We start from the raw sequence: 144179 nt of genomic DNA, 5'->3' as shown, positions 1-144179 counted from the left end.
TTAAAACAGTGATCTAACAAAACAAAGATGGAGACTGGGCATCATTAGCCGGGAGGATATAAGATTAAATCTTACGTTGCCAATAAGTTGTTGCCAAATGTTGATATTAAACATTAACTTACTTTACTTTAATAAAATATTTCTTACTTTTTTATTATTATTTTAAATTCTGTTAATAAATGTATGTCCGTGGTAAAACCCAAGGGGTTCACGACACAAATAACTTTGGAAACCTATGACCTGAACGAACATTCTAAAATTGTTCTACAAAAAGTGGTAGAATTATATGGAAATTTATTGAAGTTGGGAATAATGGGTTTAGCTAGCTTTAGGGCATACAAGCACATGTTTGTGCACTAATATAATTACATCTACTATAAGTCTGTTTGAATGATGTTTTGAAATTAGAAATCACATTGATTAGTTTTTAGTGAAAGCGAGAATTTTATTTTTGAAATAAATAGTTGAATATTTTATACCATTTCTTATTGATAAAGGGGGTATTCTAGTATAGAGGCATAATTTTAGGTCAATTTAAATTATCTTAAAAAGTCTATAAATTTGTATACTATGATAATTTTTATATTTTTTTATCATCGTTACAAGAGTACAGAAAAAAATTAAAACAAAAATGTTAATAATTTTAAAAATTAGCAATGGTCTCAAAAAGTTGACGCGTGACAATGCCCACTATTGCAACCTTCCTGGTAATCCGAAATTAAATAAAGGGATTATTAATCTAGAATGATATCGCTATGGTATATACTAGGATTAAGTTAATAAATAATTTTTTAACCAAATGGTCACTGTTTGAAAAAAAGATCAATTTCTTTCCACTTTTTTGGTTTTCTTATATTTTTTCAAAATATTAAAAGTTAAAATTTTGAAATGAGGCTAGTAAATGCTTGAGAGGGGTTTTAAAGAAGATACTTCAAAGATTACTAATTTAGAATGATATTTCTATGATATATACTATAATTAAGTTAATAAATTTTTGACAAAATGATCACTGTTTGAAAAAAAGGATCAATTTCTTACCACTTTCTTGAGTTTCTTGAATTTTTAAAAAATAGTAAAATTTAAAATTTTGAGTTGAAGCTAGTAAATGTTTGAGAGGAGTTTTAAAGAAGATTCTCCAAAAATTTCAAGTAAATCGGTATTGAAAAAGGCAGTTTTGAGAAAAAAGCGTTTAAAGATTCGCAAAAGGAAGGAAACAGATGAGTATTATCATAGTCAAACAGTGGTGTCTCTGAAAATGATTTAAATTTGTAAAAATCCTTTTATACACATATTCTTAAAATAAAACTTTGAAAATATGAAAAAATTTTTTTTTTATTTTCTACACTAGAATACACTCTTAAGTCGATTATTTCCATAAATTGTGAAGATTATTCAACTGTAGCCTTAAGGCAAATTGCCACTTTCACCTAGTTAAATTTGATTGCGTTACACGTTTTCTGGTAACGATGATCATTTATTAAAAATAAATTCCTAATTCCACCACGGTCTTTTCTTGTCTGTCCAGATTTCCTGTTAGGATTCGAATCCTCTGAGAATTGTTAATAATTCATGTTTCGCGAGAGAACGACTTCAAAATTCAAAGAACTACTTCGAGCAGCACTTTAGACAAAACAGATCGTCTGACGAAGCAAAGCAGCTGCCTCTTCAGCCGCGCCGACCGAATATAATAATGTAATACATCACGCGGATCTGGAAATTTTCATATTTTCCTAAATAATTTGATTATCATGCGATGAGGGCACAAGGGTAATTTTATTGGGAAAGTGAACAATTATGGGGTTATGGGTAAGACCTTGTAATGTATTCCATTTATAAGCAATTTCGTATATTTTATATGGGAAATTAAAAACGAGTATAATCGTGTAAGCGTAAAAATTCTTATGAGTTTTATAATTTATATAATGTTTACGAATTCAACAGGCGTCCTATGGAAACGTTCCAAATAATACATTCCCCGATTTATCATTATTTGATATTAACATATATTTTAAATATAAGATTTTTATATGAAAATAATAATATCGTGAACGGCTTTATAATAGGGGAGACTCGGCATGGTAGAGATAGTTGTCATAAGAGCTAAACTTACTGATTTTGAGATAGAGGGAAAAAATGAAGTATGTTTGTTCGAATAAGTTTCCATTCATTGAGTCAACGCCCTATATTAATACGATCTGTAGACCGCACTGATTTTAAAGAGGCAAAAAAAGTTTTAGTTTGATTTCTTTTAATAATAACTATTACTTGTAAACAGATACATCGCATTGTTTATTTTGCTGTAATTTGAGTATTAGTATTCAATTACCAGAAAAAAAAAGAGTGCACGTGAGATTCACACGCGATTGAAGTAAAACATTTTTGCTATAGTGCGAGATGGTATTTGAGTTAAAAATAAATACATCATAAAACAATTCAGAATAATGTTTATAAGTAATATTGTAACACTCGTGATGCACAAATTTATTAATTTCGATCATTATGCATAATTATATAAAAATAAATTATAAATTATATATTCATAATAGCATTAAAAATATTTATAATATTTGAAAACAATAATGTAATTAAAGTCATACCTACTTCAAATATGACATGATTGGTGTGTCATTGTAATTAGCATTTAGAACTTGAACCTTTATTAGAGAAATGAAGTAATTGCTGATTAATAAATTCTATAATATTCGTTCAAATAGTGGATTATGTTAAACAACGTCTGAAGAAATATTGTTTTCGCAATTTCATTCATCATGCAATTGTGTTTGAAGAACATCATTTAATAAAATTAACATACATTCATTGACCGCTTGTATTTTCTTTACTTTTCTGCTGACAATACAATCTCATTCTTTGGACAGCTGTAATATCTGTCTTGCCTATAAAAATATTTTCCATTTGAATAACTTCAAAGATTTATAGAAACTACGAATAATATAGAAATTATTTTAATGAACTTACGTTTTGTACACGGCACAAATGTTTCATTTGTTTTATTATTTTCATTATAGTTATTTACGGCGGACAGTGTAAAATACTCTTCTGATTCAGGCATTTTTTATTAAATCCAGATATGTACTACTATGTAACCTCAAAACTAATGACATTCCAATTTCCTTCTTGTATCCTTACGCATACAACGTTGATTCCAGTACGCATACAACGACAGATCTCTATTCACGCGACACGACGACCAATCACAATCGACGCGAATGACAAACTGTTCAGGCGTAACTATGCAAGCTATTTCCGCTGCATTTATAAAGCTTTACTCCCTAGTCACGCCTAAAGAAGTTTTACTTCAATAATTTTATTTTACGTGACATGTATATATTGTCATATGTGTTTCTTGTCCTTTTTAAATGAAATTTAATCAGATAAAGATAATTCTAACTTAACTAAGAAAAGAATCAAGAAAGAAAAGGAAAGGACAATTCCATGCAAGAAAACAAAAGATTTTAAAAAGATTTCTTGTTTAAAAACAAGATTATGTTGTGTTGTGTTACATATTTCTGATAATAAAAGTCGTTATAGACCACATTTGATATTATAACTAATCTATCGTATTTAAGATACGATCAGTATTTACACATAGACAATAGTTAAACTACCATTATCTTAATTTTCTTTCTGCTAAATGTCAAATGAACAAAATTATTGCAGATCAAAATAAAAGTAGCACAACCGTACCCAGTTTTCTCTATTGAATGATAAATATTTATATAATTGTGTAAGTTGCATAAATATTCCGGGGTCTGTCAATAATCAAATTGAGCAACCATTTTTAACTGTTAATTACAACGCTTTTTAGCAAAAATTAATCGGTGCAACGTTTTCTAAAGACCTAAAATAAATCCTTAAACAGTAAATTTCTAAGAAACGGCCCAGCTGATGTTACACGGCTTCAATGTGTATTTTAATATCGGTAACTTATCTAGGACTTCTTATATATGATGGCGGTAAAATTTTCCAACTCGGGAAAAGACGATAAAACAAAATGTCCTCAAGCACGTTTAAGGTCGGTTGAATCCTTTATTGGCAGACATCACATTTAGCCGAAGAGCTGATGAACACTGCAAGTTAATAAATGTACTTCAAATATTAGTATTGTAATACAAAGTTATTTGAATGATAGCTTGTATGATTAATATATTAATTCGAATTATATATCCGTTTTTAGCTATCTAAAAGTAAATACTTGCATTACCATACTTAGATCTTTATGTGTTCATTTATATATTTATTCGTTGCGTTATTGATTTATTTATTCACAAAATCACTTTTTGTATATTTTCTAGTTAATAATGATTTTTCTTCTATTGTTTTATTATTTATCTGTTTATTGAATTTTTGCTTCAAAACAATAATCAATTCAATTAATTGTTGGGCTTTTCGTTGCATAGAGTTTTGACTTTTCAAACAGAAGGTTTCACGTTGATACCCGCCTCGAACAGAATGATGTCAAGCAGTTGTGTCATCGGTTTTCACATAATAATGAAGATGGAAATATGTTTCCGAGGGAAAATAGATCTTTCGCGGCATTGCTGCATGAAACAAAGATTTACTATTATCAGAAAAATTCCATTATATAATATATATCAAATTAAATAATATATAGACAGGCTGGATTGCCTTCTAAAAATGTACGTAATATATAGACAAGTTGGATTGCCTTCTAAAAATGTACGTAGTTGAGATATATCAACACAACAGCTTATAAGACCATAAGGATAAGTTTTGATTGCTGTTTAAAAAAAATCATCTTTTATCTAATTTTAGATACATAAGCGAGTAAATAAAATCAAAGCAATATTTGAATAGTGAAGATTATAAGTTTTTAAAAATTGCTGTATTAAAGTATACATATTTAAAAACATGTTATTCACATATGTGGAGGAATTACACATTTATCTGTTCTATAAACTATTAGTTATAATTTTGATTCTAAAAAAACGAACTTTTTGTTAATCTTTTTCTTCTTTTCATATTAAATTCCTATTGGGCGCACACTATCCGTGAATTGGATGTGAAATACGTTTATTGTAACGCTTGATTTTATTGGCCGTTGGCGATACTATGAAAGCCTGTAGGTTTCCCAAAAAATACAAGAAAATAATGTGTTGTTTTGTTTGCTGAAGTGGACGTGGTTGTTAGGCGGTGAAGTACACCACTTGCCAACCCATAGATGACCTGCTATCTTTGATATCAACATGACAGATTGTTTCCGAAAAGAATAAGCTGGGATTGTGACTAATTTATTTCATGTACATTCTTAAATTGAAACATATACATTTTTATTCGAATTTTTATTTTATGTCCAGCAATGTTAGCAAAATAAATAAATATCATGAACTTAAAAGTATTGCATTACATATAAATTTAAGACTTTAATATTATTAACATTTGCAATAAAGTTGCCTGATGCAAATAGACTTATCCAGGATATATTTGCTTATTGCCCTGCAGCGTTTTTCTTTTCAACTTAATTAACGAAAGTAGAGTGCAATGTATAATATAAACCCACTGACGGTGCTTTTATTAAGAGCTACCACCAGCTATATAAAAAAGTTGATTTAAATATATGCATATATATGCTTTTATTTTCAGTACACCCATTTCCCGCTTTACACGGAAGATATGAGTTTGATTTTTGTAACTGCAAAAATTTACTCTTATATGGAAAGCGCGTGCTAAACTCACTATAAAAAGCCTTTTGCTAGTTTTTAATATAATTAATAACAAACATATTGAAAGAAAATACTAATAAATAATGAAAATATTAGTCTATTTCAATAGCAGAGCAAATTTTAAATAATGTATTTTAAATTTTGCATTTGTTTATAGATAAAAATTAAAATCATAAAATCATTTCTCTGTCAATTATATATGAACACTAATTGAAAACAAAGTTAAGAAACAATTATGCGCTTTGTTTTGGTATTTCAAACACACTAACTTATACACACATAAAATTTAGTTTTGATCATAAACGGGGAGTTCCCATCTTATGTAGGTATTTCCATTATAGACATATACTGCTAAGAAATACTTACTGTAATTTACAATTTCTAAAAAAAATATATTGAATGTTTTTTTCTTGGAAACTCGTTTTTAATGAGCTTTATGTGAACTTTATTGTTTATATGAATTCATAAATTTAATAAAAACTATATAAACGCTAATTAAAAACAAAGTTTAAAAACAATTATGCTCTTTGTTTTGGTATTTCAAACACACTAGCTTATACACACAATAAAATTAGTTTGGTGCATGGCATCGTGCCTTAAGGCAAATTGCCGTACCAAAATTGCTGGAACTTTCCATATCAGAAATTAATTTTTTTAAAAAACATTCAAATATTTTTTAGAACAAAGTTTAAAAACAATTATGCTCTTTATTTTGGTATTTCAAACACATTAGCTTATACACACAATAAAATTAGTTTGGTGCATGGCATCGTGCCTTAAGGTAAATTGCCGTACCAAAATTGCTGGAACTTTTCGCACCAGAAATTAAATTTTTTAAAAAAGATTCAAATATTTTTTAGAACTAATAGATCTTTGGGAATTTTAAAATATTTGAAAAAAAAGGACTTTTTTGAAAAATTTGATTTTTTAATATTTTGAAATATTTTGGATATTTTGAACTTTTTCCAAAGCAATTGCGATACGTTAGCTGCGTAAAAATGGAATATGGAAGCGCATGAGCGCCGCATCGCAGTCTAACGGGTAAACATTGGTACGGAACCTATAGAAATGTGAACAAATCTTGTCCTTATTGTTAAAATATATGATAATTTGATATCTACTGATAATTTTTCTCCGCCAAATGGCTTTTTTTACTTTCTTTCTTGGATTTCTAAAACCGCTAGACCTGCCTTCAATACAAATGAAATGTTGTTTGAATCATTCAAATCGGAAGCTCCGTTCTCTCAAAAATCGAATTTACATTTTTAACTTCCCGTAAGGCATGTTATTGTAATGGGCCGAAAATCGAAATTGAAAATTTTTGCGTTTCTCGACGTTTTGAAGGTTTCTGAACATTTTGGCATACCTCACAAAAAATGGATGGTGTATGTATGTATGGATACAAATTTCCAGTCACGTTTTCGGGCGCACGGATCAACCGATTTGAATGGTTCAAAAATATTCGATTCCTATTGATAGGGAGATGAGCTGATTAGTTGAACATCCGATTTGAATGTTCTATTAAACATTCAATTAGTAATGAATGGGAGAAGTGTTTAACAGATTTTGGCAAAGGCAGGCCCAGCCATTTTGAAGATACGGAGCTAGATGTGCGAAAAATGGCAGTTTTTGAGAGAACTAAGCGTCCGATTTAAATGATTCAAAGAACTTTCTGCTTGTCTTAGCAAAATAATTGATTTTGGAAAAAAAATTTTTTGTTTCAACTTTTTTTAAAAAAAAAAATGTTTACAATATTAATAATAATCTATTTCAAAACATTCAGTATTCCTCGAACATTTCGTTACTGTACGGGAAGTTCTAGCAATTTGCCTTAAGGCACGATGCATACAACCAACTAGTTTTTTCTAGTATCGTCGGAATCTGCCATTGCCAAAATCTAATCAACACGTCTCCTTACCAATAGGAATCGAATGTTTTTTGAATCATTCAAATCGGTTGATTCGTGTTCTCGAAATCGTCGACGAAAAATTGTTCCGAATACACACGAGCACACACCGTACGGTAAGTTAATAAACATAAATATAATCTCCAAACTCTCCCATTAGACTTTTGCATAATATCATCCGCATTAGCTCACGTCCATCGGCGTGTATCATTTGATTACGCCTCATTACCTGTAATTTCATGAACAGCTTTGCATAGCACGGACTGCGTGCAATGCTAATTAACTGTTGTTCTGTCGGCCACGTGCCTTTCCATGTTAATTAAATTAAGCCAGAAAATACAACGCGTAATGACACCTAATAAAAACGAAATAGATAAACTCAAACTGTCACGAACGATCATTAAGCCGAAATAACACACAGTTAGGACAACGGGTATTTCCTCAAATTATTATTGTATACTTTCCTTAAAGATTTTAGATCGCTCACGACTAAATTGGCACACGACACGGAAAGATCGACATCCGATGCCAACGAGGAGTAAAAAAATATGAACAATCAGTCATCCGAAGAAACTGATTAATATTATAGACGTTATCTTTTCTTCGTAAGCTTTTTAAAATTTAGATTTTTAAAAAACATATTTTTTATCTGATAAATTTCGTTTGGTTCTTTAAGAGAATTAATGAGTCCTTGTTTTTAAATGTAAAAAAAGCTAATAGGATAGAAAAAAGCACTAAGGTCTAATTTGACTTTGCGCGATTATATTGTGAAACCAAACTAATTATACACAAAAACTAACATATAAAACAAACAACTATTTGACTATGTTCGGTAAAACTCCCAGCTAAAATTCATCATTGTAGAAGCGTGTTATTTGTCCTGTTTTTCAAAAATTTGTTATCTGGTCTTTTTTACCCCATAATTAATATGGGGTTAAGGGGGTTGTTCTTTTTTTATTTTTCTTTGTTTCGGTTTTGAGATTTTTTGATATTATGAAAGATAAAAACCTTAGAATCATTTTAAAAAAAAAATCATCTCAATATCTATTTTTTGACGAAGTTATAGATATATATATCTCTATATGTATGATTCTCTGAAAGCGTTTTTTTATCGCTCCGCGAGATATTGTATGCCAGATTCCTCTTTTTCATTATAATACCTCATGCACATGACCTTTTTTAATGTGTCAGCATCTTTGAACACCATGGTGTATTTAGTACATTAAATTAAATGGTGTATTCAGTACATTATATTAAGAACTTTAAATACGTTTTTCTCAAATTGACTTTTTTCAATGCGGTGCCACAAATTAAACAAAAACTACAAGTCGGATCGACTTGCATTTTTTTTTAATTTGTTCACCACTGCAATACCTAGTCCTCCTACCTCAAACAACTTGATAACATTACGCAAAAAAAAATTGCGAAGCTTCTCGCCCCAAAAAAAGGCCTTTTTTGACACTTTTTTTTTAAATAGCTGCCATTTTTTTCCTTCTTGCTTTTTTTTTTCATTTTGGTAGGGGGACTGGAAACAAACTTCTTCTTCAACGTAATTTCTTTTTTTTTTGTTTCGGGCGATGCGCAACGGATTTATCTGTGGCACCGCAAAAGAGATCGATTTTGCAAGACCGACTTTGGCGCCCCCTGGTTAAAAAATGACGGCGCAAAAAAAAAGATGAAAATCACGTAATATTCTATGATTATGTAATTTTTGTTTAAAAAAAACCGCATGTCTCTATGATAAATACATTTCGAGAAAAAACAAAAACAAATACCTTGCATTTTTTGTAACAAAAAAAGAACAACCCCCTTAATATGGGACAGCCAGAGGACAAACAGATCAAATGTTTTATTTTTAACTTTAAAGTACATGTTATAGAGATAACACTATATATAAATTTTATCTAGTATTTCGTTAGAAATATTCATCAGCAGAGTTGGAATAATTATTTATTTAATTTAACTCTAGTAAAATTGCTGTTTTACTTAATATAGTAATTAACTTCCCGTAGGAAAAGTTACAGTAATCGCAAAAAAAAATCGAAAATGAAAATTGTTATATATCTTTACGTTTCAAAGGTCTCTCAACATTTTGGTATGTGTGTATATGTGTATATGTGTACGTTCAGATACAAATTTGCGTCGACGATTTCGTGAACACGTATCAACCGATTTGAATAATTCAAAAAACATTCGATTCGTATTGACGAGGAGACGTGCTGATTAGTTTTTGGCACAGGCAGGTTCATCCATTTCGAAAATACAAGGCAAAAAGTGCCAAGAATAGTAATTAAGTTTTTTAGAAAACGGAGCGTCGGATTTGAATAATTTAAAAAACATTTCATTTGTATTGACAAAATGAAGATATGGTGTAATTTTTGGGAAATCGGGTATAGTGGTTTTGGAGATCCAAAAAGAAAAGTAAAAAAATGCCATTTGGCGGTCAAAAATGATCATTTGACAAATACATATCAAATTATCAGATATTTTATAAAGATATCAATAATAACCAATTTTATTTACATTTATATGGTTTCCGTATCAATGTTTATTCCAAACTTGTTTATCTATGGTTTATGCGTCATATATTTATACCGAATAAAATGAAATTTAGTGTTAAATAAAACAGAGCTATGAACAGTGAGTAAATAATTTTCTCTATATTCAAAAATTTCTATAAACTTTTTCACATTCAAAAAACAAGTTCAAAATTATCAAAATTATCAAAATTTAAATAGTTTCAAAGTTTAAAAAAAATGAATCTTTTTTTATAAAAAATTATTTTAGTACACATCACAATGTTGTTTTAAAATCATTATGTGTTAAACTTGGCGAAATTTAATATAATTCGGAAGTTAACTCTTCTTCCAAGTCTGGCAAGGATATCGCGCTGCACGCAGCGTCCTTTAGTGCAATCGCTCGAGGAAGTCGAGAAGGAAGGAGCGGCGCCTCGTTGCCGTACGAGCTGTCGGTCATAAGCTCAACCTCGCGCCGCACGGCCGCTCTCGCCCTTATGCGGATCCGTCTTTCGCGCTTCATGCTTCTTAGCAGTCGAACAATTTCTAGGAAATTTCATTAAGAATCATTAATAGATATATTCCGGATTTAAAGCTTATCATAAACTATCATTTGCTAAACTAGAAATGCGTCGCATCGTCTCTTAAGGCGAATTACTGGAAATTTTTGTATTGTGAAAATATTTACAAGTTTTACAATATAGATTGTTCATATTAATAATGACTTTACGATAATATTTTTATTTTGTAAATTATTCATTGTTACGGTAACATTTATGCTTTATTTTGATAATATAAATAAACTATATGTTGATGGTATTTAGCCATAGGAAAGTTTCATGAATTGTTCAACATGTGTAAAAATTGACATAATTAGTAATAAATCCAAATATTAATTGATTGCATTATTGTAAATTACTCATTTTTGTGAAAGTTTGCCAACGTGTTCCTTATTTTTAACTCAGAATGGCTTAAACTTCAAACAATGAGCAAGTCAGATTATCTGGAAAAGCTAACTTTTTCTTCAGGAAGTTAAGAATAACAATAAAATATTTCGGACAAATAGATTGATATATCTCACGTTCTGATATATATATATATATATATATATATATATATATATATTTCTTCGCTTTTTTAGTTGTTTGGTAATGAGTAAATTCATTCATTATATTAATCTATAATGATTAGTTTAAAGTTTGTATATATTATTTCAAAATAAATAAATAATGATGCAAGTGAATTTTATGAAATCGATATTTTTGACAGAAACTTTATTTTTATTAATATCATGTAGTTGTTAAATATAGCTAATTACCTTCGGCCGTATACATCTTTTTGGGATCTGACAAATTATAGGAAGTAGAAGATCTTTTTGTTTTGTCTCCGTAAGTTATGTAAAAATATAATGCGACGAAAATCAATGATACTGTACTTATGATTGCGGCAAGAATAAAATAATTTTGAAAATTTGTTTTGGGTTCTTCAGCTGGAGGAAAAAAGTATTTCATCGGTATGTAGATGCACTCCATATTTTTAGTTCCTGAAATTTTGAATATATTACATTATTTTTTACAAATTGATTTTGTAAATTTTTGTTTTCGAACTATAAGCATTCTACGATTTTGTCATATTTTCGTGCAACTTGTAATTTGTAAAAATTTAATTTATCATTTATAACATTAATTTATTTGATTGTGTAGACACCCGGCGCAAGTTAAAAATTTCAATAAAAATTTAAAAAAAGCTCTTAATTTCACTTGCTTTTGAGATATCGTTGGTAGGCCTTTCTACCCGGAACCTTTTAGCTCCGGTCTTGTCTATATAAAAAAATAAATATTATTAAAACAAAAATCTATACTGAATATTGAATAATGGTACGATTATTAATTTCATCTGATATTTTTTCTTAAGCTAACATAATATACATTTTTATGTTATTGCCTTTTTCATTGAAATGTAATTAAATTAAATATAGAATATACAGACGCATATGTGTTTAATTATTGGAGATACAATTCTACTGATGCAATTTCGTCTAACTAATGTGTTATTTTGTATCTATTTAATATGTTTTCAAATTACTCCTTCGTTCTATATTTAGTGATCTTCGTTTCTTATATAAAGGGAAGAAACAATATCTCGGAGTAGACTTTTCGTATCATCGGCTCCTTGATTCTCTCCAGTTACTTAAGGAATTGGATGAGCAGCACCGAGATTGCAGCGATTTATGTCGGTAATCAGTTAAATGTGAAACGTTGATGTTTATTATCAACGCGAACGCCTCTTTGTTTCTGGTCGCATCGGGGAGAGCTGAATTTACAGGAAAGAATCGCGTTTAGTTGAATATATGGACTTCTTTTCATTGTGGTAAATTCGCATTAATACTTGGGTCTTTGAGTATGATTGAGAAATAAAAGAAAGAACATTGCTGCTTTTTGTTTGGGCAAGTTTTTTATGTGAACTATTTAAAGTGTCATCAGTATTATTGAACTAGTCGTGCCTTAATGGCTTTAATTAGCTTCTAGTGGGCTGAGTTATAGTAATCGCAAAAAAATCAAAAATGAAAATTTTTATATATCTTTACATTCCAGAGATTTCTGAACATTATGTGTGTGTGTGATTTCGAGAACACGGATCAACCGATTTGAGTGATTCAAAAAACTTTCGATTCCTATTGATAAGGATATATGCTGATTAGTTTTCGGCTAAAGCAGGCCCAAAAGTTCAGAAGATACGAGGCAAAAATTGCCAAAAATTGAAAGTATTTTTTTTTTGTTTTTGGGCAAGACAAAAAAAATATTTTTTTTATTTCATAATTTCCAAAAAAAATTTTTTCCTAATTAACTTCCCGTAGGGTAAGTTATAGTAGTTGCAAAGAAATCGAAAATGAAAATGTTTATATATCTTTACGTTTCAAAGATTTTTGAAATTTTGGCATAACTTATTGTTAGAAAAAATGGATGTAATATATATGTGTGGGTAAGTGTTAATGTGTGTGTGTGCGGATTCAAACTTTCGTCGACGATTTCGGAAACACCGATCAACCGATTCGAATAATTCAAAAAACATTCTATTCTTATTTATAAGGAGACATGCTGATTAGTTTTTGGCGAAGGCAGGTCTAGCCGTTCCGAAGGTACGGGGCAAAAAGAGCCAAAAATGGTAACTCGGTTTTTAAGAGGACGAAGTGTACAATTTTAATAATTCAAAAAACATTTTACTTGTATTGACAAGGTGAAGAACTGATTAAATTTTTAGGAAGGCAGGTCCAGCGGTTATGGACTGTCGATAAAAATAATTTAACAAATGTTTATTGGACATATGTACATAAAATTATCAGATGTTTTATAGAGATTTTAATAATGTGTACACATTTTGTGTAAATGTTTTTGGGTTTTGTGCCGAGATTTTTATATACGGTACGGGAAGTTTCAGCAATTTGCCTTAAGGCACGATGCCATGCATCACTAGTTTTCTTCTAATCTCGAAAATGATTCGGATAATAATTCCAACTAAAATTCTAAAGCTCACTTTTATATTTAAAGTAAATTTATATAATTCTCAGAAAGATGAGATGAGGTCTATAAAATATGAATATTGAAAGTTACAGTATTCATAATAATCTATTTGAAAACATTTAAAATTTCTCGACAAATATGAATTGTGTTACAGGAGACTATATTTTTTGTATTATGAAAATTATTAGTTTTCGTTGGTTTATGATAAAAAATTATATTATAGGAGACATTATATATTTTGTTTGTATTAGTTATAATTTGCGTTGATTTATGAAACGATTTACTTAGAAACAAGTCGATTTTCATAAAAATGGGTAAAGAAATAATTATGAGGGGTGTAAATGTATTTTTGTTGTTTTTACTACTTGTCTTAGTAGACGTTACAACAAGCACGGGGTAAGTTGTGACACCGCACTTTTTCTAAAAAAATGATTAATTGTGAAAACTAAAAAAAAGTTGTGGAAATATTTTTACTTCATTTGATTTGATGGATGAATAGTTGCAATAACTATCTGTCGTTATGTTGTGAAATTTTAGTGGATCTCAAGATATATATAATTAAAAAAAACAGTTACAACCAGGGGCTGGTTGCTCCCCCATATTTATAATTTTTTCTGAGGCCTGCGATAATTTAGCTTAATAACGTTAGGATTAAGAATTATATTCCTTTTAAATTACTGTGTATCTCATTAATTGCTTAAATTCTAATAAATATAGCTTTACTCTGTCCTTACTTTTCTCTGAGTTGGGTAACTCCTCCTTTCTGAGAATATCCTTCTACAATGTTGTGCATAGGATTTGCAATGATTGTTTTATTGCCAAAAGTTATCCCGGAAGGACAATGGCATCCGCCGTGAAAAGTTTCACTTGTTACGGACTAATTCGGAACAACGACAGTTTCCTTAAAGTTTGTTTTTAGTCTTTCACGTTAATAATGGAGTAAAAAGTAATAAAACCGAAATATTTTCTTCATTAATTAATAATGGAAGCAAGGTTTGCTATAATGTAATTTTTCTGCTTTTCTAAATGGAAATGAGGATTTTGTTGTAATTAATTATTTTTAAAACAAATTAGAATGCATTTAGCAAGCAATTAATAAGCAGAATCTTTTAAATTAACAAGTAGCAAAAATTATTAAATTAATTTATTATCTTGTGCTATACTATTAGACATTTATCGATTTATTAACATTTATTAACTAGTACACATTTCTTTTTTTAAGTTTGTGTTACTATTTTTATGTATATATATGAAGTACGTATTATATGCAATATTTTTATAAAATCGTTATGGACTTTATTACTAAATGCAAAATAAAAATTTAAGTTTCACTTTATTGATATCTGTGTGTATGTGTAGGTATGTGTATGTGTATATATAAATATATATGTGCATGTGTGTATGTGTATATATGTATCGATATGTATATAGTTAAGTTTAGATATACATATAGTTATAATTAGTATTATAAATGTCTGTAATGTGCTAGATAACCATAAGGTTGAAGCCAAATAAATAAATAAATAAATAAATAAATAAATTATATGCAATATAATTTTTATTTATAAAGTATGTATATTTTGAATTCTATGAAGATGGTGACTTAAATATTGGATTTTATAAATTTTGGATTTTATTATGAAGTTTCATCTGATTTTTTAATTTAATTGTCAAAATATGCCTTTCGAATATAGTATGAAAACTAGATATATGTATATATTATTTTTTTTAATTATCTATTTTTTATTACATGCCCGCATTTTGTAGAAATATATTAGTTGTCAAATTTAGTACATAATGATCATTCGTCAAAAATAATGATTATTAGCGTGTATTATTTTGTTTTTAAAAAATATTTTGAATGTTGTTGACTTATTATATTATTTCAGTTTATATTGTTATTATAAAAGCAATAGTATATTAGGTTAGGCAAAAAGAAATCCATTATTGTTTTGATAGATGGCTGTACTGATAGATTTTTCGTAAAGTATCGATCAAATTATTTAAGATTTATGCTCGTTGGAAAGGTGTAATTTTGAAGTAAAAAAATGTTTTTTTGCTGTTGTTTGTTTGGTGCATTCAGTTGTGAGTTACAGGGTGTAAAAAATGGAAATGAACAAACCGAAATTTTGGTGCATTTTACAGTTTTTATTAGACAAAGGCGAAAATTCAAGGGTTTCGATACTGTAACATCCAAATATGTACAATTTTGCTTTTGTAGATTCCGTTCAGGAATTTTTTATGTTAAAAATGCACTTTGCACTGATAGGCCGGTCATCGAAAATGTCCATAAAATCGAAGAAATGATCGAAGTTGACCGGCATATTAGCAGTTGTAACATCGCCCAGGACCTAAAAATTGTCCATAAAACAGTTTTAAACCAATAAACCAAAATTTTAAACCAAAAATAATATATATTTTTATATATATATATATATATATATATATTAATATCAATACATGATATACAATCATCATGGACTGCAGACGACGTCAAAGAGAACAATTTCTTGTTTCATAAGCAAGCTAAGTGTTCATTAATTTGATTTACCATTATGAAATATATGTCATGCAATAATGAGCTTTTTATTATCAAAATATGATTAAACAAAAAATGTTTATATAATTTTTGTAACATTTCGTCACCTATAATTTATGTGAAACATTTTGCCCAGAAGCTATTCGTCAAAAATTTGTCACATTTCATTGCTCGCAGTTTCGAAATTGTTTTATTTTATATCTGCTGGATCGAAAATGAAAACAATGAAATATAAAATTTTCAAGTTCCAATACAATGACTGCATTCTGTGTATTGCATCAATATTAAAATATGCGTGCTGTGCGTTGCATTAATATTAAACAGACGGACGCTGATGGGACAAATAGTAGAAGCGCTGAGACTATTTTCGAATACTCTTGAAATATTTTTGGCTTTTCATATTGTTGAAGGGCTTATACTAGTAAAAAAGAAACTTTATATTGTTATATATCTTATGATTACCTAGTTTTATTGCGCCTTAATACATCATCGGAGGTACGGTTGTACCGTACCTCTATATGGTTCTCTATATGCTATGCTATAAATATTTTGTTTATGTATATATGCTATGTTGTTTTGAAGAATTTTATTCTTTTTTATCCATCTTCTTATTTTCGCATTAGCTATGGTATTTTTGAATATTTTATAATTTGTTTACTAAAATGTAGTACCTACCTAAATAATATTATAATTCCAAAAAGAAAAAAATTAAAAAAACGACTAAATATCCGATCTAGTTTTCTGCATGACAATTAAAATCTTATTACTGATGACTTCCTGGTCTTTTTATCTCTGCGGAGAACTTTTTTGCAGCTTTCAGCAAAAATTTTAAAGCATACCTGTTTGTAAACATAATTATTTTGGCCAAAAATGTAATTTTTTTATACAAACATTGTCAATAGTTTGAACTCTATAAGCTCTAAAACCATAAAATTTAATCAAGTTTTTTTTTAAGTTAAATACATAAAAGAATATATGAATAGAATATCTACTTGTAAAATAACAAATTAGCAAATACAAAAGGTTTAAAGCTATATTCACTTGCAACTAAAACCTAAAATTTATAAATATTCTTTATAACATTTCTTTAAATTCCTAACTAAAATTTTGTTTTGAGATCAGATATCGAAAGGTTTGATATTGTAAATTGCCTATATATCATAAAAGGTTTGATATGAATTTTCTATATATGGGTAATTAGTATACATATTAATAACTATCAAAAACTACATAGAAATTATCGATATTTTCAATTGTGCATTCCATACATTATTTAATGAAAACAATCTCTCAATATCAAACATTTTTGTAATGTTTCATAATATTTTATATCAATTATATTTTTGGGTACGAATTAGAGTTAGTATATTGCATACGTCGACGTCCTTGGCACTGAATTATATTATGATATAAAATTAATTAACTTCCCGTAGGATAAGTTATAGTAATCGCAAAAAAATCAAAAACAAATATATATATATATATATATATATATATATATATATATATATATATTTACGTTCCAAAACCTTCTAAACATTATAGCATACCTTAGAAAAAATTGATGTATGTGTGTGTGTTCGTGCGTGTCTGTGCATGCGTGTGTGTATGTATGTACAGATACAATTTTTCGTCGACGATTTCGAGCACACGGATCAACTAAATTGAATGATGCAAAAAGATTCGATTCCTATTGATAAGGAGATGTGCTGATTAGTTTTTGACAAAGGCAGGTTTTCAGCCGTTTCGAAGATACGAGGAAAAAAGTGACAAAAATGGTAATTCAAACTTTGAGGGAACGGAGCGTCCGATTTGAATAATTCGAAAAAAATGTATTTGTATTTGCGTAATGAAGAACTAATAAAATTATTTTAAAAGTAAGTCTAGCGGTTTCGGAGAAGAAATAAAAAAAATGCTTGGCGGACAAAAATGATCATTAGACATATGCACACAATAGGAGCAAATTTTGTTTATAATATATAATAATTTACATTTCTTATGTAGCCTACGCGCTTAGATATTTTGTTTCTACGCAGCTAACGTATCGCAATTTCTTTTAAAAGAGTTCAAAATTCCCAAAACATTTCATAGTATAAAAAAAATTAAAATTTTTCAAATGGTCAATTTTTATAAAAAAAATTAAAATTTCAAAAATTTATTTTTTTCTAACAAAAAAGTTCTAAAAAGGTTTGAATCTTTTTTAAGAAAAAATAATTTTTGGTACCGGAAGTTCCAGCAATTTGCATTAAGGCACGATAGCATGAACCACTAGTTAATTTGATTTGATTTCGATTAATTTGACCCAATACGTTGTATGTGTAAAAATATATTGTGCAATTGTTTGCAATAATAGTAGAGTAGCAGAATGCAAATACTGATGATTTGAATCTAATACTTTGCATTTTTTCATTTCAATGTATTACATAAAATTCTATGAATTCTATACTGAATTTCTGTTATCATTCCAGGTCAAGGAGCTGACTGACACTGCAACCAACCGTGAGTATGCATATTATCACGTTTACTTATGCATTTTTAAAACGTTCTTCTCGGAAACGCTTTTGCGGAATATAACATAATGCTTTGTGATGCATAAACATATTTCCTCGTTCAAATAAATGTTATTAACCTCACACGAGTAAACTGATAGATGAAACCACACAAAAATCGTTTGGCATCATTTACGTTTACGCGATAAATGATAGAATAGTAAACACTTATTTCCATACCGAAATGTGAGAATACACTTGAAAATGTGGACAAGTCAAATTCGTTATTTTAATGCATAAATAGGGCAGATAATTACATCACAACAAATACCACATATCAAACAAGTATCTATCTGACTAAGTTCAGTAAAACTCCCAGCTACAACTTATCATTGTAGAAATGTTTTTTTGCTGTTTTACAAAAATTTGTAACTTGGTCTTTTTACCCTATACACAGTATAAAATGAGACCGCTAGGGAGCAAACAGGTACGATATCTTATTTTTAATTTTAAAGGGATTTCACGAAATAACAGCTACATTACCAATGCAAATATTAAATTTCAAGGGTACATTTGTTTACAGAGATAACATTGTATATAGCCTTGAATCTGGTATTATGTCACAAATAATAATCAGCAGAGTTGAAATAACTATTTATTTAACTTATCTTTTGTGAAATTGCTTTTTAACTTAATTTACTTTTATATTTACTGTTTTTTATTGTTTACACCCTTGATCCTCTTTACCCCATTCACGTGTAAGGTTTTAAAAAGGTTATATAAAAAAACTGTTGAATTTAACTTAAAACTAGTGGGGTGTATGGCATCGTGCCTTAAGGCAAATTGCTGGAACTTTCCGTACCGTAACGAAATGTTTGAGGAATATTAAATGTTTTCAAATAGACTATTATAAATAAATACTGTAACATTGTCTAATATTTATAAGAATTATATAAACTGAAATGCAAAGTTGAAATTATTTGTTTAAAGTATATCAGAACTTTAGTCAGAATTAAAATTGAAATCTAAATTATTTTCGATATACAAAAAAAATAATTTTGAAAAAAAAATTGAAAAAAAAATTTTTGAAACAAAAATTTTTTTTCCAAAATCAATTATTTTGTTAAAACAAGCAGAAAGTTCTTTGAATCATTTAAATCGTCGCTTACTTTTCTCAAAAACTGTCATTTTTTGCACATTCAGCTCTGTATCTTCGAAATGGCAGGGCCTGCCTTTCCCAAAAACTAATAACCACTTCTCCCAAGCATTACTAATTGAATGATTATTCAAATCGGATGCTCCATTCTCTGAAAAACTCGATTTCTATTTTTTGCACTCTTTGCTCCCTATCTCCGAAACTGCTGGACGTGCCTCTGCCAAAATCTAATCAGCACATCTCCCTATCAATAGGAATCGAATGCTTTTTGAACCATTCAAATCGGTAAATCCGTGCGCCCGAAAACGTGGACGAAAAATTGTATCCATACATACATACACATACACACACATCCATTTTTCCTAAGGTATGCCAAAATATTCAGAAACCTTTAAAACGTAAAGATATGCAAACATTTCCAATTTTGATTTTTGGACGATAACAAGAACTTACCCTACGGGAAGTTAAAAAATCATTTGTTTTATATTGATTATAATTAATTGATTATATATGTGTGGAGAATCAAGCAAGCTGGGAATGGAGACAGAAACAAAATCACTTGTGATTTTCATATCATGAAATATTATAATCAATAAATTATTTATATTTTTATACAAATGGAATTTATATTTTTATATACATAATAAATAAATAACTTCGATGATTATGCCAGAGGACACTCATCCAGTTGTGGTGAACTACGATTGGTTCATACCTTCATGAATTTGAGAAAAAGATTTCAGGTCCTGGAAGATGTTAAATTCAAACTTCTACTACAATATGCCTTCCCACCAAATTAATTTAACATGTTTTCCTGTATTTTTAAACTGGTGAGGTCAACACTGGGCAGGGAGTATGTGGGGAATCAAGCAAGTTGGGAATGGAGAGAGAAACAAAATCACTTGTCATTTTCATATCATGACATTTTATAATCAATAAATTTTATATATAAAAATGGATCGCAAAATGTGTTGGTAAGCGCATAACTCAACAACGCCTGGACCAATTTGGCCAATTCTTTTTTTAAAATGTTCGTTGAAGTCCAAGGATGGTTGTTACGGCGAGAAAAAAACGAATAGTTGCCGGGAAAACCCTAAAAACAGCCCTTTTGTTCTTTAATCGAGTAGGCAACGCAATTTGTAAAAAAACAATGATCTATGTCATGACATTTTGTGTAGTTTTTGATAATCTAATTTTGAATATATTTATATAAACATAGAAATATCTTTCTATTAATCAAGCTATATTGGCAGCCAAAAACATTGATGTAAATTAATTAAATTTCAAAATTCAAGAACAAATTACAGGCGAATCATTTGATTCGGCAACTAACCAAGACGATCCACCGGAGTTTTTAAACTCGCTGGATTTGCTAGGATTGTCACCTCGCAATCTTCAATTAAAGGTTGGATCGGCAATTATAATGTTGCGAAATATCGACCAACTATATTCAAAAGATAGTATAAAGCAGAAGATGTTCTCGCACCATGCATCCCAATGCGTTTCCAGTGCGTTTATGGTATCATTAGGAGTTTGTGGTATTAATTTAGATAACCTATGTTTGTTTGTGGTATTAATTTAGAAAAACCCTACAATGAAAATTGAACTGATTTTTTAATTATGATTTACATTATTAAAATTACTTACTTTTAAATGCTTATAGTGTTTTATTTAATTATTTTTAATTCACACCGAATTATTACCAGGGTGACGGTTCTGTTCAGGATAATTTTTTGCAAAGAATAGAAAAAAGGTAGGAACAAAACACCGCCACATTACAAATTTTTTTGACAGGACGAAGTCTGTCGGGCCGGCTAGTTGTTTATATTTTTATACAAATGGAATTTATATGTTTATATACATAATTATTTCCATATATGTTTTAATCTAATTTTTATGAAAAATACTTTTGTACAATACAATTTTATTCAAGTTTTTTGACCAATTATTAAATTCAATGTGTATTGATATTACAAAATATTATAATTGTAAATTTCATATCTTATTAACATCACAACCTTGTATTAACACCATTACGTGATAAACTTGGCGAAATTTAATATAATTCGGAAGGTGACTCTTCTTCTAAGTCCGACAAGGATATCGCACTGCACGCAGCGTCCTTTAGTGCAATCGCTCGAGGAAGTCGAGAAGGAAGGAGCGGCGCCTCGTTGCCGTACGAGCTGTCGGTCATAAGCTCAACCTCGCGCCGCACGGCCGCTCTCGCCCTTATGCAGATCCGTCTGTCGCGCTTCAAGCGTCTTAGCAGTCGAACAATTTCTAGGAAATTTCATTAAGAACCATTAATTGATACATTCCGGATTTAAAGTTTATCATAAACTAGAAGTGCGTCGCGTCGTCTCTTAAGGCGAATTACTGGAAATTTTCGTTTTACAATATAGATTGTTCATATTAATAATGACTTCATGATAATATTCTTATTTTAAAGATTAAATTATTTATTGTCACAGTAACATTTGGTAATATAAATAAACTAGATGTAGATAAATATTTAGCCATAGGAAAGTTGCATGAATTGTCCGACATATGTAAAAATCGACATAATTAATAAGAAATCAAAATATTTATTGATTGCATCATTGTAAACCACTCATTTTTGTGAAAGTTTGCCAAGATGTTCCTTATTTTCAACTCAGAATGGCTAACTTTTTCTTCAGGAAGTTAAGAAAATAATTAATTTTGATAAACTGTAAGATTGATAACAATAAAAGTATTTCGGACAAATATAGATTGATATATCTCACGTTCTGCTATATATATATATTTTTTCACTTTTTAATGTTTTTTAATGAGTAAATTCATGGGTTGTTTAATATAAAGTTTGTATATATTATTTCAAAATAAATAAATAATGATGCAAGTGAACTTTATGAAATCGATATTTTTGACAGAAACTTTATTTTTTTTTAAATCATGTAGTTGTTAAATATAGCTAATTACCTTCGGCCGTATACATCTTTTTGGGATCCGATAAATTATAAGAAGTAGAAGATCTTTTTGTTTTGTCTCCATAAGTTACGTAAAAATATAATGCGACTAAAATCAATGATACTGTACTTAAGATTGCGGCAAGAACAAAATAATTTAGAAAATATGATTTGGGTTCTTCAGCTGGAGGAAAAAAGTATTCAATCAGTTTAAGGATGTACTCCATATTTTCACTTTTTGGAATTTTGAAACATTAAAATATTTTTCACAAATTTATTAAAAGTAAATTTTTGTTTTTGGACTATAAGCATTCTACGATTTTGTCATATTTTCGTGACAGACAGACAGACAAAAAGTATTTATTTCAATAGTTGATCATACATTTGCATTGTTAGTTATCACATATTTTACTACCCATGGGTATTTTATATTACATATTTTCGTGCAACTAGATTTGTTATTTTTATGGCTTCGAAATGTAATATGTAAAACTTGTGTGTACGAGTTTAGATTGAAGTTTAATTTACCATTTATAACATTAATTTATTTGATTGTGTACACACCCGAAGTAATTTTTATTAAAAATTTATTGATTTTACTCTAATTATCTAGAAGGACCAGATACACTTTGCTTTTAAATAGAGTTGTAAATTATTTTATTGCTGTTAGGTAGATATATAATATTTGTTAGCAGATGCAAACAGATTGTCAAAATATTAATAAAATCAAAATTTTCAACTTTTTCTAAAAATTTGAAAATATCCAAAACTTTTTTACTAATAGTATATTCACTAATATAATTATTTATTATAATAAAAAATAAAAAAACTGACTTTAACTAATCAAAAAATCGTATATTTTTCTTTTTTATTAAATTTTTGCAAAAAAAAAATTCCAAAAAATTTTTATTATATGTTTTTTATGAGACAAGTTTCTGAGATGCTTATATTCTATCTCGAGTTATTTTTTTTTTGTTTTCACTTGTATGTTTATATTTTTTGTAAAACATACCCACATATTCTCGTCGCCCAGTTTATTTAATTTGCAGTATTTATAAATATGTTTGAAAATATTTAAAATCGTTATTATCGAGTTTCATTTTAAGGCACGATGCCATGCACTAGTTAAAATTATAATTTGAAAATTAAGACTGTAACAATTATCATAAACAATTTATTTCATTAGTTGTTGGAAATCTTCATAAAAAAACTTACACAAGTATATGATGATCAGAATTAAAATTTTATTTATTTGAGTTTTAATCTAAATATAATCTTTATTATATGCGTAAGTAAAATTGATACTCAATCCCGGTTTCCTTCATAATATGCGTACACCATACATTACGATTTAATTCTGTGAATTATTCATTCGGATGATTACGCCGCGTTCTCAAAATGAAGCTATTGTCGTCGGTTTAAGACGCTCTAATCTGACTTGGAGGATTTTCCTACATTTCCCTCAGATTTTAGGCTGTGGAAGCCCTACTGAAAGCAAAAGTTGGGAATGGAAACTTTTAAAATTTCTAAAAGCGGTTTTATTGTGTCTTTTTCAAAATGATTGAATGGGTTTACTTTTGGCTAAGCATCTTAGGAAATAAGATTAATATTTGATTCCATAAATTTAAATCGCTCTGAAAAATATATTGTTTTTGTTCCTAGAACTTGAGATTAAGGAATTATGTATGAGTAACATCATTTTTGTCAACGTCCTATAAATAATAGTTAATTTATCACTTGATATATTATGAACATGCTTCTTTTCATTATAATAAATATTAATAAATGATAGTCTGTCCGAAGGTGGTCTTACACTCTCATTACCACTATTTTTTTCCCTCCCCCTTTTTTCTTGTATTTTCCTTGCCGAACTTCTGCTTTCATGCTTCTTGATCTTGCGCTTCGGCTTTCAGTTCCCTGTATTTTCTTTTCTCGCGTAAGTCGTCAATCATTTGCATTCTTCTTCTTATTTTTTCAGTCCTTCTATTTTATCCTCGGCGACATCGTGCAGGAGGCATATTTTTGCAGAACGGGTCCGATCCAGTTTCCTTTTCTTCGCCCACTTTTCTCAGGACTTCTTTAATTGTTATCTTGCCTGTCCACTTTATCTTCTCCATTCGCCTCACAACTCTCGAGGTTGTTCTTGTCTGCCTTTCCTTGAGTTCATGTCTCTGATCCGTACAGAGCTATCCTCACTTTATTAAATTTTCTTTTATGGTTTTCTTTTTGTGCATTAACAATATTTTTATGATCAAGGAGTTGTGTATACACTAATTACCCTTTAACAAATGAAGAATTTTAATTGAGATCGTTGGAAACACAGTGTAGCATAAATTGGGAAAGTTCTGAGAAAAATGTAGCTACGTTTCTACAAAGTAAAATGTTACATAATATGTTAAAGTTGAAATGAAGTTTTGTACATAATTTTTGTGTTAACATTATCTATAGAATAGATTTTATTCGACATTAAAATTCGGGTATTTAATAGTATATAATACTATCTTTGGTATTCTCCAATCTCTTGATAAAGATATAACATGTTTTTGTAAAATGCATGTATCAAGTTTAATCAATAGGAAAAAGTTTACTCAACCGGAATACTTAATGTTGATTTTATTAACTAAATATAAACTACTGAATTCTCTAAAGACGATATTTTATATCAATTTTTTTTTAAAATATAAGATGTATAAAATTGTGTTGTGATATTTGTAGTCTAAAATAATGATTAAACATATGCACATTGAATTATCAAATATTTTGTAGAGATTTCAATAATGAGTACTAATGAGTACTAATTGGAAGGCAGATCTAGCGGTTTAGGAGATTCTACAAAAAAATAAAAAAAAAGTCATTTGGCGCCCAAAAAAGATCATTAGACATATGCATATCAAACTATCAGATATTTTATAGGGATTTTAATTAAACTTTTAAATCAGATTTTATAGAATTTTTAATAATATGAACAAATTACTTTTTTTATATTTTTTACCAATTTTTAACCGTATTCTTGCGACGCGGCGCTTACGCGCTTCAATATTTCGTCTTCAGGCAGGTAATGCAGCGCGATTGGTTGAAAAAATGTTCAAATTTTCCTAAATATTTTAAAATAAATAAAAATCCAGTTTTTCAAAAAAGTCAAATTTTTTCAAAAATTTCAAAGTTCTCAAAATCTATCTTTTTCTCAAAGTTATCAAATCTTTTGAAAACATGACATTTGAAGCTTTTTTTTAAAAAAATAATTTTTGGTACGGGATTTTTGACACCACTAGTTTATTGAATAATTTTATTCCTTGAATGTATTTTACGGTACGAGAAGTTCCAGCAATTTGACTTAAGGCACGATGCCATGCACCACTACTTAACTGCCCGTAGGGTAAGTTATAGTAATCGCAAAAAAATCGAAAATGAAAATTTTTATATATCTTTACGTTTCAGAGGTTTCTGAGCATAAAGGCATACCTTAGAAAAATGGATGTATGTGTGTGTGTGCGGATACAAATTTTCGTCGATGATTTCGGGGACACGGATCAACCGATTTGAATAATTAAAAAAACATTCGATTCGTATTGATAAGAAGACGTGCTGATTAGTTTTTGGCGAAGGCAGGTGACTGTTCAAATTTTCGGTAAAGCAAGTCTAGCGGTTATGGACTCTAAATAAAAAAAGTTTTAAAAAATGTCATTTGGCGGTCGCACATGTTCAGCACGATGCCATGCACCACTAGTTTATTCTTGAATTCACATTCTTGCATATGCTTATGTACATAATTCTATTTCCAAGCATATACCTACCGAGTCAGTTTATTTATTTGATGTTTTATCGTACGGCAGAAGTAACTGTACCAGAAAATGCGCTAAATTACATCCGGGAACAAATGCGAAGAAATACTACCGTTTAACAATGTCGCCTTCTGTTAGTTCATTTGAAATGTCGACGCTCTGAGCTCTCCCTGGAATGACTACGGAAAGCGGAAAATTTGTTAAATGTTTTTCATGGATTTTTTCAAACACATCTTCGTTTTATTTCTATGCAACAAAAACAATAATATTTCCTTGTGCGAAATATATTATTTTAATTGGCGACTTCAAAAGGAATCTTTGTAAGTCGTATCCTGTGACGTACATATGAAAAAGTAACATCCTTGTTTTATTATTATTCGAATATTTTTTATTTTGTTTTTTCATCTGATGTTATAATTATGCTTTTCAATTCAATGCATTTCAGTATTGATCAAAGTAAGAAATAATGAGCAAACATTTGGTAAATTGGAATTTGTTTAAATTATTTTATATATATATATATATATATATATATATATACGAGTATATGTGTGTTCCATAGTACAATGGTTTAGTTCACGGACTTGTGTAGCTTCGAACCCCGCTCTGTACAAGCTGACATCGTGTAGTGGCGATGTACATTTTCACTTGAAATTATGCACCAAAAATATGTTTTCGAATAAAAATAGTACATTTCCGGCACTGCGGTGTAAAATGACAATGGGGCACATCTCACTTTTTTTTTCTAAACCGAGGTGGAGTCTTCCCTGAATCTTATATCATACTGTTTGATATCAAGTTTGGCCGAAATTGGAATCGAATCCTTAACCACTATCCTCCAGTTGGCTCTGAAGATTAATCATAGTTTATTTTGTTTTCTGAAAGTTTTAATTTGACGTTTTGTGGTTAAATAAATAATTTTTTGGTTTTTACACATTAATATAAAAAATTATAATTATAAGTAAACTGTAATATTATAGATTTAATATAATTAAAAATGAATTTTTTTGCTTCATTAAAATAGTGCATAGTAATATATGACATTTTTTACTAAAGTAAAGAGCAGAGCAAAATTGTCTCTTGCAAGTCTTTGCAAGTTCAATAAAAGAAAATGCATTTTCTGCATGTATAAGTTGTTGGTATTTCTTTCATGTTACAAAGGCTTGTTTGCAATATGAATATATACATAATTTCATATTTAATATATATATATATATATATTATATATATAGATATATATATATATATATAATATATATATATATATATATCTAGGGTAGGGCGGGGCACAAAGGTCCAATTTGACTTTGAGTAATTCTATTGTGATAACCAAACCAGTAATATCACAACAAATCATACATCTCAAACAAACAACTATCTGACTATGTTCAGTATAAGTTTATTTTTTTGTTGTTTTTCAAAAATTTGTAACCTGGTCGGTTTTACCCTATTATAGGCGGGGTAAATTGGGAGGGCTGACTGGAAATGACTTATTTTAGTTTCAGAAAGATGTTACGAAATAATAGCTTCTTTATTCAACAAATGCAAAATATAATTTTTATGGGTATATTTCTTATAGAGATAACACTGTATATAACCTTGATCTGGTACTTTGTCAGAAATATTCATCAGCAGAGGGAAATAACTGTTTATTTAATTTATCTCTTGTAAAAATGCTTTTTTAACTTAATTTTCTATTTTTTGTTTTTTGTTTCTTTGCCAGGGTAAAGGGTAAAGGACTAGTTGATCCTTCCTACTCCGCTCATGTGCGAGCTTTCATAGAGGTTATATAAAAAAAACTGTTGAATTTAACTTAAAATTAACAATATATCTTGAAAAACATTTAAATAGCATATACTTAACAATTTATTCAGGTTTCGTAAACTAAACGATATTAAATTTGTTTGGCCGATGACTGTCTTTTTTTACCTAGACTATGGAGTCAAAAGGAAAATATGGCAACATTTTTAAAAAAAGGAAAACAACTTTTCTATAATTAGGAATTATCTGAGAATTTTACTGAACATAGTCTGATAGTTGTTTGTTGGATACGTGTATTTATTGTGATATAATTAGTTTGGTTTTTTACAATATAATTTTTTGAAGTCAAATTGGACCTTTGTGCCTTGCCCTACCACATGACATACTAATATGAGGTTATATGTTAAATCTTTTTTAGTTTCCTGAGATTAATTGCTATATCGTGGTTAACCCTTTCGTTCCGAGCGACGTCTATAGACGACATCCATATTATACTCTGCGCATACGGATGTCGCCTTTAGACGACCTTTGTTTCAAGATTTATCACAATGGGTTATTCTAAAACTTTAACGTTCCAATTACCTGACAATATCAAGTATCGATTGTTTATTTCTCATCTCACGGTAAGTTGGATCTATTATTCTATTTGAATTGTTATGGGCAAAGTTTTTCGAACAAAGTACTCGAAGTGGCCCGTTTCGAGAACGAATGATTCATATCGTATTTATACATAGCGGCAGCGTCGGCGCGTGCACACATCGATTTCAACGGAAATTAGCCCGAAGTAAACCTGAACTGAACTGAATCCGTTCGACAATAAGTGCGCGAAAGACCGAAAACGGATATCAAACTATCGTAAAGAAAGTTGTACGGTTGTACCACGAAAGGGGAAACGACACGCGGGAGAATGCTCGCGGGAAACTGATAGCGCGAGAGCTGGAGGCGTTCCATAAAATTTCAACGATATCGAGACCGTAAAATTTTACAAAAACCCTAATTTGTGGGATGCATTATTTTTTAAAACGATTAATAAAACAAATCGAAATCTGAACATTTTATATGAAAAATTGCATTTGTTTAATAACTATTACTAAACTATATTGTTTATTTAGTTTAAATTAAGGGAGATTGGATACGGTGTTGTCAGGGTACGGTAGTGATAGTCGTCGTAACAGCTAAACTATACCGATTTTGACATAAGGTTTGAAGAGAGAAATATTCAGTATGTTAGTTCGAACAAGTTTCAGTCAACACCCTACATTAACATGATCTGTAGAACGCATTGCTTTTAAAGAGTCAAAATAAGATTTCATGTTTGAATTATTTTACTAATAACTGTTAATTCTATACAGATATATTACTTTGTTATTTTGCTATAAGTTGAATTTTATTAGTTATTTACCAGTTTTTGCTTAGAAGATTTCGCTCAGTCGCATTTATGATTTTTTTCAAAAATGTGCGTTGGGTACGATTGTGACAAATTTTGTGGACGGTTGTGACATATATTTCTGGCCTTTTTCGGGTAAAGATTAAACAGATAAAAAAAATCTAAGTTAACTAAGACAATTTACAAAAAGAAAGGAAAAAATCAATATAAGAAAAAACAGATTTCATAAAGAATTCTTCTTAACCTTGTTTAAAAAATTGTTTTGTTACATATTGTTATTTTTCATTCATAAGCTTTGTTTAAATGATTACATTGTATTGTGTTATATATTATTGTTATTAACGACAAATAAGGTCATTATTAATCCATTTTGGTGTTTATAGCTATAAAAATATTTAATTTATTTTTTTGCCTGTCACAACCGTCCTGGGAGTGTGGACGGTTGAGGCTATCGCCTTTTTCTTATATGATTCGATTTTATGACTAATCTATCTTATTTAAAGGCGGTATTTTAGTATTTCCTCGTAGATAAATGTTTAAATTACCATTTAATTTACTTTCCTCAAAGCTAATTGGTAAATTATTGCTGATCATAAAAAGGGGCACTAGGGACGTACCCTGTCATTCCCATATTCAATACTTTTTCAATGAGTCAATATTTAGCCGAAATATATGTATTTGATTGAAATAAACTATATTTTTCGTCTTAACCTTTTCACTACGTGTGTCGCCTATAGACGACATCCAGCGTGTCGACTCTTGCTTTGCAAATTTTCCTTTGATACTGCAATTTTAGTTTTGAAAGTGTAATTTTCATAATGATCGAAAATATGCTGTAAAACATACTTTAGCGACTTGGTAGCTCATACAGTAGTCTCACTCCTGCGGAAAAAGATCAGTATCGTTTCGAAAGGGTTACATTAAGAATGTGTGTATTTACTTAAACCGTGAACATTTGTTACGTACCAATAAAACAACAACAAAAATTATAATTGCATATTTGTAACTCGCGAAACTTGAAGCTCTCACCTATTTTTTTTTATTTATTAAATTTTTTTACAAATAACCTGAGTCATTGACAGAGCTCTATAAATTGCAAAACTGAAGTAAACATAAATATGAATGAAACAAGAAAAACAAGTTATAATAATTGCTGCAATGAGACTAATCTATCTTATTTAAAGGCGGTATTTAGTATTTCCTCGTAGATAAATGTTTAAATTACCATTTAATTTACTTTCCTCAAAGCTAATTGGTAAATTATTGCTGATCATAAAAAGGGGCACTAGGGACGTACCCTGTCATTCCCATATTCAATACTTTTTCAATGAGTCAATATTTAGCCGAAATATATGTATTTGATTGAAATAAACTATATTTTTCGTCTTAACCTTTTCACTACGTGTGTCGCCTATAGACGACATCCAGCGTGTCGACTCTTGCTTTGCAAATTTTCCTTTGATACTGCAATTTTAGTTTTGAAAGTGTAATTTTCATAATGATCGAAAATATGCTGTAAAACATACTTTAGCGACTTGGTAGCTCATACAGTAGTCTCACTCCTGCGGAAAAAGATCAGTATCGTTTCGAAAGGGTTACATTAAGAATGTGTGTATTTACTTAAACCGTGAACATTTGTTACGTACCAATAAAACAACAACAAAAATTATAATTGCATATTTGTAACTCGCGAAACTTGAAGCTCTCACCTATTTTTTTTTATTTATTAAATTTTTTTACAAATAACCTGAGTCATTGACAGAGCTCTATAAATTGCAAAACTGAAGTAAACATAAATATGAATGAAACAAAGAAAAAACAAGTTATAATAATTGCTGCAATGAGCAATTGACTATGGAATACAATTATTTACATTAAGTCTATCAGTAGTTTCTTTTTAAGTCTTTTTGTAGATCTATCTATCGATGTATATATAAATATCTAGTAAATGATCTATTGTTGTGTTAGGGTTACAGTAAAATTTGGCATTTTTTCTAAAGCTGCATTTTTTAGTGGCTACGGAAAGGATGTTGAGGACTCATCTCTATTTGAATATCTATATATTTTTTAACTTACCTCTTTTCGCTTTTCATAGTTAGATTTTTTTTATAACGTGTCCTTTCATGCTTCCTTGTTCTCACATTAATTGTATTTTCATCAACAATTCTTTTTTATTAATTTTTATTAAAATTTGTGTTTTCGCAAAAGCAATCCACAGTTGATAAAAATAGCTAATATAGTTTGTTTTCAAATTTTATTATTGAAAAACATAAAAAAATATTTACTTTAAATATTTAATTTTTGCTGTCGAGTGGTTGTATTAACATAATTTTGGTTACTTTGGTTTTATTTGTAATACAAAAATGTAAATGCTTATTTCAGGTATCAAATGATTTGACTTATTAACTTACAGAAGAACTTTTGCTTTCGTCAGAAAATTCGATAACGACTCGTGTTGATCAGTTTTTCGTGATTATCAGCTGTGGCGAGCAGAGAAATGCAAAAAAATTGTTCACGTTTTCGCAAAAAAAATTTGAATTGATTTTAAAAATTTAAAAACCGTATGAATGGGTTGGGAATCATGCTTATTGGTTCTTGGTGAAAATCTGCCGGGACGTTTCTTTGTAATCAGTTGGATTTTTTTTTTTGAAATTCTGTTAAAATGGTACAATTTTACCAATAATGCCGAATTACCAATTATAGTTAGTTAGTGGCCACATCATATCAATAAAAGATTATGTTCAGTTTAAAATGTTGTATATTTAGATAAAATCATACGATGCTGTTATATATTTGAATGTTGAGTTAATACTTGTTTCTATGATGAAGTTTGATATACTATTGACCTCATTTATTGTGAGTTAAAATTTGAGTTCATACTAATTTACAAAGTTTTGACAATTTTATATTATTTTTTATGGGTTTATTTTTGAGTGCAAGCGACTTCCCATTACATTCTTGTCCAATCAGATATTGACTTGTTATTTACTTGGGTCGATTTCAAGTTGGGTAAGTTATAATAAACACAAAAAAATCGAAAATGAACATTTTTATCTTAACGTTTCTAGTGTTTCTGAACATATTTTAGACAAAATTGATGTATGTGTGTGTTTGTGTGTAACATGTCATATATATATATATATATATATATATATATATATATATGTTCGGATACAATTCTTCGTCCACGATTTAGAGAGCACGGATGAACAGATTTGAATGATTTAAGTAACATGAGGAGACGTGCTGATTACGTTTTGGCAAAAACAGGTACAAAAGTGCAAAAATAGCTATATCAGTTGTTGAGAGAACGGAGCAATCAATTAGAATGAACCAAACAACATTTTACTTGTATAATGAAAAATTGTGCAGTAATTCAACTATTCATTTAAAATTGTTCATCACTTCTGGCCGTTTCTAATAGCTACCTATCTGCCTATGTGCACCAGTCTACTCGTAATTAGAGGTATTATGTATGTACTCACTTATTGCGAGAATTTAATTAAACAAGATAAATTATACTCTTTATAATAAAATCAGCGCTACAGCACGAGCCATCTACCATAGAGAGCTTTTCGAGTGATTTATGCAAAAGCCGGGAGACAGATGTACTGCCAGCGAATTGCATTTAGAAAATTTTATTCCCAAACATGCACGAAAACGTTTTGTATAAATATGGATGTGTATAGAGAATTTTATCTGATATACAGTGTAACTAAAAAGTTATATTTTGTTTGAATAATAAAAATATATAAATTTTGTTATTCTTGTAATTTATATTGTGTCGTTAGACATTGAATTTTTCTTAAACTGCACCAATGTTTGTAAAATTAAAATCTGTTTATTAAAGTTATTCTTAACATTTCTGGTACATGTAAAGATTTATTTTTTATAAAACAATAATAAGTTGCTACTCTTGAGAGCTTAAGGTAGTTTTAAGATATTTTGCAGTATAGGACTTCGACATGGCCATGTTGTAAAAGCATTGATCTTGTAACCCAAGATTCCGCGTTCGATACCCACCTCGGACCTCCTGATATCATGCAATAGTGATGATGGTCGTCACTTAAATATGCACACACACACACACACACACACACACACACATATATATATATATATATATAAATAAATACTAAAATCTAAATTTGATTCAGAAATCTCAAGTAATCTAGTTTACAAATTAAATTGTCTCAACTGCGACGGGCTTTATATAGGCGAAACTAGCCCAAATTTACATAAAACAATTTATTTATTTATTTATTTCTCAACATAGAAATAATTGAAAAATAAGAATCAGAACAGCACAATGCTAACAGAACACATAAATAATCTCCAGCATAGCATTGATTTCCTTAACCCGAGTATCTTATATTTTGAAACTAATTTATTCAAAAGGAGATTTTCTGAAGGTTGTCTAATTTTGTTATGCAATAAAGCCGTTAACAAATGTACTGACAATAATTTGCTTTTTAATAAATACAAGATATTCCTCGAACAATTTTCATACAGCATCAAAAACTGAATGAAGCATGTCCCTTTTTATTACTTTCCGAAACCATATGTTTCTCCATTTTACACATTTGTAAAAAATTCTTTGTGAACACAGTTTATTCAGTGTTCAGCTTTATAACAATAATGAACACGAATCTAGTTTATTAATTTAAAATCACATTTGTTTGAATCAATAAATGTTTGAACTGTGGATAGCATGGTGTTAAATTTTTGTTAATTATTGTAGTGTAGTGTTAATTTGTTTTTATCAGTAAATGCTTAGCTGTAAGTCTGATGCATTTACATTTATTTTCATTTTTAAAATTAATTATAACAAACTTTCTAGTTTTCCACTGTATTACAGTCTCGATGCGGACCGAAAAGTGTGGATTAATAAAGCTGATTTCCTAATTGCTTCAATTTTTTTACTTGATGTTACTGCCCGAATCAACACACTCATTATAATATATAGCTATCATTTATATATAGCTGTTTTTTTATAATGTCAAAGAGATTTTAGTTTCTATATTATTATAATATTTCATACATATTAAAGAAACAAAATATTTTTGTTTTCGTACATTTTCTGGTACCAGATGGCATTATTTTGGTAATCCCTTACAGAGTCCAATAAACCCGCTCACTGCTTCATTAAGTCCGGATGAGAAAATCTCAATTTAAATGATTTCTAAATACGGATCTAGAAACATTGGCATTTGTATTTTGTACTATAGGGAAGCGCTAAACCTTTTCATTCAATAAAATTGGTTTTAATTACAAGATCGTTCAATAGCACGCCATGACGTTTGCACTTTAATAGAATTGACGTCGTTGTTATTTTTGTAAAGAGTCGCACAAAGTGTTTTCAATCTATTATCAAAATAAGGGATAGTAAACAATTTACGGACGTTGCTTTCGAGTGATTTAATTTGAATAGTTTTCTACTATATACATCCTGACTGATAAATTTAAAACGATTAAAGTCTGGAACGTGTTGAAACTCTAATACAGATAGGAAATTAAGAATAATTAGTATATGGGCAAAAATCGTACAATGGTGCACTTTTCATTCATATAGCTTTTTTATCTTATATTGAAAATGCACCGACTTGCTTCAATTGTGCCGTTACCCAGGGGAGGCTGAGTATGGTTCTGCCACTTTTTTTTGATCAGCCATAAGTTTGTCACAACTAAGGGATAGTAAACAATTTACGGACGTTGCTTTCGAGTGATTTAATTTGAATAGTTTTCTACTATATACATCCTGACTGATAAATTTAAAACGATTAAAGTCTGGAACGTGTTGAAACTCTAATACAGATAGGAAATTAAGAATAATTAGTATATGGGCAAAAATCGTACAATGGTGCACTTTTCATTCATATAGCTTTTTTATCTTATATTGAAAATGCACCGACTTGCTTCAATTGTGCCGTTACCCAGGGGAGGCTGAGTATGGTTCTGCCACTTTTTTTTGATCAGCCATAAGTTTGTCACAACTGTACCCAACGCACACATTTGAAATCAAATTTTCATTATGATTGATCTAAATTATCTACGCAAATTAATTTATATACAATTTATATACAAGAAATAGTTGTTATTAAAAAAAATAGAACAACTAAACTGCTTTGACTCTTTAAAAGCTACATATTATGTTTATGTAAGGCGCAAACTTAATGAAATAATGGAAACATGTTCAAGCAAACATACTACATCTTTCTCTCTTTGGACCCTATTTCAAAATCTGTATACTCTCAGTAATCAGTAAAATTTATTCAAAATAACATATTATCACGTTTTATGTCACCCTAATAACAAATATAAATTTAATACAACTAATTTAATATAAAAAACAAACCAACCATTTCTATGTTATAACCGATCGTAATCATTTATTCCTATATAGGTATATTGGAATTAAAACATTCAATATTCAACTTTGTTAATGCGTTCTAGGAACCTCAACGGGTTATCACATTGTGCACTATAAAATCGATTTTTGAACCAGATACATTTTTATATTATTAATTTATTCGGACCATAGAAAATTTAAATAGCAAATCTATCATGCTTTTATAAAATGTTTAATTTATAGACCAGTGACTATCAATTTTTAATGGCTACATTTTTAGTAATTCATGAGAACGGCGATATGTATCGGATAAATAAACTGATAGAGTGACAGTTTAATGCAAAACTATAGGTTTGGAATGGTAAAAACTATTCTGTGATACTTTCATTAAACAGAAGCATATACACTGAGCTTTACTAATTTTCTTTTCTTTCTCGTGAGTTTATTTGGCGAATTTAATTTGAAATTAGTGGTGTATGGCATCGTTCCTTAAGGAATATTGCTGAAACTTCCCGTACTAAAAATTAAATTTTTTCCAAACTTTGAAAAAAAATAGATTTTTGAAATTATTATTTTTTTTATTTTGGAGTATTTTGAAATTTTTTTTCAAAGCAATTGCACTGCTTTAGCTGCATAAAGATGAAATATCGAAGCGCATAAGCACCGCGTCGCCCTCCATAGGACAAACAATGTTACGGAATCCATAGAAATGTAAACAAAATTGATACATATTATTAAAATCTCCATAAAGCATCTGACAATTTTATGTGCATATGTCTGATCATTTTTGGCCCCCAAAGGGAGTTTTTTTACTTTTTTTTAGATCTCCGAAACCGCTAGACCTGCCTTCCCAAAAATGTAAATAGTTCTTCATCTTGTCAATAGAAATAAAATGTTTTTTGAATTATTAAAATCGGACTAAAACCATTCTCTTAAAACTGAGTTACTAACTGAGTTAAAAACTGAGTTAGTAAGGGGCACTTTTTGCCCCGTATCTTCGGAACGGTTAGACCTGTCTTTATATAATCTAATGTTTTTATTAATTATTGAAATCGGTTGATTGGTGTTCCCGAAATCGTCGACCAAAAATTTGTATCCGCACACACACACACGCACATACATCCATTTTTTTCTAAGATACCTATGCAAAAATGTTCAGAAACCTTTGAAACGTAAAGATATATAAAAATGTTTATTTTCGATTCTTTTTCGATTATTATAACTTACCCTACGGGAAGTTAATAATATAAAACATATTTTTATTCGAATAATTACATATTTGATAACCATTAAACAAATTCACTGCAGCGCACGCATATGTTGCGTGAGATCGTTGTCAGTAGCCAGGCGTCGAACTCACTAGTTTGTCATTCTTGCAGTTTAGAGTAATGTTTTCAGTAACATAAAATGTTCGAATTGAAGTCTTGAACTGTAATTATTTCAAACAGTAATAGCCATATTTATTTATCCTATTTTGGTACTTTTTTCATTTCCAGCTTACATTTCCAAATACGTTCGACACAGGGAACAATATAAGTAACACAAGATTAGCAGTGACTATGTGAATAGTTTATTTAAATTAATTAAAATTAAATACCTAAATACTATTTCTGAGTAAATTAAACAATTATTAACTAAATAAAATCCCCCGATTCTGAATACACACCGAAGTTCGGAACAAGTACTTCATCCCCCGCACTCGGAACTCTTAATAAGAACAAGTATAAGTACGTTCGTATAAGGAAGAGTAAGTTCACTTCTACAGTCAACTTTTCCCCAAACTAAATTGTTCGAAATCGTTGTGCACGAACGGCAAAACATTCATTCACTTACACAATGAAGGCAAACCAATTTAATCGGCATTCCTTCGTCCGCCTAATATTGGAATAGATGGCCCGGATGATAAACTCGGCGTGCGGCGACTTCCACGGATCATCGAGTGGTTTAGGGATTAAGAGATGTCGAATATTCAACTGAGAACATCCAAATTGTTTTGTCTACGCTGTTATTTTAGCAGGGAAATTTGGCGAATAGAAAACTGAATTTTATGTGATTAAATAATTGTATAATTTTTAACTAGTTAACTGTGATTGACGAATATACTCATCATGGAGAAGTGGTAAAATTGTGTATTGACGAGTATATTTGTCATGCGTTTTGAACATTGACCATTTGCTATTTAAAATGAAATTTTTGCAAAAAAAATCTTACATGTCAATATCTTGAGGTTGACTGTATAACATAAAATGTTTTAAATGGTATTTTACCTTAGGGCAATAAAATCAATTAAAATTAAGATAGGGTAGGGTGGTGCACAAAGGTCGAATTCGACTTTAAGGAATCATATTGTGAAAACCAAACTAATATCACAACAAATAACACATATCAAATAAAGAACTATCTGACTATGTTCAGTAAAACTCCCAGCTAATTCATCATTCCAGGAATGTGCTTTTTTGTTGTTTTTCAAAAATTTGTCACCTGATTCTTTTAACCCCATAGGCAGGATAAAATAGGATGACCAGGGGATATACACGTCTGATGTAATATTTTTAGTTTGATGAGTTTATACAAGATAATTGCTTTTTTATTCAACCATAGCAGAGATAACACTAAATATATCCTTGATTTGTATTTGTTCAGAGATATTCATCAGCAGAGTTGGAATAACTATCTATTAAATTTACTATTTTATTCACTATTTTTTATTGTTTACAGCTTTGCCAGGGTAAAGGTTTTGTTCGTACTTTTTATGCCACTTAAGTATAGGCTTTTATAGAGGTTATATAAAAAACTGTTGAATCTAACTTAAAAATAACAACACTTAACAATTAAACAACGTAGACAAATTTTTTTTTTCAATTTATTTGAACAGCGATCAGAACTTAAGGGTTCTATAAGCTGTTGTGATGAATCTCTTACAAACTACGTTTGTTTTATTATAGATGGCAACCCAAACAGTTGTCTCATCTCTATGTGCTGAATTTTTATTATTACAATTGTTGTAATAGTGATGACTTTACTTTCAAGTGGCATGTTGCCACTACAGGTATGCCCACGAAAGGCCATTTTCACTTGAAATCATATTTGAAATCTATGATTTCAAGTGAAAATTTGGTATCAAGCTGCTTTGATACCGAACCGACCGAGGTTGGATCCGAACCCGGGACTAGGATTTGCTAGCCCACGTTCTTACCACGGCCGGCCCTGACAAAGAATTATATTAAGATCTAGTAATCTAAATAACAGTGCTCACAACCAAAAAAAAACTAACAACGAAAGAAAATAATTTTGTTGTGCATTTTCATCCATTACTATTATTCTCCTGATAGCGACGTCGTAAGAATCAAGGTGATGGCTGGTTATACATCTTTTGCCCTATACTTTCAAATATTGTTTTTAATTTTTAAATTTACTTGTTTTTGAGATATCGGTGGTGGACCTTCTTACCCGAGTGCTTTGAAGCCCTATACCCTTAACATAAACCAAAACTGAAAGTTGAGTAAACCTACCCATTAATACATTTTACGAAATTGCTTTATACAGTGGTAAATCACATAAATGTTTTCAACAAACCCTTAATAAGGGTAAATTAAAATGAAAATTTATATGTAATATAATGTTGAAATAAATTTTACTTTAACGAACTCTTGTTACATATCTTACAAATTAATCTTTTAGTACCCAAAACATGAATAGATTCATCGAGTCTTTTAATTATGTTGCATTTCTTTAAAAAAATCTCTTTTAACATTGATTATAGTCAATAATCTCATAATTATATGAGGTCACAAGGCAGTATACGAAGATATATAAGTCCAGGCGTTAATAATAGAAAATCCGTCAAAATCTTTAATTTACCAAAACACGAATTCAAGCATATGTGCCACCGACGTAGCATCAAGAACTTGAAACACTTGCACTATTTTTAAGCACACAACATACAACTTTTAGCATAACTTGGTACAGCATTTGCAATAAGTAAAGAAAACTAGTGGGGCGCATGGCGTCGTGCCTTGGCAAAGTGCTGGAACTTCCCGTACCAAATTTAAATAATTTTTTTTTTAAAGATTAACATTTTTGAAAAAAATTTACTCTAAAAAAATTAGATTTTTGAGAAACTATAAATTTTTGACAAAAATTTACTTTTTTTGAAAAAAAAAAGACTTTTTGAATAATAATTTAATTTGAAATATTTTGGAAATTCTGAACTTTTTTTTCAAAGCAATCGTACTGCTTTAACTGCATAGAGATGAAATATCGAAGCGCGTAAGCGCCGCGTCGCCGTCTAACAGATAAACATTGGTATGGAACCCATAGAAATGTAAACAAAATTTATACTTATTGTTAAAATCTCTATAAAATATCTGATAAATTGATGTGCATATGTCTAATGATCATTTTTTACCGCCAAATGGCATTTTTTTTACTTTTTTTTGCTAGATGTCCGAAACCGCTAGATCTGCCTTCATGAAAATTTGATCAGTTATTCTTCTTAATTAATACAAGTAAAATGTTTTTTGGATTATTCAAATCAGACGCTCCGTTCTCTTAAAAACTGAGTTACCGTTTTTGACACTTTTTGCCCCATATCTTCGGAACGGCTAGACCTGCCTTCGCCAAAAACTAATCAGCACGTCTCCTTGTCAATACGAGTCGTTGTGTGTTTTTTGAATTATTCAAATCGCTTCACCCGTGTTTCCGAAATCGTCGACGAAAATTTGTATCCGAACACACACATACACGCACACGCACACACACACATACATCCATTTTTTCTAAGGCATACCAAAATGTTCAGAAGGTTTTGAAACGTAAAAATATATAAAAAAATTTCATTTTCGATTTTTTTGCGATTACTATAACTTGCCCTACAGAAGGTTAATTAAAAAAAACTAAATAAAATAGTCCTAATTTCCTGTAATATCGTATATTACCGAACGTGTCCCATATCCACGTCGGCCCCGTCGGCCCCGTCGCTTTTGGTGGCATCGTTTCATTAGTGGCACTAATCGCACATACGGGCCGAGCCTGATGACACCCGGATGCCGTTTTAATTAAGGCAGGTGATTAGCGAACATGCTCAACTGAACGGCCCTGTTCGCAGCCCGAGCCGAAATTTTCTCGGGGACGCAGGAGGCGATTTCTTGACAAACGGGGTAAGGGATAGATGTTATGATTTGCTTTGATGGCAAAAAATTCTAGGTCGGAATCGATTCAATAACTTAATCTTGGGTTATGTAAAGGGTAGCATGGGCTGATATTAGTGGATTTCGTATATTAAATTTATCCATTATATATATATATATATATATATATATATATATATGGTCCTTAATATGAATATTTTCCAAAATGATATCAGAAAATTATCTGAAAGGTTTAGCTTTTAATATTAACTTTGAGATAGACCGCACTCTAACCAAAGTTTTTTATGGAAAAAACATGGGTAAAATTTCATTTGTTTTTTAGATTTTATAACTTAGCGAAAAGTGAATCAAAATTTTGAGAATAATATTGTATTTGCTTATTTTGATCATTAATAAAAACTAGTGGGGTGTATGGCATCGTGCCTTAAGGGGCACAACTAGTGTAACCGTCTAAAAAAAGGTGATTCTTGGGAATTTATATTTTAAAAACTACTTTATCAATCATTTCAAAATTTTGGGAATATATTCACACATGTTTTGAGAATACATAGTATTCTTGAAGAAAAAAATTAAATATTTTTTAAGTTATCGTCGATCTCCAACGGCGCGACTAAAAAAAGGCCCTTCACTGCTGCAGTGATTCCGGCCTTCTACGTGGATGAAATTTAAAAAAGAAAATTTTTTGTTAAACTAGATAATATTGTCTGTAAAATAAACTACGATGAAGAAAAAAAATCAGAAATTGACAAAATGACGGCGTTTTTTAGAAAAAAGTCGAATTTTACCCAAAATTTTGGTCGTTTTTGGACTGCCAAAATTCGATTTTTGATCCGATCAAAAAATCGATAGTTCATTTTACGAAGAACTATATATAGAATATGTAAAAAAAATTTGATAGTGATCGGATCATTTGTTTTTGAGTAATCGCTGCGGCAAATTCGCAAAATGCTGTTTCGAGAAAAACGCGTTTAAAGATAAAATGATCGTTATACTATATACTATATATACTCTTTAAATGGCTGTAACTCAAAAACTATTTAAGATATCGATTTAAAATTTTGGTATGTCATTTTTAAAGGTATAATCTATCGAAATATGGAAAATTTGAAGATTCAATTTTTTGAAAATTTCACACTAGTTGTGCCTCTTAAGGACTACTAATAAAAACTATTCTTGTAGTTCCTTACGCGCGTACAGTTATAGTTATAACCACTCCGAGTAATTATTTAATAAGCGAAAGAAGGATATATGGTAAGGCGGGACACAATGGTCCAATTTGACTAAATGAACTACATCATAATACATAACACGTATCAAACAAACAACTATTGAACTATGTTCAGTAAATTTCGCAGTTAATTTCTAATTACAGTCGGCTCTCACTCATCCGAAAATTTGATAGACCGACACCTCCAGTAAACCGAAACACTCACGACCGATCTTTTTGAAAATTTTCGTATGTTTAAAATTATTACTTTTTCACTATGATGCAGTACTTCGGAGATTTCAGTAATACGACAACTTATGGTATTTAATAGTGTCGGATTAGCGAGGGTCTACTACTCTACTGTATAGAAATGTTTTTTTTTACTATTTTTAATAGCCAGAGGGCAAACATTTCCGATGTCATATTTATAATTTTAGAGGGATTTTACGAAATAACAGCTGGTTAATCAATGCGAAATACAAATTTTATGGGATCATTTTTTTTACAAAGTTCGCACAGTATATACAGCCTTGATTTTGTATTGTGTCAGAAATTTTTATCAACAAAGTTGGAATAACTATATAAATAATAATTTTATTTATCTCTTGTAAAATAGCTTATTTCTTAACTTACTTTCTTGTTTGCTGTTTTTTATCAATTACACTTTTGTAAAAGTGTAATTTTTTTTAGACCACCCTCTGTAAGCTTTTACAGAAGTTATATAAATAAGCTGTTGAATCCAACTTTACAAATAACAATGCATTGTATAAAACAATTTAATATCGTGAGAAATATATTGAGTAAGTTTAAAAATCATATTCAGGTCTCATGAACTAATAAATAAAAAGACTCAAAACTAAAACCATACTTAATCTCGTACAAAAAATATTGAAATTGGTCCAGAAATAATGGTGTTGTACATAAATACATGTATATAAATGTATTTAGTGTTAAAGAGAAATATAGTTTATATAAAAATAACATGCATTGGAACTTTTATAGCAATTCATTACGCACAGGACATTATTACTTTTTTCAATATCTACATAAATGAGTTTCCATCCACACTATACACAAAATATGTATCTGACAATAATAAGCATTCCTCCGACATTGTCTAACAGATTTTTCATATAAAATAATTTCCAATTAATGTCAGTTTTTTCCTACAAGTATCTTCGTTTTTATTTTCATCTTACGCGGTTTCATTTTTCATTGTACGTCACTTCATGGTTCAAAAAACTGAACAAGGAGAATTTATGAAAATGCGTTTTGTATAGAACTCAACGGTATGTATACGCTATTACGATAGTACTATAATGATTTTGCTTGTTACAAGTTTGAAAAGGAGAAAAAGGTCTCATGTTGGAATAAGAGATTTGTCAAACAAGTTCGTGACTTTCTGCTGACATTTGTAAACGTCTTTGGAAAATTTCAGATAATTAGTCGAATATATACTTATAGATAAAGATAGTCACAATAATTCGAAACAATTCTACAACAATGTCACTGACCCTAATTTCAATGCTTTATTCTAAGGTTTTTACCAATCTCTCTCTTTATGACAAATTTTGAAAGCTTTTGGTGCATAATATTTTTATAGTTTGTTAGTAATTAAATTTATTCTTTGGTTGTCACAAAGGCCAAAAACTCAACCAAAAGAGGTCACACTTATTTATCTGATTATGAATGTTAAACCTATGCTTACAATTTTTGCTATTGGATCTTTTTATAGATTTGGCTAGAGAATTTAGCCACTTAAATCATTATTAACTTTCCGTAGGGTTGGTTATTGTAATCGTCCAATAATCGAAATTAAAATTTTTTACATTTCTTCACGTTTTGAAGATTTCTGAACATTCTGACATACCTCAGAAAAAATCGATGTGTGTATGTGTTTATTTATTTCAATTTTTTTTTCAATTTTTTTTTTCAAAAAAATTGTTTTTGTATATCTAAAATAATTGAGATTTTAATTTTAATTCTGGCTAAAGTTCTAAAGCTCACTTATATACTTTAAATAAATAATTATAACTTTGTAATTCAGTTTATATAATTCCTATAAATATTAGACAATGTTGCAGTATTTATAATAATCTATATGAAAACATTTAATATTTCTCGAACATATTTCGTTACAGTACGGGAAGTTTCAGCAATTTGTCTAAAGGCACATTGCCATACACAACTAGTTATTTTATATTTTATGCTCTTGGAAGTTTTATATCATATTGGATTTTATATATACTTTTTGATGATTGTTAAATACTTTATTGCACGGCAATAGCCGGAAGGACTATTTTTAACTGAAAAAATATTTTTGAATAATATTTTTAAGTGACAATTGTTGTCACTTATGCTTGATATCAGGTTGCACGTAAAGCAGGTTTTGAGCTCAAAATCTTGTAGTTGCAAAGCAGAAGGTTTAATTTTCAGCAACTAGAAGTAATCTTCAATTATTTTTTTTACAATATACCATAGAATATAATAAAAAAATAAAAAAATACATAATTTGCTTTAAAGACCTTGCAAATGCATAAAATTAGAAAATCACGATAAAGAACTGTATTTTTGCACAATTTTTTGAATTTGTTGCTTTTACACTTTAATAAACATTGTCCTTTTTTGTTAAGTGTATTGATTGTGAGTACCATTTATAAACATGAAGAGTATGGGATATTGGGTACGGTTGTACCACTTTTTTTATCAGAAATAATTTTGTTAATTTATTAGTTAGCTAGGAGGGAAGTGAATTAAATAGTAACTTAATCATTTGTCTACGTGAAAATACGGAAATACTGTTCTTAAATTCGATAGATTAGTCATAAAATCAAATCTTACAAGAAAAGAGTGGGTGCCACAACCCTCAGGACACACAGGTTGGAAAACAATATATATGAATAGGAATATTGTTTATAACGACTTTTATTGTTAGAAATATGTAACAAAACACAATATAATCATTTAAACATAGTTTATGAATAAGATCCACAATACATAATAAAACATAATTTTATAACCAAAGTTTATAAGAAATATATTTGAAATCTTTCGTTTCCTTGTAATGAACTTTTCTTTCCTTTTTTCGTATTTTGTTTTATTTAAGTTAGATTTTTCTTTATCTTCACCTTAAAAGGGCAAGAAATAAATGTCACAACCGTACCCACAGAACTTGTCACAATCATACCCAACGCAAAATTTTGAAAACAAATCATCGTTATGATTAAGCTAAATTATCTACGCAAAAACTAATTGGTGAAAATTAACTTCTAATATTCAACTTATACCAATATAACAAATAAATTGATCTATCTGTTCACAAGTAACAGTTATTAATTAAAGAACAAAAAACTTATTCCGGCTCTTTAAAAGCAATGTTGTCCACGAATCATGTCTACAGAAACGTGTTCGAACAAACATACTTTATCTTTTTTTTATTGAACTCTATCTCAAAATCAATATAGTTTAACTGTTACGATGACTGTCACTACGGTACCCTATTTGAAAAATTGAAGAAACCAGAACCAGTACACCCGCGCGTAACGCTATAGTAGCCCGCATAGAATTCGTTCGGTCGGATGTGCGATGCGTTACGCGCGGGTGTACTGGTTCTGGTTTCTTCAATTTTTCAATGTGTTCCACAAATTTGATTTGGACAATATTTGCAGTACTAAAAGAGAAAACAATAAGCTTTTAAATAACGCTAATAATAAAGTAATTAAACAAAACGCACTATCCGAAAACATTAATTGAAAAATTATTTTATCCTTTTTAGCTAATAATAAAGGATTATTTAGCATATATTATTATACATTATGTGGTTTAAGCCAATATGAGTAGAATCACGTAATTTTTTTTTCGATATCTTTTATGGTTACGCCAAAAATTGAGTTTGAAAACGGGGCCACTTTGGCATATTTTCAATGATATCTCGGCCATAAGGTGAGATACAAAGTTGAAGTTTGGTATAACGGATGTTTTCAAAATGACTTTCAAAATGGCGTATAAATTATTCAAATACAAGGGTATTAGTCAATTATGAATGGCAATGCGCCCACACCCTTGCGCTTCGTGACTATTATGTACTCGTCTGGCAGACCCTTGCAACCGTCGGAATGGGCTGGCTTTTTACATATGCTTTCTGAACAGTTAAAAGAAGACACCCTCAAAATTTGAGCCTTGTGCGAGCAAGTTATAAAAACAGTTTTTTTTACATTTTCACAAATTGAAGGGATGATGACGCAACCGCGGAATGACTGCCAGAGTGGTACTTTCTTAATGGGCCGATAATAAAATATCATTAAAAAAAAATCTGGCTTTGTGAAAACAGGTTAGTCAAATAGTTCACTGGCTCTTAGACTATAAGTCATGTCCATATAATATAGGTATGTTATGCTAGCAATATACCATATTTTAAAAATCGTTAAGTTTCCTACTGCCAACATGCGACTATTTACGGTCCGTTAGGGCCAGCTTGGTCCACTCTGTATCATACTTTCGAAATTTTATTGAAACCATTTTTCACACGTTCATATGAAACCGCGAACGGACTCGCGAACTGGTCGCCGTTGCCCTGCATGCCATCCCATGAATTTCATTGTATTATTCATTTGTTTAATGGACTCTGATGAAACAAAAACATCAGGTGGCCGTAAAGTTGAAATGTTGATTTATGCTACGCATTTTTAAAACTACGCCGATATGGTTTAGCGGCGTAACATTGTTTTTTTGTAAATCACATAAACGCGTCGATAAATAACTGAATAATGAAAAATGAATAAAATATTTTATATATCGTATTACTATTTTACATATTGGTTTTGAAATATATATATATATATATATATATATATATATATATTGAGCTTACAGAACTTTTACAACCATACAGACATAGTAATTGCCAAAAACGTGCTTTCTCAGATTTCATTTGAAATGAAAATAGCCATTGCATGTAGAGGTAATAAAATTATTGATTATATATAATGAGTTCGTCATTAATGAGATATACATATATATATATATATATATATATATGTGTGTGTGTGTGTGTGTGTGTGTGTGTGTGTGAATCACGTTATTAAATTAGTGGATAGTAATGGGTTGTCTTTTCATTATAAAATGTGAATAAAACGACTGTTCACTCTGTATAAAATATTCTCACTCAAAGTTAGTTATAATTACTCTTATTTTTCTAGCTAGAATATTAATTTACAAGTATTTATATGTTTATATTTCCTGAAAATGTTATTGTATGCCCCTTATTACCCCGAAGGATCTTGGATTCATTACTGAAGTGTCCGGTCAGATCTCAACCAAGAACTCGTTATTAAATTCGACATATGTAAATTAATGGATAACTTGTGGTGCATGACATCGTGCTGGAACTTTCCGTACCAAAAATTAAAATTTTAAAAAAGCTTTAAGTTTGATTAGATTTTTGGAAATTTAGTTTTTTTTTTTAAATTATCATTTTAAAAAAAAATTAATGTTTTTTGAAATTTCTTGAAATTTTTGTTTCAAAGCAATCGTATTGCGTAGCTGTTTTAGAGAAAAAAATATATAAGCGCGTAAGCGCCACGTGGCAGTCTAACGGATAAGCATCAGAATGAAACCCATAGAAATGTAAACAAAATTGATACTTCTCATTAAAATCCTGATAAAATATCTGATAATTTGATGTGTATATGTCTAATGATCATTTTTGACCGCCAAATGCCAATTTTTGTTACTTTTTTCACTCGATCTCCGAAACCGCTACACCTGCTTTTCCAAAAATTTAAGCTAAATTTAAATTTTTCATTTTTCCAATATGAATGAAATATTTTTTGAATTATTTAAATCGGACTCTCCGATCTCTTGAAAACTGTCGATTTTTGACACTTTTTGCCTCATATCTTCGAAACGACTGGACCAAAACAAGAACAAAAACTAATCAACACGTTTTTTTATTAGTGTTCTTGACATCGTTGATGAAAAACACATACACACATGCACACACATACATTTTTATAGAGAAGTTAATTTTATATTTATAGAGAAGTAATTTTTTTTATTAATAATAAATAGATAGTGAAATGAGTAGGTACTATTACATCCTAGTTTTTAATATGGAGTTGAATGAATTAATATATCACTCTGTACCGTTATTCTTGTTTTAGTTTTCTATATTTAATGCGTATTAAACTAATAATTAATTAAAATCGGCTATTTATTCTATTGGTCGCGAATTCAGTAGTAGAATTTAATGTACTGATTTATACTTTATGAATTTTTTTATCTCTATGTATTTATGTACTTATTTCTAGTTTTTTTCTGTTCTATATTAATTACTGCTGATATACTTATAGGGTTAAATTAAATATTGGGATGCTGAATGACATATTTTTTTCGATGATGCATCTAATACAGCTCGACAATCAATCACGAATATAATATAATATAATATAGCACAGCGACGCATGATCGGGTACAACTAGTTTTTACTAAAAATGTAAACTTTATAAATGAGCAAATTTATATCACAATCACTTTTACTTTTAAAATTTATTTTGCAATAACTTGTAGTTACCAAATTTTATAATATACTTATATTTCTATACTTGTTTCTAATTGCTTCAATTGTAAATCAACATAATTATTACTAAATGTGTAAACTTCAAAAATTAGCATATTACTATTGATTATTGATTCGGGTATTAATATGCTACTATACATGAAAAAAATTCAAACGTAATCACTTTTGCGTATCAAATTATATAATAGACATCTATTTCTGTACGTGGTTGAATCGGGTGCCGGATATTGCATTAATCTGCTGTAAAAAAGAAGGAGTCTTGAGAGAGCGGTGGGACATATTTTCAATCGGATTATGTACTCCTTAATCCCAAGCCGCTCAATATTCATTTCGCTCAATAATTTGTACTATACTATATCGCTGTAAAAACGTCGTACTTACCCCTACTGTGAGGGAACGCCCGAGATACGAAGGAACAGGGTCGAATTCGGGAGACACGGTACATAATTATATATTTCGTTATCTAATATAACAACATTTATAAATCATTTTTAGTATCGAAAAATCTTAGCAAATCATAAGACTTTGTTTGATGTAGTTGTGCTTTATTCTATTCGCATTCAATATGTTTGTTTTATTTTATTAACAAACTGATCGCAAGTAGAATTGTAATTTTAGTATTGAGTATAATTATTTTACTGTTCCCTATCGCAAGTTATTGCGATATTGTTATTGTTATTTTCTGTACTTTCATTATTTAATTACAACATTCTAGTGTTGCATTCAAGAATATTGTAAAATGATAAAAAATAGACAGTGAACGAAGGGTTACATCAAATTTAAAGTGAAGTTTTACAAAATGCAATGTAATATAAGAATTTTTCACCAAAATGATTTTATTATTAAATATATACATAAGTACAAAAATATGTATTAAACGTAATAAAATAATGTAAATATTTTTTTTTATTTTACGTTTGGTTACAACTATCTTTTATTATTAGATAATTTTGATTAAAATACGATAGAAATTAGAATTTCCTTTGAAGCGCCACCCTTATGATGAGAATATAATACGGGATAAAAATTTAAAATTTATAAAAAAAATGTAAAATCATAACACATAATTGATAGTAATAATAATAGTAATAATAATAACAAAAACATTAATTATAATAGTAATAATAATAAATAAGACTAATAGAAGTAATTGAAAAAGATTAAAATAAATAATAAATGAATTATAAAAATCAAGTAATAATAATATTTATTATTATTATTGTTATTATTGTATTATTATTATTATTATTATTATTATTAATATTATTATTATTATAAACCATTAATCTTATCGACTTCGTTACATAAAAATATTAATGATAATACATGGAAGTTTTTTTTATAAAAATTTAATTATGAAGGTGTGTGAATAATTACATACAATTAATAATTAAATATGATGCGATGTTTTTCTTAGGTATTTATTAGTGAATAATTAACTATATATAGTAAGGTAAATACGAACATAATGGTGTGTAAGGACAAAATTATGCATTGGCCTTTTTTTAAAAAATTAGCTAATTTTAATAATGTTGGCGCGTCTGTATGCTATGAAGATATGCTAAAACCACAAGCCTGTCAGATGTTGTATGTCATTGTCATAGTCTTCTCGCAGTAATCAGCTCAAACGTCTATCGTGCCTTCAAGAGTTTATTTAGAGGGGAGATTTCTCATATTTTTATTTTGAGCTTTATTATTTAGTATTTGTAATTATTTCTATTTAAAGCAATGTACTTATTAGTGTAAACGCGCCAAAATAAATTATTTTTGAATAAAATTGAAAATTGTAATTGGATTAAAAGAAATTTTACTATTTTTTATTACTAATTTCTGATAAAATTCATTAAAAAAATTCATTAAAATGATAACACAGGTCCACAAAAAAGTTGTTTGTATTGCGGTATATGTTATTCAATATAGTTTTTACCACTTTACCACTTTAACACGATTCTAAAGTCTAAATTGGAAGTCAAATGAAAAAAGATTGAAATCGAATTTAAAAAACGACAAAATCTCCGATCTAGTAATTTTTCTGCATGATACTTAAAATCTTATAATTTCTGGGCTTTTTTCTTGACCTTTTCTCCCTTAAATGACTATTCACTTAAATGATCTATTAAGTTTTGTTTGTACAATACTTTTTTTTTATTTCGTGGACCTGTGTAATTTATGGTAAAATCGATTATAGTTTTCATAAAAATTTTGTTTATTTTCTTTAAATATCAGGATGCGCTATTATTCTGTCCCAGAATCGACCGATACCTTTGAAATTTCGCAAACTTTTCGCATAAATTAATACGAATCATTGTTAGTCTGCTATGTCCCCACGATATACATCCCTTCTTTCTTCACAATAAGCTCGAATTCATTTGTATTCCGAAGATACAAATCCCGAATGAGGAGATTCGGTTTCAACATAAGACCAAAACAAATACTCATTACTCGTGCAGTACAAAAGACGTGAATAACACGGAAGGCAGGCTTCTGCTCCTCATCCTATCTGTCGGGGAATGGGATTTAAACAATTGGCTGATGAGATTAATTAATGAGCTTTGACTAATATTAGGATAATCTTGAGATTTACATCCAAAAAGTCCGAAGGCTTTTTTAGATGTTTTGATATAAACTGTGGTAGACGATCAGATTAAATTAAATAAGACGGAAAACCAAGACAAAGTGATTGCCTTGCACATGACGTGATTGAAAGAATGCAGATGTTGGACAAATGTCTACAGAAAAATTCATTAAAGATTAGAATAATAAAATAATTTCTAATTTCTATAATCCCAATTTTAATAATAGCATAACAATTGCAATCAACTAAGTCGATTACACTACATTTCAGTATGATTTTTTCCTGAAGTTTGATTGTTTTTTAAGTAATTCGAGGACACTGCTACCAAAAAAAGTAACAGAACTTTGCTAACAGGTATAGTTTTTGAGATATTCTAATGTCCTACCTTTACCTCAAATTACAATGAAAAATAACATATATTCTATTTTATGACTTCAAAGTCTAAATAAGAATTCCCTGATTTTCGTAAGCTTTTGTCAGCCATCATGCAGACGTCCCACCTCCCTTTATATCGCTCCTCCAAATTCCTAATATCTTGGTGGATTCCTTCGTCTCAATCCCTGGTTTTCTCCTCGATTTTATACATAGAATTTACGAACCGTGGATTTTTTATGAGTTGCCTAATTTGATCATCATCAAATGTATCAGTTTTTAACTGTTCCTTTCTCCTCTTTTAACGTTGGTCTCTCAATCCATTAGTTGGTAGGCAGAAGGTTTTTATGTTCTAGTTTGATCATATCATAGCATAGAGGTTATGTAGCTGATCGTAAGTAAGCCCCAAGATCATTGGTGCCATGTGGTATGACCATTTGCTTCTATTGCGTCCAATGATATTTACCACACATAAGAAATAGTCGTTGTTTTGATTCCTAGCTTTTCTCTAAATGTCGACGTTATTAAAATTATGGCATTTCTTTCTCCTTTTGTTTATTAAAGTAAACCCACTACGCAATTTTGGTACATAATATGAAGAATCCATGTTTTATCTTAATTGCGCTACTCGGTTTTAAAGTGGATGAAATACGCAGTTCTTTATAGGTTTTTGGCCAAAAACATATTGACCACAGATGTACCAAAAACTATCTGGAGATTAGGCACACAACATCTTAGAGTGAAAATTCTACTGAAAACACGAGGAAAAACTTGTAGTAATTCGTTTAACTGCGGTAATCATAGCCTAATGGGGGTAGTTCCCTAAAAATCAAAAACAGGGGCTGTTACGGATAAACGGAAGGTACATTTCAAATCAGCGTACAAATCCAAGTCGATTTATAAAAAGTTTAAGGAAAAAGTGCTATTTTTGTCACGCAGGTTTACTTATAAATATCTATTTAGCTTATTTTGCAATCAAAATATAAAGAAAATGAAAAAAGTCTTTTTACAGATTTCCATGAGATTTAAATCTAATAACTAATACCATGAGATTTAAATCTAATTTTCTTTGGTTTCGAAATATTAAGGAATTAATATAATTGGGGATTCTTATTTGAAATATACTTTTTAACTTTATGGTGCATTCATTAATCACGTGAGGCTTTTATTAGGGAGGTTGACAAAAAAGCGTGGGGGTGAGAGGGGCGTCTAGTAAGATATCACGTGTATTGAAAAATCCAAACATTTTCAAAAAAAATTAAAAATTTTTGTATTTTTCCGTAGATTCGAAAAACTCGTTCGAAAAATTTTACGTAACTAAAATTACACCTGATGCTTGTTGTGGGAGGGGGGTGTTTATTTTAAATATCACGACATATCACCAAGGGGGAGGGGGGTCGAAAAATCCTAAAAAACTCGATCACGTTATTAATGGACCAATGGACGCCCTCTTACACAAGATAAGGAAATCGCAAAAATCGTCATTATCTTGTTATAATTTTAGCCTTTTATAAAAAAAATATGAAAGTATGTGTGCTTGTGTAGACACCCATATATTTTAAAACTTTCCACCTTTCAAAAAGAATCATTTGTTTGATTTAAAAAATATTCCATTATTAGTATTGTAGAAGCGCATTGATTTTTTGCGAAGCCAATGACACTAATATTTTTAAATTAATACGATTTACCCGCTATTAAAGTTTTTTTTGGATCCCAGACAAATCTGGAATACTGGTTACATAAATTCTAGCGTTTCATGGCGAGTGATTCTTGTTATTTCATTTAGTGATTTCAGTACAAATTATACAGAGAGTATAGACATTTTTTTGTCATTTTTTACAATTTTTTTTGAAATTTTACCAACTTGATTTGGATGCCGCTATGCATCGAAATCGAACCAAATAATTAGCGTTATTTCCAGCGATTGGACTGACATCAGATTAAAGTTTTCTGGTTTCAATTATTGTTGCATTCGTTACGTCACGAGTTTGTGGATCGTAATCCACTTTGCCCATATGTTAATCCCTCTGACATGAGAGTTTAGTGGAGTTGTTCATTGTAATGAACCATTCGTATTTAGCGGCACGTCTAGCCGCTGTGGCTGAGAAAAATCTGCATTTTATGTTCGAGTAACGTCAAGCGTAAAATTTTCCATGGCGACCAGGATCCTGGGTCCGTGTGGCCACATCGATCCATCGCCTGTGGGGATGGGATTATTATTTCATTTTAGTTAGATTATAAATAAATAGAATAAATAGAACAAAATTATGAAACGTACAAATTGATTTATATTAAGCTGTATATGTGACATGTTCAAAAAGATTTGTTAGAATATAAAGCCTCTGCAGGCATATTCAGAAAGGGTTTGATGGACATGGTAAATTGAGTAAGATAGGGTTAAGAGAGTAAGATAAAATTAAATCCTATTCATCGTGGAATCAAGAATAATTTTGCAGCAGAATATTTATTTAATTGGTGATGTTGAAACTCAAATTATTATCTTGATTCCATGATGAATAAATATTATAGAACAGCCCACATGGATTTAATTAGAGGTTAAATGGTTTATAAATATTCTTATGTGTCATAATATTTGAGTTCTTTGAATACTATACAGATGGCGCAAGAATTTACTTAATGACGCATGTTAATAACAAATATAAGAAGCTTTCAATTGGCGTGCGCTCTATCTAAATGTTTATATTAAGAGCTAATACTATTAGAGATTTATTTTTTATTCATTTAGAAGCATTGGCGCCCTTGAGAGCAAAGAAATTTGAAAATGTCCTTGTTAAGGACCACCCTAATATATATATATATGTGTGTTAAGGACCACCCTAATATATATGTGTGTGTGTGTGTGTGTTTATATGTTTGTGTGTGACTCATAATCATAAATAAAATAAAAAATATTTCAGAAAATTACTAAAATTTTTTATTTTTTGTCATCATCAGTGGCTATGAACAAATTAGAGCATAAGCATTATTATACATAATATATATTGTACATCGCATGCGTCGAATATTCTGTCTGCTAAAGCAGTGGATAAAAATCATTGCAAATAAGTTCACAAGATATTTTTACATTTAGTTTTTTTTTCTATTTTTCAAGTATCTGTCATCTGGGTCCTCTTCACGCGATAAAAGGGGCAACCAAATTGTAAACAGATCCAATGTCTTTTAATGGATATTACAAAAAAATAGCCACAATATTCAACCAATGCAAAATATAATTTTTATGGGCACAATTTTCACTAAGATATCACTGTATATAACTTTGATCTGGTACTTCGGCAAAAATATTCATCAGCAGAGTTGGAATAACTATTGACACTCGTGAAATTGATTTTTTAACATATTTTATTTTTTTATTTAGTATATTACATTGTTCACACGTTTGTCAGGGTTTATTTGGTCCTTTTTACCCCGCCCACTTTTAAGCTTTTATAGAAGTTATATAAAAAACTATTGTATCTAATTTAAAAATAACAATATATCTTATGAAATAATTAAATAACGTAATCTTAAAAATTATATTAGACTTGTAAGCTAAATCACAATGCAAACAAATAAAAAGCTAACTAGTAAAGAAAATACTTTTGTTACGCATTTTTAAACATGGGCGTTTATCTGCTGATAGTGACGTTGCATGATTTAAGGCGATGGTTAATTACACATCTTTTTCCCTCTACTTTCAAATATTGTTGTTATAAAAAATCCTGATTATACTTGTTTTTGAGATATTGATGGTGGACTTTTTTACCCGCAATTTTTTGACAATCAGGAAACGTTCAGTAGATTCAGCAGATGTTTCAGATTAGTTCAGATGTATTGATAATTTTGAAACGTACTTAGTAAGTAAGATATTTAATAAGCCTATGTACAATTTTTATGAAGTTTTTATTGATATAATGTTTTATGTAAATATATGGATATGTATTGATAGATAAAACATAATCTAATTTAAATAATTTACTCTAATGGTGGTCTAATGCAATACATGTGTAAATTCAGCTGTATGCAAAAAATTTAAATTTTAAAAGTGATGCTATAATTTTTTCAGTATTATTTAATGTTTTTTGTTCGGTCGACTGATCCATAAAGGAAGAGGCAACTCAAATTGATAAATAGTTAACAATATTTTTAATTCATAACTTATAACGTTATATAAATCAGAAATTATTAGATTGGAAACTCATATATTTATCATTGATAATTAAATCCAACATTATTCTTGTAAATGCTCTATCATCATTTTTAAAAAATATTTTTAATCTACAATCAAGAATGATTTATTTTGAAAAGAACCTTTCCATTGAACTTAGAAACCCCTAGCACAAGCCATGATCTTCACTACAATAAACAAGTTTAGCATAATTTCGCCTTGTGATATATACGAATATAAATGCTAGACGCTCTGCTTATCCTCTCCGCTCATCATATTATTCAAATTTTCATATTATTTGCATGGAAACGTGTTTCATAATTTCAATTGTTACTGACTGTGACAATTTCGCAATTTCACAATTTCACAAACATGCAATTCTCAAGTTCTTCTAGTTAATATGAAAAAGATTTACAAAGAATTTGTAAATAACCATCTATCAATAGTGCATTATTCAAATTATTCGATATACCTACATAATATTTATAAAAGTAAATACATATGGAGTATTTATACTCTATCGTGTCTACTAGTAACATCTTAATCAAATGTTAAGATGTTAATCTTAACCAAAAGCATTGCTTTTTGCCTCTCTGTTCAATTGAAGCATTAGTTCTTGTTAAAGTAATTGATTTTCTCGAATGCTTCCTAAATAATCGAATTTTTTCCGGCAAATAGTTTTTCTAACTTACTTTTTTAAATTTTATTAACCTACATCATTGTGTGTATAAAATTGTAAAATATGTTAAATAATATTTAATATGTTGCGTTGAATGCTTGAAAAATATAATAAAACTTAAATAAAGGATTTAGTAGGGAAGAGCGGGGCTCGGCAATGTTTGAATATCCTTAACATTTTTTTTCGATGCTATTTTTCTGGTTGTGAGCACTGTTGTTTAGTTTACATGACATTAATATATTATTTAAGTATACGTTGTTTTGTTGTTTTATAAGATGTTATTTTTAAGTTAGATTCATCAGTTTTTTTATATAACCTCTACAAAAACATACATATGGGTGCGATAAAAAGATCCTAAATGAACATTTCTGGCAAACGAGTAAACAATAAAAAAATAGTGAATAAAAAAGTAAATTAAGTTAAAAAGCAATTTTACAAGAGAGGAATTAAATAAATAGTCAGTCCAACTCTGCTCATGAATACTAGATCAAGGTTATATGCAGTGTTACCTTTGTAAAAATTGTACCTATAATATTAATATTTAGCATTGGTTGAATAATGTAGCCATTATTTCATATAATCCTTTTAAAAGTGGAAATAAGACATTAGATCTGTTTGTCTCTTGACTGTCCCATTTTACCCCGCCTATGTGGTAAAAAGGAACAGATTTTTATAATTAGGAGTTAACAGGGAATTTTCGATCAGTTCGATAGTTATTTGTTTGATTCGTGTTATGCGTTGTGATGTAGTTCATTTGGTTTAGACATTATAATTACTTCAAAAGTCAAAATGGACCTTTGTGCCCCGCGCAACCCTATTTCATATTTCTTACATGCTTGCCATCTTTTGATAAATATGTGATATTAATATTAAATAATGTTTAGAAATATTTTACCTCTAACAAAAAATTTGTGTCTTTCTAACAACTTTTTCTTTATTGTGTAGGATGTGATATTCAATGATAAGAAGCAATTTGCTTTATTTTCTACGAAATAAGTACGTGTTCTTATTTCAACACCTTGATATTTTCGAACGAAATTGTAACATCTGCTGTGATCTATGCACGTGTTACTCATCGAACTTCTATTTTTAAAACTTATTTTAATTTAAGATTATTTTAGCATTCAATAAAATTTGATAAAGGTATTACGGTTTGCTAAATAGTTCGTCTTATTAAAAATCTTTGAAAACTTTTCTACTTTAGTTTCTCGGAAATTTTCTATATGTCTGCTTTTGCGGCTTGCATCAATTTGACGCATATTAAAATTATCATTTTATAGATTTTTTATGGTAGATTATATTCTTAATAATATTAATGTCACAAACCATATATAGTATTGTTTTAATTGTAACAATTTATTTCTGTCAGTCAATACTAACACAGTTTTTATGATTACACTTCGTAAAAGTGAATCAATAGGAGAAATTAATAAAATTAAATAAACTAAATTAAATTAAGAATATAATTTAAAATAAGAATCATTATACTAGTACAAATAATATGAATATAATGATGGCGTGGTCGCAGGTCTCAAGATTTTCTTGATGGATAGCTTGGATGATTATAAGACATACTTCTTGTCATTATATATGCATTTACAGTATTATATTACAGTACAAATATTTAAGTCTCTATGAAGACAAAAGATTGAAATGTATCATAGAACAATTTTTAAATTATATTAGTGTTTGATTTACAAGGCCCTAAGGCTCGATACCGTAAGACCTAATAGAAATTATGGCAGAAGTCTTGTAAATAAAAAATTTATTAACAAGGGAAAGATTTTTTTGTCGCTAAGCCAATACAAATCTTTGATCTTCATTTGTATTTACTTTTTCTTGTTATCGTCCAATATCCAATTTCATTTCGAATTAACCTGCAGGCCTAGATATTGAGCACAAGGAATTATTGAATTTATAGCTGAAGAAATGAACTGATATGCTTATTTAGTGAAATTATGGTTGATTTTATCGTTACTGTTGTCTATGTCTATTTTCAGATTCAATTTTAAAAACTATAATTTGAATGTAGATATGTACTAGATATACTTTTGAACTTGGTGAGTTGCAGTTACAGTATGTACATTGTATTAAAATTATAACTATCTTATCGGGATAAAAGCAAATAGTTAATATATCATCTGTAGACATATCTCTTGTGGATAGAAGATATAATATTGGACTTAGCACACTGTCGTACATTGCCCAGCGCTAATTATTTCTAATACTCGAGATCTCAATTTTGATCTTAATGCGTTAGAATTTTTTTTTATATAAGAACAAAAACATGTGGAAAAGTTGATTATATTTTATAAAGAAGACCTGTAACAATTCTGACTTGCTTTTGAAAATACTATCATATTTTTAATCGGAAACACCAACATATATTTAATCCGCATTGTTAATGTCCTAAATAGAGGAGACTGGGTACGGCTGTGCTAGGGTGCGTAAACTAGACTGGTTTTGAGATAGGGTTCAAAGGGAAAAAGATGTAGTTTGATTGTTCAAACAAGTTCCTATTATTGCTTTTAGTCTGTGCCTTACATTAACATGATCTTTTAAAGAGACCAAAGTATGTTTTCATGATCATTGGATTCTTTTAATAATAACTGTTTCTTGTAAACGAATGGATCATTTTGTTTGTTATTTTGCTGTAAGTTGAACATTAGTAGTTATTTACCTCCAGTTTTTGCTTAGATAATTTAGCTCAGTCATAACGATAATTTGTTTTCAAAAGTATGCATTGGGTATGGTTGTGACAAATGTTGTGGGTACGGTTTAGACATGTATTTCTTGTCCTTTTCGAGTGCAGATTAAATAGATAAAACATGTAACTTAACTAAGAGAAAATACGAAACAGAAAGGAAAAAGAAAATTCAATACAAGAAAAAAATATTTCACAAAGAATTCTTGTTGACTTTGTTTAAAAAATTATGTTGTGTTATATATTGTTATATTTTATTTATAAGCTTTGTTTAATTGTTAATGTAGTTGTAGAGGACCAAAATGCCTATGCGTATTAAGTCTATCCTTTGATTAACTTAGGTTGTTAGATTATAATTTAACCTTTGTAGCTGTGGACTGTATGAAATACTTATTTGCTGGTGTTGTTGCAAGTGTGTATTTGTTGCAAGTTTTGATTACACTAATGATTTGTCACTAAGTTCTAATTGAAGAATATATATTTATTCATTATTTATTACATATGTTGTAAGGCGGACTTTAGTTTTAGAAGTGAGAAAAATAAGACCGATCTAAATCCGCTACCCCCTCTACAAGGTATCCGGAGTAAAAGCTCAATGCCATGAAGATTGCCGCCTTCATAATAAAATGAAAATCGAACAGTTGTGTTACATATTATTGGTATTAACGACAATAAAATACACACGCACACTTTCAAACACACACATGAATTATTGTGATAAATTTTACTAAAACGATATATAGTTGGAGAATCACTCCAATAAGTGATTCGCCAATTCTATTCATTTCTACAAAGATGTGGTAGTTCCAATGGGCTTCAATATTACTTTTGGGCAGCGACAATAAAAGTTGTTATAAACCATTTTGGTGTTTATAGCTATGTTTTTGACCTATGTTCATGTCTATCACAACCGTCCTTGGCGGTGTGGACGGTTGTGACACTCGCTCTTTTCTTGCATAATTTTATTTTATGACAAATCTATCGTATTTAAGGATAGTAATTCAGTATTTTCACGTAGGCAAATGTTCAAATTACCATTTTATTTACTTTCCTTCCAGCTAATTGAAAATAATAAAATTATGGCTGATAAAAAACAGTACCTAGTCGCTCCTATTCATAGTAAGCTGAACATTTTATTTTTTATAGATTGAATGGAAATTTCCTTTTTTCTTAAAAAATGTTAAAAATCATTTCATAGAATCATCCTAAAAAATATGTGATAACAACAAGCAAACATGGATTCTCCACAAAGACACGGGTATACCTACAATTCAAGAACATATATCAATGTTTGCCTGTAATTATACGAATAGAATTGACGCACATCCAAACCAACTAGCATGCAACTTATACCAGGAAGGCCAGCCGACCAGGCTCAAAAGGAAAATACCTCGAGATTTATTATAGTTTATTTTTATATATATTTTTTTCTCTATATTTGTCTTTAGTTTTTTCTTTTTTATATATTAACTATAGTAGATACACCACTGGGCGTATCTACTAATTTGTAAACAACCAATTGTAAGCACTTGTCAGCATTCTCTGCTAAATATAATTATTTTTATAGATTGCAGAATGAAAATAAAATAAAAAAAGCAAGAAGTAACACTATATCAAAACATATTAATATTGTAAGTTTTAACAGTGATGATCATACCATATAGCTACTTAAGCAGCACCTAAAATATAAAATTCGCTCAACAACCTATAATTGAATTCTCGTCGCTAATTCACAGAATCTAAACCAGAATCTTCGTTTTTTTTCTGGAGAACATCGAGTGCAATTATTCTAAAACCGTTTAGATGGCTCATTCGTGGAAAAGAAGGGCGTTGACTCGGCACAATCTAATTGACAAAAAATCGTCTGGCCGTTTTCTGTCAACGACCACGTCGCTCGCCATGAGCCAACGTTATCTCTACAGGACGACGTTGTCGTAAAAGCACATCCAACTCTCAGCAGGGAATACACATTGTAGAGCCTCTTCTAATAGGGATGAACTCAGTGATCACGGAAAGTGGACAAGCGAAATCGATGTTTACAATAATGGACGATTTATTTTCTTTGCCGCTTTCGAATAAACCTTGTTGGAATATTTAAGTAATGATATCTAATCAATCTACTTGGTCAAACGTCTTAGACGGATTTTACATGATTCGACAATTTTTTTCATTGGCTCTTGATTTACATCATTTGGCCAGGTGCCATTCGTACAATTGCTTGAATCTTATTACGTAATTAACTTATAAATTAATCTTTGCATTCTTAATAGAATTTATAAATACATATGTTTCGACTTATATACAGATATTTTATGTATGAAGTAAGAGGTACCAGCTTCTTATATACATTATCAAATCAATTAGTATAGATTGGTATTACGATCTATTAGAAATAGAACTATAAAACTATGCCATAAATCAAACGAATGGAATGTTAATTAATTCTTATATGTATAGATATATAGAGGAGATTGGAAACGCACGTGCCACTTTTAATTGATCAATCATAATTTTGTTTTTTCAGTTAGCTGAAAGAAAAGTAAATTAAATGGCAAGTTGTACATTTGTCTACGTGGAAGTACTGAAATACTGTCTTTAAATTCAATGGAGTAGTCATAAAATCAATTATTACAAGAAAATAGCAAGTGTCACAACCGACCCCACTCTAAGGTTGGTTGTGACATGTATAAAAATAGGTTAAAAAACATTAGGTATAAATAATAAAATGGTTCATAACTACTTTTATTGCCATAAATATGTAACACAAAGCAACATTTAAACAGGGGTTTTGAATATAATATAAAAATATATAACAAGACATTCTTTGTTAAATCTTTGTTAAATCTTTTCTTTTTCTTGTATTGAATTTTTCTTTCCTTTTCTCTTTCGTATTTGGTATTAGTTAAGTTATATTTTTCTCTCTCTGTTTAATTATTTTACCAGCAATTAGAACTCGAGTATCCTATGAGCTCTTTTGAGTATATTACTAAACTAATTACGTCCGACTTCATAGATTGCAACCCAAACAATTGTCTCACCTCTATGTGATAAATTTTATTATAATTTCTGTAACAGTGATGATTTATATTATTTTATTATTTTCACTTGGAAGCATATTGCTATCTATTGCTAAATAAAAACGGTTGTCACTGCTGCTTGACATCAGGTTTTCCGATCAAACCTGGGACCTATTTTTTAAACTCCATAGTTAACTACTAATCTACGGTTGAATCTTTACTAGTAAAAAAATGAAAATTATGGAAATTAACTGATAGTTTTTTTATGAAATGTCTGAAAAAGTACAGATCCCTGAGACCGCGAAAGGTAAATAAAGTAAATAAATCATAGAAATTACTTTAGTTAATTTTGAAATTATATATTTATTATATGAATTGAGCACAATTTAATTTTAAGAATAATTATAAGGAGCTCAATTTTTATATTATCAATTTCTTCATATTTAGTATTCCATGCTTATTATGAACATGATTTTTCGATATTAATTTTAAGTGAATATTAACCAATTAATTTATTAAAATTGAATTTATTTGAACGCACGCACGTGTTTAAATGTTGCTTTTTTATATCTTAAAGTATTGAAGATATTGTACGCAAGGATATTATAAATGTTTTCTTACTCTATTTATACAATATTTATGCAATTTAAATAATTATTGAGAAGCATTATTCTAATCGGCAAATACGTTACTGAAAATTAGGATACATTTAAGATCTAAAAGTACCTAAACGAACCAAAACAAATTGTGTTCAGCTGCTTTGACTATGGGTTCATGATTTTTTATATATTTTATTTTCATCAGCAATCAGAATACAGTACAATGCAATGAGCTATTTGGCATATATCAGTGGTCGGGGAACCGCGGTAAATTACCCCAAATGGGGTGAAAATGGACTTTTTGTGGGTAAAAAATGTGTATTTTTAATTGATATTCACTGTATTTGCTACGTAGTTGTCCGTATGGGGGTAAATCTCTCTTTGCCATTGGGGTAATATCAACTTAGACAAAATTATTTTGGGGTAATGATTAAAAAAGTTCTTCCGAACGCTGGCTTATATCATTCACTCACACACATACACACACTTTCAAACACACACATGAATTATTGTGAAAAATTTTACTAAATCGATATATAGTTGGAGAATCACTCCAATAAGTGATTCGCCAATTCTGTTCATTTCTACAAAAATGTGGTAGGGCCAAAGGTCTTCAATATCATCTTTGTGCAACTTCTTCTTCAGTCTTCTTAAGATTGGCGTCTCAAGAAGCTGAGTGACTATTGAATTTGAATGATGTTCCAATTTTTGAAAATGTTGAACACTGTTTATTATTATTACTCTGTTTATAAATTCTTTATTAAGATCGTCGTGTAAGGTCTTATTGCTCATGAATCAAGGTTGATGATTGAATAGAAAATTAATTATTAAATTACTAAAATTAAGTGCAATATATTTTATCAACATCTGTTAAAAAATTTCAAAAAAAAATTACTTCCAATAGGGTAAGTTATTGTAATCGTCCAAAAATCAAAATTGAAAGTTTTTGCATATCTTTACGTTTTGAAGGTTTCTGAACATTTTGGCATACCTTAGAAAAAATGTATGTATGTATTGATACAACTTTTCATCCACGTTTTCGAGCGCATGGAACAACTGATTTGAATGGTTCAAAAAATATTCGATTTCTATTGATAGGCAGATGTGTTGATTAGTTTTTGGCAAAGGCAGGTCTTGCTAGTTCGGAGATACGGAGCTAAATATGCAAAAAGCAGCAGTTTTTGAGAGAACTAAGCATTCGATTAGAATGATTCAAAAAACTTTCTGCTTATGTTGACGAAACTATTGCTTTTGCTAAAAGATTTTTTTTTTATTTCTATAAAAAAAATTTTTTTCTAAATTTTATTTTTCGAATATTTTTTTTATGGTACGAGAAGTTCCAACAATTTGCCTTAAGGCACGATGCCAGTCAACACTAGTTTTTGTTTCATTATATACACTTTTTAAATTCGAACCTGTTTTATACAGTTTTTAATCATCATTTGATTAATTAGTATAAATAACTAGCAAACCCGACGAACTCCGTTTCGCCATCAGGTGGTTTCGTGAGAAAGATGAAGAAATTTTTTGTTTGTTTTATATTTGAAAAGGAAAAATTTGATCAGGAAGAAAAACCCGACTTATTTATATATATATATATATATATATATATATATATATATAGAAGATAATCTATTTGCAATTATTTAAAACAATTATTGATTATTTTTATTACTCGAATTTTTAATTACGGTGCGTGAAGTTCCAGCAATTTGCATTAAGGCACGATGCCATGCACCACTAATTTTCTTAGCGTTTCACTAATTCTCGTGCGTTCTGGAGTTATTTCGTCATGAAGAAAAACCCGACTTATTTTTATATATATATAGAAGATTACAACTGTTTGAATTTATAAAATAAACTTTAATCATTTTTCCCCAATTTCGATGTCCGTTTACCACCACTACCCCGGTTCGATCTGGCAGAGCGCGCGTGTCCGTCTGCGGTCGTAGATTAAACGCTATCGCTGCCTTTTCATAGAACTATAATTAAGTTAAAGACAAAATGTTGCGACATGTTTATAGGAAATAAGTGCGATTCATTTTGTTCATGTTCTCGGTGATAGTGTAATTATACCAAATTCCCAAAGGCAATAGAACAATAATTATTTGATATGTTTATATCTGTTACAGAAAAATTCATAAAAGGTGTTGAAGTGATGGGTTTGAGATTAGGTTAGGTTAAAATGTTATTCTAACGCAATGCGGTGTATTCGATAAGATGAAATAATATTAAATCCAACTTTCTCCTCCAAGAAATTATTTATACTACAGTGGTGTCATATGTAATATCTTTCCATATAATTGTTTGCATTTTACTATGGTTTTTAATTAAGAGATTTTAATATGAGCGCTAGGGGTAATTTATAAGAGGGGTGACTAACGACAGACGTTTTTCAATAGGCTCTTAAACCATATTATAATTATTTTATCTCGATTGGACATGTAAACCGTCCTTCCTTAATATTGTCATAGCAACTGTCCCGTAGGCCGACAAAACTGTGCAGGTCCGTCATTTTTGACAGGTAATATAAGATTGATCAAAAAATTTCGGTCTGTGATAATGTGTAACAAATATTATGATTGCTAAATTGTATGAATAGTGTTTTGATTCACATCTGGGGTTAGTTGAAACAAAAAATCTGGGGTTAGTTGAAAATACAGATTCAAGTGAAGAAGATTAGGTGGAATTTATAGTTTATAATATGTGGGCCTATGTAAATTGTGATACAGGAGACACTATATATTTTATTTGTATTATGATAATAATTTTAGTTTACTTTGATTTATGATAAAAATTTATATTGCAGGAGACAATATATATTTAATTTGTTTAATTATAGTTTGCGTTGATTTATGAAAAGAATTACTTAGATACAAGTAAGTTTTCTTAAAAATGAGTAGAGAATAAATTATCAGAGGTATTATTATCGTTACTACTTACCCCGGCAGTTGTTATAACTAGTCCCAAACACGGGGTATGTTGTAACACGGCATTTTTTCAAGAAAACGATTAATTGTTAAATAATTAACAATAGTTATAGTGTTATTTTTACTTGATTTGGTGGAGGAATAGTTAGAGTAAGTAGCCATATTTATTTCGTAAAAATATAATCAGTGGATCTCAAGATATATTAATTTGAAAAAAAAAATTGTTACAACAAGCCCCTAGCTCATCTATATAGATAACATATTTTATTTTAAACTATATTATAACGGCAAAATATTGTACATATATGTCAAAATCCTATTTTTCCTCTTTTATTTATGTGAGTTCTACCCAAATAATTACTAAATATCATTTCTTGACAGATAGTAATTTTTACTGGAAAAAATTGAACTCTAAACTATTTTTTAATTAAAAATTAAAATTATAAATGTATGAATGTAATCATTTTTAAGCAATTTTTTATTGATTTATCTGTTCTTTATTTTAATTTTTCCCTTAAATATGTTGAAGAATTACAAATACTGATTGCACTGACATAAGTAGTAAATAAGGTAATTTGATTTAAAATAATAAAAAAAAATTTTGCTACTAAAAATATGGTTTTACTACTTTGAAATTCAATTATGTTGTCAGTGTTTTAGTTATTAAGCACCTAAAATCCATTTTTATATATTGCATTATTATTAATTTCACTATGTCTGATATGCTGATAATTTGTTATGTGACAAAATACACATTAAAATTAGAATTTGGCAAAATCATATTCCATGTTGATGATTATTTTTTTCTCACGCCTATCAGGAGCCTATTTTATTTTTGATATATTTTTGTCTGAAGTTATCTTTTCCTAATTGTGACATTTTTAATTCTTCCGGCATTGCCCGGAACTTTATTGGAAAACATATTTATATAATATTTAAAGATAAATATTTAATGAAACAGAATGTCAATAGTGGTTTCATATGAAATCTTTCCATACAATTGTTTGTATTTTACTACGATTTTTACTTAAGATATAATCATCTATTTTATTAACTTCCCGTAATGTAAGTTATAGTAATCGCAAAAAAATCGAAAATGAAAGTTTTTATATATCTTTACGTTACAGACGTTTCTGAACATTTTGACATTCATTAAAAAAAAATGGATGTGTGTGTATGTATGTAATGGATGTGTGTGTACAAATTTTTGTCGACGATTTCGGGAACACGGTTCAACCGATTTTAATTATTCAAATAATTCGATAGCTGTTTATAAGGAGACGTGCTGATTAGTTTTTGGCATAGGCAGGTCTAGCCGTTTCGAAAAGTTTCGAAAGTGCCACAAACGGTAACTCAATTTTTTTCAAAAAAATAATTTTTTTTCAAAAATTTATAGTTTCTCAAAAATCTATTTTTTTCAAAGTATTTTTTTTCAAAAATGTTAATCTTTAAAAAAAAAAAATTTTTGGTACGGGAAGTTCCAGCAATTTGCCTTAAGGCAGAATGCCATGCGCCCCACTAGTTGTATTTATTATTGCAGTGACTGAAATAGTACTATATTAACAATTCCATAATACATTCATGTCGGCAACATATTGAAATGTGTTTCTGATAAAAATTAACCCACTATAGCAATAAATATATATTTTTTTAATAAAATATTGATATAATTTTGTAAAGATTTAAATTAAATGCATCTAAAAGTACTATAAAACTGCCAATAAAATTTTAATAAACCCATAACTCAACGTAATTTTAAATATAAATAATATTTTTCTCTCGTGTAGAATATATGCGTGAACCTTCTTCATCGTTTTTATGCAAATTTCATATCTGAAAACGTAAGATAACCTTTAATTTACACGTGCTATTAAATTCTAAGCGTCATTTTTATCCAATCGTAATGATTTTATGTTCATATTACCGTATATACCGATATTGGAGGAATACGTTCCGAGTTATTGATACCGTATACGGAAAGCTTTTTTATATTCGAACTCGTGCAAGTCCATATACTATTGGTACAGACAGACAGCTGAACATCTTTGAATAAATTCAAAATTTTATTGACAATGATAGATATGACTTCAATATATGACATTTTAGAATACGTGGGTATGCTTGGTTCAATATATATTTACTATAAATTTTCCTCTATTTGATTTTGATTTGTTCGATATGCTGATTGAATTTATCGTTTTCTTATATACTATACAATAAGTATTGATTAATTTGGTTAAACTAGTGGTGCATGGCATCGTGCCTTGAGGCAAATTGCTGGTATTTCCCGTAACATTTTTTATTAAACTTTTTAAAAGGTCAGAAGAAAAATTAGATTTTTTTGTACATTTTTGAAAAACTTGAACATCGAAAAAATTTAAAAATATGTCTTCTTTGAAAATACTGATATTTTTTGAAAACTGTAATTTCTTGAAAGTTTTTGATACTCATTCATGTCGGTTGATCCATATTGTCGAAAATGGCATTTTTAAATTTTTTTTTTCTTCGCAAAAATGTAATCACTTCTTCATTACGTTAATACAAGTGGAATGCTTTTTGAAGAATTGCTATTTTGCTGCACTCTTTGCTCCGTATGTTTATCAATAGGAATCGAATGCTTTTTGAATAATTCAAATCGGTTAAGCGGTGCTTCCTAAAACGCCGAAGAAAAATTGTACCCGTACATACACACATACTACACACACATACAATCACTTTTCCTAAGGTATACCAACATGTTCAGAAACATCTGAATTGTCCAAAATGTTCAGAAACGTCAATACACATATGTTGTATTTTTATTATTAGAATTTATCAAATACTGATTATGTATATTTCATTTGATGCAGCAATGTCGGGGAAGGGCCATTTTTATTTGCACTATTTGAACTATTTCAAATTATATTTTCAAGTCAAACCCGATATCACTAGTGGTTGATATATGTCCGGCCAAGGTGGGTAATGAACCTACAACCCTGTAGTTGCAAAATCCAAACTCTTACCACTGAACCACACGAGCCCAATAATGTAAAAATTTAAATAAAAATTTCAGAAAATAACCTCTTTATTGAAACCTACGATCTGGTGTTCCAGGCTTCTAATATTTTTCGAACGTTTTTCTATCTAATAGTTTTTAAAGACCATAAGGGCACAAAGAACCCATAATGATCACTATGAGGTTTCTGTTCGATTTTTTTCAAATAATTAAAAAAAAAATTCGTAAATTTTATTATTTTAGTTTAATACTCAATATCCAGTTTTTATTTTTTATACAAATATTAATGTAAGGCAGTAGTAGAGTGTTTGTCTTGCTACCAAACAGTTTCTTGTTCAAATCCTGCGTTGCATTTTCTCCTCATATCAAACACTAGATCTAATGTAGCTCATAAATAAGTCTCAAAATAAAAATAACTCTTTTGGGTATTACTGCAAAGAGTTAACATATCGTTCTAATTCGAAAACGTCAACCAATGAAGTGCTTTCTAGTAGCTATTAGTTCAAATAATTGTTATAACAGCTTTTAGAATACCAAATTCTGATTGCCCTGTTTTAGCAAACAAATAAAATATTTATTTTATCCCGTTTCCTCAGCTCTTGTACTGTTACATAACAAAATGACTGAATTTTATGATATTACATAAACCACATAAAAATGTTCATAATGTTTGCAAATTGCGTCGATAAAATGCTCTTTTTTTATTTATCCGCGGCCGATGGATCGGACGGACGCTGTCATTTTTACGATAACGCATGTAATATTTTTTTATAAAATGTATACGAGACTGATAAAATGTTTGACGAGTTTACCTTCAAATTATTTTATTATGTTTATTCGTGATTAAAATTATTTAATGCAATTTTGAAAAACTAAAGACAGAACTAAACTTAAATTTCTTATTAAAAATCAACTGTATCAGCAAAAATATATTTTATACCTACTGAAGCAATTTCATTCAAAATATAAATTTTAATGTGTTATAATTTTTATATTAACCCTCCGTCGGTCGGCGTGGTCCGGCCTGACTTTTTTCGACTTCAATTAAAAAAAAAAATACTTCTAGTAATCCTATCGACTTGAAATTTCTTGACTTTTCCTAAAATTTCATTAGCTGACGATCAATGAAAAAATCAGGACGAAACAATGTACAGAAGGATAATTATAAGGATATTAACTTTTTTATACTTGGAACGGTCGGAAAGGTCTGTCTAGACCACCCATACATTTTGTATGAAATATACGCTTTTTGATAAATGTAAACTAGTATTTTGTCTTTTTTCATGGTATTTTCTATTCAAACTGCGTTGTTTATATTCTTTGCTATGTGTTCTAACATGAATGTTAGTATTTTCATGACGAGAGTTCCTTGAAAACCTACCAAACTTATTGGTAATCGCAAACACTGAAAATCGGATGAATAATGCACACATTATCAACAATTTTTCTACATGTACTGCGCTCGAAATTTTTTTGGCAAACCTGTAGTGAAATTATATTTCACTTTGAGTGTTACAGCTCATTTCAAAGGCGACACACCTCATTTTGTTTTTATTTGAATTTCACATTCGTTTCAAAGGCGCCGAAAAAGAATAAATATTATTTTTCATTGATTTAAAACAGAAAAATTAACAAAAAAGTAACGATTTTTTTTATATTTCTTGATTTTTTTATATAATCGTTAATATATAAGACACCAAAAACTCATTTATCCCATATAAATGCATGTAAAATGAATGGTGGTCCAGCCAGACCTTTCCGACCGTTCGAAGGTGAAAAAATATCCGACCAACGGAGGGTTAAAATAAGTTAAATTTAATTGCATATTAGATCAATTGCTATCAATTTAAATGTAAGATTATAGCTTTAATTATCTAATTGTTTTTCAACGAATAATATATTATACTTAGCTGCAGTGCATTTTTTTAAATTTGAATAATTATATATTTTATAACTAGTGGTGAATGGCATCGTGCCTTAAGGCAATTTGCTTGAACTTTCCGTACGTTAACGAAATGTCGAAGAATTTTAAATGTTTTCAAATAGATAATTTTAAGCACTGTAACTTTCATTATTCAAAGTTTAAAGATAAATATAGAGCTTATAAATTGTATGACGACATTTAAATACGCCTACATAAAAAGTAAATAAATAAAACTTAATCAAGCGGAGTTAATTCTAAATTAAAGAACCTTATCTCATATTTCTAAGAATTATATCAATTGAATTGCAAAGTTAAAATTATTTATTTCAAGTATGTAATTAAGCCTTAGAATTTTAGCTAGAATTAAAATTAAAATCCGAATTATTTTCGATATTAAAAAAGATGTTTTTAGATCATTCAAATCGATATGTATGTATCATACATTATCATACATTCAATTTTTTAATGTATGTCAAAATGTTTACCTTTGAAATTTAAAGATATGCAAAAATTTGCATTTTCCATTTTTTGCGATTACTATAACTTACCCTACGGGAAGTTAATAAAAACTTTAAAATATTAATGCTTATTTCTTAGACTTCAAAATAATTATCTATGGTTCAAGATATAAAAATAAACTAGCTGTAAGTGGAATTCTGTCTTGAGGCAGTTATGGCATCGTGCCTTAAGGCAAATTGCTGGAACTTCCCGTACCGTAACGAAATGTTCGAGGAATACTGAATGTTTTCAAATAGATTATTATAAATATTGTAACATTGTATAATATTTATAAGAATTATATAAACTGAATTGCAGAGTTGAAATGATTTATAAAGTATATTAGAACTATAGTCAGAATTAAAAATAAAATCTGAAATATTTTCGATATACAAAAAACTAAAAAAAAAAAAAAAAAAAAGTTGGAACAAAATTTTTTTTTTCCAAAATCAATTATTTTGCAAAGACAAGCAGAAAGTTCTTTGAATCATTTAAATCGGACGCTTAGTTCTCTCAAAAACTGCCATTTTTTACATATTTTGCTCCGTGTCTTCAAAATGGCTGGGCCTGCCTTTGCCAAAAACTAATAAACACTTCTCCCAATCATTACTAATTGAATGTTTTTTAGATGATTTAAATCGGATACTCCGTTCTCTCAAAAATTCGATTTCTATTTTCTGCACTCTTTGCTCCGTATCTCCGAAACGGCTGGACCTGCCTTTGCCAAAAACTAATCAGCTCTTTTCCCTATCAATAGGAATCGAATGTTTTTTGAACCATTCAAATCGGTTGATCCGTGCGCCCTAAAACGTGACTGGAAATTTGTATCCATACATACATACACACACACACACATACACACACACACATCCATTTTTTCTGAGTTATGCCAAAACGTTCAGAAACCTTCAAAACGTCGAGAAATGTAAAAATTTTCAATTCCGATTTTCGGCCCATTACAATAACTTACCCTACGGGAAGTTAACTAGTGGGGCGCATGGCATCGTGCCTTAAGGAAAATTGCTGTAACTTCCCGTATCAAAAATTATTATTTTTTTAATAACGAATAACATTTTTGAAAAAAATTTACTTTGAAAAAATTAGATTTTTGAGAAACTATAAATTGGACACAATTTTTTTTTTTTTGAAAAAAAATGTTTTCTTTATTTTGACATATTTCGGAAGATCTGATTTTTTTTTAAAGCAATCGTACTGCTTTAACTGCATGTAGACAAAATATAAAGCGAGTAAGCGCCGCGTCGCCGTCTAACGGATAAACATTGGTACGGAACTCATAGGAATGTAAACAAAATTCATACTTATTGTTAAAATCTTTATAAAATATCTGATAATTTGATGTGCATATGTCTAATGATCATTTTTGACCGCCAAATGGCATATTTTTTTACTTTTTTCGTTAGATCTCCGAAACCGCTATACCTGCCCTTCTTTATCTTATCAATACAAGTAAAATGTTTTTTGAATTATTAAAATCGGACGCTCCGTTCTCGTAAAAACTGAGTTATCGTTTTCGATACTTTTTGCCCCGTATCTTCGGAACGGCCAGCCCTGCCTCCGCCAAAAACTAATCAGCACGTTTCCTTATTAATACGAATCGAATGTTTTTTGAATTATTCAAATCGGTTGATCCGTGTCGACAAAAACTTGTATCCGAACACACACACACACTCACACATACATCTAAGGTATGCCAAAATGTTCAGAAGGTTTTGAAACGTAAAGATATATAAAAATTTTCATTTTCGATTTATTTGCGATTGCTATAACTTGCCCTATAGGAAGTTAAAAAAATGTTTTAGGAATTTACTGTAGAAATTTAATTAATGCTTTACACATTGTTATGATTTTTTATGATGTGCATATGTACACATATGAAAATATGTTGGATAGTAGAAATCGAGCTTTTTCATACAAATTTTCTGCCCATTTGATTTGTTTTGCAGCAGAGTTTTTTTCAAATATGAAAAGTATTTTCTCTAATTATAATAGTACAAATTTGGAATGATCTTTCATCCCCTATCGGTTCAATTTAATAACCTCGTCTCTATTAGTTTTTTATGGCATGTTATAAAGTAACAGACGAGTAGATGAGATCAAAATAACATTAAAGATGTTTATTTTATTATTTTTTTCTAATTCAATTTATTTCTTTCTATTACAGAATCAATCTAGTCAACGGATCTAATCAAGGGACACTCTCACCACAGCCGACCTCAATACGTGAGTAATAATTTTCCCATCAATATGTTATTTTTGATAATCAACATTTTAATTAAATCAAAACTGAATTTCCTTTTTCCGAATAGTCGAAATGTTTATTGTGAAACATTAATTAGATTTTCATTTAGTTTTCCGCGTTCCACAGTGGAAATTAATACTTTGCGTTGATGATCTGTGCAAAATTGTGAATTAAATACATATTTAGTACAGTGATAGGCATGATAATCATTAAAATATAAATTTTATGGAATGCGATAATGGATTGCGGTAAATGGATCTTATTTAATTGAGTTATTTTTATAACAATTATGGAATTTGTTCAATGCTCATAAATTGTGAATTATCAATATAAAATACTAGAAAACTAAGCGGTAATTCGAAATATTCGAGGCTAGATAATATAAATTTTATACAAAGGTTTGAAATTAAATCGAATTATTCATGGGGTAGGTGGAGCAAATGTCAATTTACTGACAGACACACAGAGTTTCCGTTATTTATAATATATAGATTTTGATAAATGACTATTGTGAAGTTTCACAAGATGTGAGAAATTAAGCCTATTACAATTTTAAAATTCAAATGCTGAATTGGTAACTTGGGCACAATCAGTCAAAATATAACTTAATATAAGACAACAAAAAGTTACTTTTATGATAACATTGTTATTTGTACCATTTGGAGGTTAGGTTTGATATGATATGATGTACTAGTAATGATTAATAATTCAAACTTTTCATCATTGCATCAGTTTTTTGGACTCTTGGTAATTAAAAAGTTTACATCAACTACTAGTACTAAGTTCATACTAGCTATTGTAGTTATTGTTAATTATGATTCTATTAAATTTTGGAAAATATATGGTATAACTGCACGTTATTTTATTAGTTTCTCGTACCTAAAATAAAAACTCCGGAATATAAAAATGATTACTCTTGGTCGATGATTATTTAGTTATCATTAGATGAATGGTTGAAAGTAGGTATGATAAACTAGTGTTGAAATAATAGGTTTTTTTGGTGAACATATATTCATTGCCAATCAAAATATACATAATTTTTTAAGACAATATGTTGTTCTTTATGCCTTCTAAGAGTTTATCTACAATGCGACATCTTTGTTTGACATTTTGTTTAAGATCGTATGGCAATTTTTTTTCATCTTTGAGGAGATTCCTCACTCAGTTCGTTTAAATATTTGTTTGGATGACCTGGTAATTCTAAATGAAACAAAAGGTGAATGAACATTTATCCCAAATCGACTATTCTTGCCTTGGCTAAAAACCAATAAGATCAGGAATATAACTCAGTTTATTTTTTAACTTCTCGTGGAGTAAGTTAAAGTAATCGCAAAAAAATCATAAATGAAAATTTTTGCATATCTTCATATTTTGAAGGTTTCTGAACATTTTGGCATACCTTATTATTAGAAAAAATGGATGAATGTGTGTGTGCGCGCGTGTGTGTGCGGATACAAATTTTCGTCGACGATTTTGCGAACACGGACAAATCGATTTGAATAATTCAAAAAGTATTCGATTTCTACTGATAAGGAGACGTGCTGATTAGTTTTTGGCAAAGGCAGGTCTAACCATTCTGCAGATACGGGGCAAAAAGTGTCAAAAACGGTATTTCAGTTTTTGAGATAATGGAGCGTCTGATTTAAATAATTCAAAAAATATTTTACTTGTATTGACAAAATGAACAACTGGTGAAATTTTTGTGAGGCAGGTCCAGCGTCTTGCTTAAAAAAATTTCAAAATTTTCAAAATAAATCAAAATACAAAAAAATCAAATTTTTCAAAAAAGTCAAATTTTTTCAAAAATTTTAAAATTTCTCAAAAAATTATTCTTTTCAAAGTTCTGCTAAGTTTATTTTTAATAATTTTGTTTTCGGTACAGGAAGTTCCAGCAATTTGCCTTAAAGCACCACTAGTTTTATAATTATTTTGAGAGTCTTATTTTACTTAATACTAGTAGGTTTTCTCAGATGGCACGCAAGCAGTTGTCCTATCTCTGTGTGATGAATTTATTATTACAATTTCTGTAATATGACGAATATTTATTGATGCAGCCATGCCGTATCAGGGCTATTTCCACTTGGAAACATATTGCTGTCTATATTTCCAAATATATTGTCACTACTGCTTGACAACAGGCTGGTCGAGCGCGGGACCTCTAATTCAGATCCAGTAGTTCAAGCCCTTACATATGAGCGAGTCCTGTTGATCTATTAAAAATTGATTTAATTCCATTAATTAGGACTTAGGAAGTTAATTTATGTGCAAATGGATTATTTATTCACAATTAAGAGTTTATATAAAAAGTGGGCAAATGGGTTTAAACCGACTTGAAAATAACATGTCATATAAATAATTTTATTATTCAATTCATTATCGTACGACATAATGGTGTTGACGGATTATTTAATGGACCCAATATACTCGGAAACACCTGTCGAAATCTGTGTAACTGGGCGTAATCTAACCGTAACCGCCAATAACGTGGAATTAGGCATCGAATGCAACATTTATGGCCGTGTGAGCACAACTGGTATAAAAGCAGACAAAATTATACGATATCGGATAATAATTATTGCCTTGATTGGGTTTCCATAAATTTTTGCGCAACCGATGCACACGAACCAGACTTTGATGTCATCAGAGCCGTTCAATTAATAACCTTTAACTCGTCGGGTCGCATCAAATATCCGAATATTTATGTAAATTATATCATATTGAATTATATGTTTACAGCAGCGCTTTTATAGATCATTAATAGTGAATGTTGTCAATGCAGGACCATGAAAGTTTTAAGTGCGACTCGTTAAAAGTTTACTATTTAAATCGTTCAAATCGTGATTGTATGATACAAACGGATAGAACATAAATGCGAATGGCATTTCATATCGGGCATCAGGCATCAGGCATCGGGCGCCGATGCGATGGCTCAACAACTTGCTTATGAATTTAGTCAGAGTCGAAACAATATTATTCCATGGCGGTATTCAAAGGATTTACAAAGTTTCATTTAACATGTTGTAATGTAGTTAATTAAATGCCTGTGTAATGAAACAGCGTTTCAGCTTTTCTTATTAAGCGGAGCATCTCGCTCGCATCGAAAATTTTAATATGGAAAACAATGGTGAAAAATTAAAATTGTTATGCAACTTAATCAATTCTTTCTTTGATAACGCTTGGTATTAAACATCATTTGAGAGACTTTTAGAACTAGATTACATACATAATAATAAAGGCATCCAAATATTTATTAACTCGTATTCTTAATTTTATAATTCAATTCGTTAACTGACCTTATATTGGATACGACAAAGAATAGAGATAAATTTTATATAAAGAGATTTTATAGATTGTATTTTAATACACATATTTTTATACAATCAAATGTTTGGAAAAAATATTACTTTTTTGTACGAAAAATAGCAGCTCTGTTAATATTTTGGTGGTATTTCCTTGCAATTTTAGGAGGATTAAAAAAGTAGTAGTAGTTATTTATCAAAATAATATGTTATATCGAAATTTATATGTTTTAAACCTAATTTAAATATATTGAGCGAAATTTCAAAGTTTAAATGTTTTAAGCTTTCAAATAGTCGACAAGGATAACTTCATCGAATTCTTGAATACTGAAAAAATATTAATAGGTTTCTTTTTTTTATTTGCAATGTAAATTGCAATCTGGTGTATGTTAGACATTTAGTAATTAGAATGATATAATGGCTTTAATGGCTATAGCTATAATAAATTTCACTAAAAAGTAGATAATCTAGCATTAATTAATAGATAAATAATAATAAATGGTAGTCTGCCCGAAGGCAGGTTCATGGTGTGAGAGCCACCACAATAAATGATTGCCTTGCCCTTCATCCCATTACCACTATTTCCTATCCCCATTTTTTATTTCATGTATTTTCCTTTCCAAACTTCTGTTTCCATGCTGCTTGATCATGTGCTTCGGCTTTCAGTTCCCTGTATTTTCTCTTCTCGCGTAAGTCGTCAATCGTCTGCATTCTTCTCCTTCCCATTCCTTTTGTTCCTTCTATTTTACCCTCGACGACGTCGTGTAGAAGGCACTCCTTTTGCAAAAGAGGTCCGATCCAGTTTCCTTTCCTTCTCAGAATTGTGCTCAGTAGAGTCCTTTCTTCGCCCACTTTTCTCAGGACTTCTTCAAATTAATAAATAGTAAATAAAAATAATCAAAAGTTATAAATGTAAATTCATACGTAGACTGCTGCGTCAATTTTATAAAATGTGGCAAAAATGCAATTCTATTTAATGCATTGTATTATTACGAGATAACTCATAGTTGACGTCAAAGAAAGGAGCGGAGTCTATGAGTTATCTCGTACTTTAAAGTGTTAAATATAATAGAATGAATACTTGTATAGCAATAGCCATAAACAAGTGTATAAATGAAAACAATATAAGACAAAATGAAAATGAAAATATTCACATACAACCAGCTAGAACAAAAAAAAACAAGTTGGGATGCTGTCTAATAAAGTTCAATAAAGATAATAAGATGATTGAAGAAGAGATTAATTTTAAAAAAAGGTACAAATATTGTAAAGAAAACTATGATAAATAAAACCAATTTATGTATGATTATATATAAACGAGTGAAAGTGGTACAAGTGTTGTGATCATATATCAATAATGAAACATATTATAGGTCTACCGAGAAGTTCTGTCTTAATCTATGGTATCATTTTCACCACTTGTTTATTTCATATTCGATTTTTTTATATTTTTTTAACTTCCCATAGGGTAAGTTATAGCAATTGCTGAAAAATCTAAAATAAAAAAAATTGTATATCTTTACGTTTCAGAAGTTTCTGAACATTTTGGCACTCCTTACAATTAGAAAAAATGTAAAAAATTTCATTTTTGATTATTTTTTGCGATTACTGTAACTTAGCGTCCAGTTAAAAAAGTTCAAAATTTTCAAAATATATAAATATAAGTATAATGCATGACCTTACGATGCTATGCACCACTAGTTTATGATCTTTTATACCAGACGCTCCCTTACATTGGATGCACATATAGAAGATATATATTGTAAGGGGTATTCATCCATTCGTAATAATTATAAATGAATATTATAAATATAACGGTCAGAATATGAACAAACGCAGTTAGTGGTACAACAATGTATGCACAATCCTTGCACGTGTTTGTTGATAAAATTCCTTTCTAGACCACAAGATAAGCTACAGCAACTGCATCTATAGTATTGCACTCAAACGACGAATCAACATGCTCGTAAAATATTGTTATCTAGGAATACAAAGTTACTTTGAAAGGCGAAGCTTGTAAATGACGCAATAGTCTTAAGTCTTCAGTCAGTCGTAGGTTCTGTCGGTAGTCATATTTTAGATGGTGACATATTTAATCATTCGGTTGTTTAAGTTATGTGTAAAGTGTACAAGAAATCATGAAATAGAAAAAAAATATCAAAGTTTATCTGAACATTTTGTACAGTGGTGATAGGCAATTATTGTTAGCAGCAGAAAGAACCTACATTTTGTTTGGTGCCATCGGGGGATGGCCCAACAATATATATTATACTTATGAATAAAAAATGTTAAAATTTTATTAAAAATTAACAAAATTTGTGGTACACGTAAAGTTTCATTGGTGAAAGTATGTAGTCAAGAGAGATAACTTAAGTACGGTAGAACCTCAGTTGTACGGATTCGCAATTATCCGGACTACCAACCGCGACAGAGTTATATGTATGTACATACTAGAGATGGGCTTATCATATCCGAAGCCGGATCGACTCGGATTTGACTCCGCTTCATGGTGGAGTTATATCCGCTTAACAACTCCACGACTCCGACAATTTTGAATCCGAAATACTCGACACAAATGTGTTCTAATGTGCGTTGTTTATGTATCTAAGGATTTGTCAAATCCCACTAATTATTAAAAATGAAAATTTATGAATAAATATCAATAAAATAATTTTTCTAAAAAAATAAACAAATAAACGAATAAATGACAAATTGTAAAATTTTTCGGTCAACCAGATGATCGACTCAGTGACTCGTAATTTTAGCAGTGTTGACCAAAGTAAAAACGCAAAACTTGAGAATCAAAATCAATTTAATTATTTCCTTTTGATGAGAAAATAATTGATTTTTTGGATGAATTTTATATAAAATATGTAATAAACTTTGTAATAAAGTTTATCTGCTTTCAAATTTTTTTTTCTGCTATGTCTATTTGAGAATTAATGTTATATCGCGTAGTTCGATTAGCATATTATTACTTTTACACAATTATATAATTGTGTAAAAGTAATAATATAATACTGAATATTTTTTGCTGCTTAAATACTAATGATATCACTGACAAAATTTGTACTCTAAAGTGTTAATAATAACCAGGTTAAAAAAATGTATTTCGTTTCGTATATTTTTGGGTATGTTTATTCCTGATTGCCGTCATTCACGGCCAAAGATTGTCGTAGTTAGAAATATGACCCCTTACTATTCAATAAATTATACATTGGAGCTATTCACACTTGAACACAATTTCATTGTTCTGTATCTTTGAAGTAATATTTTTGTATTTTCTGGAAAAAAAACGTATACCTAAAAGGTCATAAAACTGTCTGTGAGACAAGAAAGTGACCGCTTCCTTCCCAAAGCAAAAACGACAAAAACAGTAAACGTCTGCACGAGTTAACAGATTCAGTACCAGTTTAAGGAAGCCGGATATGACAAATCCTGTGAAACAACTCCATTCGGATTCACTCCGAGGGAGGAGTTGTATCGGAGTGATAATTCCGGATTGAGTTACCCATCTCTAGTACATACCTACAATTCGAATTTTTGCACGATTTATGCTGCAGTTTAGTATATATATGAAATGTAATCTAAGAAAATATATATGTACATGCATAAGAAAATTTTAATCTTATTAAACATTGATTTTTGTTGATATCTATGTATGTATTTGTTATTTTTGATAAATACACATAATTATTCTTCATACATTGGATTATACGGATTTTCGATTTTTCGACAACGATTAGTCCGGTTAATCGAGGTTCTACTGTAATGGTCACCAGTCACATTCACAGTCACCAGTGCGGTTCTGAACTGAACAATATGAAACATTTACGGAGCGGAGCGGCAATGATGATGTCACCGCGCGCATGTTGTGAATTCGCATTACGGACACTCGACAGTTCGCACATCGCACATCGCCAAACGCCTATCGCCTATCGCCTATCGATGTAGGCAGCCGCCGTACATTGCGCTCCGATCGCCGTTCGCCGTTCGCATGCCGACGTAATTCTATCGCAATTCGACGATTTATCATGCGGCGACACAAAGTCTCTATCTCTACGATTATTAAATAATAATAACAATTTGTCATTAAATCGTACTTTATCGTTCGCGAACTGACCTACATACCATGATTTTACTGATTCGATTTAGTTCAAGTGTAGCGCGATTTCGGTTACCTTCGACGGTGTTGTTGAGTGAGTTATTAAACTAAATAAACAATTTCATATGATGTGTAAATAAATATGATGTACTTGAGTAAATACTAGTGTGTTGTGATATTGTGAAATTGAGAATAACTGACGAGTTTCACGAATTGTGATTGTTACAGATTCTTAAATCTGTAATCATTTTAATTATTAGCATTTTTTCATTGTGATCCAGGTATTTTTTATATTTTACATTAATATATAAACAATAGATATACAACGACGAACTTCATTCATTCATATCTTGGATCGTCTTAAATAGAATAAACATTTTAATTTATTGGTAATATTTTAATATCTTAGTTTTTAAATAAATGTATTTTATTTTTTATATTATTCTTATTTTTTATATCACTAAAGAATATTCAATTTATTTTTTATTTATTTTTAATTTTCTTAATATATTTTTTAGGTATTTTTAACTTTTATCTTACATCGTACTGAAGCTAATTTGCGTGAAAAAACTGGTGATAAAATAGGTTTGAATTTCAATTCCTATATATATATATATATATATATATATATATATATATATATATATACAGGGCCGGTCCTGGGTTAAACTTCATTATAAATTTCATATCCGAATCTCATTTTGGCGCCCCCTAATGCGTGCGCCCGCATTTTTTGCACGCATCGCATTCATGGCAGGAGTGGCCCTGTATATTTATATATATATATATATATATATATATATATTCATATATACAGTAAACTTTTACTAATCCGCCACTTCGATAGGCCGACACATCCAGTAAACCGACACCCTCGCGAAAGATATTTTTGGAAATATTAGCGTTATTTCCAATATCGTTTTTTTTTAAATTCTAGTTTCCCTTCAAAGCGAACAAATCTTTCATATCGTGTGTTAAAAATTATTACTTTTTTGTTAGTAATCCAAACATTCCAGTAGTCCGACACCCTTCAGTTTTTTTTAATAGTGTCGGATTAGCAAGGGTCAACTGTAAAAGTGTGTGTGTGTGTGTGATTTTGGCATACAGTATTATGTCATCTTCAGTTGTAATTTAACCAGGAGAAACCATAATTAAATTACAACGTATTGACAAATAGCACAACTTATCTATAATTTTTGTCACTTTTGGAAAACATTGGAAAACAACTTAACTACGGAGTCAAATCTCCGATCAAATAAAAATATTATGGTAACGCTATGTTATGGTTCTATCTTCGTATGAGTTGGTAATAAGAACTGTCAAGAAGCTATGTATTTGATGTGGGATCAGGCGTTTCACACATGAAACCTAACCTACAAATCGCACAAACGTCAAATAGCAATATTATACGTGATGTTACGTTAGATGTATAAAACACCTGATCGCAGAGCAAACATATTGTTTTTTGCAGTTTTTACTACCAGTTCATACGAAGATAGACCCATAACATAGGTCACCATATCATTTCTATTTGAGCCAAAAATTGGCTTTTAAATCTTGTCAATTTCAATGAATAATGATTTACATGTCGTTATATTACAAAATCATATGTTCATCTGACGTTTATGAATGTAAATTAAAATGCTATCAAAACATAATAACTTTTATTTGTCGTTCCGTGAACTCATTAAATTTAAAATGTTATACAGTTATCATACTCATGTTTTTGCTATGCGAGATTTATGTTCTTGCACATATTAAGTGATTTTTTTTAACGAGCTCACGCCCACTACATTGCTCTCAAACTTCTGTATTTAAATAAGAATGTCATATTGTAATATAAATAAAGATCGCAAGAAGCAATTTGTATAAATAGCTATTATCGTATAATAGATAAAAATAGAAATTATTATATTGTCGATTTCTTCAGTCAATTTATATATAAAAACGAAGTTGAATCGATTGATAAATATATATATATATATATATATATATATATATATATAATGCTATTTATTCATAAAGTTTATTGTCCAATTTAAAAATCGTAAGTGTATATCAAATTTTAAGGAATAGTTATAAGTAGAAGTGATAATTATATGTAACACTGTATTTTGGACATATTTTTTTAAAGATGTTTTTTTCAATTTTATTAGGAAAAAGTTACTAATTTTCTAGTTAGAGAATTTTCTAATAAACATTTTTTAAATAAGCTCTTCCAAAAAGGTTCTTTGATTTTTAACTTCCCGGAGGTGTGAGTGCTAGTAATCGTCTAAAAATTGAAAATGAAAATGTTTGCATATCATTACGTTTTAAAGGTTTTTAAACGTTTTAGCATACCTTAAAGAATGTATGTGTGTATGTATGGATTCAATTTTTATCGACGTTTTTGACAGACTAACTCCCCGGTTTCCAACCTGTAGGACGCTCCCTCAGGAGAGCCTTTGGCTGTTACAGGGGAGGCGAATACGGTAATTTACAAAATACTATTTTTGAAAATAAACCAAAAATTTTGAAATGATATAAAAAATAATTGAAAAAGTTATTATCAGTTGAGTATTTATGAAATAAAATTGTTGAAAAAATTAAGGAGGAAGCAAACTTTTTTTTTATTGAAGCAGCGCGAAAAAGGTTTTTTTTTCAGTTTTAGTTTTATAAGATTTTTATTTCATTTCGAATTTGGATACATTATATAGATACATTATTGGGGATACATTAAATAGATACATTATTTTGGATACATTATATTATAGGCATTGTGACTTACAAACTATGTACATCTATCGAATTGATAACAATACATTAAATTAAATTATATTTGTATATTCTATACGCATTACACTTATATATATTTAAAATTTCAAAATAAACTATATTTAAATCTTGGTGAAAAAAAATATCAACAAAAAACCAACTCTTTATAATATGCGAAAAAGGTTAGATGCCGCTGGATTAACCGATTTAAATTATTCAAAAAACTCTCGATTCCTATTCGCAGCGCGATGTGCTGATTAGTTTTTGACACAGGCAGGTCGTGCAAAATAGCAGTTTTTAAGAGATCGGAGCAATCGATTAGATTAGAATGATTCAAAAAACTTTTGATTCGTGTTGATGGGGAGACTAGTTATTAGTTCTTGGTAAGGGCAGGTCTACTCGTTTCGGAGATAGGGAGCAAAAATTTGAAAAAAATGTTTGAGAGAACAAAGCATCCGAATAGAATGATTCATAAAGCATGAATAGTTTTTTGGGAAGGCAGGTCCAGCGGCTTGAAAATTTTCAAAATTAAAAAAAACAATTTTCGAAAAACTACTTTCTTCTAATTTATTTTTTTTTAAATATTAAAAATGATTTGAATTTTAATATTTAAAAATATCGAAGTTTTACATTTCAAAAATTCTAAATGAATAATTTTAACTTTGACATTCAGATATTGTAATGTTGAGAAATATGAGATAAGGTTTTCTAATGCATGAACAAATTTTTTTTTTTATTATTTCATTAAGTAATTACAACTGTCTATAAATATGACATCTAGTAATTTTTTTGATTAATATAAATAGAAAGGGAATATCAGGCCGCCCAGTGGTGGTCCTGATATTATTGTTGTTAAACTAAAGTAGATTTGATCCAGGTAGTCTTAAAAACTAATCAAATTAAACTATACATATTAGATTAAACAAAACAAAACAAAAAATAATAATAATAATAATAATAATCTTCTAATCTAACTAATCTAGTATTAAACATAGGAGTAGGACTACATTATTTCTAAACGATAACTTAAAAACCTTATTGTGCTAACTGAATAAGTTTTGTTCTCTTCAGTCTGTAATCGAAAGTTGTGTCGTATAATTTGGCTGCAAGTTCGTTGCTGTGATTGTCAATATTTTGTTTGTGTCTCATTGAATAGTTTTTAATTTCTTCTGTGACTGTGGCTATGCAAGTGTCTTGATGTATCATCCAGTTGGGGACATATCTGGGAGCTCCCACTGCTTGTCTTAAGAGTTTGTTCTGGAACCTTTGTATGATTTGAATGTTACTTTTTTTGGCGGATCCCCATAGTTGTACTCCGTATGTCCAAACTGGTTTTATGATGGTTTTGTACAACAAAATCTTGTTGTAGGCTGATAGTTCTGATTGCCTACCCAACAACCAGTGTAAAGTTCTTCTTATGTGTTCCATGTGTGCCCGTTTAGTGACTATGTGCGCTTTCCAATTTAATTTCTTGTCTAGAATCATCCCCAGGTATTTGACTGTCTCTTTTGCAGGAATTGTGTGGTTGAAGATTCTAACTGGAGGACATGTGTCTTTGCGAAGGGTAAAGGTAACATGTACCGACTTGGAATTGTTGACTTCGATTCTCCACAGCTTAAACCATTGTTCCATTTTGTCCAGATGAACTTGAAGAAGTAATGATGCCATTTCGGGATTCTGATGCTGAGCGATAACGCATGTGTCATCTGCAAACATGGCTATATTGGTATTACAATTAACAGGAAAATCGGCTGTGTATAGAAGAAATAATGTTGGTCCTAGAACACTTCCTTGAGGAACTCCGGCTCTAATATTTCTCACTTCTGACTGAACACCATTTATGTAGACGTAAAATTTTCTGTTTTGTAAATAAGAGTTAAGTAAGATATATAAGTTACAGGGCAGACATTTTTTAAGTTTGTATAAGAGTCCTTTATGCCACACTTTATCAAAAGCTTTCGTAAGGTCTAGAAAAACTGCAGAGCAATAATTTTTTGAGTGAAGAGCTTCATTGACTGTATTAACTACTCTGTGAATTTGTTGAATTGTTGAATGCTGTTGTCGGAAGCCAAATTGATAGTTAGGTATTAAGTTTTTGTTATGTATTTCAGAGTTTATTCGTTTTAGAATAAGTTTCTCAAAGATTTTTGATACACAAGAAAGTAGACTTATTGGTCTGTATGATGAAACTAAATGATGGTCTTTACCAGGTTTAGGAATTAAAATTATTTTAGCAGTTTTCCATGCTTCTGGAAAGCAACGAAGTCTAATTATTGCATTGAAGGTTATAACTAAATATCTTATCAACTTCTTGGGTGCTTCTTTTAGCATTCTTATTGTTATTTTGTCATGTCCTGGGGATTTTCCTGATTTGGATGATTTGATTAAACCGGAAATTTCTGAAAAGGTGGTTCTGTTAACTCCGTTAGTAGTTCTTATATCCTGGTGGAGATAATCATTTATGAAGTCTTCTTCGCTACGACTGCATTGAGGAGGTGCCGGGTTAAAAGTTTCTTGTAGATAGTCAGCAAAAAGTACGGCTTTTTCTTTGTGTGATCTTGCCCATGACTGATCAGGGTTTCTGATCGGTGGTACAGCCATAACTGGTTTCTTGAGTCGTTTGCATGCTTTCCACAGCGAATAATTCGTATCTTGAGTTGAAGATAGGTTGTTTAGGTAAGTCCTAATAGATTCATTTTTATAAGCATTAATTGTTGATTTTAAGTTTTCGCAGGCTCTATTAAGTCTTTTCTTATCTTCGGGATGCCTAGTGACTTGCCATATTTTACGCAATCTTCTTTTGATGGCTATTTGTTTTTTTATGTCCAAAGGAATGCTGAGAGTCTTGCAATTAACATCTCTGGGTGTCGAATTAGTTGCTGCTTGTTGTAGAATAGTTGTTACTTGATTGATGGCATTGTTGACTTCATCTTCAGTTTTCAGGCGAATGTTGCAGTGTAGGTTATTTTCAATAAAAATTTTATAAGTTATCCAGTTTGTGTATTTATTGGTTAGTAATTGACTGTCAGCAACAATATTGAAGTTTTGAGAATACGTTAGTATTACTGGTGAGTGATCCGAATTTAGGTCCAGGCAGGATCGAACTTCTATAGAGCTTTCTTGGATATTTTTGGTTATAAAAAAGTCAAGCAAGTCTGGTAATTTGCTCAAGTCAGTGGGCCAATATGTGGGTTCGCCTGTGGATATTGCATTTAGGTTTAGCAGGTTCATTGCTTTGTGAAGCTCACGTCCTCTGGGAGTAGTTAGTCTCGATCCCCAGCATGTGTTTTTTGCATTATAATCTCCTCCAGCGATGAATAAATTACCAATAGATTGAAAAAAGTTCAAGAACTGTTGCTGACAGATTGTAGGTTTAGGAGGGCAGTATATTGCTGAAAAAATAATGGTTTTCGGAAATATGTCAACAGCAATATTTGTTGCTTGCATGTAGTTAGTGGAAAATGATTCTATAACAGTATGTCTGATCTTGTTTTTAATAATTATGGCTGATCCACCATGCGCTGTTCCATCCGGATGATTTGTGCTATACGTTTGGTAATTAGTAATACGAAAGTCCTTTTTGTCTGTGAGATGAGACTCAGATATAAGCATGATGTCGATGTTGTTGTTTATTAAAAAATATTTAAGCTCCTGTGTATGCTGACACAGACCATTGGCGTTCCATAAACATATTCTTAAAATCCCTGCCATTAAAACTTCCTGTTTAAAATTGTTGTGAGTATATTGAGCATTGTGCTCATTTGTTCGGTCAGTGTTTTGATCATTGTTTTGAGTTCAGATAGCTCGTTATTGTTGTTGTTCGTTTTGTTTGTAATAGACTCTTCAGTAGTCTCTTCAGCTGGGTGTGTATTTCCACGAGCAATCCTTGAGTACGAAACTCCAGGTACTGTTGTGTTACTGATAAATTGCCTATTGGAAGTGAATTGCCTTTCCCGAGGAGCTGGATATTTTCTTTCGAGCTGTTCTTTATAAACCCTGCAGCCTTTGTAGTTAGCCGGATGATTTCCATTGCAGAGAACACATGTTACTCCGCTATTTATTTTGTCTGTCCATGAGCATTTTTAGTTGGGTGTTCCTGAGCGCATTTCACGCAGCGGGGAGTTCTGTAGCAAAAATTTCTTGTATGTCCTAGCCTTTGACATTGTGTGCACTGGACTATTTCGCGAGAATATCGTTTGGCTTGAATTTCAACTTTTGTTTTACATAAAAATTCAATTTTGTAAAAATCTTTATTATTTTCTTTTTGCTCGAGTTCTACCGAGAGAATATTTAGTGGGAATTTTGTATATCTACTTCTGAGAAAAAAAATATGTACAACTTTATGCCCTAGTTCTTCTATTTCTTTTTTTACCATGTCTAAGTCGGTGCTATAGTGTAGGTTTTTAACCACGACTTTAAATGACCGTTTTGACTTATCTTGATAGGAATGCATCTGTGTTCCTCTTTCTTTCAGTTTGTTTAGAATAATATTATAAGTTTGTGCACTTTCAAGATTTATTTTCACTTGTGATGTTCCTATAGTTTTTAGTGTGTAATGTTTCTTGGCTTCGCTTTCTAACAGTTCAATCAATGGCTTGATATTTCCCACTTCGTGAACAAAAATCGGTGGAGGTTTGATCGCTGTTTTATTTTGCACTTGTTTGTTTTGAGATGGTGAATTTTGATCAGATGTTTTTTCTAAAACTGCATAATAATTTCTGGTTGGAGTAGTAGCTTTAAGCCAGTAGTCTTTCGTTACTACTACCTTGGCTTGTTTTCTAGACTCCGTGGGTGTTGCTGCTCGTTTCTTGTGATTAACAACTTGCCAATCAACATTGGCATTCGATGTACTTGGTTGATAGTTAATAGGATCATAAATAGGATCGTCACCAAACTCGTCGCTTTCCTCCATACTGTCGAAATCACTTTCATTATCATTATTTAGGGTTTCAAGCGCTTTGTAAACGACTTTTGAGCACTCATGATTGCTGACCCCAGCCGGGGTCATGCTTCAAACACTGTTGTTTTCACTTGCACTATTAAATAACTTCTATTGATAACAATGGCTTAACAATAGTTTGATTATTGAATTCACGTACCCGTACAGGGTACGTAAATACTGCAGGTAGAAAACCGGTTTATTCGCAGGTATAACTGAACGATGTGCACTGCTTCGTAGCTGAAGCAAAAACTCGCATGAACAAATGATTCACAAATGTGTCGTCCTAATTCGGCTTGATTATGTTTTGTTCATTTACTTTTCCTGTACATATATAAATGTGGTCGTCTAATTTATAAGCTCTTATTTTTGATATATAAAATATGAATGATGAGTGCTATAATATTTATAATAATATATTTGAAAACATTTGAAACAATTGTTATTAATCATTAATATATTTTTGTTGACTATTGGAATTTTTTTCTCCGAATGTTTAATTACGGTACGCGAAGTTCTAGCAATTTGCCTTAAGTCACGATAATTAATAATAATTAAATCTAGAATAGTTTCAACTAACAGTAAATTCTTTTATTAAGTTCTTGCTTTTTTTAAATTATTATATGAGAGCAATTTGTTAATAATATGCATAATTCAAGACTGTTTACTAGATGCACTTTTTTGCGTATTGCCATTCTCAAAACTAAACTGTATGGAGGAAAAGTTTATTTTCGAAATGAATTTTGCGTGTTGTTAATTATATCAACAAAGATAATAAAACAAATTTTGGCACTGTATACGCGTAAACGTGCTAATGATTTATGATGAACGAGAACTGTTTTGTTAATGTAAATGCGCAATGTTTGTTACTTAAGATTCCTTATTATCATATATTCTTATTTACATGCCCATGTCGTACCTACATGTAGATATATGTTAAAAGGATGTTTTTTTTAAACCATGAAGTAAAATACTAGAAGGATAGCGACCTGTTGCTAATATTCGTAATATGTTTCGCGAGCGTTGTAAACACTTTGAAAACAAACTAAAGTGCTCATAAAGTGCACTTGGGTAAGTAGGAATCGATTGACTCTCTAAGAGGATGAATGTAAATTAAATTCCCTTTGTTTCATTGGAATATTTACGTATTCTTTTACTTATATTGAGTATTTCATTTTTTAATCAGCGGATATTAGCTTTGTACAATAATTGATTTTATTATCTATAAATAAATAATTTTTACGCCTACTATATATGGTTATACTGATTGTGAGGGTCGGAATGGAAATGGAAAGTTTTTCGGGACATATTGTTACTGCTTTATTATGTGGTATTTTTCAAACTTCGTATCAATCCCGCATTTTTGATCAATAATTGATTTTGATTACTATCAGTCGCACTAAAGAGATTTTTAACTTCTCATAATGTAAATTATAATAATCGTCCAAAAATCGAAAATGAACATTTCTGCATATCTTTACGTTATAGAGGTTTCTGAACAATTTGGCATACGCTACAAAAAATTGTGTATGTTTGGCCACGTTTTCAGGAGCACGGATTAACCGATTTGAATGATTAAAAAAGCATTCAATTTTTATTGATTAGGAGATGTGCTGATTAGTTTTTGGCAAAGACAGGTCAAGCCATTTCAGAGATACGAAACAAAAAGTGCAGAAAATGGAAACTCGGTTTTTGCGAGAACTGGCCATCCCATTAGAGTGATTCAAAAAGTATTCGGTTTATATTGACGGGTAACCGTACTGATTAGTTTTTTGCAAAAGCAGTTCTAGCCGTTTGGAGATACGAAGCAAAAAATAGCAGTTATTAAGAGATCATATAATTCAAAAAACATTTCGTTTGTATTGACAGTGTGCAAAAAATCTTTTTTTAATTAAAAAAAAATTTTTATGCATTAAAAATGATTAATTTTGAATTTAAGAAAATTCATTTGGACTTCAATAGGTCAGAACGACATAGTGAAGAAAATTTTATTAATTTCTTAAACGGCTGACTTTAATTTGTTACGATATACTATTAATAATACAAATTATGATTTTGGTATTTAATCAATTTGTTTTTACCTCAAATATCGATTAACCTTAAAATCAGGGAAATTCAATTTTGATTTAATTAGCAATATTAATAATTCTAAGAAAACTGAGTTCTTTATTACTCCGATTGTTTATTACAATAAATAATACTTAACACTTTGGGGACGGCTGTCCATCTCAGTGGACAAACATACTCTGTGAGGCACAGGCTATTTTATAAACAAAGACTCAGTTTGCATCGAAAAGTTGAATAAATTACATATAGCAGTAATAAACAGTATTGTATTTTGAAAATAATTTTAAATTATTTTAGTAGTATTTTTAGCCGTTTTCTTTGCTATATGGTCTTTTTTTAATATTTAAAAGACCGAGCGCTTTTAAATACATATGGCAAAACGACTGGTAAATTTTGTGAATTAAGCAGTAGTGAAGATGAGTTTCAAATAGACATTCATACAGACAAATTTTACGAAATTACTATTCGCACCGATGATAGCGATGAATGTGATGATGATATTATCCAACCAACAACAAGAAGGAGAAGTTCGACAAATTATATGAAGAGCGGAAAGACATTAGCGAATGTGCCGATTCTCCTTCAATAATCGAGTTTGACATACATCAACAAATACCCCGACTACAAATACCAAGCAATATAAGAAATCCAATAGATTATTTTACTTTATATTTTACAAATGATTTATTAGACAATATAATAGAAAAAATAAACCATTATGGCAGCAAAAAAATGACCAAATATACTGACTAATCATTCAGTGGGATATTCTGAATCTGAGTGAAAGAAAAAGGGATTGCATTGCCTGTTCTGACAGAAAAGCACCAGAAGGGAGGCGACGAACAACATTTTATTGTAAAACATGTCAAAATCAACCAGCTATGCGTTTTGGAGATTATTTTGAACGTCACCATTCTTTATAAAATGATCAAAAATAAATTAATATTAAAAATGTATGTCCTTCAATGACCACAAATTTTCATCAAACAAATTGCATAACATACACAATGAAATCAAGTTTACAGTCGGTAAAGTAAATTGTTTTGAAATCGGTGCCGTCCCGAAAGTGTTAACACTCGATGGACATGGTAAAATGTCTTGAATGCAGACACAATGTGTAACTTACAAATGTGGAAAATATCATATTTTGTTTACCGTTGATTTATTATTTATATGTAATCAAATAATTTATGAAAAATAATTTTGTCTCAGCGTATTAGTGTAATTTTTTGGATTTTGAGAATACAAAATACGAAATATAATAACGAAATGTAGTTCCATATTACATACATACAATATAAATATAAATAAGGCGCTATGCAAGTGCTGGCCGGAATTATTTTTGTAATCGATTCCGTTGCCTTTGCCGATGTTGGAGATTGCTTTGCTTGCACATAGGGGAGTTCGGGGTTCATTATACCGAGGGGTGGATTGACCTTTTGCAAATTACTTGTTAATGATCGCATTGTGAAATCAGTCTATAATTGATAGAAATCTCTGATCCGTAATTGCGGTTGAGGTTAGATATCCCAATACAGCTTGAATGACTTGTTTGGTTTTATTTTTACATTTACATAATCTAAATAATGAAGGTTAAGTGTTTATTTGAATTTTATTATAATGTTTACTTAATGTGAAGGTATCTAGCTGAATATCTTACGGTAATAATTAATTACTGATAGAGCCCTTATAACAATAATTAGTGCGTGATAAGATATTGTTTAAATGTGATAACATATTTTTAAGATGTTGCTTGTAATCTTAAACAATTAATTATAAAGAACTTCAATGAAATTGCTACTTTGATCAATATAATAAGTACAAGTAGTATAATTAGTTTTATTATACTACTATATTTATATATATATATATATATATATATATATATATAAGTATAAGTAGTATAATTAGTTTTAATAATGGATGGAAATAAAACCCTTTGAATGCTAATCCATATAGCAATAGTTTAGTGGTTAGAGCTATAAGATACGAATTCCATCCTAGATTTGATACTCGGCTCGGTCACCCTGATGTCAAGAAGTAGTGGCATCGGTTTTTAGCTTAAAATTATAGACAGAAATGTTTCTAATTGAAAATAGCCTCTTGTCCGGCATTGCTGCAAAATTCATCACCGATAGGCGCAACTGTTTGAAATTTAATATTTTATTATGAAAACAATTCATAGAATTCTTAAATTCTGATCGCTTTTCAAATAACATAAAAAACTAGCTGTAAGTGGAATTCTGTCTTAAGGCAATTAGGGCATCGTGCCTTAAGGCAAATTGCTGGAACTTCCCGTACCAAAAATTATTATTTTTTTTTTAAACGATTAACATTTTTGAAAAAAAATTACTTTGAAAAAATAAAATTTTTGAGAAACTATAAATTGGACAAAAAATTAGTTTTTTTTGAAAAAAAAAAATTTTTTAAAAAAAAATTTTTTTTTTTAAATTTTTTTTTTTTTGAAAAAATTTTTTTTTTCTTTATTTTGACATATTGTGGAAGATCTGAACTTTTTTTTCTAAGCAATCGTACTGCTTTAACTACATAGGGACAAAATATAAAGCGCGTAAGCGCCGCGTCGCTGTCTAACGTATAAGCATTGGTACGGAACCCATAGGAATGTTAAAAAAAATGTATACTTATTGTTAAAATCTTTATAAAATGTCTGATAATTTGATGTGCATATGTCTAATGATCATTTTTGACCTCCAAATGGCTCATTTTTTTACTTTTTCCTCTATATCTCCGAAACCGCTGGACCTACCTTCATGAAATCGATTGTATCGATTCTTCATCTTGTCAATACAAATAAAATGTTTTTTGAATTATTAAAATCGGACGCTCCGTTCTCTTAAAAACTGAGTTACCGTTTTCGGAACTTTTTGCCCCGTATCTTCGGAACGGCTTGACCTGCCTTTGCCAAAAACTAATCAGCACGTCTCCTTATCAATACGGATCGAATGTTTTTTGAATTATTCAAATCGGTTGATTCGTGTTCCCGAAATCGTCGACGAAAATTTGTATCCGCACATACATACACACACATACATACACACACACACACACATACACACACACACACACATACATCCATTTTTTCTAAGGTATGCCAAAATGTTCAGAAACCTCTGAAACGTAAAGATATATAAAAATTTTCATTTTCGATTTTTTTGCGATTACTATAACTTGCCCTACGGGAAGTTAATTAAAAAAATATTTTTACCTCTAATTTTCTATAAAAAAACATTATGCTTCTGTCAGTGTCAGCCATAGATTTTATATAAATATTATAAAGCAATGACTCAAATACGTAAAAGTTGTTAATTCATTAATTTTATTTATTTTTTCCTATTACACTATTATTCTAAATTGTTCTTAAACGTAAAATGTTGAAATATTTAACTAAATTATTTTGATATTTGTTTGTAGAATCATAGAAAAATAACTAGTGGTGTATGGCATCGTGCTTCAAGGCAAATTGCTGGTACTTCTCATACCGTAATGAAATACTTAAAGAATATTACATCTTTTCAAATATATTATTATAAATATAGTAACATTCATTATTCATATTTTATAGACATAATATGAGAACTTTTAAATTGAACGAAGGCATTTATAAATGTTCACATGAAGAGTAGTTTAATAAAACTTAATATAAGAATTATATAAACTAAATTACAAAATAAACAAACCAAAATAATTGGAAACCAAAAAAACAAGAAACAATTGTTTTGGCAACACAAGCAACTTTTTTGAATCATTCAAATCTGAAGCTTCGTTCTCTCAAAAACTGCCATATTTTGCATATTTAGCTCCGTGTCTCCGAAACGGCTGGGCCGTAAAAAATAATCAGCACGTCTCCCCATCAATAGAAATCGAATGCTTTTTTTTAATTATATAAATTGGTTGATCCGTGCGCCCAAAAACGTAGACGAAAAATAGTATCCATACATACACACACACAAACTCATCCATTTTATGGGCCATTAAATTAACCTTAACAAACAAAATATAGTTTTCTTTATCTTTATTATGTGGATGGGTGCATGTTTAAAAAGTTTATAGTTTTATCGACATATTTATGTATCACCATCGGAAAAAATTATCATATATATATATATATATATATATATATATATATATAGGATTAGGCGGGGCACAAAGGTCTAATTTCATTGTGGGCATTTATATTGTGAAAATCAAACCAATAACATCACAACAAATTCCACATTTCAAAAACACATCTACATCACTATGTTTAGTGAAACTCCCAGCTAATTCATCATTGTGGAAATGTTTTTTTTTTCTTCTTTTTTCACAAATTTGTCATCTAGTCCTTTTTACCCCACAGGCGTAAAAATCTTAATTTTTGGTACGGAAAGTTCCAGCATATTGCCTTACGGCACGATGCCATGCACTAATAGTTATATTATTTATTAAAGCAAATATTGACAATAATTTTTTATGCGTTATATTTTTCGATATTCCATGAACTTCCATGGCATTCAGCCAATCAAAGCATACAGCAAAAAAATGAACAATACTAATTTATGTTTCAATATATGATATGAATTTACATCCTATCAATTCATGTGAATTTGTCGTTCTCGTGTAACATCATAGTGGAAAACTTATATGTGTGTATGTGTGTTAATAAAAAGTTGTCCAATTATGCCCTGCCTCCTCTATTGGTCTGCTGTTATTTGCATAATATATTTATTTCATAGTATGCAAACTGGGTCGACTACTTGCAGCGGAAAATGCATCGCGCAGTTTGTTATTACTAGTCACGTTTATTTACAATTGGTTTTTTGCCTTTGCGCTCTCTCGGGCACACATGTGTCGCCCCTCATACGGACGGAATTTCCGACACCCCCGCGCCGGTTGGGGATGACCAAAACTAGATTACAACTAGTGCTGCTTTATGCGCCCTGTGCCCTTCTATTTGACGAATTGAAAATGGATTAATTCCAATTTTACGAACAAACTAGTGGGGCGCATGGCATCGTGCCTTTAGGCAAATTGCTGGAACTTCCCGTACCAAAAATATTTTTTTCTGAAAAAGATTAACATTTTTGAAAAAAATAGACTTTTGAGAATCTATAAATTTTTGAAAAAAAAAATCTTTTTTTGGAAAAGTCTTTTTGAAAAAGTTTTCTTTATTTTGAAATATTTTGGAAGTTCTGAACTTTTTTTCAAAGCAATCGTACTGCTTTAACTGCATAGAGACAAAATATCAAAGCGCGTAAGCGCCGCGTCGCCGTCTAACGGATAAACATTGGTACGGGGCCCATAGGAATGTAAACAAAATTTATACTTATTGTTAAAATCTCTATAAAATATCTGATAATTTGATGTGCATATGTCTAATGATCAGTTTTAACCGCCGAATGGCATTTTTTTTTACTTTTTTCATTAGATCTCCGAAACCGCTAGACCTGCCTTCATGAAAATTTAATCAGTTGTTCATCTTGTCAATACAAGTAAAATGTTCTCCGTTCTCTTATAAACTGTATTACCGTTTATGGCACTTTTTGCCCCGTATCTTCGAAACGGCTAGACCTGCCTATACAAAAACTAATCAGCACGTCTCCTTATCAACAGCAATCGAATGTTTTTTGAATTATTTAAATCGGTTGATCGATGTGCCCGAAATTGTCGACGAAAAATTGTATCCGCACACACACACACGCACACACACACACATACATTCATTTTTTCTAAGGTATGCCAAACTGTTCAGAAACCTTTGAAACATGAAGATATATGAAAATTTTCATTTTCGATTTTTTTGCGATTATTATAACTTACCCTACGGGAAGTTAATTAAAATGATACAGATGCATTAGTAAAATCAAGCAAATCATGCAAAAAAAAAAATTATTACGGTTACATTATATTACCGAAAATATGAAATCTTAAAAAAAACAAAACATTTTGCATTATTTACTTGATTACACTAATATATCAATATTTTCACATTTTTAATTTCCTCAAGGAGAAGTTTATGTTTTCGCCGATTTTATCCGATTTGATAATTTGTGCGCTTGCGATTTTTGACCTTTCGTTAATGTTTTCTTCACCGATTTCAAAAATTTAAAAGCCATTTGATGTTTTTCTACAAGAACCTTCTTGTACGATGATCGATCAAGCCGTTTCTTTATTATTTATCAAAGAAGTGCAAAATTTTTTGTCCACGTTTTAGCCTAAAACCCTGAACCGATTTCAAAAATTTAAAAACTGTTTGATAAAGGTGGGAAAAAGGTTCCGCATTGATTAGTTTTTAGTGTAAGTAAAAACTTTATTTTTGAAATTGAAAATTTTATCGATATAGCGCAATTTCAATTATTCACATTGGGAAGTTGTTGTAACATGCCTTAAGGCAATACCATTTTACACCTAGTTCATGTATGTATTATAATCTTTTGTGAACTGTAGTAAATTTGATAGTGCTTTATTAAATCTGTAAAATTGTTAATAATTTTTTTAAAACAGTTTTTCATCTGATAATATATAAAGATATATTTCAATTTATTGATTTGGTACATCAACGTACATAACATACATTATATGTTTAAAATGTATGAGTTTATTATGATATCTTTAATTTTTTTAAAATTATTTTAATTATAAATATATATTAGTAAAATGAAGCTAATAATCCAAAATAGTTTGAACATTTTGTTTTTATGTTAATCTTTTTAAATTTTGTGAAAATTCTATAGTCAGTACTGAAATATGGGATATAATTTATAATTTAACAACTTGATATTTTGGATTTTTTTGAAAATAATTGAAAATGTGGAAGTTTTGTTGTTGCGTTAATGCAACGTGCCCAATCGAAAATGTTGAGGCAGATTACTGATGCTCCGTGGTTTGTTAGTAACAAAACTTTACACGACGATCTTCATATTGATTTTATAAACAAAATAATACAAATCAACAGTATAAAACATTTTCAAAAACTACAACATCATTCAAACAATATAGTCTCTCAACTTCTTGAGACATCAACTTCAAGAAGACTGAAGAAGAAGCTGCCCGAAGATAATATGGAGGAACCTTAGATAATATGAACAGAATAATTGAATCATTTATTGAAGTGATTCTCTAAATATGATTGTAACATTGATCCGATAAATTTATATGTGTGTTTGCAAGTGTGTGTGTATGTGTGTGAGTGAATGACATAAGCCAAATAGCTCATAGAACAGTCATGTATTCTGATTGCTATTGAAAATAAAAATTTAAAAAAAATAAAAATTAAAAAAAAAAAAAAAAGTTCAATGTTTCCTAAAATATTAATACTTCTATTCATGTAACAAGCGGAAAATCTTTATAATTACCTGTTTAGAAGGTCATTTCATTTTTTTTCTATACCTCAATAGCGAAGAAAAAGATTTTTAAATAATTTGCTAATTATATATAACTATACTTAATATTTTAAGCAAATATTGAAATAGTACCATCTTTTGTATGAAATACAAAAATAAGCTTTATAAAATAAACCATGTCGTATATAATTAATGGCACGGCATTGGCACATTAGTTGTATATTAATGTATATATGTATATATATATATATATATATATACACACGTATCTTTTGATGTTCCATGGTGTAACGGTTAAGCTCACGGTCTCGTGTATATACTCGTTAATGATTGTGAATTCGAACCCGCTCTGGACAACCTGAAATCTTACTGTAGCAATGTCCGTTTCCATTTCCATTTGAACATATCAGTGTAAAATATATCGAAAATAGCCCATTTTGGGCACTGCGGAGTGAAATGGCAAGAGAAAATCTCTTACACTATTTTTTCCTGAATCGAGTTGGAATTTACGTGTAGCTTATGCTCACGGACCTGCTCTAGGTTAGTACCCATTATGCATCTTCTAGCAAAAAAAATAATAAGTTGAAAATTTAACTATAACAATCTATCTATATAATTTTCAAATTAGCAAAATTGATACAAAAAATAATTTTATTTTAACTTTTATAATAAATTTTTTCTTTCATTTATTCATTTTTTAAAGCTCTGACAATCATTCTAAATTAATAACTTACTAGAAGATTGTACTTTTCAGACCGATATGTCTGTTCATGAAGATTTCAATTTTTAGGTAATTATCATTATATAATTATAGTATAAAATTTCGATTATCAAATTCAACTCTTGAATCCACTAAATATTTTTTGACACCTACTGAAAAAAGAAAAAATAAATTTTATTTCAAACAAGACAAGGATCAGCAGCGACGAGAAACATTTTTATCCATCCCTTATCTTGTATGGATAATATATGGCGATATATTTTTTCTGACATTTTTACAGCGTGGCAGTCAAAGAAATGTTCTTATCGATAAGTTGCCCAGTTTTTGATCGTATCGTGCATATTAAAGTGGCATGCACTTTTCTTTGTTATATTTTTTCATGAAATTACAGCTCGCATGTCCTCGTAAAGTACGAGCAGTTTGCATAGAACATTTGACAATAGAATTTGCTAATGCTGCATTGATTTAAATATTGAAATAGCATTCGAACAGTTGAAATGATTCACGATAGGAATCAATTTATTCATAAGAATATTTATTTTAAGATTGTTCAACTAATACTTCAAGATCTATAAATACGTTAACAATAATTGACATCTATCGATGATTTAGGATTTTGTTTGTAAAATTTATCATTTTCAAAAATTAATTAGCACTATTGCGAACTAATGCCTTTTGAATGTTTTTAGAAATGGTTTCGGATTTTTTGCAGAAAGTTTATGCAAGATTTTTTATTTATAAGACAAAACTGAACAACGCCATTCATTATTGAGTTCTATCAATTTACTTCTAAGGATTTGATATCGGTGCAGCAGGTTCTGAGAAAATGTTGGGAAAAAATATAATATAACATTTACATATAAATAGGGGAAAGACGGACAAAATGGTATATATGAATTATGGATAAAATGACACAGTGGTGAAAAATGAAAAATTGGATAGTTTTAGTAACGCTTCCGTCATTATATAACATGAAGAAAACCATAATCACCATCCTGTCAGATGTTGAGCGTCATTGTCGTTGTAATCAGTTCAAACGTATATCACCACACTTTAAAAAATTTATTCCTAGCGCGGTTGTCTCATTATTTCTTGGGTCTTATTTATTGTTATTTTATTGCAATTATTTTTATTAATATTAATAAACTTAAGCCAGTATTAGTAAGGTGACCATATTTTTTCTAGTCAAATCCGGGACGGTAATTTTAAATTACGCTAATCCGGGACGGGGGAGGGGATGAATGCTAAAAAAATTAATATGATTGTAAAATAACAAATACTATTTAAGAATTCAATAAAAATCCGCCTTTTTCAAATGAGTATTTTTTTTTTTTTAACAGAATTACTGATTAAGAACTTCATTATTTGATTATGTGTTACATTTGATTTTATATTTTTGAATCTCTGTTTTTTTCAGGTCTCAAACTTATTATAAAATTTTGTTAATTTTTTTTCATTAGCACATTGATTTGCATTATTCCAGGCAGCCAAGACGTTCATTTTCATAATTTTTGTTAATTTTCATAAAATTGAAAATATAAGTTCAAAATTATAAATGTGAGAGGCTATATCAACCCGCTTTTTTCACATAAGCTAGTTGTTTATAACATTTTCAGATATTTGATGGGTAGTTGTAATTTTAATATCAAGTAAGAGTGAAGATTCTATTTTTCTGAAATCCGGAACAATCTGGGATAAAAATCTAAATCCGGGACAAATATCGCTTTAAGAAAAACCCGAGACACAAGGTGGAAATCCGGGACTGTCCGCTTGATATTACCGGGACATATGGTCACCTTAGTATTATAATCATGATTGCAATAATTATTGATTGTAATTTTGATTATTCATTCAATTTTCTTTATTTTTGTACAAAATGGCATAGTACTTGGCAAACACTACAGGGTAGTTTATTTGAGGCCAAGAAAAAAGTAAATTGAAACATGCCAAAGGTGATTGACTTTTAACTTCTATTCTAACTACTTCTAAAATTGACTAACAGATACATCGGTTAAAAGAATAGACTTGTTTTTATTGCAAAAGCTTCTTTTCCCGTTAGGAGCCCGACGAAGGTTTTTTATAATGTGTGACTTGTTTGTACCCTTTGGGCCTATAATTTATGTTGATCTCCCAAAGAGAACTAAGCAATTTCAGTCAGAACAGTCTTCTTAACAAATTAGTATCTCTGTATGTGCCACCTTATATATGTCATTTTATATGGAGAAAATGGTTTTTGTAATTAGTCGTATTTTTTCTAAATAAATCAGTTATTATCTTCCCGTAGGGTAAGTTATTGTAATGGGCCGAAAATCGAAATTGAAAATGTTTGCATTTCTCGACGTTTTGAAGGTTTCTGAACATTTTGGCATATCCCAGAAAAAATGGATGTGTGTGTGTGTATGTATGTATGGATACAATTTTTCGGTCACGTTTTCGGGCGCACGGATCAACCGATTTAAATGTTTTAAAAAACATTCGATTTCTATTGATAGGGAGATGTGCTGATTAGTTTTTGGCAAAGGCAGGTTCAGCAGTTACTGAGATAAAGAGCAAAGAGTGCAGAAAATTGAAATCGAGTTTTTGAAAGAACGGAGCATCCGATTTAAATGATCTAAAAAACATTCAAAAGTAATGACTGGGAGAACAGGTGATTAGTTTTTTTCAAAGGCAGGCCCAGCCATTTCGAAGATACGGAGCTAAATGTGCAAAAAATGGCAGTTTTTGAGAGAACTAAGCGTCCAATTTGAATGATTTGAAGAACTTTCTGCTTGTCTTAACAAAATAATTGATTTTGGAAAAAAAATTTTGTTGCAACTTTTTTTTCTCAAAAAATTTTTTTTTGTATATCGAAAATAATTAAGATTTTACTTTTAATTCTGACTATAGTTCTAACATACTTTAAACAAATAATTTCAACTTTGCAATTCAGTTTATATAATTCTTATAAATATTAGACAATGTTACAATATTTCTAATAATCTATTTGAAAACATTCAATATTCCTCGAACATTCCGTTACGGTACGGGGAAGCTCCAGCAATTTGACTTAAGGCACGATGCCATACACCCCACTAGTTATACTTTCTACTTCATTGAAATACTATGTCACTGGTAGCCAATGAATCTAATATGAGTAAAAAGACTGACTATTGAGTCTGATTATAATATCATTGAATAAATAAATATCATTAAAAATAAAACATGTTATTCTGTCATAGACCTTAATACATTATAGGGATTCAACTAACAGATTTTTTTTTTCAATTTTATGTCAAACAATCCAGAATTGCTTATAAAGCCGTGAAAATTGAAAATAAATTTTTAGTTCGAGTATCTAAATCTATCTATATATCTAAATACTTATTCCTTTATTCGAGTCTCATCTTTATTTATATTTTACAGATTGTATTTAAACATAATATTATAGAAGATTGAAGATTGACATAAAAGAATTTGCGAGTCTTACCAGAGGATTCGTCGTCGTAGTTCATTCCTTTCAAGTCGATTATTTTCGTGAAGGCTTCCTAGGCCGGGAATAGTAGCACGCTGTGGTTTCGCCGTGAGATGTCTCGATACGGCTGCGACTGCGAGCCATGACCAGCATAGCATTGCATCCAGTAGCACCGGCCCGTCCACTGACGCCGTCTGCCGCTCCTGACCGCACGCCGGACAGCCCCACAGCCACGGCAAGGTAAGGGGAAGTCCGCGATTAAATACTGAACTGAAAATAAAAAATGAAAATTTTTGCATATCTTTACGTTTCAAAGGTTTCTGGACATTTTAGCATACCTCAGAAAAAATGGATGTATGTGTGAGTGTGTGTGTGTGTGTAGTATGTATGTATGTTTGGATACAATTTTTCGTCTACGACTTCGGGCGCCTAAATCAACCGATTTGAATGGTTCAAAAAACATTTGATTTCTATTAATATGAAGACGTGCTGATTAGTATTTGGTGAAGACAGCTTTAGCCGTTTCGGAGATATGGGGCAAAAAGTGCCAAAAACAGTAATTAAGTGTTTTAGAAAATGGAGTGCTCGATTTGAATGATTCAAAAAACATTTTACTTGTAATGACGAAATGAATAATTGGTGCAATATTCGGTCGGGCAGGTCTAGCGATTTTGTAGATACAGAGGAAAAAGTAAAAAATATGATATTTTGTGGTCAAAAATGAACATTAGACGTATGCATATCAAATTATCAGATATTTTATGAAATTTTTAAAAATTAGTACTAATTTTTTTGTTACAATTTTGTTGGTTCCGTACCTTTTAATTTTCAAAGGTTACTTATACGGTTCAATCAAATATCAAAATTTTCCGAAAAAAAATTTCAAAATTTTCAAAAATATACAAAGTTTTATGCTTTAAATATGAATTTTAAATTTACAATTCATTTTCAAAATGCATATATTTTCCATGCGAAAATAGCTACAGATGGATTCATTCATTCACCTCCTGCTAATGTAAACTTTCTCAAGTGCTTTGAGCGATAATATCCTCACTGTATATTTTATGAACGATAAAATATATAGTGATTATAATTATCTATTTAAAAATGTATAAAACAATTGTTGTAATTCATTGATCAATTTTTATTGATTACTGATTTTTTTTCTCGAATATATAATTTTGATACGGGAAGTTCTAGCAATCTCCCTTAAGGCACGATGCCATACACCAAACTAATTTATTATTAGTATTAGACATGGGTAACTAATTCCCCAATTATCTCTCCGAGACAACTCTTTCCTCGGAATGAATCCAAGCAGAGTTGTATTGGAGATTTTAACATTTCCGAATTTTCTAAACTTGTACTAAGAAACCGATTCTGCCGCATAACATACAAATGTTATAGCAAGGCTATGTTATGAAGAAATTTCCATACGAATTCGTTCTAAATATTGAAAAAGTCATGCGGCTGCTCTGTAGTCAGGCGTATTTCTCAGGTTGTCAGATAGAAAACTTAACCTAGAAACCGCATAAATTTCAAAAAAAAACGATGTGAGATAACAGGGTCTTTCTGACTCGGCTTTGAAACATATGAGTGACAAAGCAGTTTATGTGTAAAACGCCTGAATGCGCAGCAAGTACATGACATTTTGACAGTATTCAGTATGATTCAGTAGCATAATGTATGAATCTCGGACCGTAACATGGCTTTGCCATAACATTTGTCTATTATGCGGCAGAATCGGTCTCTAAGTTTGTCTGTTAACGTACTGTTCTGAAGCGGAGTCAAATCTTAACCGATTCGGCTTCGGATATGATAAACCAATCTCTAATTTGTATAATTCTGCTATATCTAAATTAAATGGAATGTGCTCTATATCATATTCTATTACTATATAGACCATTGAGCATTCGGGCATATTTTCAATTGAATTAGGCATTAAAAATGATTCACCTATTCTTCGAGTTTCCAAAACATATGTTTTGACTTGGGCTTTATTTATTCTAGTATGCAGTCAACAAAGAATGCCATTTTGCTTATAAATTAACTGTCGTAGCAAGATACCCGCATGATTTGAACTATATTTACTAATAACATACTATCCTTTAACGAACGAGCGCATCACCTAGAACTATGCCTAGTAGGTACACATGCTTTTTAAGAATGTAAGTTCTTTATTTCCAAAGCGAGAAAAGTTGCATAATTAATATCGCTTTATTGAAAGGAATTTCTCGAATATTCAATTTCCGAGCTTATTTCCTAACTGCATTGTACCCATATTGACAAATACCGAAAGGAAAGCTCAAATATAGTATTACAAATATAGTTACCAAGTGACCTCAAAGCCTTTTCGATATGTTTTTGTTGTTGACGTCAAAGATATTTATAATATGATGGGATTACATAATCATATGATCGTAATGGAATTGCCTAGCACCAATGCAACTAATTTACAATGTTAATTATTTGGCTACACAAAGGCTTGTTGTAATATACCGCATGTTTGTACTAGGTGTAGGGGCTTACAATAACAGGGATAACAAAATCGATATCATACTTTGATTACTGTTTAGATCACAACTGTAGTTACCGTGGATTTAGGGCGTACCACTAATTGCACAGACAAAAAAATAAAAAATAATCTGCTTCTACCTTTTTTTTTTCACCAATAATAACAATGCAGCGGATGCAAGGCATTACATCCAGTTCCTAACTTTTAGTTTAATAAAAAAAGTACATTTTTTGTCGATTATAAGAGTATTCTTAACCAGTTCATTCAACCGTATATAGAAATAAATCTTCTGCATTCTATTTATCTATAAGCGGGTACAACTGTTTTCCGCACTTAGCATAAGCTCCTCCGAAAGGCGGCTTTACACTGTAGAGAAAAATCTAGATAGAGTGTTGACTCTCTAGCTAGAACGCTCTACCGTTGTCTGTACACTGTCAAGTGTTTTTCTCTTCCGAGATCACTTTCGTACTCTAGGAGAGGAGTAGGTGAGAGGTGCTAGAGCAACTCTACCTGGACACTCTAAAAAGCTTTGTACACTTGTGGCTAAATATATTAATATATATTAATCGAAGACTTTACAACTAGACTATAGAAGTAAACTTCGTTTTTCAGTCTAGTTCTTGTGAGACAATTGACAATTTTTGTTGTTTTGTATCTTTTATAATAAAGTTATTATGATGAGGTCCCGGCAAAAACAAGGCAATATCAATATGTTTGATTTTTTTATTTATTAATTTTTATCTTTTTTGTCATATGAAGTCTTAAATGGTATCCTACAATAAAAATTTTAAATCACAATATGAATTAACTTTATTTACTTACCAGCACATCTGTATTAATAACATCAGGGGCACTGCCAACACTGCCAATTGAATCTTCTGTTGAATTTGTCTGGATATTCATAATCTTAACAGCCTCAAAAAACTCCCACTTTGGTTTATACCTTTCATCTGCACCTTGACCAGTTTTGAACTTTTTCATTTTTCTCAGATGCTCATTTAACTGGCATCTCAAATTATGAATTTTGTCTTTTACTATTTTAACGCCCAAATTTAAAGACGTTGCTATTGTTTCCAAGGACTTACATTTCAGGTTTCGATTCCTATACTCCTACAACTGGACATTCCACAATTCTGGACGAGCCTCTATCAATTTAATTAATTGAAACACTTTATTTTTCTCTCAAACAAACTTTTCGCACTGTTCTTCATCACATAATGCTTTCATTTTCCAAAATCAAAAAAACAACTTTTCTTGGGAACACAAAGAAACAAACCAGTGCAAAGCATAACAAAAAAAACTCTACGTATAGTACAAAAAAATATCCAACAAGTTGAATAATGCTAGAGGTAATAGCTAGAGCGTGGAAGTTGTGCAGAGAGCCTGTGTACACTGAATATCATTTGTTTAGCGAGATTGTCTACGGAGAGCCTAGAGTGACTCTCGCTAGAGTGCTCTAGTTGCTGTGTACACTATGGGACTCTACATAGAGCGCTCTATTAGTGCTCTAGCTAGAGCGACTCTAGCCAAAAACTCTCGGCACCTTAATACCGCTCGCACACAAAGTATGTTATTGATCATATACATAATTATAATATGATTTTTTTTTCTGAATTCAGCGAAAGCGATCGTAGCGGCAGCGAACCAATAAGCGAGCAAATTACGCGCCTATTTCCCAAGTGCAGACCGCGCGCGTCGGCCGCGGTCACCGACGTGAACCTAAACCCGGCGTCTAACAACGGTCACGGCGCCGGTACGGCTGCCGTCGTGGGAGCCGTCAACAAGCTGGATCCGGATGAGCAGCGCAGGAGAGCAGCAGCTAGAGACGCCGCGACTGCCGCGCAGAACGACGGTTCTGGTCAGGTACAGCAGAGGGACACGGCCACCGACAGGTAAAAAGGCTTATAAATAAATATAGGATATTAACCCTCCGTCGGTCGGATATTTTTTCACCTTCGAACGGTCGGAAAGCTCTGGCGGGACCACCATTCATTTTACATGCATTTATATGGGATAAATGAGTTTTTGGTGTCTTATATATTAACGATTATTAGTAGTAAATATTTAAAGTTTTGATTTTTTCTTTTTCTTACCGTCTTTTGCATATGTTGAACTTGCTTATAATAAAAATATTATATGTTATATTATATTATATAAAAAAAATCAAGAAATATAAAAAAATCGTTGCTTTTTGTTAATTTTTCTGATTTATATCAATGAAAAACAATATTTATTCTTTTTCGGCGCCTTTGAAATGAATGTGAAATTCAAATGAAAACGAAATGAGGTGCGTCGCCTTTGAAATGAGCTGTAAAACTCAAAGTGAAAATATAATTTCACTACAGGTTTCAAAAAAAAAAAATTCGAACGCAGTACGGGTAGAAAAATTGTTGATAATGTGTGCATTACTCATCCGATTTTCAGTGTTTGCGATTACCAATGAGTTTGGTAGGTTTTCAAGGAACTCTCGTCATGAAAATACTAACATTCATGTTACAACACATAGCAAAGAATATATACAACGCAGTTTGAATAGAAAATACCATGAAAAAAGACAAAATACTGGTTTACATATATCAAAAAGCGTATATTTCATACAAAATGTATGGGTGGTCTAGACAGACCTTTCCGACCGTTCGAAGTATAAAAAAGTTAATATCCTTATAATTATCCTTCTGTACATTTTTTCGTCCTGAATTTTTCATTGATGGACAGCTAATGAAATTTTAGGAAAAGTCAAGAAATTTCAAGTCGATAGGATTACTAGAAGTATTTTTTTGTTTAAATTGAAGTCGAAAAAAGTCTGGCCAGACCACGCCGACTGACGGAGGGTTGAATATAGATTAACCTAAACCTAAACGTGGTACTTTTCTATATAAATAAAAATGGAATGCATTTTATTGTGGCGATTGAATGGGATAGTGTTTTGATGAAACTTGTGTCTCTGCGACTTTGAGTCAAATTTTATTAATTTGAATTAGTTAAGTTATAAAAGTCATCGGCACGCGTATGAGCTACAAACAGCATATCGGGCGGTAATGTGCTGATCAATTTTAATCGCCGCTTTTTTTAAAAAATAAAGGCATTTCAACTATTAATTTCAGTGACGATAAGCACATTAATTAATAAGCATATTATCTAAAAAAAATTCCAAAAGGGACAAAGAAATGTAGTTTTCGCAGATTGCTTCGAATATATAAACTGGTTTTTCTGAATAATTTCTTTTATCAGTTAATTTCCTCGATACTCGAATAAATAAAGAAGCTCACTGGAAATTTTTACCAGAAATGTTGGGATTACCCCAATAATAACATCCAAGCCCTAGGCCAATATACACTAGAAATGGGTTGGTATGACAAACATGCCGTGCCAAACTATTGTCTGATCGATCTCTAGCGGCAAATGATACTTGGCACGTCACTCTGATTTTCCTTCAGAGCGAATAAATCTATTGTATACTCTTTGTGTGTATAATTATTCATTATTATAAATATTGTTGTGTGATTTTTTTGGGAAAATTTTTCTTTCCTTATTTTTATCACAATAATGCCATAACTTTTATATTCTAAATACATACTTATTATTGTTTTTCAATAACAGATATGACGGATACTATATCTACGGGTAAATATCCAAACAAAGCTCAAAATTTTTTCATGTACATATGTACCCGAGTTCGATACCCAATTCCGGCAGCCTGTTGTCAGACAGCAGTGACAACGATTTTCACTTGGAAATATAGATAGCAATATGTTTCCAAGTGAAAATAGCCCTCACCCGGCATTGCTGCACCATTAAAAATACTCGCCATTACAGAAATTGTAATAATAATATATCAAACAGAGATGTGACAACTGATTGGGTTGCCATCTGTCAAACAAACTAGTATTAAGTCAAAATCAGCACAACAGCTCATAGGACTATTAGGTTCTGATTGCTGTTCAAAAATAATTTTAAAAAAATGTACATATGTAAATATATATATGAGATTCAATCTTCAGGGCAATATATCAATTAAAAAATTGTATAAATTTATAAAATTTTAATTATTGCATACGTTTCGACTATTATTTTATGTCATCTTCAGTGGACTACAATTTGAACGAAACAAATATAAAATAACTAAACTATGTGACAATGAAACAATTAATAAAAACTAATTTTCAAAGAAATAATATAATGTAAAAACTTACATCTAAACTAGATTACTCTTAATTATCTCAGATAATAATATTTCACAATAGCACGAAAATAAATTTCTTAATGTAGAGAGTAACATGTTGCTTAAACCATCCGAGGCGCTTGATTCGTTTGTTTTATTTTGTTTCATTTTTTTTTTTGCATTTTAACTCAATTTATACCAATCAAGTCCACCTTCACAATTGTCATATTTTAATTGTATGTAGTTTGTACCATACTCGATTTTAAAACTTTTTTTCTATGTTGTGTTTCGTCCCTTTACCTAACTTTTTTTTTTTTTTAAAGTTATTAATTTATATATATACATTATTCTCATATCTCAGTCAGGCAGAGTTGCCTGGTATGAGAGATTATGAAAACAGTTTTCATATAATATATACATTTCATTTGACTATAATATCTATTTCATTAATATAATATCTATGTATAACTAAAAATATCTTTATATATAACTCTTCAGTCTTCTTTGTCTTCAATTTCCTTATAGTGTTTCTTTATTTTTCTTTTGAATTTATCGTCTCTTTGGTCATCTTAATATCGTTTGGCGATTCGTTATATATTTTGCTAGCACTCCATACGACATTTTCTCTGAAATTCTTCTTTCTATTGTGTTCAATGTGAAAATTGTTGTGTTGTCTAGTGTAGTGTTCATGTATGTCTTGATTTATGTCTATTGTTGCGCTTGTTTTAATTCGGTTAAATTTCATTTTGTGTATTAGTTCGCATTTTTCTATTTTAATTATGTTATTTAGTGAATGATTATTTGTTTCTCTCTGTAAGTATTTGTTGGGTGTTAGATGTGGAAAATTATATGCCACACTTAAAATGTGGTTTGCACATTTCTGATTTACTGTCGCCTCGGATGGTCTGAGCAACATGTCACTCTCTACATTAAAAAAATTATTCTAAAAGTATATATATATATATATATATATATATATATATATATAATTGTTGATTTAAACTGACAAGTATTGGTATATTAGTGATATTGTGAATTGTTATTATCTGAGATAATTAGGAGTATTCTATTTTACATGTAAGTTTTACACTATATTACTTCTTTATAAATTAGTTTTAATTAATTGTTTCATTGTCACATAGTTTAGTTATTTTATATTTGTTTCTTTCAAATTGTAGTCCACTGAAGATGACATAAAATAATATGATTGAATGAAGGCCTGATGATTGAATCTCAGATATTTCAACATCAAAATTATTGAAATATTTTAACATATATATATATATATATATATATATATATATATATATATATAGATATATAGATATATGATTATTGAAATAAAAAAGTTAAGTATATAGTATAATATATATATATATATATATATATATATATATGTACTATTAATTTCCCGTATGATAAGTTATAATAATCTTCCAAAAATAGAAAAATAGGTTTATGTGTATGTGTGTTCTGTGTGGATACAATTTTTTTCCACGATTTCGGGCGCACCGATCAACCGATTTGAATAATTCGAAAAACATTCGATTTGTATTGATAATGAGACGTACTGATTAGTGTTTGCCAAGGGCCGTTTTGGAGATGCGGAGCCAAATGTGCAAAAAATGGTAGTTTTTGAATGATTCAAAAAACATTTTGCTTGTGTTGACAGTGAGAAAAAACGATTTTTAAAAAGGGATTTTTTGTTTAATTCCAAAATTTCATTTTTTTAATTCCCAAAAAGTATATTTTTTTAAATATCGATAATGATTAAGATTAGGATATTGATTTTAATTCTAGATAAATAAATTATAAAAATGTAATTACCGGTTAAAAATTAAAAAAAAATCAGCCAGACAAAGCACAGTCTAAGTGACAATCTGGTACGCAAGTGCGCTTAAGATTGTGGCGACACGGGAGCGCTTTTTTAATTGTGTAAATTATACGCAACTATTTTTTCTGAAATTGAATTAGAAATGAAATGACGGTTGCTAATGTTCCTGGACACTTTGAGATAAATGGATTTATTATTTGCATTTGATTTGCTTACAGTGTTAATTCAGATAGAACAAGATACCAAAAATAATATGTTACAGAATTTATAATGATCCATTTCAAAACAATTAAATTTCCTCGAATATTCCATTGCGGTTAGGGATGCTGCAGTAATTACCCCTAAGACACGATACCATATACCACTAGTTGCTTTGCTTTTTGTTAACTTTTTTTAAAATTATGTTCTAATTCAATTGCGATGCATGACTATATTGAGTATATATGTATGTAAGATTTTTTTTTAATTTTATTATTACGTATTCAAAATAAATTTAAATTTTTCCTATCAAATTTGATATCCATTACCCATTTTGTAGCCAGCTTCTCATGAAATATTAAGAAAAATAAATAAAAAGTTTTGAATTTTTATACATGAATGGCAAAAGGTAAACTCATTAAAAAGAGATTAAACTATCAAATCGATATAAGGCACGAGTCTCCGTGGAAGAACACACTATAAGTAGATTTGAATTATAGTTCCGATGATAAATCGAACTATGTTTAATATTTTATAATTATATAATTTAATATAGCTTCTTGTAAAGCATATATCGATTGTATATAGCTCGAGCACGAATAATTATACACATTTATATATGTATTGTATATGTATGTATATATATATATATATATATATATATATATATATATATATATATATATATATATATATTATTCACTACTATATCTTCACCTTAAGGACATTTAGCAAATTTGTTGATTTACAATTATCAGCCGTGATAGGGACATTGTATATCATAATGACATATTGGAAAAACAAGTCAATAGTTGTTTTTCTATTGGTTGTCATTGATATTAACAATATTTTAACTATTATATAATTGCTAGTGAATTTGGATGACTGTTAAGCTTGTTTCTATATTTATGCGCAGTGTTTGTTATTACATTTTTTATAGTAGGTGTATTCGAGTCGAGATGAATCAGCCAGTTAGGGACATATTCTGATGACCCCAAGGCAATTTCCAGAAATTTGTTCTGAAATGTTTGTATGTCTATATTAGTATAATGCGCACTACCCCATAGTTGTATTCCATAGCACCAAATTGGCTTTAATATTGTTTTATATGAAAGCTTTTTGTTTGAGCTTAGTCTGGATTTAGTCTCTAATAACCACAAAAGTTTTTTGGTTTTTATCTCGAGCTATTGCCTATTTTTTAAATGGATTCGCCAATTAAGTTTTCTATCGAGGTATATGCCGATATATTTCACATGGTCTTCTTGAGGTACTTGAGTGTTTCCTATTTTCACTGATGGGCAGGACTCTCTTTTAAGCGTAAATATCACATGTTCCTTTTCTCTTATTTAAATGGTTTTGTAGTAACTTTGATGCAGAACTGGAATCTATGTCGCATGCTAGAATGCACGTATCATCAGGGAACGTTGCGATCAACGGGTTAGTTATTATTGGTTTGTCAGATATATATTAGGAATAGAATTGGACCCAGAACGCTTCCTTGTGGAATACTTGAGAAAACTGTCTTATTTGATGATTTAGTGTCTAAAATATTTACTCTTGAAAGCTCATATTTGACATATATGATTTTATTATTAAATAAAGAGAGTACGTCAAATTAATTTTTAATTTATAAAATAGCTCGGTATGCCAGACCTTATCAAATACTTGCTGTATATCCAAGAATGCTGCTGAACAGTACTTCTTTTCTTCTAGTGATTTATTTATGTAAGGGACAATTCTATGAGCCTGTTTTATGCTCGAATGCAATTTTCTGAATCTAAATTGGTATTAGGATATAATATTTTTGTTTTCTAATTCGCTTACAATTTTTTAAGCAACAGTTTCTCATAAATTTTTGAAAGAATAGAAAGTAGACTTATGGGTCTGTATGATTTTAGCAAACATGGATCTTTTTTTTTCTGGAAGACGATAACCCTGGCAGTTTTCCATACGTCCGGAAATATTTTCAACCTCGAAATACAATCAAATAAGATAGTAATTAATCTTATTGTTTTGATGTAGACTCCTTTAATATTTCGATTGTAATGAGGTCACTGCCGGGGCATTTACCTGGTTAAATTAACAGAAAATTGGATAGGTATAGTTTAAATACATATATATATATATATATATATATATATATATAACCTTAGACATGTGTGCCATGAGTAAGGGTTGCGGTTTTATCGATTTATCCTCTTTGAAATGTAATCATCTTGCATAATTCGGTTTACGAAGTTTCGAATAGGTATATTGTAAGCACAGCACTCACTGAAGTAGGCTAATGGAAGTAATAATAATAGATACCAAAATACTGTTCATATATCCAATACATTTATCAAAATTACTAATTTTTTAATCCATTTAATAATTAGTACTTTATCGAAGCGAATACGCGTACATTGTATGAGATTACAATTTATCGTTTTTCTGTGACCAGCTATTGGATTTAATCTTAGTTCTCTAAGCTTACTATGAGCTATGAGCTATGAGCTATATATATGATATAGCTATATCTTATATATATCTTATTTCTATAAGCTTAACTATGAGCTATGATCTATATATATATATGATAAAAATTTAAATATATATATATATATATATATATATATACTAGATGACCCGACAGACGTTGTCCTGTACCCACATCTACATTTTTTAATATCCTATACTAATATTTACACCGTTCAGTTAAAAATAAAAATTATTGTTTTTCGAATTACTATTTGCACAAATATGAGTGATGTTAAATGTCTTGTTCTACCCAAAATAATTGCTTAAAAAATGTTGCCTATAATTTTTATAATTTCGTACCATATTTTAACTGGCTTTTAGTAATTTTAATATCTAAATTACATTTTTCTCACGAATAATTCAATATACATTATTACTTTAGTTCATATTCGAAGTGAATTAATTTGTCAAATCCAGTTCACATGTGCTCTATTCAAACTACGATAAACAAAATTTTTGCAGTAAATAGAGAGGAAAAAAACGTGTGCTCTGCGAATTTTCTTTACTATGCTCCAATTGGCTTGATATTTTAGAAATAGGCTAATCTTAATCTTAAGTTCAGAAGTGAAAACAATTTGCACTCCTTCACCACCCCCGGCATTAATTGAATTGTAACTCTTTTAATTTTGATTTTATCAGAACTTGTAATATACTATTTTAATGGTAATTAAATGACCCTACAACTTTCTCTATCATAAATTTTACCGTAACTTCTCTTATTTTGAAACGGCGAAGGGTTAAAAGGCTTGAAAGACACTCTGGTTTACTGCCGCGCACTCTTCAAACAATTATAACTCTATCAATATTCGTGTAACAAAAAAATAATAAAAAGCAATAATTAGTCAGAAAGAATGAATTTCAGAGATAATAATGAGAAATTGGTTATTTTTTAATGGATTTTTTTCATGAAATCATGTGTTTTTGAAAATCGTTTGTACTAAAGTTATGGTATTTCCTAGAATCCATCAAGATCTCTTAAACCAAGTTAATTCTAGATGGGAATACGATTATTTTTAATTTTGGTGGAAATGGAACTGATAAACTATTTGATTCAAATGAAAAAAACATTATATGCGTCTTTTATTTGCATGATAGCTCACCCATTTTACATGCAGAAATACTTATTTTAAAGCTTATTTTGAGGACTATAAAACCCCATTTTCATATATAGCTTAATATTGTTCTTAGAACTCTTTAAAACAGTGATTTATGTTCCAAAAAAATTGAATTAAAAAAAATGGACTCTTGTAAACGTACTCATAAAAAAGCACTTATAAGTTTACAGTATGTAATAAATAATATGTTTGAAATGATACAAAACAATTATTGATTATTTTCATTCCTCGAATGTCTAATAACGGTACGGAAAGTTCAAGCAATTTGTCTTAAGGCACGATGCCATGCGCCCCACTAGTTTTCTTATTAATAATGGCCCATTTATTTATAGTTTTCTAATTATTTGTATTGTGTATTTTATCAAACAATTAAAAAAATGAACCAGAAGCATCAAGCAGGGAAACCCTGCGGGCACAGATGTCCGACATGTAATTCGTAGCCGTATGCAGTACTTTGATTCAATTAGTAGAGTAGCTCTTGTATTTCAAATGCATATATCAGTTTATAACTTTATAATTGATAAATAATTTTAGGTTGAACTTTCCAGTGGGTATAGCTTTCTAGAGTTATCTTCTCACATAACATAATGCAAATTTCTATATTTATTTGTAGCTTATATATATATATATATATATATATATATATATATATATATATATATTTGTATGATTCTGAATTTGATATTGACATATGTATTAACAAAGTCTAATAATCGGGCATAACATCAATAAAAAACATGAATTTTTTTCAAAAATTTATTTTAAATCCTTACGTTTCGGCTATAATCCTAGCCTTCATTCAGTGGAAACTAAAAACAAAATTAAAAACTAAAATAATTGAATTGGAGAGAAAAGAAAAAATAAAATAGTAAATAGTATTTACAATTAGTTAATCTTAGTGTTAAACTGGAAAATTTTAATAATCCATGGTATCAGGATATGATAATGCACTACACTATGTATTATAAACATTAAACTTGTAATTACACAATATTTTCACGAAATACTAATTTAAAAAATCACAATTGGATAGTGTGTTGTTCGTAGACTGGTTGAAGATATAATGGAGAAAGGACATTTAAAAAAATATTTTTTACCAAGATTCTACACATGTGTGGAACGATTTGCGAATATTTTGCGCGTCGTTTTTATTGTTTTGTGAGAAATATGGAAATACTATCTAAATAAAAGAGATTTGTGTCGAACAGCGTGTTAAGTTCATTCCGTTTATTTATTGTTTTATTGCTGTAAATAGTTAAAAAAGATCCTTCTATAATTCTTCGTTTGAATAAATTTTGTTCGAATTGTAGTACAGTCGGGTTAGAAAAGTTCATATTGTGTTTTAAAGAATAAATATGCTCTGCTATCATAGTTTTAAATTGCTTCGGATTTTTTGAATTATTTTTATTCATTAGGTTCTGGCTTGTTTATCTTACGTAAATTAAATTACAATCTAGACAATTAATTTGATAGACGAGATTTCTAAGTCGTTCGAAATTAATTGTCTAGATTGTAATTTAATCGACTCTCTACCTGTAATCGACAAAAACTATTTATTCGCGGCGGAATTATTAGAAACACGAAACAAAAATAATAAAGTTACAACTAGCATTCCGGAAAATTCATTTAACGCGAACATTTATCCAAAATTTGAAAAGTTAGCAGACTCTACATTTAAAAAAAGTAATAAATCAAACTTTGTAATGAACAACGACACCTTTTACAACAAAAACATTAAATTAATTAACAAGAAACCCGATACGCATATTACTCAAATCGGTTTAAACGGGAACACGCATCCCGTTCTAATTCTAGCTTAAACCTAGAAATCCAGGTACAAACCGAAAAACAAAATCTTACCCCCAAATACTACAAGAATTACCGGGCGATTTGATATAAAAATTTCTGTCGCCATCAATAAAAATCTGAGACGCAATAAACATACTATACCAAAAAGGTCTTATGAATCTTTTGGTTTGGTAAGCCAACGGTCAATAAAATTATTATACATATAAAATAAAATTCTTACATTACTGTCAACTAATCAAAACTTTTTTGGAACGACAAATTAAATCTATATGATTTTAAAACTAATCATTTGAAACTTCTACAAAATCCTTATCTTTGTTTTGACAAACTAACTGCTAAAACTATAGATATATCTTATTACATACTAGATAGTTTTAGATTCAATAAGATAGATGATTAAAATATTTTTTCGGCAAAACAGCTCCAATATGTTATGCTATAGATATTTATATATACTCGTATACCTAAATTAATAATAACTGAACAATTATCAGATAGTAGTTCAAATTTAGATAGTAGTTCAAATTTTGATAAAATACAACATAAATCAATTAACACAAGGGCAATAAATAATTTAGCAATTAAACTATTATTAAGTTATATTACACATATCAAAATCCCTTCGTTTAGAAACTATCGATTTATTATCTATTTATCTATTAAATCTCATAAAGCACGTTAAAATGAGATATTGGGAATACTTATTTAAAACGCAGATTGATGCTGTACAAAATTGTACACCTGAATCTCCTTTAATTTCAATCCTTAACACTCAATCACTTTCTAATTGGAAAATCTACCTTCTTTAACCTAACCCATTATTGCTTAAAATACCTGTCAAGAGACTATTCCGGAATCCACGACTGCAGGGATTAACCTTTTGGAAGCATGCGACAAGATCAAAAACGCATACGCAATCAGTACGTCTAATTAAAATCTTTCAACCCTTAAATTGGCAATTGAGATGCGTTCCAAGGGATGCAACATATCCAGGGGAAGGAACCAGTAATAACCAATTGTGACCAATAAAACAAACAATAGTGTGATGAATTGTGCAACAACAAAACTTTGTGTACTAACAATTAACAGTGATATATACCATATCTTACAAATCAATGCATAAATTATTTTATTTTGAGACTTTAAACGCTAAACTTGTAAGTGTTACCAATAGACATTCTAATCAATACTGAATTCATAAACTGTGTTACCACAAAACTATAATCTATAGATACTATCATTTAAGCATTAATATCATCAATCATTTTTACACATTGTTATAACCACTTATTATTCTTAATGATTATTATTAATCTTTTTTCTCTATAATTTTATCAGTATACCATAAGTAAATAAAGCAATGTGGAAAAATCATGTAAATTAATTCCTGTAAACTAATGTTCGAGCCTCACAATTTTCTATCGTCTTCTACCTGACATCAATAAAATAAATCTCCTACCATAGTATAGGTACTAAACTAACTAGTAATAAGAAATTTAAGCATTTTGTACGTAAGACTTAAACCTTAAACACCTCGCAAATAAATACTATCATTAACCAAACTTAATTTTTTACAATTACTTATTTTAAAAGTCTGAAAATAGGTGTATTTTAATAATAAATTATATTTGGTTCTTTGAGGTAATAGATTGTTCATGTGTAGTATTATATAATTAATTGACTTTTTAATAAACGTTGCGCCGGGCGTCTACAATTACAACACACTAATTAACACAATTGTAACACCAAGCTATCAGTAATTCAAACATTTAAAACTAGTTATGAATTTGAGTTAAAAAACTAAATTTGTGTATATAATTGTTGTAAGACTTAGCGCTGAATGAATTTACAAAGATTTTTTTAAAAAATGTGCAAACTGATCAATACATTTGGTTCCGGAAAGTAATAAAAAGGGACACGCTTTATGCAGTTATAATGTTATTTCAAAATTGGTCGAGGAATATCTTGTTATCATTAAAAAGCGAATAGCTGTCAAGTCTCTTGCTAATTGCTAAATTGTTTAACGATATTAGACAACCTTCACTAAATCTTCTTTTAAATATATTGATTTCAAAATATCCTGAACTCGGGTTTAAGAAATCAATGTTATGCTGAAGATTATTTAGGGTTTAATGAGCATTGTTTTATATTGGTTCTTATTTTGTGAGTTATTTCTGTGTTGAGAGATTCTTTTGTGTAGATTTTGGCTAGTTTCGCTAATGTAAAAATTTTGGCAGTTTAGACAATTTAATTTGTAAACTAAATAACTTAGATTTAAATTTTGTAAATCAGGTTGAACAGCTATTTTATAAAGTAAAGACTACTCTAATATTATCTTTAATGGAGAGTTTTTCCATGTGTAGATCATTTATGAAAGGTAAAGTTTCAGTTCCGACGTAGTGGAAAGTGACGGTTTTGGAGGTATAAAATTCTGTTTTTGGTTATGAATTGAAACAAATGTTGCCGGTAGGAATTGTTTCTTAGGATTTTGTGATATTTGAGAGGTTGTTCATGGAAGAGTTATTATATGACAATAATAAAGCATGATCTATTAAATTGATTATTGTGCATATTTTAGTAGAGAGAGGATAGTAATTATATTGTTTTTGCGGTAAAGTTGTAGATCTAAGAAGCTGAACTGTTTTTTTTTATAGGAGTTGAAATAATTTAAGAGAACTGTTGTCATTGTTTGGAATGTGGCATATAATATGTAATATATGTGTATCTCAAATCTTTATTTATTCATATATTTTATATCTTTGAAAAAAATAACAAATCTTCTTATCATTATTATTTTCACTATAATATTAATATTTTTAGGATAATCGAGCTGGCTGGTGGTCGCGAATTGTTCTCGCAGAATCGCACCAAAGCGGCACGCAGATCCCGGCACGCGGCTAACGCAGAAGAGAGAGAGCGCAGACGGCGATCGCCTTCTTCCCGCAACGCGACCGCTCAGCAACAGCAGCAACAACAACCACATAGGACACAAAGACGAAGTAACGAGGACTATCTAAGGGTATTAACTTGAATAAATAATTATTCATTAATATTTACAGATCTACTTCTGTATACAATTTTATCACTTTTATCTCTTTCCAGATTCAATCGGCAAGACACCATAATCGCTCTTTAAACGTCCAATCAAACAACAGCGGCCGACCTACACCCAGTAGTCCGACGGGGCCACATCCTGCTTCTCCGCTAGATCGCAACACGGTAACATCTGCAACTGAATTGGGCACATCGTCCACCGCCGGCGGGCGATTGTCTGCTACCGCTAGTCAACCTACGCAGACCGCCAGTCCGCCGCGGAGTCTTGCTGTTGTTGCTGACGGTGAAGTTGTCGTATTTGATGATATCGGCGATACGTGGAAAGGTGACTTAAGATTTTCAAGATACTGCATTTTTGCAATAATCTAATGCAGAGTTGTTACTTTTTAATCAAATTATAAAATTAATTTTAAATATACCCCAAATTGGTGAACTTTTAATGAAATTCTTTAGCAGAAGAAATGCATTCTATGCACGTGTATAGAGACAATCTTAAAAAAGCATTGATTGTAAAAATTGTTCGATTACTGAACAATTAGTTAAATGCTAATTAAAAAATAATAAAGCATTTTTGATTATATTTTGTAACATGCAAGAAAAGTTTTTATCTGTTTCCATCTGACTTTAACCATAATTTATATATTACCGCTTTATTGGCCGGCTATTGATATCTCTATATTTTGGCGGGTCTTATAAGAGGCAAAAACAGCCTGTGCTGTACTGACTAGCAATTGCACTGTATGATCGCCAAGAGGGAAAACAACAGCGACGCGGCAAAATGCGCATTTGTTAGTTTATTCGTGATTTGGTCAGCAACATTCGGTCACAAGAGCTAACTCGTGACCAGTCAACAAAGCGTTAAATATTCGCATAGAGTTATATTATTTATACATTGACTGAGAATTTTATGCCGTTTCAAATAATTAATATTTAAGCTTGTGAACTATTAAGGGGGTATTCCAGTGTAGAAATTAAAAAAAATCGATTTTTATTTAACTCCGTATTTTCAAAGTTTTAGTATCTAAAATGCGTTTTTCTCAGAACAGACTTTTTCAGTACTGTTGACACGATTTCTCGAGTTCTAATCGACCGATTCACTTGAAATGTTCAGAGAGCCTTGTTTATAGACCTACCTATAGCCCGAACTAGGATTATCCTCAAATTCTAATATTTACTATTTTTAAAAAATTCGAGAAACTCAAAAAAACAATAAAAAAACACTTTTTTTTTTCAAACAGTCGCCAATTTGTAAAAAAAAAATTTTTTCTCATCGCTAGTTCGGGCGATTGCGACATCATTGTAGATCAATAATCTTTTAATTTTTCGCATTTCCGATGGCTAGGAGGGCTGAAATCATGTCAAGACTGAGGTGCCAATTTTTTGAGACCACCCACTTCATCAGCCGCCAGTTTTTACAATTTTCAACTATTTTTTTTTAATTTTTGTTCAGTATTTTAAGAATATTAAAAAACAAGTGGTAAAAAAATGGATAGTAAAAACATACATTGCTTTCTTTTACGACACTTTAAAAATGACCTAAAATTCATCGCTCTACACTAGAATATCCCCTTAAGCTTGTATATGCCTCTTGAATAACACTTCTGTAATTCTTATTAATTAATTAAAACACAACTATCGTTAATAACTCTCTATATTCAATAACTCTACAAAATTCTCCTTGCACATAACCTGAATCTAAACCACACTCTATCAATCCTAACTCAACCCTAGACTATAATAATGAACTCAACCCTGCCTGTTTCCTCCTACTCTCAATCCCTCCTACCACACATACATCCTGTCTGCTAGTACGGGATCGGCCACTCTCTCGAGACCTAGAGCCATCTATCCAACCGACTCGCAATGCCAGCCGCTACATTCAAACTAAACAAACTACATATTCTTAATAACCCACTTACAAATAATAGCTTTTATGTTGCATCATCTTTAACTATCAATTTCTATACGCATTTTATAGATATTAATTGAGGTTTATTTTTTAGGTTTACGTATGAATCTCGAAGAATCGTCTTCAGTACAGAATCAGAATTATATATCAGATCTCGATAAGGACGCCATGAACTCTTTAGGATATCGCAATAACGGCATGACTTATAATATGGTGAATAATACCGAAAATGATGATCACCAACACACGGCAGAGAGTCGTGTCGGACCACGGGTCATTGGCAGTTTGCCGATTGCTGAATATGAGGGATCTCCGAGACGATACGGAGTTTCTCGCCAATGCGACAATGCCAGGACACAAGATCAGGTGATAAAAATTTAATTTTTCCTTCTTAAGATTCACAAAATACAGGCTATAGGCCAAAATAACGTATTTCATAGCACAGTCGTTAATCATCTTTGGTATTTAGGTACTCTGTTAAGGTGCTCCTCACCTAGAAACCTAATATTCAATTTAACTCAAAATTACTGATCACAAATATCTTTTGTTGATAATAGTTTTTACGGGCACTGCGATATGAATGAAGCAGTGGAAAGGCTTTGAAACCAAATTTTCCTGCTTTGATTTGAATTTTAACTCAATTCACAGAGTTTCGGAGCTGATACCCATTATTATCATTATGTTAAAATCATCCGAAATAATACTCAATATTATGATTGAAAAGATTATATTATATTAAATTAGTCTTTGATATGGCATCATTTATATTTTACTTTCAAAATTAACATCTTCTTGCATATTTTCTTATCAATATGAGCTACCTCCATAGATAAAAGAAAAGTACTGACTACCTCAGTTCCGTTCATATAGTGCGAAATGCAAACATTTAATTCGAACAAATATTATTTATTTCAGTTTGATTTATAATATATTTCTTCTTTTTACAATCTGCAGATTCTTCACAACATTCCACATACACAAAGCCTCATCGGAGGTCAGCAGACGGCCCCGAGTTCGACGTCTTTGTTTCCTCCTCGGCCAGGATTTCCACAGGTGATATTTTCAAGAAATCTAAATATGGTGTTTTTTATTGGAATGTTGTTGATTAGCTGAAATGAAAATTAGATCGAATTTGAGTCTATATCAACCGTCTTGATTATATAAAAAAACTTTATATTATTATCTTTGTCAGGAAATCTTACATAAATTGAATAACTAAAACACGTTCCAGTAATCTTTTAATACATTTATTCATTCCATCAAATATACTCTCTTGACTCAATTATCTACTACAGATCCATAGATAAACAAGTATAAATGATATCTTCTCGTCACTCGGACTGACCCCGCCTCGTCCTCTTTAGCCTCTCCTCTTCCGTACGAACTTGCTCACACAACGTTCTGTCAACCGTAGAACAGAACAACACGCGCGACTTTCAAACTTACTTACATTCATTTAATATATTTCGCTAATAATATATAATGAAAACAACAGTTTATTCGAATGTAATTATAGAGTTATGTTTGAATTATATTGCTTGCACTTGATGCGTTTATACTTGGAAAATTTGCCGTTTACGATGTACGAAACGTTGTGCTGCCAGATTTAGCAGTCTTCCGTTTTCAGAGAAAAATCTATGATGTGTATTCTTCGTGCTAAAAAATCTATGATCTTGGGAACAAATACTATTACTTTGCGAAGGAATGTAAATTTGAACACAGTTATTGAGCTAGTATATGAGATAACAAATGTTCGAGAGAGTGGAGTTATTATTTTAAGAAATATTATGCAGCTTTATCCCCATCCAAATTTTAAAATGTTTCACCAGTGTCAAAAACACATGGAAAGAAATGTAGATGATGATGTGGTGCAGATCAGCCCGAAGAAGAAATATTCTGTCAATTTAACATTTTCTGGACCTGTGAAACACATTAGTACGTACAGAATGCCGCTAGCATTTGTTTTTGAAATCAAAATGGAAAGAACATTCACCTTGATTCATGAAATGGTTGTTGTCATTGAGGATGTGTGTCAAGACGAGGATGAAAAGAAAGACAACGTTCGAGACGCATACACAGGAAAGTCTTGGGTGTATTCAGAAGTTATTCCTGCTAACGTTAGGAGTGCTTTGGATAGAGAATATATAGTGCCGAAAACTTATCTAAATCCTATTCTGAAATTTCTTAAGCTTGCAGAAGTTGATTTAAATAAAGAAGAATCAGTATATTTGCAAAAGTTTGAGACACTATTCAGTGTTGACGGAACTGGCATGACAGAATATAATTACAACACTTACTTCAAATACCTGATGTGGATGGAAGAGACTGCAATGGACATAGAACTTCAGAAATATAACATGGAAGCTGTAACCATGAAAGTATCTGCTAGTCCTATTAAAACCTATGCCATTCTTGAAGTTCCTGGTTTGGCAGAAAACAGACCGTCTCTGATGGTCAGAGACCGATTACAGGTCAGATTTCATCAAGACGATCCAGTTAAATACATCGACTGTCCCATTTACGAAGGAGTCATTAGTAAAATTTACGATACTGCTATTGAAATCAGTGACTTCAATAAAGATTTCCTTGATGCTGTAAAAAACAAGGCGTTGGTAGACGTCAGATTTATCATTTCTCGCCTTCGATATCAACGGATACATATGGCTTTAAATTTATATGATAATTATATTGACAGACTATTTCCAAAAGCTATTGAAATGTGTGAGTGTAACTCTAAGAATCTTTCATTGTCTCCGAAGAGTAACAGAGGCTGGATTACTGAATTTAGATATATGAATGGGCATATCTATAACAATGAGGAACAGAAAGAAGCCATCAAGAACATTGTGAACAAATCATCAGGAACTGCTCCTTATATTCTATTCGGGCCTCCTGGTACAGGCAAAACTGTTACCATTGTGGAAGCTATTGTGCAAATAATAAAATATAGTAACAAGGCTAAAATTTTAATTTGTGCGCCTGGAAATATGGCATGTGATATTCTCACATGTCAACTAATACGGTATTTTGATCCAGAAGAACTGATTCGAATACATTCGGCTACCAGAGAATTTGCTTCTATACCGAATGAGATATATAAATACAGCAATTTGGAATTGGATCCCATTAATGGAAAAGCATGCAGGTCTGTCCAAATCAAAGCTTCTGCATTGAGTGGTTCTAGTTATAAGATTGTTGTCTGTACATTGATGTTAGCAGGAAAATATACAGCATCGAAAAAAATTGCGAAAACCGATCTTAAATTCACACACCTCCTCATTGACGAAGCAGCTCAGTCTATGGAAACGGAGACTCTTATACCATTGGGTGGACTATTGATGGAAGACGGTCAAATGATATTGGCAGGTGATCCGAAACAATTGGGGCCTGTTTGCCAAAGTCAAGTTGTTAAAAACATTGGGCTGGGTGTATCGTTGATGGAAAGATTAATATCGACAAATACGATGTACGAAAGCAAAGCCGGACACAGAGATGAGAAGTACATCACAAAACTGGTTAAAAATTTCCGTTCTCATCCAGATATTATTAAAATACCGAATAAATTTTTCTACAATAATGAACTGCAGCCTTGTTCAAAAAAAGCATTATTGGATCCTGTAGTCAAAGCAGACGTGTGGGATGAATTGCCTTTTGGTGGAGAAGCTATTGAATTTTATGGAGTCGCAGCAAGTGAATGTAGACAAGGACACTCACCGAGTTATTTTAATACAATGGAAAAGGACGTTGTACTGAAATACATTGAAAAATTACTCAATGAATTTGGAAATGGGAGTAGTATGAATCCGCCAGTAATAGGAACTGATATCGGTGTCATATCACCTTACGCAAAACAGGTATACAAAATCAAAGCGTCATTACAAAAGATGGGAGGCCAATTCAGCAGCATAGAAGTCGGCAGTACTGAAACATTTCAAGGACGAGAGAAGCGAATTATGATCATATCCACGGTCAGAGGACGATCCGATTTACTCGAGTACGACAAAAACTATAACCTTGGATTCTTGGTCGATCAAAAGCGATTCAACGTTGCACTAACAAGAGCAAAAAGCAAATTAATAATAGTGGGGAATCCCCAGTGTCTCACATACAATAAGTATTGGCTTTCATACATCAAGGAGTGCGATAGTTTGCGAAGATATTTGGGCTTTCCTTACGTTAGACGTAACACAGATGTTATGCACTACATTGAAGAAAACCTACGAAAGCTTGAAATCGAGGAAGAGATAGACGAGGAAGGTGCTATGTAAAATTATTATTATATCTTGTATAAATATTTATTAGGTAATTTTTACAGTTTTATAGAAAACTGTAAAATATATTAAATATTTTATAACTGAAATATATTTATTTTTTATAAAAATATATTTTATATAAACCCAGTAAACCACAAAACGTAATAAAGCCATGAATGTTACACAGAAGTAACTATTTTGCGGGCAAGAACGCAGCCGGCTGTTACGTTGCATACTAATACGACACAGTTACATTTTTGCCTCGTATCTAAGTTAAATAAAAAAGCGTGTAGATGTCTTTGATGTTACATAATAATTTAATTTAATTTCCTGCAAATATAGAATCTATTTTGGATATTTAATATTTTTTGTAAACAATTTCAATTATAATTTACAGAATTTACATATTATATAGTTATCACCAGGGCCGGTCCTGGGGTCCTCAGCGTTTGCATGCCATTTTTTTATAGCGCTTATACCCTCCCCCCTTATTATTTTTACTGTTTTAACAGTCTATCTTTAAAATTATATAAGCATTTACGTTAACTTTTTTTAAATACTTTCTAATAATATTGGATTTAGTACACAGAAAGTTAGATATAACTAAAAGCACATAAAATATATTGATTTAAAATTTTTTAGAAGATCGAGGCGATTCGCAAGCATTTTCAGGTACTCATAAATTAAAATTTTATAACCCATAAAGTTTTAACCTATTAAAATAATTATTTATTTATTCATAATATGTATTATGTTTTATTGTTTAACTCTCTTGGCAATATTTTTTTGCCAATCTGAAAACATGCCACCATTTGCATCTGTTGTATCTAAAATAGAACCAAACATGTTAGAAATATTGTAATCAACTTTTGAATTGAAAATATTGTGAACATTAATAAAAAAATTAGTTATTTGTGAATATTACCTCTAAGCATACTCATTATTTTGAAGTTAATATCAGCTATGTAGTCATATATAGTCATATGTAGTCATTATGATCATATCAAGAACATTTGACTTTTTCCTAAAAGTAAAGCATTACAAATTAGTACTAAAGCATAATAGTTAAAATTCTCTATATGTAGAATATTAGTACACGAATTCTGTAGCACAAGATCCTCATTTCAGAAATACTCAACGATTTATTTTCTTCTCAACACTTAATCGATATAATGTGTAAAAGTTTTTTTTCTTGCATGTTTCTTCTGTGATAAAGAATTAATATTAATTGATTGAAGCAAGATTCCCTAGTTTGAAGTCCATTTCCATAGGAGGTATCAAGACTCTGTCATTCTTTCTACAATTGAAAACCAACTTATATCAGTTTGTGCTTAACTGAATAGTTCTGATACTAATGGAACTATGAAGAATGAATATGTATAATACCATATATCTTATTACTCTATATATGTATCTATGTATAATATTCATATATCACTGGATTGATGTTATGTTTTTTGACTGGTGCGTTAGAAGTTTAGATAATTATGTGATAAATCAATTATTTGCATTGGAGAAGACGTATATACTGAAAATAACTAATCATTACAAAAATTTATAAATTAAAATATATGTCAGAACGATTATACTAACCTCCGTGGTTGATTTTATAATAAATACTTCTCCAGCTGATTGTTTAACTAATTTCTACAACTGATTACATATACACTAAATATAAAAACAATTAATAAATAATGCTTCAATAAATGAAATATCTTGCATTTCAAAAATATACGATAAAAATTCTATTCTGCGTCCACGATGCACTGATAGAGTTAATCTATATATAATTATAACTTTCCTTAGGGTAAGTTATAGTAATCGCAAAAAAATCGAAAATGAAAATTTTTACATATCTTTACGTTTCAAAGTTTTCTGAACATTTTGGCATAAGTACCTTAGAAAAAATGGATGTGTTTGTGTATATGTATATTTGGATACAATTTTTGTTTACGATTTTGGGCGCATGTATCAACCAATTTGAATGATTCAAAAAACTTTCGATTCCTACTGATCGGGAGACGTGGTGATTAGTTTTCGGCGAAGATAGGTCCAGCCGCTTCAAAGATACGGGGCAAAAAGTGCTACAAATGGTAATTCAGTTTTTGAGGTAACGGAACGTCCGATTTGAATGATTCAAAAAACATTTTATTTGTATTGACAAAATGAAGAATTGATAAATTTTTTAGGTAGAAAGGTATAGCGGTTTCAGAGATATAGATGAAAATGTAAACTAGTTGGTATTGGTACTTTGCCTTGAGGCAAGTTACATGAACTTTCCGATATGTGTAAATAATCGACTTAATCAATAAAAAACAAATTAATTTGTAAGTGATTAAAAGTATTTCGAGTGGAATTATCACACATAATTAAAGACGAACGTTGACTCAGAGTATTTTCTAAAAGCAAATTTTCAAAAATCAATAATTTTTATAATTGAACTAGTTTTCGTAGGACTTTAATGATTTAGTATGTTTATTAAGACCAAGTACTCCCACTTATACCAAGTAAATCGTCTAATTTTAATTTTAACTCACGTCAAAAAAACTACTCATTTTCTCAAATTTTAACTACTTATCGTAAGGCCGTAATATTTCAGTAAGTTCTATAAAACCATGATATGTATCGCCAAGAAAGTTTCATAAAAATCGGCTTAAATTTTTTTTTCAACAGTTAATTACAAAATTACATTTACGGCTCGGTAAATTTTCACCTAAAACTAATCAGTATCATTTTCAACTAATATCTTCCGAACAGTTTTTGATTTTTTAAAATGTGGACGAAAAGTTTACACTTTTTTCCAAATTACAAAGAAACGGCTCAGCCGATCGTCGACAAAACTAACAAACGATGGTCCTCATCGAGATACATCAAATGGCTTTTAAATTTTTGAAATCGGTCCAGCTGTTTTTAAGAAAACGTCGATTTACGGCAAACAATCTCTTCACGCACAGGCGCACGCACACACACACACATACTTCTTCCAAGTTTGGTCTAATTCGATTCTTGAAACGTTGAGAAAACATAAAATCGAAATATAGCGAATCGGATTTTTTGATGAAAACATAAACTTTTCCTTCTGGAAGTTAATAAAAGATATTTGGCGGTCAAAAATGATCATTAGACATATGCACATCAAATTATCAGATATTTTATAGATTTTTTAAAACTTATTAGGTAATTATTCATTCCTTATAATTTTGAGTCGTATATTTTATATTTCAGAGAATTCATTCCAATAAGATCGAAGATAGTTCCAATACTACGCCCGATTCTCTAAATATTTTGTCAACCGAACTTTCTCCGGCAGTAAATTCAACTTTTGATTACTTATATGAATTTTCTGAAACACGTAAAGTGCTCGAAGAGTTCTTCAAATGTCCCAGAGAAGACGAAAATAAATTGGACTTAGATTTTAATGTAAGTAAACTTTTAATGCATTTGTGCATAAAATTATGATTATCAATTTGCGGCATTTTTAATAATCCTTGTTAATTTCCATAGGACTTAGATTACGAATTGCACAGACAGACCGATTCAAGTAGTTCATATGTTGGTCAAAGACTTGCAAAATCTCCGTCAAATCAGGACGAAATTGTTGCGAACGACTCTCCACGGAAAAGCAATAATTCTCAAAGAGTACGTTTTCTTTAAATGTTATATGATTTTTTCCATGAATTTGGTATTTTGTTTTTTACTGCAAACTTAGTTTCTTTGTAAAGGACACAAAGAAATATAGTTATTATTTTAAAAAATTATTATTAAATATATTTTTCAAAATTCTACACTATTCTATAGTATAAGCTCCTTATTCGCTGGGTATACGTTCGATAAAAAAGCCGCGAATAAAGAATCCGCAAGGAAGCGCAAATAAGACACTTCTACTGTAAGTTTGCAAATATTTTGCTTAAAAGAAAATTTTGTTATTTATTAGGTTTCAGTATTTGAGATTTGTAACGTTTCAGTTATTTTCTTAAGAAAATAAGAGCATACAGAAAAATATTCTGATGCTTTAAACTTTTTGTAAAGATATATAATATTTTTATATAAAGTTGCTTTTGCTCATTGGCTGATTTTTGAATATTTTATTTTTCATCTATATGTTTTCATTATAGTTCCACTTCATGCTTTCTAAATAAAATTTAAATTTAACTATTTTCAATACCTCTTGCAAGGGTGCAGGTGCGAATTCTGCATTAGAGCGTATTTAGAGCTCGATAAAATTTTGGAAAATTTACTATGCATTCTGAAGTTAATAACATAAAATAAAAATATCGAAATAAATATGGCATATGGTATAACTATTTCGAAATAATTTCTATATATGTAAAACGAATGTTCTAAATTTAGCATTTCTTTCCGTGCGTTGACTTTAATGCGCTGGAGCCCATCTATTTATACAGTCCACGATAATGCAATTTTGTATCACAAAATGTCGCGTCAATCTTTTAATTTCTTAATTTTTCCGAATGCTTACAAATACCAAAAAATCAATGTATGAATAATAAATCAGCAATGCTATCAATCACTAATTTATTATTTATATAAAAATGTTTTATTGCTGTTAATTTATTTTAGGAACACGAGGAGTATGAACGTACCAACAATTTTTTAGAATTGTCTGTTGGTACTGGATCTAGTGAGGAATTTGGGGAAACGGAAGTAGGCCTGCAGGTTGGCAACTCTAGAAATTTTACATTGTCTCCGGAAACCACCGACTGTGATTCTAATTGCGGCGATCTAGACAGTGAGATGTCGTTGATGATGATGGAAAATGATTTCGGTAAAGTTACACAAGGAAATTGCACGTATTTTTTTCGAATCTGTTATCCAAAATTATCTTAGATAGAGTCAATTAATTATTTGAGTTGATGTTATGATTTTATGTCGTAGGTCATTCGGGTGGTCTTCGTGGGTCCTCAGGAGATTTGGGTGCGGTAGCGGCAGATATGACTACCACGTCCGCTGCGGCACGTCTGTACACCGCCATGCCAGTCTTAGAAGATGGTTTGTCTAGTGGCCATGCCAGCGATAACGATAATAATAATCCAACAGTGATGTTGATGCGACGTCAAATTAGTAAGATATCATCCAAATATTATGCATAACATAACGATTATGTAAACATTAGTATTCCAGTTTTAAATATTTAAACTTACATTTGAAATAAGTTTGAACTATTTTTTTTCTTTCGCAGGCGAAATCGAACGCGAGATCGTCCAACGCACCCAGGAGTTGGTAAACGAGCGCGAACGTCGCCTTGTTGATGCTGTAGGAAATGATCAAGAAGAAGATGATCTCGACGATGATGAGGATGATGATGTAGATGACGATCTAGACGATGAAGATGATGACGACTTAGACGATGACGATTTGGAAGGAGAAACCGCTACAAATCCGACAACTGTGAACACATCCATTAATAAACGTTTTACCGGAAATCTGGATGCTTCTACTAAAATTACATTAGATCCACTGAGTAAGTTGAATACTTTCACTTAAATGCTTTTAGTGAAAATATATTCAAAATGATATCATGTTTTTAAATTGTCTATGACTTAAGATAGAGATTGATATACTTTAATTCATTTAATATCTTTTAGATGGAGCACAAGTTACTCCTCCGCCACCTGCTCCGGCTCCGCATAGGCCGCAGCAGCAGCATCTTTTGTCACCAACTGATCATGGAAGCGACACATCTGTGAAAGACATCAAAACCGCTCTGCAAAGAAAATCAATGCCTTTAAAATCAAATACTCCAGAAGTACATTCTCCTGAAAAAAATTCTTCTACTAGTCCCGTTTGGATACCAAGGCAAGTATTAAAATTACTACTAAATATCGAAATACTGTATAAATTTTTTAGTAATTTACTTGCAATAAGTTTATCTTTTCTTAGTAAATTTAATTAAATTAAAGTTTAATTAGTATTAATATTTCAATAAAAGAATTTTAATATTTTTATTAGAAGACAGCGTGGTAATTCTGGCGAAAGTGGTGACTCTTGTGGTCATCCTGGTAAAGCACTAAGCGGTGATGAAGGTGGCGATGAAGAAGAAGCAGACACGGATTTGGAAACTGATCGTTTACTTGGTCAACAACGCACAGATGATCAAGGATTTTATGACGATAAGGTGAAAAATATAATTTGTGTATAATACATTTCTCTTATGTTGATATAATTGACTAATAGTTTACTTATTTTTTAACTCAAATACTAATAGTCCTAACTTTTATTTAGAGAAATATCAATATTAATACCGGTAAAAGATTTAAATAGTAGTTAGTTAAATTTAAGAGAGCAAATTAATTTTATTTCAAATTGAGAAACTGAAACTGTGCAATCAACACCCATCACAGTTTTAGTAGCAGCAGAGTGTATTGTAATAGAGAATGTATGTAATTACTCATGTAATAAATATGTATATCCATATATTAAATGGATAATGGATTAAGTTAAGTACACATTCCAATAAAAGCCAAAACCATATTTAGTTAACGGGCGATTCTGAGCTGGCGTGCACCGACGCGTTCGGTCTGCGGCATTCGGTGAACCACAGTGACGAATCTGCAAGTCCCATCATCGATTCGAACAAAACACAAAAGGTGTGAATTATCGCACTCGCCCGTCACTCGTTCATAATTTAGATTATAATACCCCATTTTTGCATTTATTGCATGATCCTTCGACTATTTTCTCGACTGTAGTTTGAAATTATAATACTATATAATCAATATATGAACATTGATTGATAGATTAGTTAGACACATTTCAAAATATATTTGCCATAATACGCATCACAGGACGAAAGGAGCGAAGCCAATCGATCTGATTGTATTATGCATGGAAAGTCTGTTTTGTCTCAATAAAATAGTTATTATTGTCAGGAGCGTAGCTGCTGCCTTACTTGCCGTATCGATCACCCGAACTTCAAATGTGGGCAACCAAAATTTAGTAAACTTTTTTTTACATATGACAAAAGTTAAAAAAGTGTGCGCTCAAAAAAAACTTCAGAAGCACTAAATTCGTCATCAACTATATAATCTGATTTAAGGAGGTCTTCTGGTCTAGAATTTATAAAAAATCGATTTTTATAGCAGAGGATTTTTCAAAATTTAAATTATTTTCGAAGATGTAGCCGTTTACCGCGATAATCCTGCTCGGACTCCTTCCTTTGCGAAAATATGTTTTTTACGAATCTGTCTTTTTTTGATACGATACCCATGATTTCTCAATTTTAATTGAACCGATTTACTTGTAATTTTTAGAGTCTTCTCTGAACTAGACTTTTCTTGAGCACTACGCTCATGCCCAATTTTTTTTTAACAAAATTGAAGTTATCAAACAAATTTTTTTTCAGACAGCCGCTAATTTTGTGAAAAAAACCTTTTTCTCTTCTAGTCCATAATTCATGAGATTAATGATCTATATATTTTTTTTTTTCGTATTATTCGGATGGCTAAAATCATGGCTATAGTCATCTGATTTAGAATCAAAACTTTTTTCACTATTCACTTCTTTGTATTATCAAAACATTTATTAATAACTTGTAAAAATAGTAAGAATATTGTTTGTTCTTTTTTACGGCCTTTCAAAGAACGCATAAAATTCATGCCTTTAGACCAGAGAGTATATTCTTAATAAATCAGTGCGCCGAAAAAAGGCAAGAAGAGTGTTTGTAAAAATTTTGAAAAAAACATCATATAGATGATTATAATAAAATATTTCTTTTAATTTTTTGCGGTTTTTATCATTTGTGAGAAATCTTTATGCTTCATAAGGGAACCAAATAAAGTTTTATGTAGGTCGCAGCCAAGGCAAGCTACGCTTCTGGTTATTGCATATTTTTATGTAAGTTCAATAAGTATTTTATTATACATTTGTAACTTGTCATATTTCACTCTAATATAAATATCGAATTGAGATTTCATTTATTTCGCTGGTAATTACACATATTAAGATATTTTGTACAAAGTTTGGACCGAAAATGTTTAGCTTGATCTAAAATATTGTTTTTTAAGAATATTTATCTAAAATATGACAACTTAACTTTTTTTCATTACTTTATTAAAATAAATTTAGAACAAAAATAAATTGAAGAAAAAAATTGATGCAATTCTATATTTCTCGATGATTTAAAAAAAAAATCATTTAATTGAGACAATATAGTACTTTTATAGATAAATATTGAAAGAAACGACATAATAAAAGTCTCAATGAAGTATTTATTGAAGATAGTGAAAAAACGCGCTGTTATATCTAGTTCATTCACGATTTTTATTCTACATGATGTATCAGCTTATTCAAATGTCAATGAAATTATATTTATTATTTTTAAAAGTTATAATTTTGAAAACAATGAAATATTAATTGGTAGATTCATAAATCGTGGCAAATATTAAATGTTCCTGTTAATATTGCCCAGAACTAAGAAAAGTGTTGTGTGTATTGATTTTGATAACTTACTATTGTAGTAAGTTTGATAAGTATAGAGACTACTTATCTGATATATTTTGGAATACAGCGTGTGCCGATTTTCGAAAGGAATTAAAATAGTTTGAAAAATTTAAAGAAAAAAAATGTCTATACTATATGTAAATATCAAAAATGAACATACTGTAAACTATGTACTACTTTTTAAAATAATTTATTTTTTTAATCTTATTTAGTTTTTTCAAAACAGTGCATGTAGTATTTCTGCATGCCTTTTTTTTACTATTTGAGTATATATAATGAAAAATTTTCTGTAAGACTTTTTTACATTATATACGAATTTAAGGAACATACTTAAAATTTTGTTACCGATTCAGTAGAATTTTGATTCACACTAGTTAAAAATTTACCGAACAACTTATGATATTTACTTCTTTTCACACACACACACACACACACACACACACACACACACACATATATATATATATATATATATATATATATATATATATATATATATATATATATATATATATGTACGTATGTATGTATATACATATGCAGAATAGTAAATGTAGATTATTGTTTTTATTCTCTCTAAAAACGTAATTGTAATATTCTGAAATAATTTGATTTTTTTTTTTGCAGGATAAGGATGGGAAGAAAAAGAGCAGAAATAAAGAGGGTAAATTTTGTTACTTTCTATATCATATAAGTTTTATTATTTTAATTCATCATTTTAATATAAGACGATCCTTTTCTTGCTTACTTTGGATTTGCTTCTGGTAAGCACTGAAACTTCTAAAATAAAGTGCAATGATATTTGGGAAAGAACGTTTTACTAAATTGATACACTAGCAGTCTCGCATAATTATAATTTACAGTAAATAGTAATCACATATAAAAATCGCGTTTAATAGGTTTATATTTGACTAAAGCACTAACCTTTTTTGATTTCATAACATTATAAGACACCTTGGAAACCAATTGCACGTCTTGTCCTGAATTTGGTAAAGATATTATGTAATGCTATTTTATTTGTTCATGATTATTCATTATATCTTAAGCTAATACAGTAGAAGTTCCTTATTAGCGCTTCCTTCATTTGCGTTTTCGCTATTCGCAGCCAAAAAAAAATTGCGACCAAATTCCTATATTCGCGGCTAAAAATTTCGTTACTCGCGGATTCCAATATGTATCGAATCCAAAATCCTTTGTAAATGCCGTAAATGTCTCTTAGAACTAACAAAGAAATCTTTGAAATAAGCCGTCTCCGTTGCCTTGGCCGTTTTCGCGCTATCGGTGTTTTTGAAAATGTAAACTATTCGAATAAATACAACCTTATTTATTACTCAATGAATAAAATATATTTTTAGTAAAATTTGACTCAAATCGATATGAAATTCCCAGTCCATTGAAGAAGATAAATTCTTTTCAATTGCTTTTACAAGTAATAGAAACGTGATATTTAATTTGAAAAATCTCAGTGAAGAATTAAAAATGAACTGTGAGATTTCTGTATGGACATTGATCTGTATATGGAAATTCTTATTTTTAAGGGGCAAATTACTGCTGTGACTGTTGTCAGTTTGAATTACTGAAGCAGTTAAAAACTGCCAAGCAAGACAATATTGCAAAGTTCTTCAAACTATTGCCTTAGCTTCAACATATCAAATCAAAATGTACAAAAACTATAATTAAAAATGATTTTTGTTTTATATACTGCTAAGCACTATTATGTGATATGCAATATCTTAAGTAGAATAGATCTTTCATTAAAATTAGTTGATAATAAGTTTAGTTCCACATCCAACATTAATATAAAATTTTTATAAATTGACCCTAATTTTAATATATTATCGTAATTAATATAAAGTTGTATATCAATGTTAGATTGGATACTAAACTTATTACTAATTTTAATATGTGATCTATTATTATACTCAAGATATTGCATATCACAGAATAGTTCTCAACAATATTTATTTTTCTTTATTTTGTCACCTTGGAACGTATCCCCTACAATTCCATATAAAATGCCATCCTGTATTTGCGGATTTATTCATTATTTGCGGTTTATTTTGTCATCCTGGAATGAATTACCTATAATCCATATAAAATGTCAACCTGTATTTGCGGAGTTTCTATTCGCGGCATTTTTACGGAACGTATACCCCCGCGAATAAGGAACTTCTACTGTACTACCAAAACAGAATAACTTGAATTAGTACAATTCCTATTACAACCGACAACAATTTCTAAGAAAGTAATAATTTGTACAGAACTCGTTGAGTAGCACAGATTTTAATGTTAATAACAATTGGAACATTGTTTTATGACATGAACAATATAGTAAATAATGTTGCAGGCGTGCGACATAAACCATCAGTGCTTATCGAGGGCGTGCTGTTTCGGGCACGTTATCTGGGTTCAACGCAGCTGGTGTGCGAGGGTCAGCCAACTAAGTCCACTCGTATGATGCAGGCCGAAGAAGCGGTCAGCCGAATCAAGGTACCGACATCGTGGGGATAAATCAATTTGAAACACCTGGCACCACTCATCATGATTTATGTTCCTATGTACCATGAAAAATGTTTTCTTATGTTATATAGCTTATCACAATATTGTTTTTGGAGGTTTATGGATTTTTCACTTTTAACGTTTGCCACTATCGCTTCTAACTACTCTAAATGGTATCAACTCCCTACTTGATAGGAAAGACGTATCAAGAAAACAACAAAAATAGTTTCTTATTTGTTGTTTATTTAGAATTATTTGTGGATTTTATATAATGTGTATAATATATGAATGCAGACTGGTGTAAGTTTATTACAAGCAGAATTATGTATAGCACTTTTGATTCATCAATTTTATTGAGTTGAAAGATTATATAAAAAAGCGTAAATAAGTATATTTGTTATTGGTTGCCTGCGCCTGCTGCCTATGCTCTATGATATAATTTCTGTGATTGGAGATCTTACTTATACTATGTTAGTATACTTAATATATGTTCTATCACTATACTTTCTTGCAAATATCCAATATCGGACACAATGCACTCATCATCCTACATATTGTATCAAGCACACCATAAATAGCTGCTCTTCTGTATTATTTATATGTTGTGTGTGTTGTTCACCAATTGTACATACATACATTTCACAATCAATTATTGCATCTTTCTGTTTTCCTGGAAAAGCAAAAATCAAACAGTAAAACTCCCTAGTGTTCAAAATTGATAACAATTGAGAGAAACAAAACTGCAATTACAGGATGCAGGTGTTGGCAACCAAATACAAACTCACGTTCACCAATATGGCACTTGTTCCATCGACTCTCAAGACAGTTTTGATGATAGTACTGGCCTAGGGCCGTCTGATACCGATTGCGATAGCCCATGTCACGAACCGCTAACGCAAACAGTTTGCTCATCTGGTTCTGGTATCATTACCATGATGAGCTCGGGGAACACCCCTTTAACTAACTTTAATCTGAATTTCGGGAGCCCTGTTGATATTCAATCTCATATCATAACATCAATTCCATTATTCACTGTGGGCTCTGGATCAACTGGGACAGTTTTCCATTTACATTTTCTGGGCTCAGTAGAAGTTGATGAAGAGTGCGGACGTAAAAAGCGTAAAAGATTAAAGAAAAATATGGTTGAAGAAGCCGTTACTAAAATCAAGGTCTGCTATAGTACACAAACATCGTTCTGCATTCAACTTATTATATCATATTTGTTCTGTTCTTAATATGAAATCTAACAACTAATTTTCTTTTCTCTGCTTTCTGATGTCATTACAGGCTTTGGTAAGTATTTTATCAAAGATTTACATAAAATTGTTCATATCCTTTTAACACATTTTAATCAATTCTGTTTTAGGCACCCGAAGGAGAAAACCAGCCAAGCACGGAAGTCGATTTGTTTATTTCTACAGAAAAAATAATGGTATTAAATACAGATCTGAAGGAAATTATGATGGATCATGCATTGCGGACAATTTCTTACATAGCAGATATAGGAGATTTAGTAGTACTCATGGCACGTAGAAGATTTGTACCACATGAAATGGAAGATCCTCCCAAAATGAATCGTACACCAAAGATGATTTGCCATGTGTTTGAAAGTGAGGAAGCACAATTTATAGCTCAGTCTATAGGTCAAGCATTCCAAGTGGCTTACATGGAATTTCTCAAAGCTAATGGAATTGAGGATCATAGTTTTGTGAAAGAAATGGACTATCAAGAAGTTCTGAACAGTCAAGAAATTTTTGGAGATGAACTCCAAATGTTTGCAAAGAAAGAAATGCAAAAAGAAGTGGTCGTTCCTAAAGCAAAAGGTGAAATTTTAGGAGTGGTTATTGTAGAATCTGGATGGGGTTCAATGTTACCAACTGTGGTGATAGCAAATTTGGCACCTGCAGGAGCTGCAGCCAGATGCGGCCAGTTGAACATCGGTGATCAAATAATTGCCATCAATGGTGTTAGCTTAGTGGGATTGCCCTTATCAACCTGTCAAAATTATATTAAGAACTCAAAAAATCAAACTGTTGTTAAATTAACCGTAGTGCCATGTGCACCAGTAGTAGAAGTCAAAATTAAAAGGCCAGACACCAAGTATCAATTAGGGTTCAGTGTACAAAATGGTGTGGTAAGTTCTTTTTACTTGAATAATATAATATGCTCATATCAATGATTTTCAAATATAAATTAGGATCAGCAGTAAAATGCAATGCATATCATTATTTAGATTATTAATTAAAATTTAAAAATTCATACAATGAAAACTAAAGCTTTGATATTGCTATAGATCTGCAGTTTGCTCCGAGGTGGAATAGCCGAACGAGGTGGTGTTCGTGTTGGACATAGGATAATAGAAATCAATAACCAGAGTGTCGTAGCTGTTCCACATGAGAAAATAGTTAATCTGCTTGCTACATCTGTTGGCGAGGTATTAGTGATTTTTTATTATTACATTGTAATAAATTACAATCATAAATGAATTAATGCAATTTTCAATTTTTAGATTTTAATGAAAACCATGCCGACATCTATGTTTAGATTATTAACTGGTCAAGAGAATCCAATTTATATATAATTACGAATGAGGCTAGTTGATCAAAAAGACACATGAAGTGCCTGCCTCATTTTAGAAGCCGTCTATCTCAGTATCATTTGAAGAACACACTAACTTTATATATTTAATATTTTCACTGTATATTTAACAGTTCTAAAAGCCATGACTTGTATAAATGTGTTTAGCATTACATAATAATAAATGACAATACAAATTTAGAAGGCAAACAGTGGAAAACTTTCGACTATTTGGCAGTGTTAGTATGGCCTTTGTGAAGTGATACTTTAAATCAGAAATAGTTGTTTTTCATCAAAGCATTTTTAGTCCCGAATTTGGACTAGATAGAAAAATATGGACTGAAATATGCAATTCATATCCTCTTCAAATAAAACTATAAAATTATATTTATTGTGTAATGATCACTATGGCTAAAAAAAGATGTGTTTTAAATTCACAGTTGGTAATCATATAATAAAAGTACATAAATTTAAAAATTGAGTCTATGTTATTGTGATTTAATTTGTGTCCATGTTATTTGTTGTTAATATAAATCACTAACTTATTTGTGTTAAGCTCTGTAACTCCATATTTAAAATACAACATGCCATGGTGGACATCTAACAAATAATTATACCTGATAACAGTTTATATTTTATGTTAAAGTATGAAACTAAAATTAAGGCAAAAACTGAAGCTATATAAAATTTCATATGTATAAATGCTTTTGGGGAACAATAGTCGCACTTGACATACAGGTAAATTACTAGATATGTCTCGAGTCATATCTGGTGTTTATACATATAGAAAGTACTGTTTAATTAATGTTCGTAAACTAAGAGTGTATTCTAGTCAGCATAAATGGATCAAATAAATTAACCTCATGCTATAAGTTGTTTTATTACTTCGAATACCTGAAATATTAATAAAAGTAAATTTACATAACTAAATATATTTGCAAAATCATACAGCAGCTTAATTTAATTCTTTCTATATTAATATTATCCATTTGCCAATAACTTATCGTAAAACATTTTGTGACAAATAAAAACTTTACATAATTTATCAATTAATACAAGGTTGCTAATTTACAATTATTTAAAATCAGATGTAATAGTCTCACCTGGCGGCATGAGTTTTAAATATATTAAAACTAGATTCAGTGCTCTTGTAAAATCATTCGACTTACATGTGTAATAAAAAAAATCACTAAAGCACAATAATTATGGAAAAATTATTAATGAAATATTGTTTATTTTAATATTCTCCATTATTTTCCATGGCATATCTTCTAGTCCACTCTTTTGCATTTCGAATAGCCTCTCCTTCGTTTACTTTCCACAATTCAGCCACATCATTTGCCAAAGGATCATCTGGATTAGGGGCGCTCAGTAAGGCTTGTATTGATAAGAGTACCGTTCTGATTTGAAGAGCGGGGCTCCATTTATCTTTCAGTATGTCCAAACAGATACGACCTAGTCTGTCAATATTTGGATGATATATTTTCGTGATAAATCTGACCTTGGGCGCAGACATGGGGTAGTCTTCGGGTAAAAATAATTCTAGTTTAAATGAGCCCCCCTCGAATGGAGAGTCCTCGGGCCCGGCTACGACGACATGAAAATAGCGTGCATTACTGTCATCCGGAATAGCACTGATTCCCGGCACTGGCTCCTGAATTAGTCGAAGTGTTTCTTTTATTATACGCCGAGGGAGTGCTGCCATTATACCCGCACGGTTGTTTTGACGGCCTATTGCTTTGTATCACAAGTGAATTACGTTAACGGATAACATAAAAATCACTGACCGTTCACTGTATTCGCTTTTGTTAAAATATTAATTATTGACAATGTACGAAAAATCTGTCGCCAAAACGTGTAGTTCGACATTCCTGTCGGACTGCTCAGATGGCGTTCGGCGTTCGGCGCTTGTTTGCTTGTTCACGCGATCCCTATGCTCGCCGCCGACTGCGCCGATTTCAAATTCTTCCATTTAGTCAGTACCCGATCCAAAATTACGAACGCTCGACGGTCGACGGTCGACGGTCGACATCTTTCGGGACATTTCGGGATTTTGAGATTTTCGGATTTGTGCCATTCAACCATCATTCAACGCATTCAACGACAAAACGAATTTTAAACTCACTAATCAAACATTTTTCAAGTTTACGGCCTACGGTGTGTTGAGAATTGTGTTCTTTATAATTATAAATAATAGTCGTAAGTAAATTCTTTTGAACGATGTCCTAAGTAACGGTAAATGTTGCGAATATTTTGTACATCTGCCAGACAACCCTTAATAAAAGTTTATGATAGCTCATGTACCTTCGGCGAGCTATCATAAAACTAGAAATATTGGAAATATTTTAAAAATGTAAAAATATAAGTTAGTTAGTCCTGAACTCTTGAACAAGCAACAACTGAAATATTATAATAAAGCGATAAATAAATTTTTGTATCTAAATAAATTCTTTGATTTCACACACTTCCCGAAGAGCTACAAATGTTCCAATTCTCGTATTCAAAAGTATTCAAAATAAAACCCTAATCTACTCAAGAATTATTAAAAATTGGTTACATTTAATTATTAATTAGTAAATTGATTACTAACGTCTCTTCATTTGGTGGCAGCTTAATCGAATCCAACTCCGAGATAAGAGTGCAAATTAATAAAATAAATTAAAAAAAAATTAAAACAAAAAGTGTGTGAAAAATAAGCAAACTCTTAAAATTTACAAGTGATACAAAAATAAAGTGCATCAATTAAAATCGATGAAAATCTATATAAAATCATCAAAATAATTTTAATAAAAATAATAACTGGAAGATTTAATAAAAAGAATAATAACAAGTTCAGAAGAAGATTTTGAAGTTTAAAACGTGGGACCAAATCAGGACTTAAATCTACAACCCTGGAGCGACGATCAAGGTGAACAAAACCCTCTATCATAATCAAAAGGAATTCAAGTAAGAAAATTCATATATTATTACAAATTCAAGATGGAGAACCAATCTACAATTTTGAATGAAAACTTATTAGATTTAAATTTAGCCTTAGCTATATTACCGAATTTTATTGAAAACGAAACTGATGTACGTATTTTTTTGATGTATGTGATTCACTGAATGAAAACTTAAAGGCCAGTGAATCACAAAAACTATTTTTAACCATAAAAAGTAAATTCCCACCTCATGTACTAATAAAAATAATACGTAACAAAATTTATTCATGGGACTCATTAAAATCATTTTTGTATAAAGAATATACGGAAAAAACTCCTGTATCAATCCTTCTTGCAGAGTTGCTAAATTACAAACAAAAACCCAATGAATCGGTAAAATCTTTCAGTGAAAGAATTAATAAACTATTGTACAGAATTTATGATAAAGATTGTGATACACACGATCAGACAGTCGCGGATAAATTACAAAATGTTTATAATGAAATGGCTCTCAGAACTTTTATTAATGGACTGAAAATGCCATTGAAAAATTTAGTAAAATGTTGTAGGTTTGATAATTTAAATGACGCCATAGATTTTGCCATTGCCGAAGATACCGATTCATCCTCAATTTTAATATGCGATTTTTGCAATAAAATGGGGCATAGCAGTGGTAATTGTTTTTTCAAAACCGAGCATAAAAATTCACAGATAATTTGCAATTATTGTAAGAAATTCGGTCATACGATTGATCAATGTAGACATCCCAATCGTAAAAACTTTTTCCAACCAACTCAAATCTCTATGGTTCCGCAAATAAAACAGGAAACTTGTTTATCTATTAATAATCCTAATCCGATAGCTGAAAATAATGAAATCCAATCGAATACACCTTCTTCAAGTTCAAAAAACTCGCCAGAGCCCGTTCCGGGACGGGCATTCATGTAAATAGCAATTGTAACAATATAAATTTAAATTTTCCGAACAGTTATGAATCAATCATTTTAGAAACTACACAGCTACCAAATACTTTTCATAATTTTTTAATAGACACCGGTAGTGACATATCATTAATTAAAGTTCATAACATTGATAAAGAGACTCTTGTATACACAGATAAAAAAATTGAACTAATTGGAATAACATCAAATTCATTAACAACCCATGGCGTTTCTTATATTAACCTTAAATTTTCCGAACAAAATACAGAATTCCCGTTTCAAGTTGTATCAAATCTTCCAATTAAATATTCAGGAATCATCGGTAAAGATTTTTTATTGAAATTTAAAGCAAAAATTAATTATCATTCTAAATTATTTTCACTAGAAATCAATAACCAAGAGTTTACAACCCCTTTAGTTAATTTCGAAAAACATTTAATCCCTCCTCGATCCGAAACAACATTAAAAATCGAAACTGCGTTAAACGACGAAGCAGTATGTTTTTCAAAACAATATGAAAACGGATTGATATTAGCTAACTGCATTGTAAAACCTATTGAAAATTGTTTTTTTATAAATGTTATTAATCCTACGTCAGATCGTCAATTCCTTAATTCAAAAGACGTAAACTTCGAGTTATTAAGCAACTTTGATATAATCGACTCTATAAATCTTAATAAAAATAAATCTATCAAATCTAATCAAGAATCAATCGATTTTCAATGTTTGTTCAATAACGTAAATTACAACGACACAATTGATGATAATGACAAGAATCAAAGAGTACAAAAAGTTTTACAATGCATAAAAACTAATCACATGACAAATCTCGAAAAAGATTCAATTTTAAATATTTGTACAAAATTTCATGATCTGTTTTATTTAGAAAACGACAAACTGACATATACAAATACGATTACTCATAGTATCCCCGTCGAAAATGACGAAAAACCCATATACATAAAATCCTACAGATTACCGCACGCTCATAAAACAGAAATTCACCGACAAGTTTCACAGATGTTAGCAGACGA

At 30.1% G+C, this 144179-nt stretch overlaps 2 protein-coding genes across 3 annotated transcripts; one reads left to right on the top strand and one right to left on the bottom strand.

The window, feature by feature from the left end:
• Positions 1-65256: 65256 nt before the first annotated feature.
• On the top strand, positions 65257-139718 carry LOC113378245. 2 transcript variants are annotated; one of them, XM_026618771.1, is made up of 20 exons: positions 65257-65275; positions 73631-73689; positions 102336-102624; positions 106519-106791; positions 119355-119553; positions 119637-119913; positions 121592-121863; positions 122452-122550; positions 128976-129170; positions 129255-129389; positions 130329-130533; positions 130644-130829; positions 130948-131229; positions 131354-131564; positions 131718-131883; positions 134835-134871; positions 136555-136697; positions 138073-138840; positions 139000-139140; positions 139216-139718. In XM_026618771.1, the coding sequence occupies exons 3-20, from the start codon at positions 102527-102529 to the stop codon at positions 139285-139287; spliced, it is 3759 nt and encodes a 1252-aa protein (XP_026474556.1). In that variant the 5' UTR covers positions 65257-65275; positions 73631-73689; positions 102336-102526; the 3' UTR covers positions 139288-139718. The 2 variants fall into 2 exon arrangements, with proteins under 2 accessions (XP_026474556.1, XP_026474558.1); XM_026618773.1 differs by lacking the exons at positions 65257-65275; positions 73631-73689 and adding an exon at positions 81316-81393.
• Positions 139719-140271: 553 nt separating this feature from the next.
• On the bottom strand, positions 140272-141281 carry LOC113378247 (ubiquitin-conjugating enzyme E2 N). Its single transcript, XM_026618775.1, has one exon. The coding sequence runs from the start codon at positions 140986-140988 to the stop codon at positions 140521-140523; it is 468 nt and encodes a 155-aa protein (XP_026474560.1). The 5' UTR covers positions 140989-141281; the 3' UTR covers positions 140272-140520.
• Positions 141282-144179: the final 2898 nt, after the last annotated feature.

Source organism: Ctenocephalides felis, unplaced genomic scaffold, assembly GCF_003426905.1.
Source record: "Ctenocephalides felis isolate EL2017-DRISC unplaced genomic scaffold, ASM342690v1 CF-g0.4_SCAFFOLD_01886, whole genome shotgun sequence".
Taxonomy (NCBI): domain Eukaryota; kingdom Metazoa; phylum Arthropoda; class Insecta; order Siphonaptera; family Pulicidae; genus Ctenocephalides; species Ctenocephalides felis.
The sequence above is the reverse complement of the archived record's forward strand: the minus strand, read 5'-3'. Positions and strand labels throughout refer to the sequence as shown.

Coding starts and splice junctions, on each gene's coding strand:
- LOC113378245 (XM_026618771.1), top strand. CDS start 102,527: ATGACCAGCATAGCATTGCATCCAGTAGCACCGGCCCGTCCACTGACG. Junction 106,792..119,354: donor AGGGACACGGCCACCGACAG/GTAAAAAGGCTT, acceptor TAATATTTTTAG/GATAATCGAGCTGGCTGGTG. Junction 131,884..134,834: donor AAGGATTTTATGACGATAAG/GTGAAAAATATA, acceptor TTTTTTTTGCAG/GATAAGGATGGGAAGAAAAA.
- LOC113378247 (XM_026618775.1), bottom strand. CDS start 140,988: ATGGCAGCACTCCCTCGGCGTATAATAAAAGAAACACTTCGACTAATT.